The 142,544-nt window shown below is 34.3% G+C and overlaps 2 protein-coding genes across 5 annotated transcripts; one reads left to right on the plus strand and one right to left on the minus strand.

Moving 5' to 3' along the window:
* Window positions 1-809: 809 nt before the first annotated feature.
* On the plus strand, window positions 810-118,796 carry LOC124369573 (protein FAM214A). Of its 4 annotated transcripts, XM_046827604.1 has the most exons (14): window positions 810-1,018; window positions 35,720-35,834; window positions 68,498-68,681; window positions 75,460-75,653; window positions 78,604-78,829; window positions 82,010-82,175; window positions 92,170-92,289; window positions 97,828-98,011; window positions 100,849-101,440; window positions 103,626-103,816; window positions 106,872-107,011; window positions 107,906-108,078; window positions 111,453-111,688; window positions 116,426-118,796. In XM_046827604.1, exons 3-14 carry the CDS (start codon window positions 68,508-68,510, stop codon window positions 116,592-116,594), a joined length of 2,565 nt encoding a protein of 854 aa, XP_046683560.1. In that variant the 5' UTR covers window positions 810-1,018; window positions 35,720-35,834; window positions 68,498-68,507; the 3' UTR covers window positions 116,595-118,796. The 4 variants fall into 4 exon arrangements, with proteins under 4 accessions (XP_046683560.1, XP_046683559.1, XP_046683558.1 ...); XM_046827603.1 differs by lacking the exon at window positions 35,720-35,834 and having other exon boundaries at window positions 68,495-68,681; XM_046827602.1 differs by lacking the exon at window positions 35,720-35,834.
* An 8,141-nt stretch (window positions 118,797-126,937) lies between these two features.
* Window positions 126,938-134,795, minus strand: LOC124369579. The gene is made up of 3 exons (XM_046827615.1): window positions 134,669-134,795; window positions 128,031-128,086; window positions 126,938-127,444 (listed from the first exon to the last, which is right to left on the minus strand). Exons 1-3 carry the CDS (start codon window positions 134,733-134,735, stop codon window positions 126,986-126,988), a joined length of 582 nt encoding a protein of 193 aa, XP_046683571.1. The 5' UTR covers window positions 134,736-134,795; the 3' UTR covers window positions 126,938-126,985.
* Window positions 134,796-142,544: the final 7,749 nt, after the last annotated feature.

The raw sequence follows: 142,544 nt of genomic DNA on the forward strand, positions 1-142,544 counted from the left end.
TCAAAAGAACTTTTCACCTACATGTAATGGGGAAACCCCACGAGAGATTTTTTATTTTGGAAAATGTAACTATTTCGCTGATTTACGAGGCTTGTCTTATTGACCCAGGTTATCAACAAATATATGTTTGTCATCTGGTAGTGACTGGGTTTGTTGTTACACTAAAAAGGGTTGCACACAAGGAAAACTATTATAATAAAAAATTGTCAATTATATTGTATTATTAGCTACGTACTTTTGTTTTTAGAAATCGTAAATATGTACACCATCCTTTACATATATTTTGTCATTATTTTTGCTTTATTATCCGATAAAACATTGCAACAAAAATCAAATTCCAAAATAGTATTATTGAGTCTATTGTGATAACAGCTTCACTAAAAGTATTTATAGTTTTAATTAAGCTAAGCCTAATGAATCATTTTGAGACAATATTAATGTACAGACCTAATTTTTTAAACTAATTCTAAGGCCCACAGTACAAGGATATAATAAATAACTGGTTTCTCTTTCATTAAATACTTGGTTATTATACTTAGTACTATACAGACTATTGTGACTAATCATACTACTACGATGTTCTGTTATATCAGAATCAAACGAGAAAGGTTTAATAGACATAATAAAATCAACACGTAGTTTAAATTATATTGCAATTAAATAGAACTGAATCATTTAATACTATACGAATAATCAAGAATCAAGATGCCAAATTAAAACCGACTAAATGTACTAAGTCACAACTGTACACATTTGAAGGGATTTTCGTGCTATTTTGTTGGCAACAGACTAGCTATGTTCTGCCTGGCAACAGCTACATTGAACAACGACTGTCCTGTGTTAAGTGGTCTTTGTGTAGATGTGTGCCTGGCTAGGCCTTGGTTAGACTGTCCCTTGTGTCAGTGAAGAGTTAGCAGATCTAGCATCTGCCGTAAGAGACACAGTTTTTATAACAATGTATTCAGACAGTTCATATTATTTCGTGTTTAGTGAAGTTAAAAGTTGACATTCCGTTTTGGTGAGTACGATTACAATAATTTATAAACTTGTTATTGTAATTCATATGTTCGAGATTGACACTTTCCAAATCAGCTGGTCCTGTACACTCAGTGTCAAGAGTTGTTCTCGCAATTTACTTATATGTTTGTATTGATTGAATTTTCTTTTTAAACTGTAGTTACAGATTTATTATCAATTAAAGCCATATAAAAATAATAACATCAAGCTATAAATTGATTTTAGAGGCTATATATGTGACTGTCAGACCAATACTTTCACAGTTTGACAGTTGACACTTTTATTCAACGTTTTAATGTCAAAACAGAAATATATGAATTTGATCTATTATGGATTGGTCATAGGTTTTATGGTAGCTAAAATCTCTGACTATTAATTTTACAAAACAAATATAAAACATGAAAAACATAAAGATTAAAAAATTGTATTTTATGATAACTGTTTAGTCTGTAGTACCCTCAAAACATGAATAGGCTATTTATGAAAATTATATTTCGCTGTAGTGATAGCATAATCTGTTACAATAAAAGTATATTTATTTTATAAATCAAGAAAATATATCACACCTGATTTAAAAATAAATAGGCTACTTCTGGTACTTGTGTAGTTCACTGACTGTTCCTTTAGTGGTGACACACACCAATAGCTGTTTAGTGGCTCGAAAAGAAGTTATCAGTATGGTACTGGATTATTGTATTCTTGATCTGCTAGGATAACTGAACAAGTTCAGGATGATTTATGTTTCTAGATATGTTCTTCAATGTAAATCCTTTCAAATTTTCATGTCAGCTATTAGTCTATTCTCTATTGTTATGCATTTTAATGTATCTTTCTGGTGGTATTGCTTTTTCTGCCAGACTAGCTTTTTATGTTTACTAATAAAACCAGTCCTATGTGTATTGTTCTAAATATGTTAAGGTCTACGCTTCATAAACTGTTGTCACAGCTGATATCTTGGTATTGTTTCTTTTATGCAGTCTGTACATTCTAGTCAGTTTTTTTTCTGCCATAGTTCATTTTAGGCTGTTATTATTTTATTGTTTTTTTATTTCATTATAAATAATGGGTGATTTGATCAGTGGCAATAAAGCGTTTCGTTAAAATTATCATAGGAATATAGGCCTAATATGAAAGAAGATTTTTAACTCTTCCAGTGTCACAAAGTTTTTTTGGTGACATTGCAAAAAAGGTCAATGTTTATGCCCTATATTGTATCAAGAAGATCCAGGTAAAATTTACTTTTTACAGACGCCCACATTAAAAGTTATAAATTTATTAATTTTTGGATTAAAATACTTAATTATTATAATTTTTTTTAATAGAAATATAGTTTAAACTAATTTAAATCTTATTTTATTGTGCATGCATTTTAAAATTATATGTCGGTAATCAAATTTGACTTACTTAAAAGTGTTCCTTTTTTATTTTGATGTAATAAATGCACAGTTAAAACATTCCTCACACAGTAGATGGTGTTATAGTTCCTACCCACATCTATTATGGTACATAGTTTCAAAAATTCAGTTAACTATCTTGAAAAATAAACTTTTTAGACTCAATTATATTATAGGCTTATCAAAAAACAGCGATATTGCAAACATTAGACTTTGTTGATTTTTTTCATAGGTGCTCGATTATATGGACGCTGGCTCTTCTTACACATCTCACTGACATCTGTAAAAACTGACTTTTGCATTGAGGGTTAAATGTCTAATTGTACCTCCTAACAATAACAAGTTTGCAACAATTTTAGAGGTTATTGTGTTGAGCTGTTGTGTTGCAATGACTGATCAATATCACCATTGGAAATTGAAATTCTAGCTCTTCGTATTGCGGCAAACAAAATTATGATAGCCTAAACTAATAGTTTTGTATAAAATATCATAATGTTTACAAGTTGGAGGACCATTTAGACAAACATTGATAAGATAACAGGATTTCGGACATTTGCCATCGTTATGGTTACAAAAATAAAACCAGGGTCAGGTGGGGGTGGTATTAGTAGATACAAAAATAAAAAAATAGAAAGAAGGGAAAGAAAAGTGTTCAAACACACACAAAAGCTGCTTGGAGTCTAGGTGTTTTCACTACAGAAAATTCAAGTCCCGAACACAAGTTACGAGTACGATAAACACAATCACACTGGTACCTGATGAAGAGGATAGATTTCAATCCTCAAAACGTTGTCTTATACCTTTTGTAACCATAACAATCGCAAATGTCCGAAATCCTGTTATCCTGTCAAACCTTCCATCTTCAACAACAAACTTTAACAAAAAATTGATAAGATATTTTTATTTTGCATTATTTACATTTTAACTATAATTTTACAAAATTGCCGATTGAATTATGTGCTCTAGAAGGCGAGAGCCAACCCTGCGAAGGTTCACTTCTGGCTGGTTTATACTTTCTAGTTCAACCTACATTAGATACAGCAAAAACTTATGTGTCATTCTGGGCAACCCTATGGAGAGGTCCAGGAGCGGGATATCACTAATCTAACCTCAAATGTCATCCGTGATATTTGGGTGCAAGCGTTGATTGATAGGTGTAGTCAACTGCTATTGGATGACTATTGGAGATAGTGGGGCTTCCCAACTTTTAAAGGCAGTTGCTAGCCTAGACATAAGGGCGTGCCATCTCTGCCCGATTTGCTTGGAGAGGCTGCCTCAGAGCTGGCCTCCCCTTCTTTCAAAAAGACATGACTTAGATTAGTGTCTAAAATCCTTCATCGTGGATCTCGACAGAAGGCAACCGCTACCCCAACCTTACCCGTCCTGTATATCCTGTGGCTCTGGTAACAGCGCAAAACTTAAGTGCAATGAGAGCTTTCTCAGCTTTTTGTTCTAAGAAAACAAAAAAAGACGAGAGCCAATTTGTACTTCATGAACACAAAACCTATTTTTGGTGAAATGAATACAGAAATTTTCTCTGATAAAGGATTTGACTCTATGTCTACACTAATTTTGGTGGGGTTGTAATTTAAGGGTAACAGTTAAAAATGTCAAATAATAAATTTTTCCACAAGTTATTTAAGTTTTAGTAATATTTAAATCGAACCACCAGAAACGTGAATCACAGTTCTATCAGGAATAACCAACAAGATAAAGAGACTGGAAATTTTTTAATTTTTCATTGAAGTTGTTTTGTTGCATCCTTGTAAGTTAAAAATAATACAGTTTTAATAACAGGTCCATATACAAAATCAACAACAAATATTGGTTGTATTTTTAAATCTGTAGGCATGATTAAACTGCCTCACATCTGTTTCAGAAAGGTCATGCAAAATTATGTGTGAGTTATAAACGACACTTCCGGTAGCCTACCTTTCAGTTCTTAGTTTTCCTTTTTTTATTATTTTTTTATTACATGCAGTAGCTTAGTGTATTTGTTTCATAGCATTCCAGATCATAAATCTCAGAAGGTTAAAAATAAAGATAAATACAGTAAAAAAACCAAACAAATCTAATTAGTTTTAAATACAAATTCGCCCAATCAGAACATTTATGAATATGATGTCAATTTGGCTAAAGAACTCTTCTAAAGTGTAGCCTACATTTTAAAAAAGTTGTCTTTCAGAGTTAGCTCTAATTCAAGTGTTCATTAGTAACAATCTTACCTCATGAAGTTTTCCAGATAATGACATGAAAGTGCAGTGTAACAAGTAAATTTGTGTTATTCTAGAAGGGCCAAGTGTTTATTTTATCTGTCTTTACTTTCCCTTTGTAACAACTCAACACTGCCAACTTTGCAATGAAATATGTATATAAAAGCATTGCAACATGCAAATTCTTCAGAAACATTACCTTTATTCTTAATGTGACATTTAAAAGTGTAGAACTTTTAGAATTAAATTTTACGTTTAGTTCATGATGAAGGTACTATTTACATAAAGTTTTATTTCGTCCAGGAAGTGTTAAATGATTTCTAAAAATCTTGGAGGGGTAGTTTTTTTGTTTTCGCAGTTTTGTTTAAAACTTGAAATGTCAATTGTTACCATACCCCTTTAAAATAAATCACTGATTTATAGCACTTTTGTTAACATAAGTGTCGTAGGAAATCTGCCATTAAACATATTACTATAATTTATAGTTATAGAATAGTTATAATCGTTATAATTTTTCAAACAAAATATTTTAGACACTTTGAATGCCAGATGACTTTACAAACTGAGAAGTACCACATCAAAATACACATTTGTAATGGTTTGGCAAATAGTAAAACCTTTAGAGTCAATGGCAATTAAAGCTGAAATGTAAATAATGCATCACACAGACAAACGTTTAAATAAGCTTTATTATTAATAGCTATTGTTAAATGTTAAAGTTTTTATTAGGTTAAACCTTTAGACTGCCTTGTTTTTAAACTAACTGATTTTTAAACAGATAGACAGACATACAAATAGAAGATAAATTCTACCAGATTCTTGAGTAATAGGTTTTGCTGGTGCTCAGCCAAATCCCATGAAGAGACATGCACCATCATTAAATTCCATGTTGTTTATGTAGAATTGATGTATCAATATTTAGTTTCAAGTCTGTAGCTTAGTCCTTTTTGATTTATTCCTCTGAAATATGGGCACCGAAATGCTCAGCTATAAATCCTATGTATGGGTATATATTCAACAACAGACTCTTGATCTTGCCGATAGAGTAATAAACCATCATGCAAAATTTCAGGCTTAATTAATTCTTGACATATACTGTGGACAGAAAAACAAACAGACAGGTAAAAATATTACATTAAATTTTATACTCATCACATAATGGGGTTGTTACTGCTAAAAAATTACCCCTCCTCAAAAAATGTGGGTTCGTAGTAGTTTAAGTAAGGGGGGTCGGCCCCAAATTGGGTTAAAAAATTCAAATTTTTTTTTTATTTTTGTTTTTAATTCCAAATTTCGTTAGCTTTAAGAACATACTTCACTTTTTAATTTCTGTCGATTATTAAACGCGTTATGAATATTTTTCAAAATGCATGTCTTCTCATTTTTTCGTCCCAGGAGAGCATGAGGCGTTCCTTTATTTGTTATAGTACTGTTATGCTGATAATCTATGACTCTAAGGCCCATACTCACCTACCAGTGTCTGTTATGGATGAAATAAAACCCATTTTCAGAGATTTGTCTAATGAAGAACTCCTTAGGAAATGCCTTCATGGTGGGACACAGAATTCTAGCGAATCGCTAAATAGTGTGATATGGTCGAGAGTACCGAAAACAACTTTTGTAATGAAAAGCACCTTAGAACTAGGTGTGCATGAGGCTGTGGCAACTTTTAACAGGGGCAACATAGTGAAGTGCCAAGTGTTGGAAAAGTTTGGTATTAATCCTGGCTCTAGATGTGTGCAAGAGATTAAACAGCAAGATCTACGCCGAATTCAAAAAGCTGAAAAAGCGCAACAAGAAATAGAGAAAAGGTGCAGAAAACAACTTTCTATTGCAAAGAAAAGGCTAGAGGATAGATATGAAGAGTTAGAGGACCCAGACAACCCCATTTATGGGGCAGGAATGCACTAGAGGTTGGCCTAATTTTAATTATCATATATTTTTTGCTTTAAACACGTTTTTCCGAAAATCTAGTTTTTTAACACAAAGGTACATTTATCTAAAAAACTATTGAAGATATCTGAACAATTTTTTAAATATTTTGTTTAATAGGTCTTCCTTTACATTGTGTATGAAGCAAATTCCTTATTTTTAAATCCTATATTTAAAAAAAAAAATATTTTATACAAAAAATTCCTGGAAAAAAAGTAGTTTGGAAAAAAAATTTGTAATATCCAAAATATATATATTTTTTGAACTTATCCATACAAACTATGCAAAAATGTCCAAAGTTTCTAGTAACACAAAAATGATGTACCTATCTTTTATACTTTTTGAGAAAAATGTACCTTAAGTAGAGGAATTTAACATGGGCTAGATAGGCCTGGCCGACCCCCCTTAAGTAAGTAAAAGATTTGTAACATTGACCCCATTGTGTGACACTGCATTTTAAAGGCCATGAGTAAGGTCTTGTTAAAGGTCTCATTTAATAAAAGAAGTGTAATGGTGAAAATTAGAAATTTCTAAATTGACTTTATCCAACACGTCCAATCAATGTTGAAGTTACCTTTGTTTATATAGTAATAAAGTACCCTAAGTAGAAGGTGGTGAGTATGTGTTAGCTTTGTTGAATATAGTAGTCAGAAATTGTTTTGCTTTGTTTTGCCTCATCAAGGTTTTAATTTGAGCACTCACTGGGTCAACCCGTTTAAAGTTTTGAGTTTCCTCAACCATTCCCTTGTACTCTGGCTTTAAATTTTAAAGAAGACTCTTCTCCTTAAAAGATTTCAGACAATTAATAGACAGTTCCAAACAAAAAATGCTGAACTGGAATGTACCAGCCAAATTGTGTGATCTAAGGACTAGATTGGTTTTAAGTGGTTCAAAGTAGTATGCATTAAAAATTATTGATTTTTTGAGTGTAGAGGTGTATTTAATAGCCACTTTAAATGATAATTCAGTTATACTTACATTAAGTTCAAGCATTAGTGTGTAGTTAGTTACTAAAACACATCATAAAGCTTCACAGCTCAACATACATGGATGGCATTATGACACAAAAAAAAATTTAAATGTGATCTTGTAATAATTGTTTTATGCAGTGGTAGGAATATGTTTTGGTAGTTATGGAGTTAAATTTATAAGATATTAAAGACACTTTTTATTTCTTAAAATTTGTATATTCAACCAATCAAAATTGGGTTGTGATTTACACAACAATATTATTAAAAATGTGTATACATCTATGTTTTGTATGTTTAGAAAAAATAATGCAATTTTGTTTACTAATTAAGTCATTAAAAATATTTCCAATAAGACTACTTGTAGAAAATGTTGCCCAATCATGGCAGGTTGCCATAAATTTTGTTCATTATGTAACTGTAGTGAGTTGTACAGAACTATCATAAATTAATACAAATAATTAAACCTTACTAATCTCAATAGAACAAAAATCACTGGAACGTAATCTGAATTCAAAAACACGTAGCAAAATTAATATCAATTTTCTTTTGTTTTATTTTACTGATAACGATGGTGCCATGTGAGTGTAAATAGTTTACCAGCTTGATATCCACTGTGAGTTCAGTATATATTAAGAGGGTTAACAGTTCATTGATAATAAAAGTAGCATACAGGAAATTTAACATCCCGGTTATGAGTCATGTATCCATCCATAGGATATTGATATATAATAAAATATACTTCACGTATCTCACAAAATAATATGTAATCTCGTAACGCTCCATAATTCATCAGGCGTAATAATTCATTTATTTTATAGTGTTGTTTTATCGTATATAAATCAGTAGCAGTGTTGGGTGTTATTTGAGGAATAAAGCGTATTTATTGGTAATGCATTTAAGTGCGTATTCGTTGTAAGGCGATCGTTCGTTAAAAGTTAAATAGCGTATATATGTACTGAGTTCGCTTCGCATCGAGTTGCACGTGCGTTTTTACGATGTTATGTCTCGTGTCCAGGATGTTTTTGCTTTTGTCACGATCGTTTGTTGGGTATACGCGAGTGCTGCGATTGTCCGCGTCCGTGCTATGTCAGTGTTTCTTTGTGAAAGGATCGTTTTCTTGGATATTTGTGAAGCGATTGTTTGTTGGATATTCGTATATGTTGCTAACGTCCGTGTTATGTGCAGTGTCTATTTGTGAAGCGATTGTTTGTTGGGTATTCGTATATGTTGCGAACGTCCGTGTTATGTGCAGTATCTATTTGTGAAGCCATCGTTTGTTGGGTATTCGTATAAGCTGCGATAGTCCGTGTTATGTGCAGTGTCTATTTGTGAACCGATTGTTTGTTGGATATTCGTATATGTTGCTAACGTCCGTGTTATGTGCAGTGTCTATTTGTGAAGCGATTGTTTGTTGGGTATTCGTATATGTTGCGAACGTCCGTGTTATGTGCAGTATCTATTTGTGAAGCCATCGTTTGTTGGGTATTCGTATAAGCTGCGATAGTCCGTGTTATGTGCAGTGTCTATTTGTGAACCGATTGTTTGTTGGATATTCGTTTGTGCTGCGATCGTCCGTGTTATGTGCAATGTCTATTTGTGAAGCCATCATTTGTTGGGTATTCGTTTGTGCTGCGAACGTCCGTGTTATGTGCAGTATCTATTTGTGAAGCCATCGTTTGTTGGGTATTCGTATAAGCTGCGATAGTCCGTGTTATGTGCAGTGTCTATTTGTGAACCGATTGTTTGTTGGATATTCGTTTGTGCTGCGATCGTCCGTTTTATGTGCAGTGTCTATTTGTGAAGCCATCGTTTGTTGGGTATTCGTATAAGCTGCGATCGTCCGTGTTATGTGCAGTGTCTATTTGTGAAGCCATCGTTTGTTGGGTATTCGTATAAGCTGCGATCGTCCGTGTTATGTGCAGTGTCTATTTGTGAAGCGATTGTTTGTTGGGTATTCGTATATGTTGCTAACGTCCGTGTTATGTGCAGTGTGTATTTGTGAAGCCATGATTTGTTGGGTATTCGTATGTGCTGCAATCGTCTGTGTTATGTGCAGTGTCTAATTGTTACGCGATCTTTCGTTCACCTTTTGCTTTGTAGAATTTGATTTATACATTTTAATATTTTAGTGTCTTAAGTCTTGGCCGTTATTATTAGACTCGTCTTTAGTCGTTAATTTGAATACTAGCATATCTCAAATACACAGACATTGGAGTATTGAAAAGAGAAGAATATTATAAGTTTGATAAATTAACAATGTTTGTTTTTTTGTGTGATTATGAACAGACCCGCCTCGATTATGGATACGATTCTTAAAATCGGCTATTTTATCGCAGTTTCTCACTACCGTTAAGAATCAGCGGGACTGCGAACCAAGAATATGAACCTGCTCGCCCCTATTGCATTGTAAGTTACCAATTTCAAATTAAATTGGGAAGTATTCATGAGTTTGAAGTTGCAGAACTGGTGGATGTTACACACTCATTAAAGCAGTTCAATAATTTATTGGTTATAAGTCTAAAAGAAGTGAAATATCATTTTACAAACCTATAATATATTTTTAAGTATGTATATACAAGGCTCTAAGTATCCTTAATAACTCTAAAAAGCTTGATGCAGCATTAAATGTTTTTGTTATACAACGAGAATTTAAAGTTTTCTCCCATTCTTAAAGAACAGATTTATATGTTTATGTTTGCCGAAATGTTCGTGAAGGTTATATTTATTTTATTGTCACAATAAAATATTCAGTCATGTGCAGTAGAATGATTGCAAGTGAACCATACTGACCCAGAACCCACATAATCCAAAATTAAAATATAATCATTTATAACTTTCACCAGTAATGATTGTTAGGGAATTAATATATGTTTCGTTGGCACGTGTAGAATTTTATATTCCAATGGAAGTTTTTGATGATTTTTTTTTATTAAAATATCAAGTAAAATTAAAAACAAAAATTGAGATATTTACAAGTTAAACCAAAATATATATTTTAAGATCTTACAAACCATTTTTGGAGTGACTACATTCATACTGGCTCTTCCGTATGGCCTCTTCCTCCATCTAAGAGTCCCACAAAATGTTCAAGATAGGTTTTCTGTAACAACAGAATACTTTTATTTTACTGCGCACATTTGAAAAACACAATATGTAATGTTAAATTCATATGAAACTAGAATTTTCTACAACTGTCTGGAAACTGTGGAGTTGTCTATTACGTAAAGAGAGAACGTCGTGGTCCGTATTTTGGCACATATTTTGAAGGACTGTTGTACAGAAATTGTGAATAGAATAATAATGAGTGATCACCATCAATAACTGATGAATTGAGAAATAACCATTTTGATTGAAGGAGGCAGGCTGGTTTGAATCAGCTGTGAATGGATACTTGCCGCCTGATGTTTACAAACACAGACTGATAAGGAAGCAGCTGACTGTCGTTATATAAGCACTTTGTAAATACACTGTAAATTGTCAGTGCTGGACGACAGATCGTTGCTGTTGGCATGGTAATGATTCATGGTGGAAAATGCCAAGTTTAAATGTACTGTGTAAGATTAGCAACACTATTTGTCGTCTTTGCATTTGATTAGAGACATTAAACTAGCATATACTGATATTGGGTACACTTGAATTGTGAAACCACGTTATAAAGAAGACGTTTGCGGCAACGGACGTCAAGATAACGTATTTTCCATCTCGTATTTTAATTTTAGCACATACCACTTACTATGAGTTATTGAGGTTGTCAGTCTTTGGAATTCGGAAAGAGCGTTCTGGTTTCCAGAATCCTAACCTCTGTATAACATTTATGGAAACTATACAAATATGTACAAGTACAGTTTAAATTGTTGAATTTTTATAATAACAAAGTATCTCATGGATAAGATGGTCTGAAATCGTGATTATATGTGTTCTCGGCTTTGTTTATCAGCATCTTTATATTGAGATTTCACTCCATACATCGTACAGTATGAAAAAAATGAAGATTACTCTACAGTAATTGTTATATTAGTAACATAGCAAGGTGACTATGTTGTATAGGGTGGTGTGGAGTTGTTACCAATTTGTAAAGGCCATACCAAAATTGATTTCATTCTAATGTATGCTCATGTATTTAAATGTTTGTATTTGTATTCGAGGTAAAAAATGAAGTAACCCCCGTTTTAAATCTCGAATAATGAAAATAAGAACAAAAGCTTTGAGTATGTTTCTCACGTAACTAAAATTTCCTTTTGAAATATTTTGTTATTATTCTTTTTTTTAATCCGTCCTTCCCCTCACAAAATACAATATTTATGCATTGGCGTCCTCCTCTCTTTAATAAAGCACAAATAAAAATGCTCATTAAATATCGGACTGTTATTTTAACTAAAATATGAAATTCTCAAATAAACACTCGGAGACTGCACGATAGAATATCTCCCACCTGTCACAAGCCAGAAGTAAACTTGTACTGCCGCCACCGGAAGCCCTGAAGCCTTCTCACTGGGTGGCATTATGCTTGCACAGACCTCTTTCTCTCCTTTGCGCTCTCTCTCTGTCTATGTCTATGTTGTAATTTATAATTGATTCAATATAAAATTGGAACGAAGATAATACCTACACACACACACACACATTCCGTGAACAATATCGTTAGCCACTTCCACGAACAAAACTTTTCAAGATGGTATTTCGTATGTGGGGTAAGTGTTATATTGACCTCTCCACTACATAAACAAAGAAGTGTTGGTAACTTTGGGTAATTTCAGATATCACAACCCGCAAAAACATATAACATATTTTTCTTTCCCTCTAATACATGGGTGAATACTACCGAAATAGTAAAAAAATTGTTTCCGATGTACTATATATATATATATATATATATATATATATATATATATATATATATGTATGTATATTATAATGTGGCAGACGTTTGAAATGATATGTTTAGCGTGCGAGAGAGGTCGCTGAGACCCGGTTCCGTCAGGGATCTTCTTAAAAAAACGAACTATAGCTGCAGTTCACTCTTCTTTTCACGCAAACCTTATTATGTGCTAGTTTATGAAAATTTTGTATTATAAAGTGATCAATTTACTATGTTTAAATTAGGTCAAATTCAAGACAAACTTCAACTTGTTGTATCCTCCATCTGGTATACGATTTTATATATATTTTATATTTATATATTTTAATACTTTAATGTATTTTTTAATTTTCTTACTTTGTTCCTTTTAGATGTTTTAATTAACAGTTTACTTAGTCTGACCATACTGGGCTTACAGTATCTTTAATTGGGCTTCAGTTTTTTAATTGCGGTGTACCATGAGTAGTCACAGTTCCAATGCTTGTTAAGTATACAACAATCGGAATAATATTATGTGTTAACTTTTACTGCCAGTCGTGAAAACAAACTTTATTGACTATCCTGACTTGCTCTTGGAATCAGTTTAGTCCAAATATTTAAACCCTCTGGCCACCTATAAATAGCCCTCAGTAAACAACTTTCTGTCGATAAAATGCCGTTATCTCTCATCGGTAGCCATTTACATCGTTTAGTAATTACATCCGGACACATTAGTCACTGCTTAGAGCCTGTTACGAAATTATACTCATCAAGTTAACGTAAAATTTGTCATAACGAGCTGAGCGAAGAAACACACGATTCTTAGGGTTACATTAATGCTTGTTTGTATTTTTCGTAAAGATCAATTCTGAACGTAAAAATATGTATATAAATATAAGAGGGATATTTTAGACGGTTGGGCCCAAGCAACAAAGGCAGCTAGATGGTTACACTACCCGCACTTAGACACCCACTTGAACGGCAAGGAATAATGCACTGTATTATATTTTTGAGTCAGGACAAGAGAGTGTTACTATCTTACTAACCGGTTACACTCTCTTGTACTGACTCAAAAATATAATAGAGTATGGTTATTAATATTTTACCAGCATAACGTTATTTATTTCTTTTAAAATAAATCTGAACATGGATTAACTACCATTATATTCTTTAGTTGCATATTGATTATATTATACAGCATATTGTTACGAGTAGTGCACATAGAGTGTGGACATTGTGGCAATTACTTTTTGTTTAGATTTATTTTTTATATAATATTAAATGGAAGTGTCAATACATTACGTAGAAAAAGGGTGTTAAATATTACTATTTATACATCGTAGTGGAATTAATTCATATTTATGTTATCGAAGGATGACACGGACTGACTCTGTCAGTGATTGAAGGGGTCGCTCAATCTTCTAGCCATCTTTGCGAGTAGTATCCTTCAATGAGCGCACGGGTACAATATTTGTACGTCACACAGGACATGAACGTGTAATAAAGAAGAAGCGCCTCGTCATAGCACTAACTGCTAATAAATTGTTTATCTGCGTGTCAGCAAAGAATGGAGGAATCTTCAACGTAGTGCTCAGTTCCCGGCCGATTAAATGGGTGAATGAACAGTTGGAAGAAGTGTATAGTGAATATATCGTAGGCTCTCGATTAAACGCACAATTCCAATGCCTAAGCATTATAAAATAAAATTGTAATATGCTAAATGCGTAGGTCAATACTAAACGTATACGATAAATGTTATAGTATAGTATATGATAATATTAGTAAAACGCAAATAAATGGGATTTGCACTATTTTGTTAAGAACGTACGCCTTTGTCAATTTTGTCACTTGTGCTCTATAAAATTCGAATACACAATAGATAATGATGTGTTTAGGAACTGATTGATAAAAAGTATTCATAATTATATTTGTAAAAGTAAAAAAAAATGTCTGCTTTTACCAGGAGAAGTTAGGGCTAAGAAGCCATCTCTAACACCTATATAACCTGGGGACCAACGACTTAAAGGTAACTTCTCCGAACCACTACCAACGGCCGGGCAGCCGGGCTGCTTGCAAGGACAGGATCGCTTAGCGGTCACCCATCTAAGTAACAGCCACGCTTGACTTTGCTTGATTCGGTTATCTCGCGATAACCGCCGTAACCACTACACTGCGCCATTGGCACGCAGCATTGGCACATTTGTCTCTACTTTTGTTGGATATAGAAATATTTGGTTTCTGAACACGGCTGTTAATAAATGGTCATATGGTAATAAGCTAACAACTCACCGATTTAAAGTTACGGGTTCGACTCCTAGTAACGTCAATAGATATTGTAAATTGAGTTCGGTTTTAAAATATGATCAGTATTGTCCCTTAGTAAAAATATCATTTGAGTTGGCAGGAAATATTATTTACTCATTAATTGTAATGAGCATCCTACAAAATGGTGTAAATGTCATAAATGTCATAAATGTTGTGTATGTTGATAGTTATCGAAAATTGCGTAACATTCAAAACACTCATCGCAACGTTTTATGATTTTGGATTTGAAACATTACATATATTTTACTCTTTTACTATTATGATATGCAAGCTTGGGGATAAACTATATACAAGGAATGAGACATGTTACCAGCACGACTTGAAGACAACATAAATGACTACTATGGATAATATATCTCGAGTGAAGACGCCTAAGTGTACAATCCGGTAACAGACAAGACCGTCGATGTGGTGTTACGCAAGCCACGTATAACAAACATACAATGAGCTATACTACTCCTACCAGAATAATTTAACTGACAGTAACATAAGTGGCCTCTATGATAGTACATTTGAAGGAAGACAATCTAAGTGGTCTCTGTGAATAATACCAGATTTCGAGGGAAGACGCCTAAGTGTTCTGACTGGTAACAGAAGACAGTCGATGCATCGTTACGCAAACCATGTATAACAAACATACAGTCAGCTATATTTATCCTGCCAGAATAATGTCATCGAATACAACCTAAGTGGCCACTGTGGATAATACCAGCTTTCGAGGGAAGACGCCTAAGTGTCCTGCCCGGTAACAGATAAGACAGTCGAAGAAGCGTTACGCAAGCCATATTTCTCCTGCAAGAATAATTTCACTGGAGACAACATAAGTGGTCAATATAGATAATATATTTGGAAGGAAGACGCCTAAGTATCCTGTCCGAAGTCCGTCGACGTAACGTTACACAAGCCCTGTATAACAAACATTTTAACGCTTCGTTGCACTAAAAGTAACCCAGTCCTAGCTTACTGCCGCACGAGTAAAAACAATAGCCTAGCGACGAGCGGCTAGCGTAACCACATGTGGCGTTTTGAACTCTTTTTCCAGGTCAAAGAATAAAATAAGTGGGTAATTTTATATCGACTGTAAACCTATCATGACAATCAATCCTGGATCGGGGAAATCAAAAAATCTCGGAGTGGATACGTGTTTGGATCTGTCATGGGGCATATTTAAATGTGTGTGGGAATTGTGTTCCCAAAACCGTCCAAGAAAAGAAATAGTATATTCCTCTGACATGGGTATTATTTTACGAATAACCTTAACCTTAATATTAAATATAATTTTCAAATTTATTGAATTTCTTGTTTTAGGGACTAAGAGACATAAATATTTTGACTTAAAACATTTTACTCTATTTGACTTTGACTGTAAATTTAGGGTTGGTAAGTTTGCATCAGTTACTTCCACCCTGCCCTCGACCGGGGGCGACTCAGCGACCAAGTAACACTATTCCTTAATCTCTAGAGTCGTTTTGGTAGGGCTCACTTCATGAATCAGCGATATATGTCAAATATGTCATATAGCGGTCGTTAATTTAAAGTTATACTTTTAAGTATTCGGTTAAACTCTCCATTCTCTATTCAATAAACATCGGTCTTTATGCAATGCCTGCTTGATTAATATACTGACATATAACATAACTTGTATGTTTTCAATGTTATCTTAGCTTCAATCAATGCCGCACATGGCGACAATCCATTTGCCCAATATATAACCCAATCAAAAAATGTATAATGTGTCGAAACTATGAGGCACAGAGTTTTGACCTGAAATGTATGTAAAGTTTTGCTACAAGTATCAACGTGGCATTATTGAATTTGATGTCTAGCATGACGGTAGTCCATCTATTAAATCTAACTCAGTCAAAGAATATGTTCTGTTTGAACAGTGAAACACAGAATCAACCTGAAATGCGGAAACTTTTGACATTAAATTACCAGAATTCAGCAGCGTCACTCAACCAAATAGGTTATTAACACTTCTTTATACGATATGTACTCATGTAAAATGTCTTGTGATTGTGGACGAGTTTTGTAAACTTGATATTACAAATTTTAAAGATCAAGTAAGATTCATATATAAGTGCCATCACGGAGATTTTAATAATAAATGTGGCGGCAGTGTAGTAGTGTTTCTTCGCTTATACGTCTTACGGAAGATATTTTTCTACTGGGTTCAAATTTTGCAGGTGGATCGTCATGCAGAATCTTACGTAGTTACGTAAAGCACTGAATGAAGTATCTTCGTTTAAAGTCACAATAAAAATTAACTTTTGGGTTTTGTTAGCTTCAATAGAAGGTCGGGGCAGTGAAATTTCTCTACCGGAGAACCAATTTGAGTTACTAAAAAATTGGAAAAGGAATCAGCCTAGAGTGTACACCCTTTTTATGTAATTAACGTACAATATGACTAGTGCTTTGTTTGTTGATCAGGCAATAGTTTTAGGTGTGAAGTGTGAGGACAGGGCACATGTTTGCACAATAGCACAGTTTAAACCTGTTTTCCTATTTTGATTTTGAGGCTGTCGGTATGGTACCAGTCAGAAGTGAAGTAATTAGGTGTATGTGCATGATAGCACTCTTATCTGAACTCGGGCTTAGCACACAGACAACATGATATAAAGTACATCGTTCTCTTCCATTATACCGTAAAAATCTTCTAAGGGTTGGACAGTCTGTCCTAACCAAGTTCTAAAATATTTACTAATAATTCAGTCAACATTTTACTGGTTTTTTTTAACACGTACCCATCATGGGAAGTTTGTTTACAAGTGATACATAAATCTGTACTGATGGCGTTTGAAACTCAGTTTCTTAAAACGTTTCTAATTATAGTGGGAATAAATGTCATGTTGGTAGAATTGATCAAATATCCTCTATTAATTGGCCAGTTGTAATAGGTTTTATGTCGCTAGTAATTAATGAAAGCTTACATTTCCCTATAAAACCTTTAGATGTTTATTTTCCAAAATTATCCTGGAACTCCTTCCATATCTGTGGCTTTTTATTAGACACCCGGCCCAACTTTAGAATGCGGTGATCACCTGTATCCTGTAGCATGTCTAATATTTTTTGTTATTTTTATTGTGTCATGCATAGATTGTTGTAGATTTATATGATTTAGGTGTTTTCATATAAGTTTAACGGCAATACTTTTAAATCGTTTTTGTATAACGGGGGAAACGAATTTCCAAATATTTACCAGATTCGGAATACTTTACTACCAGTTCACTTCCCAACCATTGTTTGTTGTGGATGAAACTGGTGGGGTTCAATAAATACCTAGATTATTATAAATCCATAAAGTTGTAACTATTAATTTTTCAATCTTGCGAATCATGTTACCACCTGTGTATACACTCACGCACTCTCATACACTCACATATGCACGCGCGCGCGCGCATGTATTCACGTCGTTTTATCACATATTACAATCACGTAACTAAAGCTGTAATAAAATTGCACTTCCAGATAACATTATTTTATCAACTGTATGAATTGAGACATAACTGTCGGTGATAATATTGAGACATTCGAGAACAAAGCAATTTATTCCACCAGTACTATTCGCCTACACTAGTTTATATGGACGGGAAACAGTATTTAATGGGTCACCAAGAACAAACTGGCCTAGCTGATTGGATTTGCTTTTGTTGTGTCCCTCCGTTAATTATCTTTCACGTTTGTGTCCTCCAACCCCCCCTCCCGTAGTAGTTGGAAGCTTTCTGCCCATGTGGATTTGAACTTGCAACGAGACTCTAGATATCTAGCTGGGTAAAATTATGTTTTAAAGTGCTTTTTATTTAATGTCTTAAATCTCCCAACTGCTCTCTCTCTCATGACACTCCATGACGGCCCGCCCCGCAATGCAGGCGTATGATGGGTGAAGATAGTTGTACAACATTGTGTAAAGTTTGTAGATTTTGTAGGTTATGATTTAAAACATATTTAGGTGTGTCCAGACATTTTTCTCAACCTGTATGTACATTTATTGTATATGACGGGTTAAGGTTTAGTGAGATACGATTGCGTCGAAAATTGATACTCCCCAACTACTCTCTAAATCCGTCAAGGAACATTAGATAGCTTAAGGGAATCCTTTTTTTCTGTGATATGTTTTTTACTGGAGCCTTTCATTGCGTCTCTTTTTTTAAATATTTTAATGTTCTGGTATATTAAAAAAACTCATTCCTTGTTGACAGACGTTGTTGCTTTTAAAAGCCTGCCTACACGATGTGTTTTATTGTCATATGACATTACTATTGTATAAATGTGTACGTTACAGAGTTTACCACGTGAAGTGGAGGTTCCTCCTCCGTACGATAATGACCAGTTTAGTAGTAAATAGTGTAGTTACTACTAGGAGTACTAAAACTATATTGTATACTACGGTTACGTTCATGTTGAAAGCAAACTATTTGGATTTATTGGGCATTAAGACGTTGGAGTCAAAGAATCTTGAGTTTTATCCCATAAGATTAATGTTACACTTCAACCATTAATTCAAATTACAAAATACATTTTGAAAGCTTTTTTGTTTTGTTTTTAGAACCGTGGGAGATTTCTCTAAAGTTACACGCTTACCTGTAAACTGAACGTGAATTGGATTAGAGTGAAACGGACCTTGAAAATTGTATGTTTAGAAAATGTCTGTATAACACCCAAAGCCTCTTTGACAATATTTTTAGAACGACTTTCAAAGGCTTGCTTTAACCAGTTGCTATGTAGATCAAGATTAGTATTGGTGATTCAAGAAACAAATTTGTTCGTGAAAACTATGGTTATGACAAATATGTGCACTCATAAAATCAAATAAATGCATACAACACACGAGCAAAGTTTTAGACGAAAATAAACTTGCCTCCTGTTCCCCAAATGACATCTTGGATACGCACATTGCACATTACACATCCGTAAGCTATTTCTCAATTATCTCTAGCAACAATGTGTGAACAATGTATTTTTGTAACTTTTCCTTCTCGCTCTGCAGATTTTAAAACAAACGTATGCAACACCGTAATCAATGGTATATTTTTAATTGTGCTATACAGACCGAATTTTTTTACCCACATATTGAAGATGACCATAACCTTATTTGCATGCCAAATGCTTGGTTTTATACGGTGATGATATATTTATTTCTTTTTCGTATCGTTATTTTTGTATAAAATCTTGTTCTTTGTTCTCAAACAGAGCTTAAATTTTCATTATATGAGTTATGTGGATTTCGCGGAGTTTGATTCAAAGGCTGCCTCGCCTTTGTGAATCAGCCTTTCGTCAAAGCTTACTCGCTGATCATTCCTTGAAGTTTACTACACCGGATACATTAACTAACCGATAGTATGACAATAGAAAGTAGTCGAGACAAAGATCTTGCGTCTTTGGCAAGAAAAGGGCAATTTCCTCCTTTTAGCCCCCCACATGCCAAACGACCGGCCAATATTCGGGAGGCTGTGCGGCACCCTACTACATAGTAGCTCCAGCGTGTTGAGTGCTTGGCTCACTGCCAAACACATTTACGTGTCTATGCAAATCTGCACATCAGCCTTCTGTATGTGCATTGGTAGCCTACATACGTTGTGGGTATTGTAATAGTAGTTCATATAACTATATACTACAGTTTACCTCCCGCGCTTTATTAAGTACAGTATAACTTGGCTAAACAAATAGGTTTTGTGTAACGTATAATATCACACACCTGTCTAAGTTCACTACCGAAGGTCTAATAACACTAATCTCCCCTTACTAAATATTTGGTTTATTTGAGTCGTTCGTCATTTAAATTCGTCTCGTTTTATATGAATGTGGTTCAAATACTTTGCTTCATATCTGATACGTAAATTTTTATCTTGTCTGTTAAATGTGTGTATTGTATTAAAAGACACGTGTACAAATCGATTTCAACCGTACAGATAAAACAATAAATAGTGTATCCCATTCCATACAGTGTTAACTGAAGCGCTGGTGTGCTAAGCAACAGTAAGTATTTTAAGACAAAACTGTACCACCTACTTACTTTTATTGTACAAACAAATTTTTTTAAATCAAGTTATTAATTTAATTGCAGTCATTTTATATATTAGTTTTCTACCACTAAGTGGGAAGTGGGAAAGTCATATTACGAAGATACAGAAAACAACGGGTGGTGTAAAAATGTTTGAGATGATTGTTGCTATTTTTAGTGGACATTTCAGTGTTATGCGTTAATCACAGTAATGATTCAAACTCTTAAAAAAATTATTACGAGCTTATGTAATCTAGTTTCTAGAAACAACGTAATCACTGTGGGCCACAAAAGTGAGACTCGTATATCATTGATAAACCATACTTGTATGCAATGGTACTAATCGAGATTGTCCTAATGTTTTTCAATTTAATAAAAACGAAATATTTGTTAACAGCAAAAGAAAACTAACAAAAATTGTTTTGCAGATAGTAAAAATGTAAAGAGGGAATATGTTCACAAATGTTATAAACATCGTTACGGTTATCAATATTTTGCTCAAAGCAAATCAGTAGTTTGAAACATGCCCAGAGCTTGTTGCATCATTAGGGTAACAGAAATTACCCTATTATACATCTTTAAATCATAATTTCTTCACTGGCAGTCCAACAATTTAAATCGTAAAAGTTCCAAGAGCAGAAATCGTTGAATAGAGATAATTTCTCTTTGAAACTTTTAATGATGAACTAAGTAAAAGTTTAAACTTGATTTCTTGTACGAAACGTTTTCTAGCCTTCTGTTAATGATTTTAATGATTGAATCCTATTTGATATCAAGTTCTATACTTTACTGAAACATGGCCAAGATATTGCTTCATATATCTAAAATTGTCATTTATTAATCCTAAACACTCAACGTTTAACCCGATTATTTTTCCCGAGAGAAGATCTACCTCGTGCCCTCAAAAGTTAGTTATTATTCAATAACCAATAAATCCCCAGTAGTGCACCCAAAAATCTATTTCCTTATAACCTCCCCTCGTAGCCATTTATTTCGTGGGTATACCAACGTCTCCAGACGACGGGCAAGATCAGAAAAATACTTCACGATCATGATGCTTAAAATTAATTCTTGATCAAACCGATACTTATGTATTCCTAAGGCCGAGATCATAATGCTAACCACTGAAATAGTGTGTAATAACATTTCACTTAACCGGAGGAAATGAGAATGCTTGATAATTCTGATTGAAACATGGGTTACTGATATCATGCGTCCATATGTGATGTAGCAACGTCCATGTCTGTTGCACAATGAAAGGATGGGAGCTGTAGCGTAGTAGATTGTGTAGCTCATTACATTGTGAAACGTGGGCTGTATGTATACGTGCAGCGTAACGGATTACGCTTTTGTTGCCGAACGACACGACTCGTTCTGGTGATAACATACATTTTCGTGATATGCTACAGTGTTTGATTATTAATAGCACACATGCAATTTTTTTCGTGAGTTCCTATAATTTCACTGTCCAGGAGTCCTCTTTTAGAATAGGCAACCGAGTGGAGAAACCCCGCACAATTATTACGTTTCGTATTTGAGACAAGGTACTTGCACAACTAACTACATTCGTGTTTTCATTCACTAATTAATTGTATATATTACTTGTATAGTCTAATCACGTGCATTGTTTTGTTTTGAATGGAAATCTTATCTTATAAGAATCCGAGTTTCATTTGTTCGGAATCGTGTGTAGTACATTTTGTAACGCAATGCCTATACATTAAACAAGCAGAACCTAAGTTTAGCAAATTAATGATAGCATTCCTATGACGAGAATTATTTTCTATTTTACTACATAGTACTGTCTGTATCAAAATGTATATCTACGTTGCTTGGAAGTCGGCTTTCAATAAGTATTTTTCGTTATTAGGTAAGCACAATGGTGATTTAAAATGGCATGTCGAGCTTCATTGCCAAATTATGTACGGGTCTTGTTAATATCTTAAATTTAAACCTGGAGAAACGTAAAGTGAACATATATGCGGAACGCGATTTTAAATTAATTCGTTAACAACTTAAAATACAGTATCTTATTATGATGAAGTAATTTCTTTTTCCTTTCTGTAGATTGTAACAAAACTGTTAATGGTTCTACCTCGTGATTGCGGTAAAAGTGTTGTTTGTATGACAATTTTTGGGAAAGTTAACGTTATGAACCATTTTGAATGACAATTTAACAAGTTTTGTAAACATAGTTGTTTGAGATTTTACAGTTGTACGCATATTTTGCTTGGCCGATTTCGAAATTATGGCGGTATTTCAAGATGCAGTAAATTGTATTGTGTCAGCTTTTAATGCCAGTTTTTTAATCACTTGGTAGGAATGACTTGCAGCCACAGACAGAGCGCGGTGTACTGGGGTATCACCGCCGCCGCCATATTGGGGCAGTAAGCACTTCCAGGCCTGCCTCACCTTACTGATACAGTGTCTTCTCTATTTATATTCTGTCCTGTCTGGGTCTTGCACACTCGGCTGGAGCCAACAGAGTAGGTTACATTTCGTCTCAAAGCATGTTCTTTCCACCGTGTGTGGACTCTCTACAAAATGTGTAAACGTGTATAATGCCAGAGTCGCTAACGCGATAAAAATGGCAAAGAATCGTGTCGAGATCAAAAATATAAAAAAATGAAACATTTTTCGGCACCTCGTTTGTTGAGATTGTTTTTAAGAATATAAAGAAATGCTTTATACTATTTAAACAAACGTAAATTAGATGTAAATTTACTTAAAATATGTTCCACGTGATCATTAAGATTGTGAATTTTACGTCTTATCTTAAGAGGACCGGGTAGGCCTATGCTACGATTGATAAATCTACAACAATTGCACGCTTTCTCAAAAAGTAATGATGCTAATGATTGAAATTTACCATATATTCTACTCGTATTAGTATACAAATTAATCCGTGTTGTGTTTTTTTTTCTTTTAAGTAAAATTATTATAAACTTGTTCAAAAAGGTTAACAAATACACCACTGTTTTCGCTTGGACCATCTGTAGAGGTAGCTGCTACCCACCCCCCACCCAACCACGTGAAGTGTTCCCAATCCGACAATCCCAGTTGTAGGCAGTTGGGACAAAATTACATAATTGACTCCTTCGTTGGGGTTTGGGTCTGCCCATAAAGACACTTCCCAATAAATGTGTCCTATGCTCTATAATTAATTTATCTATCTTGCTTCTATATATGAAGGATTTAATGTAACAAACCTATAGTACACCGTGTTAGGCTATACAGCACGAACTGAAACACTACTTCTGTCAATTAAACTTGTGTCCTCTTTTACTAAGGTCTATTGCTTACATTGTTATCTATGATTAATCAAAATGTCCAGAGAGAAACAATGTATAAGAAAGGAATTAAAAAATAAGACATTTTTCACTTGCAGGTTTTTTTAAAGAGAGAAACAGTTCTGGGAAATGTCAACACCTGTACAGTTAGTTAATAGACGAGGAATTTTGATGTAAAATACTTTTATCTATTAATTCAACTAAGAATATAAAATCCAGATTTGAATGACGTTTTGTATTGGTATTTCTAAGAAGTGTGAGAGTTCGCAAATACCCTAAATGTGTAGGTTACTTGTCTCTACCGTTTTACATCAATTCTGCATGGATAATTAATGATCGATAATGCATCGGGCTCGTCACAGCGAACGCCCGCGCGTCGCTAAAGTCGTCATTTCTGTAAAGACTATTGTCTCGTTCGTTTTTAAATGTTTGACTCTGTGTAGACGATGTAGGTACGGTGTGACTGCACAGTGCTCGCGGTAAATATAGGGCCTTATCGAACAGACTGAAGGAAGTGGGCCAGCGGCAAGGGAGAAGGTAGCGGAGCTGCAGGAGCGAAGTCTCCCTTTGACCACCCCCCGTCACGTGGCCCTATACAGGTCAAGGTCGCCCTCACATCGCCGCGCTCCGGATTGCAAGACATCAATTCCCTCAGCAAATTAGTCACTAAAACGTAGTCCTTGGGTAAGTGAACCAGCGCAGGGTGTATGCGTGACAGCGTATCTTGATTTACTCTATTTTAAAACTAAGCGAAACAATTATTTAGGACAGTACACAAAAAGTTAATATTTATGATTCAATACAAAGACGAAGCCAGCGAGGGGGTCCATGAAGTCCGGACTTCCACCAAATTTTCAATTTATCGATTACTTTTAGCAAACTATTATTATAGAAATAATTCAGTTTTACTGACATGTACTACTGAAAGATCGTTATCAACACTGAAACGGGTCAAGAACGTTTTAAGAAACAAAATGGGGAATGACTGCACTTGCCTTACTTTCTCTCCACTTTGGGAAAATATCAGTTTCTCCAAAGCAAGTACTAGATACGATGGCCCATAAGTCAAGAAGTATTATACTTTTCTAAAAGCTCTTTCACATAATACCATTTTTCAATGTGGATTTGCATACTGTGCACTGTGTTTTGTAGACAATAAAAGCACCTTTTTGTAATTACAGTACTACATATGTTAAATCATTTTAATTATTAATGCTACACAGCCTACTAAAACAGTGCCCCCTCAATTATGAATATCAATCTTTATATTCCCTATTCAAAAGACGTAAAAACCTTGTGCAAAATTCACAATTTTGCTTCTTAAATATGAAAGTTTCAAACATTTGAATGTTTCCGGGGGAGACCCCCTACATTTCGTTTTGACCCCCAATTTTTTTCCCCTGGCCACGTTCTTAGTTCAATACAATGAAAATAAACTACAAATCCACTCATGGAATTAGTGACTCGGCCTAATCGGGAAAAGCCCCGCGAGGTGGGCATACGTAAACGATGATCAAGTTGCAAGTTGTGTAGCATTTAGTATTGATAAGGCGGGTAAAGGGATCTGAAATCCCTTACGTGTACAGGATTTAACGGTAGGATCCATGTAATCAATACGAATATGTACTTGACTATTTTTAAATAGTCACAACAGAGGGTGACGATACATAGTAACGAACTGTGTTGTGGCATGTTTTGTCAGCTTATATAGCCATAAGGACTGTATGATCATATAATTTATTGGAAACTTCCAACATCTTTATACAAAAGGAAAAAAAAGAAAAAAAATAGCAGTAAATGCTTTACAGAAGTTTTAACGCAAAGAAAAGTTTGGGAACACATTCAAGAGAGGCAAAATTATGAAGTTTGGTGAAATGTATTATGTGTGCCACAAAGAATTGCGGAAATGGAGCAAATCGAAACGTTTACTTAAACTTGGAAGGAATGGAAATGTGATTAATCTGTTTTTTATTATTGAAATAGGAAGGAAAATTAGAGCTTGCAGATGTGAGTAGGAAGTTAAATAATTAAAACAAGCTGGTGGTACATGAATTGGTACAATCGGGTTTAATTAGAATTCTTTTAATTTTTGAGGATAGTTTTGGTAATAAAATTCTAACAAAGGCAGGAAAAATAGAAAATAATTGTATTATTCGACAAGGAGTGGTTGGAATTTGAAGCTGAATTTTGGAATATAATCAGGCTCTAGGAAACTGTAAATAGGATATGAACGTTTTACAGTATGTACATGGACCATGAGTGGACGGATTGACATGTTTTTCATTTATAAAAAGTTATGTCCTTATGTCGTACAACATTAAAATACATACCACTCCCTGATCATAACTCATTTACGTCATGTAAAAACTTCCCATTTTTATCTTAGACAGTTTTGTATTAGGGGCTGATTACAAAATTGCCTAATTTCTCGCTATGAATCCCTAATCCTTGTACAATTCCAATTCCTCAATCAAAATCTTGTTTCTGCTTTTTCTGTCGTCATGGAAGTTGCCCTAAGGGCTTTGAATATAAAATAAAAATATTTTTCATACCAAAAATCTACTGCATCATCTTAAATTTTCCCATGCGTATTGAAGGAAATCCTGCAACTTCACTAGGGTTTGGCAGGAAATGACGCAATACAAGTATGTGTCCTCCATCACGAACTGTAGTTCTTAAAACTGGCGACAAAATTCACGAGAAATGTTAACGCTACGTTCTACGAAAATTCTTTGTTCTTGACCGCCTGTTATCTACCGGTTACTGCCTATTGAAGTAACCGAGCCGTTTTGCGTTATAAACTGGCATCTTTTTCCGTGTGGGGAGGATGCCAGTATAATTCTTGAGATCTGAGCGCGATTTCTGTTCCTATGTCGGATTGTGTGTTATATGTCACATCTGAACATTGTTTACAGCTGTACGCTAAGTGAAATTCAGATTTACATTTTTTCCTTAAAATTATGTCTTCTCTGTTTTCATTTAATTGGAAAATTCATATATGTAAAGTAAGTTTTTATTTAAGTCCTCTAATAACTTCAGAAATCTTAATTCAAATTCAACCTGAATGAAAGAAATTTAAATTTTGTGGAGGTAATTGCTCGTTAGGGGGAATATGTACATTGTGTATTGTGTTACATTTCTATCCAGCACTGAGTTAATTATAGAGCACGAATACATAATGTAATGTAATGTTATACATAATACACATTTTAAATCGATTTAATAGGACACGCTCTGTGTTGCCTAACGATGCAAAATTAAATAACCAATTTCAGTTGGATAATACACATGGTAACAAATAAAATTTACCACCGTGTTTATTTGGTTAAGTGAATAACGTTCACAAAACATTCGTGTATAGACATTCTCACTATAGACTGAAGAGTATTAATTTACGAACTATATAAAAATATCTATAATTTAAAGTTATTTTCTCGAGCACGTAAATCTCCTTGTGTCTAAAGAGCATGGTTCTGTCATAGTAAGTGGGTAACGGGGTATCAGTAGACCCGTGCACAGGAACAGAAAACACCATTAACCGCCTAGTTTAGCTTTAGTACGTGTTATGGAGGGACATAAGGTAAATATCAGTGTGAGTTACGACACATCTACGGGCAGATAAGAATAATAGGCCTATTGTAGTAGACCTAGTTGCTCTACTATAGCACAGCATTATAGTACATTTATTCCAGTGTAATCTCTTATAGTTGGACATTAGAGCTTGTGAAATGTCAACAAGCATGATTTTATCGGGCTTTAAGCATAGAACGGGAATTGCTCATGTTGCACGTTAGTGAAGTGCATCCGTTAGGAATTTAATAATAAATTCCAGCTATCTAAAATACCCTCCTTTCTCCAGCTTAAATTTTGAAAGAGAAAGGTATAAATTACTTTAAAGATTAATTTTGTTATTTTTGTAGTTTGGTATTGATACTTTTCAATATGGCTCATCCTCTACTCAAATAGTGGTGGATGAAGGGCAATTATAAATCTAAAGTAAACTTTAGGGCGAATAGGCGAATGAATCCTCAAATTAAAAACGTCATGAGACAGAAGTAGCCATTCCAAGAAAACGAATTATTCACTTCGATATCCGAGTTAAAACGGTACACGTTATCTATCATCAGAAGAATTGTAAATGCGAGGAAGCAACATTACAACTCAATACCGTTATCGGAAATGCTTACCATGTCACTCATCAAATAAAAGATCCTGATGAGGACGAATCATTAATGCCTGGAAAATCTATTTCTAAGTGTAGACAATAAAATAGCTGAATTAGGGAAACAAAACAGCCGCCATTTTAGATAATGTGGTTGGAAATAGTTCTTGTTGGGTTTATCTAATATAGATCCTTCATTTGAGATATCTGATGATAATTCGAATCTCACGATGAGTTAATTATGCCTCGCTCCTATTGTGTAATGGTCTGTCATTTAAAACACATTCTTGTTGTATGTCGGCATTGTAGTTCTATATCTGTAGATCTTTAATTTGTGATGATTCGGTGGATCTGTCCATTTACTTGTTTTTTTTGGCTTTCCCTAATCCCCCGTATTTTGATGTGGAAACAAAGTAACTTTGACAACCTCAAAAACAAGTCAACGTGTTATAGTCAATAATTAACAATTTTCAGTTCTAAAAATAAAATTCACGTTAAAATGAAGCCAAGTGCTTTTATTACGGTCGTTTTCAATTTTATGGAGTTACGGTAATTTTGTTTTCTGTGATAATTTTAAGTAGAGATCTCACAGTCACTCTCTAATCATGTAGGTCTGTTATACATGAATCTTTTAACAGGTTGTTAAAACGTTTCGTAATATAACTTGTGTCAGTGAGGCATTTTTGTACACCTACATGTAGTTTGTACAAAACATGGTTATGTGTAAAGAATGGGATTTAGAACGGAATAGTACGCTACTCCCTGAAGGGCATTTGAAAATTTAAATTGGTTTAACAGTTAATGAAGAAGTACGGTGGGGCACCTGATGTTAAAACTACGAGTTACAGTACGGGTTTTGATATGTTACAATATTTGTGGAGAACTTCAATGAATGTACAGAACATACCTTTTAAGGTTTAGACTATTTGCTACGCATAAACTCGTTGCAATTTTTGTTAATATTTTAACCCTTTGAGTGCCAAGTATTTTTTGAGTGGGTATACTGAAAAGTGCCAGGTATTTTTCTAGTGGGTGTACCTAAAAGTGCCAGTCCCTTTTCAGACATTTTGCAAGGTTTTAGTAAAAAATTCACAGTTCGATTATTTAATAAGCTATTAACATGATTCTTTTTTTATTTTACTCTGAAAACTCTGTTTAATTAACATAAAATAACAAAGTTACCATAACACTAAATGTAGGAATACCAAAAATGGACATACCTAAAAGAATTCAAAAATATTTTTTAATTTCATTTTTCAACCAAATTATTATGACCAAAAAAATTCATATCCTTTTCTTAGTCCATATCACTGGAAAGTGTATGCAATTGTCTGTAAATCTTGAAAAATTTATATTATTATCTTCAATAATGAGTAAGTTATACAACTTTTAAGAAACTATTGTCACATTGTTTCTGGTAGCTATGGCAACCAAAACTGTTTATATGTGAGTTGATTTAATAAGCTATCAACATAATTCTTTTTTTATTTTTCTCTGAAATCTCTGTTTAATTAACATAAAATAACAAAGTTACCATAACACTAAATTTAGGAATACCAAAAATGAACTTACCTAAAAAAAATTCAAAAACATTTTTTAATTTAATTTTTCAACCAAATTATTATGACCAAAAAATTCATATCCTTTTCTTAGTCCATATCACTGGAAAGTGTACGCAATTGTCTGTAAATCTTGAAAAATTTATATTATTATATTCAATAATGAATAAGTTATACAACTTTTAAGAAACTATTGTCACATTGTTTCTGGTAGCTATGGCAACCAAAAATGTTTATATGTGAGTTTCATAATTTAAAGTTTGGCCGGAAGTGTACTATAACAATTTATTTTGAAAAGAACGATTCTTCACAAACATTTCAATATGATATTATTTGAAAATATTAAAGGTTACAATTTTTAGTAAATCCGGTAAAATCGGACGTCGGCACTTTTCGGCCAACTTTTGACGTCCGGTAAAATCGGACGTTGGCACTTTTCGGCCAACTTTTGTCGTCCGGTAAAATCGGACGTTGGCACTCAAAGGGTTAAAGCAACAGAATATTAGATTTGTGTCGTTATTTATTTATAAAATTTACCTGAATACTGACAGCGTTATCCACAAACGAGAACATTTTGAGCACATACTTACAAATTGTGTATAGCTAATATTTGTAACAAATTTTAGTGCTTGTATAAAGTTACTAACTTATAACTTGCCAACTAAATATATTTGATTTATTACACTTTTCCTCATTTTCCACATATGAATCCCAGTAGCTTTCTGGTCATACAAGCAGTAGAAAGCCTTTAATATGCACCGGGAGTTAGTGCGTATAACAAGCGTAAGCTACTTTAACAGAAGATGTGGAAAAGCCACGTGGTTTTCACGGATCGTGGCAAGCTCGGACGGAGGCTTGACCGCAGGAGAGGTCGGCCTATTAGTGCAGAGTTTGGCGAAGACCGAGACACGGGTTAGTCCTAGGCGACAAAGAATAGATGGCCTGAGTCCTTGGTGCGGCCTTCTGGTAGCCTTGTACCAGCGTTGCGCAGTTGCCAGCCCGACCTCACCGCACTATTACACTAGCCACTGTACTATTTCGGTAATACTGTACTATGTAGGGAAATCACTTCCCATTAGTCTTATGTCCATTCCCGGCATGTTCCATGCGGATGTAGGGTTATGGATTGTGCAGTTTTCCGAACGTTACCGGTTTGGAAGACTGAACAATGCTACAAACACAGCACCAGTGTTAATGATTCTTGAATGGTCGTACCGAAAGTATATTGCGTATAAAGGAATTCAAAATGCAATAAATTCTAACCTTGGTTTAAACTGAAGTCAAAGATCATCCTATGAAATAAAATTTTACCTTCCTGAACTGCGTGCACTGGTTCAGTTGTTACTGTTGTAGTTCGTCCTGGGTGTTTTTCTTCATTTGTTATTTCATTTATTCTTAAATGTTGATAGATTTGTACGTTGCCGTTTAAAGTAAAAATAGAAAGATTTACTTTGCCAGGTCCGTTTAACGTTAAAACATATTTTGTTGAAACATATTTTAGCATGCATTACACACACTCGTACTTTTGTTGGATTCTGAAATAAAACAAGAATGTCACACGAATACATCTCAAATTAATGATCCCAAAATATTTATACATGTAAAATCGAAACAGATATTAGCACGACAGTGTATTAGGCTACAGTTACTCGGAATTACGTCTTCTACAACGATACGAGCGCAGCGCCGTCACGTGAAGTCTAAGGGCGAGGCTGTTTCAATAACGTGTTCAGTGTGATAATACGTTTTAACACAATGGTTCACGAAAGTTGAAAGCCGGTTATCACCGTGGTGAAAGATTATCATATCTGTCAGTGCCTCTATCTCTGCTATTAGTTGATTTTCACGTTGCTGTCAAACTGATCAAACTCTTATTTATAGCAGGACCGCACAGTTAACCCAGTTTGGTGAACTCCATTATCACGTACTTCCCAAAACAAACAATGTCCCGAATATTTTACAGTTTTGTAAACCTTCCGTGCCTAATTCGGGAGTTTTGGAAATATAATATTTTGTAACTACTCTTTCATTTTTAATCACATTACTATTATTTTACTACAACTTATGCAATAGTGGCTGTAATTCAGTTTTTCCAACGTACGATATTGTAGTTAATTATTTTTTCTTCGCACTTATTTGTCAGGTATTCTGCTAGCGTGTAAGTACGCCAAATATTTTCTCGGTGCGTTCATTACGGAGTTCTAATACAATCTCGGTTTCAATAGCCATAATACGTTTGTGTGAGTCTTTCCTAGACAAAATGCTCTTCAGGATAAATCATTTGTGGTTATGGAAGGAACGTGATGTATTTTATGTGTTTCTTTCTACCTGATAATCCTAAAAGATCTTTAGTATAAAAACATATCAAAAAATCTGTACTCATGAGAAAATCTACACGTATCTCATACATGTCTTAAGTTTTATACGCGCTTGTGTTACCATATGTTCGTTACTTGTTGCTAAAAGCACAAATGTCTCGAGATCGGGGCAATATCCCATGGCCCGGGGCGCCTTGGGTCCGAGAAATATCCCGTTTTGTTTTTATAAATAAAGAAAATGTATTAAATTTTTTTTAAGTTTCCTCAGATTTTAATTTAACATAGTACATATTGTATACAACATAATTATTTATTTGGTTCCTTCTTTGTAATATATCTTATATAAATTTAATATCTCTAAGTTTATTGTAAGATTGAAAATGTCGAATCTGTTGCATCGTATTTATTTTACCGTTAGTGGTGTTTACAAAAGCCAGAACAAGCAATAGAATAGGTGACCAATATAGGTAACAAAATAGTTAACAGTTAGGAACACTGAAGCTGTTGCCCTATTTTGTTACACTCGTAATTAACATCCTTTGGGCCCAACGCATTTTTCTCCTCGGGTGCCTACAACCCCAGGAGCAGCCCTGAGGAAAAGCTATGTTTAGGCACTTGCATGGCGGTGTAAAAATGTAAATCAACTGAAGGGGGGGGGGGTTGCCTTCCTCATCGAGAGGCAGGATATGGACAAAGGCCCGTGACGAAATGTCGGACTAGCCTACCTGCCACAGTCGTGATGGTAATTAACCTGTAATCAGAGTGGTTGACTCAGGATTGTAGTGATAGTGGATAAGGGTATAGGCGGGTCAGACCGGCCTTCACCCAGATATAGTGTGCTGGAAACACGGGCAATGTGGCCAACGATTTCATTTGCCATCTGCCACACTCGGTGTAGTCGAGTCTAGTACTACTCCAGAGAGCTGTCAGATGGTCCTTGTAGTATGGAATCCATAAAACATTGCAAGAATATAGACGTATCAGTGGAATGGCATTGAACATCGTCACTATTGGCTTGGCTTGTCCATCACCAGCGAACCTCGTTGGTTACTGACATAGTTACAATTACGTTCCGCTGTACGTACAAGTCGTCTATTTTCGTCATATCTACTGTGATAAGGCAACATGAACTTTATGTTAAAATGTCACAGAAGTAGCCGCCTACCAATGTCTTAGAAGTTTGTTAAAATAAAGCGGATGCTCGAGCTAGAAAAACAAAATAAGTTTTCCTTTATCGGAATTGATTTGTGGATTGAACTGAAAATGGTAAGTTTCGAAAATAAGGAGTATACCTACAATTGTGTGTTTTATTTTAACGGTCACGTCAAAACTTGCGTGCTTTGAAAGTTAAAATCACTATAAAGTAAAATCTCCCACTTGAATAAAATGCAACCTTCACAGCAAAAACTATTTTGATCCTTTCTTTGACCACATCCTTAGCTGTAATTTTCGAAGGAAACCATATTATGAAACGTTTAGAGAAATGATGATTAATGCAATAATTAGGTCATGTCTTTATCTGGGCTTGCTACAAAAACTCGGAGTACCACAAATACCACAAGAATTGATATCCAAACAATATGTGCTCCAACACGCCACATGATGTGAAATTATTCCATTAATGGAAATGTTCATAATTGGGTCGGTAGAGGAGTGTTTGTTGCATATAACATTTATGAAAAATGATTCACCAGCTGTTGATACTCTGGGTAAGAGTATCAGATATTCAGGAGCTAAGGCACTGTTGAGAAACTCTTAAAAAGGCATTGCGAAATACTGATTTCCGGTTGATCCGCCCAAGTCTGACTTTGTGATCACATTGACTAAGCAGATAACAGGATCGATGGTACATGTAACATTTCAACACAATTACACGAGTACTAACCTCATTTTTAAGTTCGTTTAAATGATTTATTTCTTGATACATCTTGCCTGAACAGCCTATACTTGGAATCCGGTATTTGGAATTCCAAAAACTTCAGTTCTTGGTTTTATACATATAAATTTATTGTGATTTGAATTTTTATTCGTTTGATAAGCCGTTAAGTTGTTTATGTATTAATATGATGTCATATTAAAATAGCGTGTTCATTCGTTTACAAATTACATAATTTTCAATTTCCACTATTTTATAGTGTATTGCCTTTTTATATTTTCTCACATTAGTGTTGTTCTATTAAAGACCTACTAGGTAATTCCGATTCGCCCGTCCAAGGTTTCAGTTGGTATTGTTGATGTATGGTGTATGTTCCTCACTGTTTGCTGTGTCGTGGATTCTGACGGTTACCCTCTCGCAGGATGGATGAGCCCGAACTCGGAGCTCAGGTGGGCGTGCTGCCGCTAACCTAACGAGGACATGACCCACTGCGGACGACTGCTCAACTCACAATTGTAGGCTCTCAATTGGCTTACAGTCTCGCCGGGCCGTGTTCTGTCCGCAAATATCATCACTATACTCTGTTCGGAGAAACGTGAACATCACTATACTCTGTTCGGAGAAACGTGAACATCACTATACTCTGTTCGGAGAAACGTGAACATCACTATACTCTGTTGGGAGAAACGTGAACATCACTATACTCTGTACTGAGAACCGTGAATCTCACTTTACTCTGTCCGAAGAACCGCGAACATCACTACTCTGTCCGGAGAAACGCGAACATCACTATACGCTGTCCGGGGAAACGCGAACATCACTATACTCTGTCCGGAGAACCGTGGCTGCTCTCGCACGCGCACTTACAACCCTGTCAGTCATACACAATGAATGTGCAGAGATCAGTTTTATTATTTCGTATTACATTAAGTTAATTTTATGGCATATGCAATCTTCATAAGTAAATAAAAAAATAAAACCAAATATGAAGTACGTATGAAATAGTAAAGCTACCATTTAAATAATAATAATTCTTAAATTAATTCTTGCATTATGACAATAAATCATTGCATTGCAAAAGTCAATTTTATGTTATTATTTATGTTATATATGAAGGCAAACATTTGTATCTTTTACTTATACAGTTTGCCAGATATATTTGAATTTGCATTTGGGGACTCCACATGTGTTAAATGTACCTCCTATCAGTACTAAAACGATAATTAATAATGTTAATTATTATCAAAAGCATCTCGTAGCCTTAGTGCATATCTATTTCCGAAAAGCTTGTATCTTTCTAAAGTTCTAGTAAAAAGTATTAATCAAAAATTTTACTTGCAATTTTTATCATTTCAAAACAATAACCAACATTGCAGTGTGATATTTAGTGATATAAATAAAATAACAAAATTAAAAATGCGGAAGAAATAATGACACGTGGGCATATTATTTTGATTATCGTTAAAGAATCTCTTACAAACACTTTTATCTTTTATTTAGATTCCCTGGGGTATGATAGAAGAGTGCAATAAACAGAGACGCATGTATTGATGAGTTGGAGAGTGAAGTGGAGGGGGGGCAGGTACAACTGAGCTTGCTCTGACTTTCCTAATTTCCTACAGGAAGTTTCGCTTACAGTGATCGCATTCTGTTGCTGGTTCCGGTAACTGGTGTAGTTTTGTTTGAGTTAGATGTTTTTTGTTGTCACTCAGTTGCCGGTCGGTTATCCCAGAACGTCTATGCTAACTAAACTCTTTTTAATCATCCGCCCATCGAATCACAACTTTAATTCCTCACTTCCTTAAGAAAAATTTAATGTTACAGAAGAACCTCCCCCCACCCCGGTGCCCTTGCCATCACGTGGCAGTGGGGCTTTCCCATGCCCGACAGGTCTTCTTGAGGTGGGGAACGGATTAGATGGGATACCCTAGACATCCAGGTAGGTGTTGAGTGCTAGGCCAACATCCTTCCCCATCAAAGTCTATGTCACGTTTTACCAAGAACCTTTGAAATAGGTGGAAATAAACTTGGCCCAGAGTTACCAAATGGGGCTTGAGAATTGGAATGTTGAATGTTAAAGTTTGGCAGTGTCACGGGCAGTGAACATTTTGTCTAACGAACTAGAGAAAAAGTAGATGGCCATAATAGCTTTACATGAAGCCAGACGGTCTCTAACTGGTAAAGTAAACGCCAAAGAATATGTGATACATTATAGTGTAGTAATAAAGGATGATGTTATGGAGGGGTTGAATTTGCCATTTAATAGAATGGATGTCAACAGTAATGGCATGTAGCACATTTAATTAAAGACTCTGTGAAATTAGTATTTACGCGCCAACTAAGAAAGTAGGAGAAGAGAATGTGTTATATGATTATTTTGAATGGTTAGTTATCAAGTTACCGAAGTATACGATTAAAGAAAACTTATGGAATAGCAATTCTAAAGTATTACATGTTGACGTGTTCAAAATGTAATTAGACACTGAAATGTTACTTTTACTCACTTACCAGTTTATAAAGGTAACTAACTGACTTAAATATTGCATACAAAACGCTTTCCTTTTCATGAACTTACTTTGGTCTTTTATGTCAATTTATTGTTTATTGAACGAATAGTTAAGCCATTATTCACAGTGCTTAAAGTGTTCATATAAATATTAGTATGTATTACAACACTTTAGAGTAGTCTTTAAGAGTCTTTAGTAGTCTTTAGAGTAGATGTAGTCTTTAAAGATTGTAGGCTAGAGGGTTTTACTTGGAAAATACTTGAACAGTCGCTGTTCTTTTAAAACTGCGATGGATAAAACAGTGTTTGGTTGACGCATTGATATATTCAAAATGAAAAATATATTTAATAGAGTTGAATTTAATTGGATGTTAAATTTTATTGTAAAACTTTACAAACGCATTTTAATTGGACTGCGACACATAGGTATAACAGGACAAGTTACAAAGTTTATCGAATTGCGTGTTATACGTTATTGCCAGTTCCGATGTAACTAATCTGGTCATTACGTTATGTATTCAAATAAGGGCCCCCTGTTAGCTCATTCACTTGTGCTGTTTGTAACGCCGTAATATCCGCGACATTATGCGGTGCAAGCTGAACTATAGACGATGGATGAATCGAAAGGATGATACGACCGTCAGCAATTATTTTGTGTTGAAATGATTGAGAGGCCACTTTTCGAGAGCCGGCACCTGTTCTATTTTTGAAGTGCAAAGGCTAACACATTCATTCTTCAAGCAGTAGCTATAACTTGGAAGTCCAGTAACATCACTGTTGGTATCACGTAACTACTGTGACAGAACGTTGTGCAATTCTCAGCTGTTGTTATATGTGACGTTTTAGCATTCATGTGAGTTGATTAATGAATTAGGCACTTGACGGATGATAAGGCTGTTATGATACCAACACCACCATGGATAATAATGACTGTTGAGAGTAAAAACAGCTATCAAGTTTTTATGTTAACGCGAACCTGTTGAACTGACCTTCAGATGGTTGCTAACAACCGTTGCAAATTACAGGAATAATCTGTCGATAAAGATTAACACAATTGATTCAGTGTTACAGATTGATAAATTATGATGTGGCAAATCGAGCAACTCATGAGAATTGAGGAAACCTCTATTTGAGTAGATGATTTCTGTTGAAAGTGAGCCCTTGAAACTAAGCCATCGATTAAGCCGTACGATTGGTAATAGATAAACTGTGTACAGATATCCCCATGGCGTTTTTATAAATACAAAAGCTGCTGGCATAAGTGAAAATCGTTAAAACCGAATTTATTAAAGGAAACGTTGCTTGGTATTGGAAAAGAAAAGATACGGACAAGTGGCGACTGGTTATTGTAGCCTAAGTAATGGCAGCATTATCCGTCGTTGGAAATCTCAAGGTCGTTAGTAATGGCTCTTGGCAAAAATGTTGGAAATGTTCGATCTGCAGTTGTGGGATGATCTGCAGTTGTGGGATGATGCCTGGAACAAGTGAAGCTCAGGACAAGGCAGCAGTGAAGGTAACGGGTGAAGGTTGCGGTAACGGCACGAAAAGTCTTACGTCGTCGCGTCGCCCAGCACTTCAGCACGTTGCCCAATAGCCTCTAGGTGTGTAGATTATAGAGAAAGACAAGCGAGTGAGCGGGCCGGGCGGAGCGGGGTTTAGGCAAGATATACGTAACTGGTAACAGTAACGGGGGCAGATTGCACAGTTGGCCCAAATATAGCCCCACTGCTCTCGACTGCCTACCTCTCAATATATTAGTGAAAACTGTTAGAGAATTTCCACCATCACTTAAATTTAACAATCTATGAAGTTACGTAGCTACCTTACACATTATATGTTGTATTACCCGTATCTCCTTGTATGTACTTATTGAATAAAATAGCCGCCAATAAAAAACATCCACAGTAGTTTACAGATAAACTTTATAATTATTTATCTATGTAAATGTAACTATTTTCTGTTGAATTATTTACATTTTTGTGTATTACCTGGCGAAACGAAATAAAATGTAACCACTTTAGGTACTTGTGTCATGGAAACTGAATGCACGGTTTCCAATATAAAATTACAGCACACTGAACAAATTATTTAGTTCAAAACGTAATCTCATATTAGCCGTAGTGTTTCTTATGGCAACTGTTTACATCCAACTTGAAAGAGTTAAGAGTGTCCTAACATTTATTCGTAGCGATTAAGGTCTAGTTTTAATTAATGTTTGTGTTTATATATCCAGTATCTAGAACTCGCATTGCAGTTATGTGCAGTAACATGCAAGGGTTTGGTGACGTTAAACATGCCCCTATTGAACCACATAATGAATCGTCTCATTGCCATTTGGAATATGTGTACCATACCTGACCATTAGATGTTCGCATCGGCACGGTAGAGAAATAATACAACAGGGACAGGGACATGAATGGATCTGATATCGTTGGCCAACTTTTATTTTTTCACATTTAAAAGTCCAGTGACAGTCTGAACCTTTTCTTAGTTTTTTCTGAAAAATTACAAGATGACAAACGCCACTTGTACACGCAAGGGTTAAATATGCACGTTACCTAAACATTGGTTTATGTATGGTTCAAAAGGATTTAGGAAGGTCAAACAGAGTAACAGTAGTTAAAAGTCTGTCGTATTCCACTTTAACTTAAACGTTGTGTAATATGTCGTATTTATGTTTATCGCTTTCCAAACTTTTATCCATTACGAATTGAACAAGGCGTTAAGCAGCTTATATAAACTATTAATATGAAGTTCAAGACTGGCGATAAGATTACTTGAAGTTAAATGAAAACCTTCGTTAGACTATAAAATGTATGTGTTTCAAACTGTTGTATAGGCACATATAAAACGCATATTAAATTGGCTTATCGCCCGTTGTTTTACCATTCACTGAATCGAAGTCATGCGATGCGACATTTGGATTGAATGAATAATCAATCAACGCACGTCCGTCTACCGAGTGTACGCCATAATGAACTGGATTGTTCGTTGTAACAGCGGCGCGTTTCGTCCTTGAACTGACCTGAATAATATAATACATGCGCTACTTAGTTACTTTCTTTGTGGCCATCTTTATTTTTCCGTGCTCTGTGTGTGTTGTGTATTGTTGGGTTGTGTGTTTCAGGTTCTCGTGCATCTGAGTGTACGCACGTACGCTACTTGATTATCTTTTGTGCTCACTTTCTTTTTTCGTTCTCTTTGTTTTGTTTTGTTCGTCTTGTGTTTTCCGGTTCTGATGCCTCTAAATGCAAACACGTGCTAGTTAGTTACTTTCTTTGTAATTATCTTCTTTTTCCGTGCTCCGTGTTTTTTGAGTTTTGTCATATCATTTTTCCTTGTTCTCGTGCTCTTTCTTATTCATAATGTAATCTTCAAAAAGTTAATGGCATTTAATTAAGAGATTTTTCACCCGATTTTCTGTATTATTGCGAAATGGCTGTAAGAAGATTCCGTAAAAAATTGTAACAGGATCCTAGGACGCCGATTTAAGAAAGAAACAATAATATAGTGGCCCTTTTCCCCAAATCGTAGAGTGGATAAATCCACCGTTATGTACATCCACATGCTTTATTCACTGCTTTATACACACCTTTTGCATGTCCACTTTTCCTTTGTACTGCGGTAGGTTCAGTATTACTTCACCGTTGAACTTGAAATATCTACAGTTCTATTCAGTGTATAGCCTGCTACTAGTAGGCCTAGTACTGAGAAATCTTTGCTTGTAGTGAAGAATGATTCGATGTCAATAGAGAGTCTGCTGGAGTGTGCTATGACTTGTGCTATTACACTCTGTGTCACATATGTTATGACGTTAGCTACAGCTTAGCGAACGCTTGTAATAGAGTTAATAGCTTCAGTAAAACTATAATATATCTACTCAATCGTTAGATATATTATACTTCAGCTACACTAAACGGGAGGGGGGCACGGTTTCTTGAAGCATTATTACACCTCTATTTCAGGCCAAACATAATTTTTTCATTACACGTACATATAGAATCGTATTTTGTTCTAACCTGGGATAAGACAATAAGACAATTCAAAGACTTTGTTTCGAACGTCATGTATTACCGCTACCCTTCCGTGACATTATAAAATGCTGTTCTTATAAATTAGTAGTTTTTGTTTTTCAAGAACTATTGTAAATAAACACGTAAAGGTTTTTGTTTGTTTTCAAGCTCCACACGAGTAATTTCCGTATGTATTTGAAACTATCACAATTCGATATTCATTTGCTCGCTAATTATAGGAAGTGCAGTAGGTGACCTACTTTACTTACACTCTAATCTTTGTGCCATGTTTTTGTTTTAAGTTATTTGCAGAGTTTGTGCCACAACAATCCTCTTATCATTTCTTGCTTGAATTATTTTGGATAGATTTAATATTTTGTTAATGCGACCTATCGTTTAGCGTTATTTTAAATGATAGTATGACGATTTTCATTCTGGTCTGAATACTGTTCGATTTCATCTCCAAAACTGAACTGCTTTTTTGGTTAAGTTTTGTAGATGTGATAAAATATGCCTATTTTCGAGTACAATAAGCACGGACTTGTGTTAGCATTGTTGAAATTCCTAAAACTAGAATTAACATTAGTGCAAATTAGAATACGTACTGTATATGTCTGTGTTAATCACCCAGGTTTTTGGATCACACTTAACAAAGATAGCGGTAATTTGAATTCAGTATCCATAAAGTATTATCTCAGTGTTCATTGAATGCACGAATTGTAAAAATGGGTAGGCTCGTAAATACCTAATTAAAGCAAGCTTAAATGGCAAGAAAATTGAATAAAGGGCTAATTACATCTAATTCTAGTAAATTTGCGCTTATTTGTAAAAATAAATATATACAATAATACGAAAATTCCTAGTCTATTGGTTGGTTATGTGATGTATCGTATGACACAAAGGGATGACGAGGTTACACAGTAGTGGGAGGGGGGGGGGGTCTCGGCATTAACACTGTAACAGCAATATTGAACCAATCACTTGTGTGTATAAAGTCTAGTATGGCACAAAATCCATTGTGAAGTGATAACGAATGTACAAGTAAACACAAGTATGCCTGAATCGCTTTCTTTGTGGGTTGAAAATTATATAATAATTGTATATTATGGAATTGTTAGAGACTCTGCTAGACTAATTTTGTTTTTTCAAAATTAAAATTACATTAGGAACATATAGCATTTATACGTCAAGAGAGGTGTACGAGGTACAAGGTGTAAGAAGTGAACATGAATTCTGTTTTCGTGAATTGAATTTAGAAATAAGTAATGTTTCAGAAAATCTTCGTTTGTTAGTTGCAGTTAGCTGAAATTTCACAAAAGTAAAATAGTGAATAAATAGCAAGCCCCATATTCCAGTTACAGTTAGAGTAAAACTAATCTGATTTTTGCCAGGGAATTAATGTTAATCACTCGTATTTTGTGTTCATTAATGGAAGTCAAGAATTATGAAAATATTATGGAATTACGTTGTATTCGTTATTACGAATTATGAAAATATGTTATTTTAAAGTCAGGACATTTCTTCAATCCTTTCATGAATTTTATTCAGGCTGGAGGTGGGCCGAGCCTGTGCAAGCTCTCCTCACCGCACAAAACAGCTGGTCTGTGACAAGGAAAGTGTTGTTAGGTGGCACTGGCTTGGCACGTGGTCCCTCCCTCCCCCTCCCCCCACGGCGCACAGCTGACTGTCAGCTGATCGACCCACTGCCACTGCCAGCTGTAGTGGTGGTGGGGTGAAGCTCACTGCTCTCCGCTCCTGGCCGAGCAACACTATATTCTCTTTGTTCCTGCTCTCCCTCTCTTCCCCTCATCCCACTTCCCTCTCCTACTGACTGCTACATACTAAAGGCCGCTACACACGTTCAATTCGGCTTGTCAGTTCGGCTTGTCAGTTTGGCTTGTCAATTCCTAACTGACGCAGCAATCACATACACACGTTCAGTTTGGCTTGTCAGTTCGATCTGGTTAATTAACTCCAAAATTTTGTTGTGCTTGTGTTTCGGAAATTGCAAGTTAAATAATGTTTTCGGACGATGAGTTATTACTAATATATGGTGCAGTGGCTTGTGTAATTGTGAAAAGAAGAAAGCGTCAAGTCAAGCGGAATCAGTGGACTAAAGACTGGCTTTTAAATCGAGCCCAGTACTCCCATGTTAACCTTTTAAAAGAACTTCGGTTTCACCCCAAAGATTGGCATAATTATTTGCGGATGAACGAAGAAACATTCTTTTCCCCTAAACAACTCTATGAACTGAAGAACTCCTTACTCCAAGAACTCATTGCACTGACAACACAGTGTAATGTAAATAAAAAAAATACCTTTTCAAAGTCTGCTGTCACTTGGAAAAGGGCTATAAATTTCACTGACTACGGACACAGCAGCAAACACGCGGGATAGTTGCTAAACTGACGCCTGTCACTGGTGCGCATGCGCAGACAGTTGATTTGAGGAACTGAATTTGACGCTCCCATACACACGATCAGTTCGGCTTGCCGTCAAGCCGATGTGTCAAGCCGAAATGATGAATTTCCATCATGCCATCAGTTCAAATTTCTGGCTTGAGCTCACATCGTTTGAACAAACTTTTGCATACACACAGTCAATTCGGCTTGTCAGTTCGGCTTGTTCACATCGAATTGACAAGCCGATTTGAACGTGTGTAGGCCGCTTAACACCGTGCACCGAGTATTCCTGGATTTCCTTTGTTCCTGAACGGCTTATAACTTTAGAAATCCAACAGATATCGGTTTACCTCTTTCTTTAGAAATATCACGGATGTGATGGAATACAATACTTAACCTATTTTAAAACATTTTGTTGTGGCAGTAGTAATGTTCTAACGCTTGAGTCTTGTCAAATGTACACTCCACGAGAAATCACACTAGTTGTTCTCTCACGTGTATTGCCGTAACTGTTTACAAATTCTTGAAAACAATTGCGAACGTAATAAAGCAAGTTGATTTCGAAACTAATCCTCAACTATTAAATAATACTGTCAATTTATTTCTTTGCCACACATAATATTGCTACAACGCGACCTTTGAACGTTACTGCTGCCGATTGTTAAGTAGATAATTTAATGAGCAGGTATGCATTATACTGAACGCCAACGTCAAACGTGCAGTATTTACACTTACAGATTCTGTAATGCTGCCAACTGTTAGCGACATCTTCCTTCCAAGATAGTTGTGCTATTTTAGAGCAAGTGTTGTACACTACATTTCCTATAACTAATAAACGCCCTCTCACCCTCCCCGCTCTGGACTTGAATACAACCTTCCTCTTTGAATTATACTGCTCGCAACAACTGGGTTCATCGTTATTTTAATGAGCTCGTTATCCTGAACTCTTCCCTCGTGTTTTGTTATTGTAAGTCACTGAACAACAACGGTTATTTTTAATCAGAAAACATTATCACAGATTAATATTACTTGCCTATTTTTACGTGAGTTCAATCTGAAAATTCAGATTCAATGAGATCTTTGTTCAATTATTTGGTTGATATTTATATTTATTAGGGGTCTTCTAAACTAGAACTAACGGAGGATTCATTAATACTACATATTGCAGTCATTTGGTTAAATGTTTGCAACGACCCTCAAATGTACACAACTGTGAGTATAGTACTTAAGTATTTTAATTTTTCGGTTAAAAATATAATATTTTTTCATATCATATTTTACATAAAGCAGCACTACCATTTTTTCACCTTTATCGATTTTGTTCTTGTGCACCTAATAATTACTATTTCTCGTAGCAGTACAATAAGTGGCACGTGTGTTTGGCTTAAAACGGTTCTGCAAAATCTCATTTCAATAAGACGAGTTGGTTGGGAAGGGGAGGGTGGATTGGTATTGTCTAACTGCAGTGGTCACTGCGGGGGAGGGGGAAAGCTGTGGTTTCCTAAGTCTGGGCCCGATTTCGTACCGTTTCTGAAGGTCTATGTCTCAAAATAAAACGTGAAAGGGTTCGCGATGTGCAGACCCATTCCGCTTTTGTATTTCCAGAAACTGATGGCGAGCAGTGCTGTATTGGGACCAGGACTTGGGAGCTCGGAGGGCGTCGACCCGGCTGTACGACTCCTAATTAGCCCCCCAGGTCCCACGCATTGGTGTTACGGCCGGACTCGGCTCGGCGCCGCTCAATTATGTTTCTAACCCCGAGACACCCCTCTAGTGCCGCGGGTTTATAATGACACTTTTCGTACTAATCAACTCACCTGTTAAAGCACAACAAAAGTTCTATGTGCACATTTCTAATAGACCAACATAGGTTCTAAATGACTCGTCACCAAACATTTTGACTTGATTTTAGTTTTAAATCAGGGCCGTAACTAAACATTTTGTAATACGGTTAGGTAGAATTTTTCGTTCCCTTTCAACAAATCTCTTTTCTATAAAATACCCTTTTTTAGCTACCCGTATTACAGCTAGACACATATTGTACATCACTTTATGTTTGGCCTGTAGTCAGGACACTTATAGATATACGAAGTATTTGTTTTCAGACGATCTTTTTAGGGTCGACATGTGTCCTTATGTGAGTGTCAGTGTTGTAGGGATAAAGCTGGATGATCTTTGAACTGTCAATATAGTTACAAACGGGCTAGTACTGTAATAGATAGTTTATCGACTACTTCAAACAGGTTTTAGCGTTAAGTGATTTAACCGAATTTTGTAAAACTCACTTTTACAAATTCAACCTGTATTGGAAATTTTGTGCTTATTTTGATTTTTTCTGTATGTTATGTCCTTGTATAGTTATATACACATTTGTCACAATTATATTATAATCATAGGTATTATTATTATTATTATTATATTTGTGTCAATATGAAACGTCGACACGAATTATTAAACAACGAACACGAAAACTGTGTAATGTGCTTATTAATCTTGTCATATATTGTAAAAAAAACGGCACAAATAAGTAATTGTATTATGTTGTAAACACAATTGTGAACTGCTATACCGAACATTGTGGTAAATTATGTCACATCTGGTTGGAACTTAAAATATAAATTTGAAGGACATTTCCATGCATAATACATTTTTGTAAAGAATCAACGTATGGTATTCGTGTGTTCCTTTATATTATCTTAACACATATTTGGCAATATGAATGTTCAGAGATCGGTTTCGAAACCCATTTAAACAAGTTAATTTACTTCGAATCAGTGTCGGATGGAGTAATGTGCATCGTTTGCTTGTACATTTTGGATTCTAATATCGGTTAGAGAATGAATATAATGGTTTAAAATTCAAATGGAGGAATACACTAAAATGTAGCATAACACATAATTGTTCAATTCCACAATGGAAGCGACACAACAGATAGCGCTGTGAAAGAAAATGAGCTACGGTTGTTTTTATAACTTGTCTATAAGCGATAAGAGTATTTACAAGTTTTACTTATCTTTGTTACTTTTAAATTAAAATGATCAACTATTGACTTTACACAGCAAAGAAAAAACAAATCGTAATTACTTGGCCAGTGCTCTGTGGATCGTAAAAAGTTTATATCTGTCGATTTCTCTCCTCTCCTGCCAAAATACGCCATACCTCAGCCAACTGTACCTTGACTTTGGTAGTCCGTTCAAACTATACAGGAGGCTCAAGGTCACGCTTACTCCCCGCTTACATTACACTGCCCAACTCGCAGCACGATTCGTAGTAAACTACGTTACACTTGTATATTTTAAATATAGCACTAATAGGTAAAAAATGTTTAATGAATTAAAACTGTTTATAATGAATGATATTTATAATAGTTGGTATAATTAATAAACAACTATTAGCGCTCTTAATACGAAGCGTCTATTATTACAAGCACCGTCGTCTACATTATTACAAGCACCGTCGTCTACATTATTACAAAACATCAAATATACACAAGTTTAAAGTGGGTCTAATGTAAAATAAAGACAATGATTTAAGTTTACCTATTTGTTAATTAGTTTCATAAACTGAATTTACAGTAAAAGAATGTCCAGTAGTTGCAATAAATAGGTTTAACATTAAAACATTCTTTATCAATAGTTAGATTTTGGTGAAATGTCTAAGCGTTTCATGGATGCTTACTCTGCTGTGGATACATATTTATTTATTTAGTTCTGTGTTGAGCTCGGGCTCTGTCCGAGGAGTAAGGAGGAGTGAGGAGTGGCATGGCGAGGGAGGGTGGGCGGCCGAGGTTGTAGTGGAAAGACTGCATGACCTTGAACTGCGCCGATATACTTACAATGGACTCATACAGTTGTCCGTCTAGCTAGTGGACCACTTCAGGAACATTTCTTTGACACCTAGTAATTTTAACCCAGAGTTTTAATTTTAAAATCATGTACAACTTTTAACTTTAGCTACTTATTAAGGCCTACAGAATAGAATTTAGTTTTCCGATCCCAAAGGATGACCACGGTCTTTATAGATTAGCTATTGTTTTCGTGTCGTTAAAAGATATCAAATAATAAACACATTCGGCACATGTTACAAATATTAAATATTGACACACATGTTCAGACAGACGAAAACGAAAACTTTAATTAGTAAACTGACAGATCTCGATTAAATATAAGTAGTATTTTTCACAAGATAACAATGTATCTCCTGATCCCGCTGTACTCGCAAATCCTTAACGTTTTGTTCCATTAGAACAATGCCAAATCGCCAAACTCTTTATTTTTGGGCATAGAGTTTTGTATAATGTTTGATTTTAAACTTATGATATAATCTTTACGTTTTTTCAATGCTATTGCAAGTTACTTAATGAGTCTCAAACATTATATAATTAGAACCATAATGTACGCAAAATAAAACTGAAGACGCTGTACAAAAACTTTTAAAGCATTAATGCGTATACTTTGTATCTTGAAAATTAATTATGATGCAAACTTCTGCAGCCAAAAAAGGAAGACAGTGGTACTATATAGAATTTCTACTATGTTATAGTAGAATATAGTTCTTATCTGGCTAAACTCAAGGCCGTTTCAGCTCTGTCGACTCTCTTATCGCGAAACTGTCTTAATCTTTATTGAACAGCATAAGTATGAACAACAAAGTACTGTTTGTTGCAGGATAATCAGATCGTGGTTTGTCACGCTTTGGGTGGTGCATGAATTTTTGTAATCTCATCATTACAACCCTTTAATATAACCTTTCCTGTAGGCGTCAAAAGGGTAAAATGTTTGATCACTAATTGATGATTTTAAAATTATAAATTTGAGCAATTATACAGGGTAAGTTTTCAGGGTCATCCCACCTACTTTTTCCAAATTTCTTTAAATATTGACCTCAGACCACCGCCGATTATTGCTGAGTATCAAGTACATAATTTTTAATTACTTCATATTTTTGGTCGCCATCTTGGATCCGCAATACTGGAATTAGATACAACTTTTTAGTGTAAAGGTGATATTAGTACAATAGATGGTTTCAATGTATTTGTTTTGTACTGACACGGTGCCGCAAACCGTTTCTTGGTATATTAAAAATTTCATGTACTAGGAAATTACATACTTTTTTATTAAAACCCTTGTCATTCTCTTCTGTCATAAGATACATAATGTAAAAAGTCATAGGACCTCTTATTAAGAGTAAGTCCTTTTCCGCGGGCCTTAATATTTAAATTACTCAAGTTACTATTTGAATACCTTTATTGAAATTCCTCATGAAATGGTCAAAAAGAGGCTTTTTATGTAAAACTTTTTTAAAGTTCTTATAGTCCAGGTCTTGCATGGTGTTTACTCTAAAATGTCTCAGAACACTGTATCAATTGGCACTTTTACTGTTAAAACGATTATAATTTCTGTAGTAACCACTGCCAGAAAACGCGGTTTGCCGTGAAGTGTGTTAAGGCCAAGAATTTTGTCCGTTGTGTTTTAATCTTGAGATTTAATCTAAACTGATTTGTGTGACCCCGAGAAACTAATTCAACAGCATTGTTTTACGTTGTGGGCTCTGTTATACATGGTGTTTCTGTGCCCAACTGCAATCGTGAAAATTAGCGCCGGTTCAACAAAACCTCAATCTTGGCAGTATAGTGAGCGCATTGTCTGGGATCTATTGATTCTGAACATCTTACAACCCCCTTCTATTTAGGAAGGTTATCAACAACCTTTAGTTGATTACACTGCAGAAGAGTAGGGAACTCACTATTGATGTTTGTTAACGGGTAGGTCTGGATATGGCTAAATGGCAGGTTCGGATACACTCATATACTAGTTAGCAAGATCGTAATGGTTGCTCTGCAGAAGAGTGGGGAACTCACTATTGATGTTTGTTAACGAATAGGTCTGGATATGGCTAAATTGCAGGTTCGGATACACTCATATACTAGTTAGCAAGATCGTACTGGTTGCTCTGCAGAAGAATATGTTACTCATTATTTTATGTTTGTTAACAGATTTTGATACGGCCATATGGTAGGATTGGACATTTACATATAATTAGTTAGGCCAAATCGTAATGATTGCAATGTAGAAGAATAGATCACTAACTATTGATGTATATGAACAAGTAGATCTTGTTATAACCATATGGCAGGATCGGATACCCACAGATAACAACAGTTAGGCAAGATCGTAATGGAAGCAATACTCCAGCCAGGTCCTTGAACCTGCCCCCTCCTTCTTTGCCGCATGGCCATGGCTGTAGCACCTCCCATGTATCTTCTCCGATGACAGTATTGATCTGTTAATATACGGATGGTGTTGACGCCTGCTAATCATGTTTACGAAAGTGTGTAGAAATAAATATGACTGGTAGAGAACATCTTCCCTTATCTTGTGATTGAAGTACTTCATATAATTATCTCTTGTATCTTCAACCGCAAATGTACCGGGAATTCCCTCTCACAGATAGTCTAGTCTGACAAATCCAATAAGCTTCCCTTCTACTTTTACTTGTTAAAGGATGGAAAATATTGACATTTTCCTTACTGAGTTTTGAGAAAAACAGTTGGTTTTTTATATGATTCAAATTTGAAGTTTGAGAGCAAGAAACCAAAATTTTCAATTGAATGCCCTACCCCATTTCTCCAATTAAATAATTTGCGACAGACTAACGATATCGTGTATACTTATCTTTTATTGCCCTAGTTTAACTTAAACTGTCTTATTCTTAGGCCAACAAGTAATGGGCTGGGGACAGCATATATAAAGAAAACATTTAGCTAGATTTTGTGTCATATGATGTGTTGAACAGTTTTAAATCTCGATGAGGCAAAACCATGGCTAGAAAGAAGATTGAATTCCGAACATTATGTATTAAATGATCTTTAATTATTCGTATTTCGATACTTATTTCTACACTTATATCACCCAATGGGGTCCGGTTTCTTGGTGTTATTAGTTCTTAATCACTAAAGAGAATAAAAAATTGTACTCTTTCAACGGTTCAGAAGGTAAAAGGAAAAAAACTTACGGAGCACTCAGTTTACGAGCTTTGTTAATGAGTTACATTTTACCCGAAACGTTAAGAGTAGGTTTTACCTTTCTCTCAGCAGATAGCCGTAATTATGAAAATTTTTAGGCCACTGAAGGAGGCAAAAGCCAAAGCTATATCCATTATCGACCATAGCAGTTTACTACTCTTTTAAAGGCGTGATTGAGTAAAGCCTCATAATATCTTCTATATAGCACTGGGACCAGAATTTAAAGAGCTAAGATTATCCAATGTAAGTAAATCATTCATTGTAAGTTTGTACAATGTTTTCTACAAGTTTGTGAGAGTGGGTGGATTCGGATTAAACGAACATGTGAGGACATCCAGCCTGGATCGAGTCAGCATCGCTATCAGTATTGTTCACCTTGTGATTTGTGACTTACTGACATTACTCCTGAGAAGCACTTCTAAACATTCTGCCAAACATTCATGGAGTGAGTGTCTCGTGGTTCATTTCTGGCTCAACTTTTGTTTCTAGTGCGTATGCACTATCTAAATCTGCACACCGACCAACATATTGTGTAGTTTGCCGATGACATAAGTATCTTTATTCAAGCCTATTCTCATGAATTACCATTAAGTATTGATCGGTTAACCCTCAATTACACCTTTGCTTGTTTTCTTTCAGAACCGAATAACTCGTTAAAAGCAAAAAACGCATAAGATAAACCACACCAAACTCATCATTTGAGAGGATTGAGGTAATTTCAGATCGCATAAGATGGCGATTAGAATACTTTGTGATGTTAAAGTTCGCAAAAGTTGTAACATTTTTTCGTAGACGATTTGGCTTTTTGTTGACATTTCCTTCTCTATTTAGTTAAGGGGTCGATGCCTTAATTAAATAGACCTTCAAATGCCGCCCACAATATCGTTCATGTGTCTTGCCATTCTTCACAACTGCGTGTCTTAGGACAGTTTGCACAGAGAAGCAGCTGCAAGTGACAACCACGGTATCGTTCCTGTTTCTTTGCTAAATTTCGCAATTGCATGTCCTTGAAAAGTTTGCTCACAGAAGCAGCTGCAAGTGATGTTGACGGTATCGTGCAAGTGTCTTGTCAACCTTCACAATTGCCTGCCCTTGGACAGTTTGGTCAGAGAAGCAGCTGCAAGTGACGTTGACGGTATCGTGCATGTGTCTTGTCAACCTTCACAATTGCCTGTCCTTAGACAGTTTGGTCAGAGAAGCAGCTGCAAGTGATGTTGACGGTATCGTGCATGTGCCTTGTCAACCTTCACAGTTGCCTGTCCTTAGACAGTTTGGTCAGAGAAGCAGCTGCAAGTGATGTTGACGGTATCGTGCATGTGCCTTGTCAACCTTCACAGTTGCCTGTCCTTAGACAGTTTGGTCAGAGAAGCAGCTGCAAGTGATGTTGACGGTATCGTGCATGTGTCTTGTCAACCTTCACAGTTGCCTGTCCTTGGACAGTTTGGTCAGAGAAGCAGCTGCAAGTGATGTTGACGGTATCGTGCATGTGTCTTGTCAACCTTCACAATTGCCTGTCCTTGGACAGTTTGCCCAGAGAAGCAGCTGCAAGTGATGTTGACGGTATCGTGCATGTGTCTTGTCAACCTTCACAGTTGCCTGTCCTTGGACAGTTTGCTCAGAGAAGCAGCTGCAAGTGACGTTGACGGTGTCGTGCATGTGTCTTGTCAACCTTCACAATTGCCTGTCCTTGGACAGTTTGGTCAGAGAAGCAGCTGCAAGTGATGTTGACGGTATCGTGCATGTGTCTTGTCAACCTTCACAGTTGCCTGTCCTTGGACAGTTTGCTCAGAGAAGCAGCTGCAAGTGATGTTGACGGTATCGTGCATGTGTCTTGTCAACCTTCACAGTTGCCTGTCCTTGGACAGTTTGCTCAGAGAAGCAGCTGCAAGTGACGTTGACGATATCTTCATGTGTCTTGCCAACCATCGCAATTGTGTACCCTGGGAAAGTCTGCTCAGAAAAGCAGCTGCTGCAAGGTCCTAACCACGGTATAGTTCCTATGTTTTTGCCAACCTTCGCCATTGTGTGTTCTTGGGCAGTTTGCTCGTTGAAGCAGTTGCTGCACAGTCCCAACCAAGGTATTGTTCCTGTGGCTTGGCCAACCTACGCAATTGCGTGTCCTTGGACTGTGTACTCAGAGAAGCAGCTACTGCAAAGTCTTAATAGCGATATCGATCTTTTTTTTCTTTTCTAACCTTCGCAACTGCGTGTCCTTGGACTGTCTGCTCAGAGAAGCAGCTGCTGCAAAGTCTCTACTACGGTATCGTTTATGTGGCTTTACCAACCTTCGCAATTACGTGACCCTGTGCAGTCTGCTCTGCTTCACACTCTTACTTATACGTGGTGCAGTTTGGTTCTTCTATTCATCGGCCTCACTTCGTACATTTCTGTTCAGCTGGTTTTCACATGTAACCAGTTATGTAATCTTGTGTTATGGTGTTATGTCCTTTCGAAATTAACAAAGTTTAATTAAGTACTTTATTCTTTGATAAAGTTTTTTTATTGGCGATGGTTGATTTTAAAAGTATAACAGGATTTTGAACATTTGCCATTGTTATATTGACACGTGTAGAAAATCAATTCTGCCATCCTGTAGGCAGTTAGGCAGATTTTAAATTACTTCCGTTGAGCACATGTACCAACAACAATTTAGGATACATACTTCGTTAATTATTGGCTTCCAATTAACGTGCCTATTTTCAAGGACTTCCGTTGAATAGCAGGCGATTCCAAGGTTAGGAAGATTGTGATTGAGTTATAACAGCCTAAGGCTGCAATCCTACTAAACCTTCAATGACGGAATTGTATAATTTGATGTCAATATTTCCACAATATGTTTGACTGGCTATTCCAAATTTTTAACTGTGTATAACAGAGCACGTTGTATAAAAATGTTAATATTTACCTGTGTGTGTTCTAAGGCACCAAGTTTTTATTGTTTTATCTTTTAGTGTTTGTTCTACTGCTTTATGCTGTCAGGATTGTTAAGTTATCATATGTCTAATTTGGTTTTTGCTATAGCAATATGTGTGAGATATGTCACCATATGTGTGAGTTTTGAATTACGCCAGGCGCATGCCTGACAGTTCATTCCGTAACGCACATGAAGTATGTGCTGGTGCATGCCTCGAACGTGTGGACATATCCTGATTTTGTGCTGTATGCCTCTATTGCAAGCATATCCACGCAGTTTGGACTTTTTGGCTTCACATTAAGTTGAAAGATACGCGTTTTGTGCACAAAAAAGTGTCATTTGAATAAAGCGGAATACGTAAATTTCGTACAATAAACCATTGAGTATTTACTATAAATTGGACAAAGTAATTACAATGTTTATGAATTGCAAGTCATCATACGATTGTAATAGAAACAATTTATTTTGTAACATATATTTTGTTATAAAATGTGATTTTATTATTGATTTAATTATTAATTACCAAATAATATATTTGTTTTCAAGTTCATAAATGTATGTCGGTTATGTCGTGGTTCATTATGAAGGGTGATGGACTTTGTACTGAGAAAAATAACCTTTGGTATTGTTCAAATCCAAGCTTACAGTCATGTTAGTGTAAGGTTTGAGGATGCTCGGGACAGAATAACGTTATCATCATCCATGGTTAGAATATTCATGATAAGTAATGGACAAACCATCATGTGGAAATAGAGGAATTATTATGGACTTGTGTAGGGAGTACGCACTGGCATATTCAGTGTGGGAAACGAAATGAGGCCAAGAAGGTATTGGAATTAAAAATACTTGAGTCACTAGCGATCTGAGTGTCAAAAACCTTTGGCATATAGCGATCTGAACTGAGTTTCAAAAACTGTTGGCACCTAGCGATCTAAGTCCCAAACCTTTTGTCACCTAGCTATCTGAGTCTCGAAAACTGTTAGCACCTAGCGATCTGAATCTCGAAAACTGTTAGCACCTAGCGATCTGAATCTCGAAAAATGTTAGCACCTAGCGATCTGAATCTCGAAAACTGTTAGCACCTAGCGATCTGAATCTCGAAAACTGTTAGCACCTAGCGATCTGAATCTCGAAAAATGTTAGCACCTAGCGATCTGAATATACTCTGTCTGACGAGCCGTGGCTCCCTGAGGACTGCATATGCACTCCTATCTGGTCGCCGTAACCCGTACTATAAACCTGCTGGCTGTGAGTCATCAACTGGTACCATGACATACTACTTTTTCTTATTTAATGTATAGAAACAATTTTATGAAATATGTTATCTTTGCTATAAAATAGTCAGTATAAATACGATACACATCTGGCATCAGCACATTATATTAAAATATGTAAAGGTTATTTAAATATAACCTAACACTGTTTAAATGCCAGCTTTACTGTTTCCTAAGTACGCCGTAATTGGATTCATTTTTTAAAGTTTCGCATGAAGATTGCTTATGTTATTAAACCAACTAAATCGAATAAAAACTTACAAAAATGGGCAAAATACGTCGGGAACACAGTCGATGACGGACAGGGCAGTCCATTAGAGCTGTGAGTACACGTGTTAGAGCGTTTCTTGTGTCGAGGTCCGTAATCCAGTTCCGTTCACGGTTTTTTGAGAGTAATCATTCGTGGTAGAGGTTTGAATTGAAAAAGAATCTGTTGTCTGGCACAACGGGTAGTATTTTAATAGGTCAAGATTATACTGTTTGATTTTTCATTATTAAGTACAGTGGGTAAAGCTACCTGTTCACCACTGTAGGGGCCGGGGTCGATGAACCGAGTGAACAAAAGTGCCTGTCTACCAGTGCGAAAGTTCTTTTCCCGAGGAAGGACGATGGCAGACAAAAGCCTTACGGGTCCTGGAGATAACAATCGTTAGAAATATATGGTCAGCACGGGCCGACGCAAAGTAAAAAGTTTGCCGTTAGTACTCGGACATTAGTTCAGAGGTTGACGCTGGGGTTCTGTGAGCCTATGGCTGAGGACGAGGGTCTGACAGCGATTGACACTGAGGCGCAGCTAACTGGTCACTGGTCAGTACTCGGACCTCAGACCTCAGTAGGGTTCTTCCACCCGTTGACGAAACATCTGTGCGAAGTTACTATACCGTCGACTGTCGAGTCGGCCCTGTCGCCCCGCTCTCACTCCACTTTCTCAGGTACGGAATATGGTTTTTATCTGTTCATCCAAAATGTAGAAATGCTAAACATATACAGTACAGTGCCAGCCGTGTTTTTCATATTCGCGCTATACGTTTGGCCAATGCATAAGTAATAGATTTAAACTCAACTTACCGTATTGTCTGCTGATTTATTCACAATGGTTTTAATTTTCATGTTAGAACACAACGCTATGTTGGTCTTATGCGGGATACCAAAGCATATACGAAACTTCAAAATAGGGCACTGTATGAAACGTTGACCATTCATTCGCACGGTCGCGACGACACGTTTTAAACGCTTATAATGTACTGTATGGTTTAAAGATTTGTAAAATTAAAGTGGGCTATATCTAAACATAAAGCATATCTTTCCGCGTTCGTTACAGTATAATACCGTGTATTCGGATTCGAATAACTAAATAAAATTTGTTATGTCGTTAAGTAGTATATTAATTTTTCAAAAGTGTTGTTAAAATACATCTTCCACATCTATGATTAAATACGTGTGATAGTTGCGGCCTTCTCGCTTCTTTGGTAACAGTGTAACCAAAATAGAAAAAAATCTTTTTAAAATGTTTAAAATACATGTTGATCATGATGATAGTATTTTTGAAAAGCCAACTAAACGCTAGTTAGGGTTAGGTGGGAGTTGACAATTGAATGGTCCCAAATACATTTTAGAAATCATTTGTATAACAACCATAAACAGGATTACTGACTGTCCAGAATGCTCTGAAAGATGTCGATACAAGTCTCTGAAAATCGAACTATTACGAAAGATCGAGATAATCCGAATTATTTTGCACATTACTGAACAATAGTTAGCGTCTTAGGAAATAGTAATTTTACCAGAGATCGAAACAATGTCAACACTTACTGTTATCAATGAAGGAGCTTACCAATTTATAGTAATTAAACAGTTGCCGTATTCAAGGGCAATATAAGTTTTATATATTAATAGCCCTGCAGAATGTAAAAAGTTACAAATTATATTTTGGCTCTGTTTGCAATACTGTCCATATCATAGTTGTGACAATGGCAACTGTACTAGAATGTTTGATATGCCCTTGAAGTTATTTAAAAAAATTAAAGGTGTGTTAGCAATGCATTTTAAACTTATCTAAATATCCATGTAAGATGTATAGTGATAAGATACATGTATTCATGTATACTCAAATATGATATCTAAGTGGGTGTTCTATTTATGCGGTATATTCGGATTTCGGCTGAGGTTTCCTTTTCAATTTAATGGTCACAGCCCCTTAATTTGGAGTAAGTAGTTTTTGGGGTTAACATATATTTCTATTTTTTAAATTAATAACCCTTTAAAATAATTTCGCTGTATTCAGAAAAGTAGACACAATTTTTCGAGTTGATTTGTTAACGATTTAAAAGTCACTTCCCTGTAAGAACTTCCTTGACACTCATGTATGTACCGTAAAAGCATCTCATTTGTATCTTAAGCTGTTTTTATTTGGGCCAAATTACAAACATGATTACTTAAAATTCATAGTATTTGACGTGGAATTATCAAAGCAAATTGTTTCTATTCTACCTGTCTTCTTCAGAAGAGATATTTAAAGGATCTATGACCAGAATATTTTTAAACATTTTAAAAATGAATACAACCGAAACCCTATTGAACCATCCAAGGTAGAATACCGGTAACAGGAAAATAAATGGTTTTGATCAATCCAAGATGTATTACAGGCATTTAAAGTAGTTTATGGCAGTTTTGTCTCCACGCTTAGTTAAAAACGGGCGAGAGTAGTGAATACATTTTATAGTATGTTTATGAATTATACCAAAAGCACTGGCATGATTTTCCTATGAATACGCATGACGGATAACGAAATAAAATTTATTCTTTAAACGCGTGTAATTTAAAAAATTAATATTTTTCTTAAATAATGCGTCATTCCCTGCAGCCATATTTCATACGAAGTTCTTGACTTTTGTTTTGCGGCTTAACCGAGTTAGATAGGGTAAAAGGCACACAAAAAACAAATAACCTAAATGTGTATATTCACCAACGGTTAATGTTTGGAAGCAAAAGTGCTCATTAGAAGAATAAAAGTTCTTGGATGAGGAAGAATAAATTGAAACGATTATATACGAATACCCATCAATAACATACTGTATACATAATGTAAAAATTCATATTCTTATAATCAACAGTTTTTATGTGGATTAAGTTTAAAAGAGGGTCCACAGATTATCGCATTAAATGCCTACAATTCCTTGTGGAATAATAAGAAAGCTTAAATTCGTACATTCTTCAGTCCCAAAGGCTGTTATTACCAGAAAATTAAGCCAGTGTAAACCCTATTATTGCACCAACTTAAGTGAGAACTGAGCTGAAGTAGTTCGCACCGGTTGAACAGGCACAACGCACAGCTGAGAATATGATGATACTCAGACCTGGAACAGTCAACAGCTGAGAATGTGATGATACTCAGGACTGGAACAGTCAACAGCTGAGAATGTGTTGATACTCAGGACTGGAACAGTCAACAGCTGAGAATGTGATGATACTCAGGACTGGAACAGTCAACAGCTGAGAATGTGATGATACTCAGGACTGGAACAGTCAACAGCTGAGAATGTGATGATACTCAGGACTGGAACAGTCAACAGTATAAGGAGTCGAGCCGGAGTGTTGCACAGGACTGGCTGGCGTACACGTGTGCTGTTTCATCATTGTTGCAACCGTGCCCTTTCTTATCTAGCTGCGAATGCTCGTCCTTGATGTTTTTTCTCCTTATCCTTAGTACAAGTGGCATTGGAATAAGCTTATATTGTGTAAAATTGTCGAGAAATTTGCTCATAAATGTATGCCGAAATCTCTCCGGAAGTTTTTAACAAGCATACATGAAACATAGCTTCAACTCAATAATTTGAAATACATTAATTTCAAACTTCAAAGTTGGTATTTCAGTAAGGAAGTCGCAGATTGTATAACTGGGGAGAGAAACATGTGAAAATCGTGGCGTAATCATCTGGTGTAAGTAAATTTAGGGCGGTTATATTGGATATCAGTAAAACAATACCAGTTAAAAGTGGTCTTACTCCACGTTTACACTAGCATTTGGAAACATGAGTACACGTAACATACAAAATATTTACTCCTGTAGTGTGAGGAACGCAATAATGCGATACCTGCTTTAATTGTTTTGGTGTTACAAACGTTCTACGACCAAGGCCACACAGCCTGCGTGTGCGTTTTAGAACGCATCGTCAACAGTAGTGGCGGCTTATCACTGTTGTTGATAACGCGATAGCAGTTAGACCCTGGTATCTGACCACGAACTGGGCCCCCAGATGAGTTCTACGAATGAGCGGAATCGGTTTATCATCAAAATATGGTCTCGGCTGATAACGGTACAGGACAATGATTGCATTGATTGAATTTTGGCCGGGCTGTTCCACGTTTAGTAGAGGTGATGCAACGATTTATTTAGAATCATTTTTTAAATTTTAAAAAGTCACAGATTTGAGTACTAGAAGTTTGTAATGACTAGTGGTTTAATGACATGACTTTTTATTTAAACAGAATTTGTGGAAATTACTTAAATAAAACATTATTTAAGAAAACCAATTTGTTTTTATAATACAGGAAAGCTGGTATTTCCTCCAGTAATTTTTAACTCATAATGTAAAACATTCACATCCTCATTTACAACAATGTTTCTGTGGATCTGATTGTAAGACGCCATTAAATATTACGTTAATCTCCTAGAACTTCTCCTGTAATAAATAGTAACAGATACATTTTTTTCTGCTTTTTGTTTTTTAAGAAAATATAATTTATACAGCTGAGAGTAAAATGTTTTAATAAAAAATAAACCATCCCAACAGAAATCTGATTGCACCATCTTAACCGAATGAACTGAGGATTGATTTCGGCCCTGGCGTTTCATAATTTGTATTGAAATATCTGTAGTTCAAAAGGAGCTGATACTCCGTAGACTAAGGTCCAGTGATCAACAGTTCCTCTGCCAGGTACTGCATCGCTGGCCTAGTAGGGATTTCCTCAGGATCATGCATGACTGTTGGGAAACAACTGGTCAGTGGATTTATCCGGCATTCCCACATCGAGTGGTTTCCGTCTATTACAATGCGTTCATAATATAAAATCACGTTTTTATGCTGTTGCTTTCACATATTTTACCCTCACACAATCGTGTCATGAACGGATTATTGTCTCAAACTTCAAATTAATTTGTTTTTGTCTGTAAAACAATATTTTTAAATTGATTAATTTAGAGGATTGGGGGTTGTTTCTAAATTGAATTGTACCTACTTACTTTCGAAATACACAACAATTTAACGAAGCTATTTATATACAATAGATTGCACCCGATGGTCCACCAGTATGTCAGAAGATGACGTCATATATTAATACGACATCACTTTGTGAACCATTTTTGTGCTCTGGTAATTCTCTTTATGTAGGGTATGATATAAATTACGTACTTGTGTAAGCTTTCAATTTTTTACCGTATGTTTTAACGGTTTTATTTAAAAAAATACTGCTCCTACAATATGGTGTGTTTATTGCAAGAGAACAGTTAACAGCAATGGATGCAGCTCATCATTCTGATAAGAAGTGTTGTGAAACAGAGTAATAATCCGTACAGAGGTTTTAACTCGACTGAATGTATACTTTGATACATACTCGTATACAGTACATACAGAATGAGACGGGTGGGAAGATTCCATGTATATAACAATAGGTAGTACAGGAGTGTAAAATGGAATTGAACTTTTGCTGTGTTCCATTATGTTAATGCGTTCGTTGCTCTGGGGAAGAGGTCAATAATTATTATTCGAGCCATCATTTAATTCCTTGGACTTTCTCTGATCGTGTAAACAGTGTTATTTCATAAAAAATATCTATCAGTGTTATTATATAAAAAAAAACATGCACTTAATTGCCTAATGATTTTTTTTCTCCAATGAAAAATGAATAACAATTTCTAATAAACGTCCTTCATAAAACCGCAGTTCATGATGTAATACTAGTAAAACTCTCAAAGAAATCATTCTCAGCTCTTTAAATGAACATATCAGTCAAGTTATTCGTAGACGTTAAAATCCAAAATTCACAGTTAAATCTGACTTTGCTCTGTTTGTACTGTACCTATTCCGCAGCTTAAAAACTGTCAGTGTATGGTGCAAAGTTCACACCAGTCATCCAAGCTTGTCTAGTCCCAGGTGTTGTGACGGGTCTGTCAAAACAACTAAGAATTTAAAGTAATACAGTTGAACTTAAGTAATGTTATTTAATTAATTTATTAAATAACTTAAATAATTATAAGATTGTGTTAGCCTAATAATCGCTTGTTTAAAAGCGGTATTTGGTTACAATAAATAAAGAAACTAAATAAGATTTAAACAACAATTACACAAAACTTCATGTACTGCACCCAAACAAATTTTATAACGATTGCACAAAATAACAACAATGTTAGGAGGTAAGTGCAACAATCAGCCCATTATTAATCAGCAGTTAAACAACACTAATAACTTAATTGGTGTATTTTAGGTCAAGGATGGCGCTCCGTGAATACTTTACCGCTCCATTATTATTTTTCATAGAGAAAAAACTGATCACAACATTCTTAGACATTTGTATAAAATATTCTGTGTTTTAGTTACTACAGTTTGAAGATTTTGTATGACCGCCATTTTGAAACCTGAGTTCATATTTTTCTGAAACCTTTTTAGAAGCAGGCCTTAAGTAGACAATCGTGCAAAGTTTAAATTGTATACATTCGAATTAAATTTGGAGATGATTTTTTCTAAAAATCACAAACTGACAGGCAGACTAGATAAGATAGACTTAAACTTTATATGACGTTTCTTACTTATTATGGCCTGGCAAATCAAATAATGAAGTTTCGTAGGGTATGTATGGACATCCTGAATGGTAAGATATGGACTTGCAGAAACGTGAATCTTCGAAAAGGGGGGGAGGAGGATATTTCTACTGTACAGTGTGCAGTAAGATAGTACAGTATCGATAAACCAGTTTGACAGTGAGACTTGCTCCTGGCCAGCCACAGTACTTGCATTATAGTGTCGCCCCAAGTCTGTGTACTGGTCTCTGTCGACGCGGCGAGCAACAGAACTAATATTGAAACACCCCCAACTGAGTTACAGTTCCTGCGATCGACCCGGCCTAAGTGAACAATGGACTGTATGTAACTAACTCCAAACTCGACCCAAGACAGTATTTTTGTACTACTCTGTCTTCTCACTGACCCTAAACAAACTATTGTGCTTCGTCATGTTGGACGCCAGAAATTACAATACAGAGAGTCACGTATCTAACTTTTCAGTTCTGCTTTCAACATCTTATCTGTGTTCGTTCTCGCATTGGCATTTAAAAACAATGTTTGATCAAGACCTCGAAGGAATAAATAAATAAATTATATATATATATATATATATATATATATATATATATATATATATATATATATATAAAATACATGCTCCCTTACTTTTCGCTTGCCACACGTACTGTGGTGACGATTCTAGCTAGGCTGGTAGTAAAAAGTATACTTTTATTAGAAGAAATTTTTAATATTGATATTAAAAATTGTTTTTGGTCAAACAAGTAATTGTTCTAAAAAAATTTTAACAATTACATGTAATATTTTAATGCTATATTTTAAGTAAATAAAAACAGTATAGATCGATTTCAATAATTTTAACATGTTTTGTTATGGTTAACTTGCAATGTTAATAATGTTAAGTTAATATACATAACAATCTTCATGAGTGAGATATTAACATTTCTGGAATTGAAAGAGGCTTCTTAAGAAGCGCGCCTACGAGCTGGCGATAAAATAGATAAGCGATCTCCATTGCCGATACCGATCCCATACTAAAAGACAGATGTCCCAAATGAAACGTAAGGCGCACGCATTCTGTAAACAAACACTGGTGTGTTTTATTAATATACTGTAATTATTTATACTCAAATTACTTTCGTATAAATGGGTTCAGCATATATTACAATTAGAAATGAAAAACTATTCAATCAAGACAACAACATTTATCAAAGTGGCCGACAATTTTGGCACGATATTTTTACTCCTGGTATAATTTAAGTATGTACTCGTATAGGGGGTGGAGTCGTGTCGGACGAGACATAAATATTGTTTATTGTTGGAGATTTTATTTAAAAACACATTAGTTTAGTAAATATTAAAATCACACATTTATTAGATTTTATAATCTTTGTCGATGAAAGTCAGTAAAGGTCCCAGAACCGAACATATTGACGAATGACATTGGTGTCATAGATGATGTGCAGTGGGTGAGTTGTTGGGTTGTCACGTTTAGAATTTATTGGAACATGTTTATTGGCCCATTTATTTGAGTATAGTATAACTCCAGAGTTGTATATTATGTAGCTTGAGGTAAGGACATAAAGATTCGTCTTTAAAAATGGAAAAAAAAAAACGTCATAAGGCTGCTTATAGTCTGCCTCCTGATGTAGAGGCGTTAAAATTATATTCAAATGTCTAAGTGTGTACCTTCTCTTCATCCTTATGAAAAAGATGTTTAATGAACTCTTATCCATAAAATAGCACGACACACGATTAAAAAAAATCCTATGCACATCATAACAGGAGATTTAAATTTATCAGCCCTTCCAAATTTGGATGCTGAAATTAAACACCAGCAAGGAATTAAATGATTTGCTGTAAACTATTAATACTGCACATCTTCTACATTGTAGATTAACCATATGAAGATATCACTAACTACCAGTTGGCACTAATTGACCTGAAGAAAATGTACCAACGCCACGTGACACTGCCTCATGCCGGCCGTATACATTCCCCACTGTACACTCAACTATGACGAAATTCAAACATTCATTAGTCAATCTTTATTTGGCAGTTATACTGAGATGGTATAATAAAAATATAAATGTTAGTTTTGCCGTCTTCCGTGGAAATCGAAAACTCTGTAACATTGTATTTATACGTTTGCAGTTCGTAAACTTAAATCACGGTAACATATCACAATAAAGCCATCCTTTATGTTTATTGTACCGTAAACCTGCTTTTCTGTATACCATGAAAATAAGTTAAACTGTAAAACGTTCCTTTGTGCCGTCGCTCTAGTAATGAAGCTAACCTAGGATAACCCCGAACAGTTTGGTCCGTCCCAGCCAGAAATTATATTTCAGCTGAAATCTATAACGTTTGTTTTAATATGTCATATATGTTTTAATGACAGCGTTGTGATTTGATGCAAACATATTTTTTAAAGGAAGAGTCGTTGGAACAAAGTAACACCGATATGTTTATAGTAATGGTTGTACGATTATAAGAAATTATAAACAATAGTAATATAATTGTGTGGCAATTAAAAATTAAATATTACATAACACTTTTTGTGAATTGTGGAAATATATCTTGGGAAACACGACATCCCGTTCGGGCACCAACTATTACTAAAGCCTAGATGTGTTGCAAAGTCTATAAGTCACGTCGGAAAACGTGTTTCCTAGCCGAGAGCCAACCCGAGTTTGGACTTTCTCAAAATCTCGTCAACATTCGGCTAATGGCCGAGGAGAAAGTGAGAGGAGGTTACATGAAGACTCTTTCCTTCTAGTTCTCCTTCTCTTCTTCCACGCTTATTGGAAGGTCCTGGCGGGTTCCTGACGACACTGCACGCGCATGACAAGCTCATGTACGCTTATATCACACCGCCTCGGTTGGGTCGTGGCATATGTATTCCTGTGAGCAGGTCGCACGATCCATGAAATTGTATGAAATTTTCTGTTCTTCATTGACGAAGTAGGAGAGTCTTCAATACAAAAAGTAAAAAAAATAATGTTGTGAAATAGTAAACCCTGCTGTTTATTTCCATTAAAACACCACAACCAGTTAGACTTTTAGAGGTAATTCAAAATACTAAAGTGCGGCTAGAAAATGTGTCCGTGTTTTCAAGACTGGGAAGCCCGTAAACTGGCGAGTTCGTGTTTCGAAACAGAAGCAGTTAATTATCTAATCTGAAAATAGTTTACGTTTTCATTTTAAGCCGACGAGTTGCCGGAGGTGCGACGAGGCGAGCGATTGGTAGAAGAGAGATCGCATACAGACTTGTCCCATTAGTTCGCGATTAGGTTATGATTGGTACAAGTCATAATAGCCCATCAGCCATCGTCATGGCTGCAGTGCGGTTGTCGGGGGCCTCTTCTGTAGCGACACCCTCCTCTCGTCCGACCAGGGCTCTGGACAGTACAGTGTCGGGCAGCCGCCAGGTATTCCATCTGGCTATGCCGAGTATCGTGAGTATTAAAACTAACAATTACAATTCGTAACCTAAATAACCAAGCGGTACGGACTCATCTACGTGAACTCGGCTGAACTCCCAATAATACTTAAAACTGTTAATACTTTCGTCCAGACATTTCGAAAATGTTTGCCGCCAATCGAAGGAAAACCATACCATAACCTTAAGGTAGTCGAATTGAGATTAATAAATAAACAGTGCAATATTGCATTTATAGGTATAATGAGGTTTGTTAACTGTTGAATGTTTGGCAGGTTACATGTAATGTCGACGTGTCCTTGGGGTGGTGACTCTGACATATTCGGCAATAATATTCTTTCTTGTGACCCCATCCACCATCCTTGATTTGGTGACTCTAATTATCATTATTAACCACAAGTTATCTCTTTCCATTTTATACCAAATATTCTAGTTTTAAATTTGAAGACATTATTGCTAGATATGTTAACTGTTGTAATCCTGTTTTTCGACACGTTATGCTTAATCTATTGCAGGTTAATTTAAAGTCTTAGAAATTTGCGATAGGATAATATCTATCCTGAATCTACGGCAGAAATCTTTAAAATTTGTGCTTGTTATGGAATGTGTTGCTAGCTTGTCCATATACACGATGTTCATTTATAAATTGTAGGTCAATGAGCTATATTATGGAGTAATTCATCATAATATTAAATTAATTGCGTGTTAAAGGCCTCTTTGGTTGTGTATTATTTAAAATGAGTTTTTCAAGAATTAGTTTTAACATTTTAATAAGGTGGGCATCTTTTGTTAATGCAACGCAAATCTTAAATAAACAAAGACAGCTCAATCGCATACACATTACACATAGACATTGTTTACAAAATGCTTTATCGTATCAGGACAACTTGTGTCAGTCGTAAAGTCCGTTGGCACTTTTTAAAGAGTAGTTTTAATTTTAGCCCCCGCGTTTTCTCCTCCCATGTCTTAATTTGGCGTTCTTGTCTCCGGGCCAGAGAAGTTGCGTCAGGGAATCCGTGTGGCGGCCTAGCGCAGTTGGCAGCGCCGGCTGTCAGAGAGTCAGCTGTGCGGTCGCGCGTGTGCGCGGTGGCGCGGCGCGGCTCGGTGCGCGGGGCCTTGGCAAACAGCTGATCACCGATCACCTGGTCCGATCTTGCTGTCATGGCCGCCCGCGTTAACCCCCAGCTACACAGCTCACATCGATCCATTTACTTTCAAAGGCCGTTGACCTACATGTGCAATGGTCTGCGGTGGAGGGGAAGCGAGCCTCTCGCTTATGTAGTATTGAGTAAGAGGTTTACAGTTTACCTGCCCTGCCAGTCCGACACTTCGAGACTGAAGCCTTGTACTGGGCTCGAGCTAGCTAAAATCCTTTACGCCCATGTTTGGTCAACTGTAAAGCTCAACGGAGGTCTACCGAATGTGCTCTTTACAAGGGAGCGTAGGTTTCTACTAGTATTTTACAAAGCGCGTTTACATGTTTAAGGGCATGATAACGTTAATCCGATATATTTTTTATTTCGACGAGAAAGTAATTGTTCCATGTGTTGATTCGAATCGTCCAGCCGTTCTACAGTCATTATCTTCTTTGAATTTTTCCTAAAGAATAAACGTTAAATGCACAATATATGGTGATGTTCTGATGCTTATCGCTTTGAAATACTGATTGGAGAGCGAGAATGATGTCGGTTTAACACGTGCTGGTTTAACTCCGATACTTCTATTAAAATTTTACGCTGGATTACATTCTATTCTACTATTGTCGGCTCCAAAGAATCCGGTGGGCGTGTACGACCTCTGAACGGGGTTTAATGACACGTGATCTCCCATTTAAGATGGCCCCACTCCCAACAACACAGTGCCTCATGAACACTGATGTCCCAGCATCATCACTTTATGAAACGGTTCCAGTGAATCGTATCATACCATTGCTTACTCTGCCAAGCCGGTAACTGAAACTGCCACATCCAGTGCTATAGTGTAGGAAGCTTTATCATTAGGGAATGAGACTAGAACAAACACATATCACCAGGCAAATCCAATATTTAACAGTTTTCAATAAGACATCCAAGACGATAAGATCGGCCAAATGTTATCAGATGAGTAATTTTCCAAGAACAAATTATCCCTCTCGCGATAGTGGAGCGGTCAGGAGATTGCGCTGAAGTATTTATGGGATTGGAAGCATCATGCCTAAACGTTGTAAATTAAGCGCCCGAATGAGTATATGAAATATTTAATGGATTACCGAGATTGCGGCCAGTCGCGAAGCACATGGCTGTCGGGACAGTTCCTAAAGTAGCAGGAATGCGGGGTGTTGGCATATAACAGTGGTGAAATATTTGGCCACGGAGAGTTGGACGCACACAGTTCCAGATGTGGGAACGGGTGCGGTAGTGTTGGGTCCAGGTGAAGCATAGGTTCATTATTCCTGTATAGAATGACAGGGCCAGTTTGTTTTGGACACCCAGATGAAATGTCTTGCCAACCTCCTGTCGGATTTTGCACTGCAGCCACACTATTAATGTTTTTCTCTGTTGTTTCAGTTCGGCTCTATACTCCTTGCGTAAGTTTCTGCCCTTTAAATATGTTTCATAATGAGTGTAAGAAAAATAATGGTATAGACATGTGTTGCTATTCACATTTTTCCAAATGCCGTAAGCATATGGTCTTTATACAGTTAAATTTAAATGGTATAGGTGAGGCGTATGCGTTCAGAATAGAGTTTTCAGTTGCATTATGTACAATAATTATATACTGTCCTGGGTTATAGGTAATAATATTATATGCATAGATAGCTTAAACAAGTACTCATAGTTTCGAGCCCTACTCCAGAAGCTAAACGTAAAACACAAATTTATTTTTAGTATTCCACTTTATGTTCCAAAATAAATTTCCAAATGCGAATAAAAAGTTTATATTAGTAAAGTTTTTTAATTAAAATTTATTCTTGAGTTTATTTTCAATACAATGTATTTTAACACATATTTAGAGGATTATTGAAAGAGAGGATTTTAAAGTGCCTCATATACTGTGTGAAGAAAATATTTTGTTTTTTAAAGCAAAGCGACGATTTTCAAGTTATATTGGCTACAATTTTCAGAGAGAGTGGGTCATCAGGTTTCTGAAGTAACAGTTAGAGTTTAATACAGCACGTCTGCGAATCGAGTTTTGAACTGGTGCCAAATTTACAACAGCAGGCATGGAGTCAGCTGAATGAATGTAAATAAAACGTGCCGGGCCTAATTTTACTCTTAACGGTTAGTTTATCCTTCTTCTTCACTGATGAAGAAAAGATACTCTTTATACCGTGGTTAATCCGCAGACAGTTATAAACTTTCAATACTACGTCAACTATACATTTTCCAGTTTTTCTGTCAACGAGAACAAGACGCAACACGAAAACATCACTAATGCACAAGGCCTTTGTTATGAGCAATTCTCGGAATCTCTCTGCGTGCCTTCAATACTCAGGATCGATTCCGCACAGCAATATTGTGTTGCGTGTTTCACGGCACACGCCGTGAAGGCGTTCCAAATGCTGTAAATATTCCAGGGGATGCCGTTTGTTTGACGTATTAGTTATCAATAATTCACAGAGCTAGGTCACAGTTCAAAACTTATTCTTGACACATACTTTAAACCGTGGTTTTTATACAAAGTAGTCTTTTTATTTTTGTTTTTAAATTAATCTTACTATCTACTAAACTGAACATCATTAAAATAAACTTAGTTCAATGTCACGATTTTCATCAAAGTTTTCGGTTCACACAGGACAAATCTGCGTACAAGATTTGAAAAATTTTAACCTCATATGGACAGCCATCATTCAGTCAACAAATGGCAAACCAAAAATATATAAAAAAAAAAAAATAACTGTTTGGAGGACATATTAATCATACGTGAATATGTAATAGACTTTTTTCCTTATTACTATGGTTCTCTCACATTTAGCGTTTTTTATATTATTTCTTATAATTTTTTGTATTTTATGCCATGTGGGAGCATCTGCCCCTTTGGTCCCATCTCAATGTGCTGCTGGATATTGATCTTGATTAGGGAAGGTGTGAACAGTTCTTTGCTGATTTGCTGACAGTAGACTATATTGGTTATTAAGTTAATCTGGTGAAAAGCAAATGTCACTGGTATTAATGTTATTTACTATCAAGTAATAAGTTCAAATTTAACCATCCTTTGTGCCTTGCTCAGAATGTGACTGTTGTTGTAGCAGACTGGGAAGAATGCACTGTTCCCGGATCGAGGATGGTGTGGAGGTGTTTGTCCAGCTGGGTACCCTGATAGTGGAGGGGCGGCTGCCGGCTGAAGGTACAGACCGAGGGTACAAGGAGGGTCCCCATTGCCCACTGGCCACCACACACCCCAATGGCCACCAGTGTGACCCAGCAGACTTCCTGGTCAGTTAATACAACTTATCACAACAGTAAATCTCACTTCACAATGTTTATAACCATAGTTGATACAGGTACTACCATATTAGCCAACTTTGGTTGAATGGCTTGTAAAAATTATTACAATTCGTCCACACTTGACAATAATTACAATATAAATGATCTAGCGTATGTCCTCAGTTAAAAATTAATTAATGTGGTCTTTTACCAGTTGTATAATGGTACAGTTCAGACCTTAAACTTTGTGTTAAAGAAATACATATGGTCATTGTACTTTTATAAATTTAACCCCTTTTAGCACTTTTATTTAGTATGTTTATATATGTTTTGTGTTATATTCAAATGTTCATAATAAAGAAGAAAATTTAAATATATAAAGTATGAAAAGGTTCAATACTTACTTTATACACTCTATAGTGTCTTAAATTGTAAGGAATTTTTAAATACACTAAAATATAACTTATTTCAAAAATGTCATAGTGTATAGGATATAAATAAAAACTTGACAGGAATGGGCTAGTTTGATCAGCTGTATGTGAGCGTTTGTGCCGTGGTAATTATGTTAGAAAATATGACTTGTGGCATTTGTGTTACATTCACAGTTTGTTGTGTGGCCATTCTCATTTATACAAATGGCGTGCACCTTTATTGTGTTTCTTGTGTTGTGGCTGTCAATTACAATGACAAATTTCCCCTGAAAAATTTACGTGTGGAGGCTCCCATATTCAAACTTAAGTTTTTTCAAAAATAGTATAAATAAAAAAAATCTAAGTTTTGCACTTATCATGTAAAATGTGGTAATATATCTAAATGCCATAGTACTTTATAAATTTAGTTTGAAAAATAAATTGTTGAAGGGTGAATTATCATAAAATTATTGCTTTATCCGTAGAAGTGGCCAAAGGCTATTTTTCACTTATATGAACAAGTGTTTCATAAAAGTCATATTATACACACATATTCATATTGAAATACATATTATTATTCACAAACACATTTGGGAAAACATGCTAAATAATTTAATACAGATTAGTTTACAATGCATTATATAATTAAAATATAGTAAACCTTTTGATGAAACTCACAATTGTTGGTACTATGCGGATAGCCAATATTGTATAGCATGTTAGTTTTCTTGTAAAACATTTAAATTTCTTTTGATCGTAAATAAATTAAAAATTACGGGTTCAAATAATATTTTGCTGTCTTGTATAAAAAATATTTATTCAAAACAAAATATTTCTTTATTATTTATATATTTTTGTAGCTTTTGTACTCCTCAATAAAAATATCTTTTTAAAATTATTTACCACATTTTACTATTTTTATTAATTGTAATTTCTCAATTTGTGTTTCACTGACATATACATATATATATATATATATATATATATATATATATATATATATATATATATGTATTTATTTAATTTTTGAAATAGGAATTCCTATTTTTTTCATGGGCTGATCTTTACAATTTATAGGGTATATTTACACATAATAAATCATACTAAAATTTGATGAAACCATATTAATTTATCATTACATGAAAGTTTAATTAACTAGAAAGAAATCTATATGAAATATGTAATGTAGTTCTGTCCATCACTAAGATATTTTAAACATAGCCTGTGAGAAGCAAAAAACTGCTTGCCACTGTTAAAATTTGGCGTTGTAAGTTTTATGATGAAACATGGAAAATGAAATCTACAGTACTAAAAGCTCAAATTCTCTACCCTGTTTCAAATATATGATTGATTTGTTCAAACTTGGAGAGCTTTTGTTCCAAAAGAATGTTTAGAGGAAAATTGTTTATAGAATAAAAAGTGTTGATTTTGTGTAGTTGACTATTGATACTGATGTGGCACATCAGTTCTAGGATACTCTGGAGGACAATGCTCACCGGGGGTTGATGGCAGATCTGCAATGCAAGCATATATGAGTATTATATTAAAGATCTCAGTTAGATAACCAACATATACAAGAATGAAGTAAGGATGATGCAATCATAAATGGTGGCTCTAAGTTTTCATGAGCTCTCTTTTGACCTTTGGCCGCCAACTACCAACTACCAATTGATCGGACAGATGAGGTTCAGTTGAAGACTGCTAGCGTCCAATTAGCCCTTCAGAAAAAAATAGTAAAACTTTATTGACTTTTAACATTTTTATCGAAGGGACCTTTCTTAAATAAATATTTTTCAAGGTCCAAGGTAAAACACTTGTTTTGGGGGTTAAAATGTAGCAAATTAATTAGTAAAATATTAACATTTTTACATTGGTCTTGCAGAATAAGCAAATAGTAAAGTGTTTGTTTTTTAAAGTTAATCATATGACATTTTTTCAGTAATCATGTGACATTTTTTCAGTGTTACCAACATATGTAATATATTTACTTTGTTGCATAGGTTGCTTTCATATAAAGATGAAACATTTTGACCTAACCTGATACGTTGTTTTGTTCTGTCAGGAACTTTGGTACTCCACCATTGTATTGGTTTATTTCTAACTATCGCATGTTACTTTTTCGAGCTAACTTTGTAAAATACTAAGTACAAAATGTAATGGTTAATTTAGTATCCAGGATAAACACAGATATTGATCCTACGATATTTATAACGTTCAACTTCTTTTTACTATTTTGTTCTTATAGAATTAATGCCTTTATAATGATACATAACATACTCTATAATTAAAGAGTCACAGATTACATAAAAAAACATCTTTTAATATCTAATGTTGATGTAAAAAGTTGCATGTTTTGTGTGAAAATACTGTACTTGAACATTTGAAACTGTTCCTATGTGCACACTGCACATTTTGTACTTTTGCTATCATTTAATTGTTGTGGTTTATCCACTTGGCTTGTAGAGGTACTAGCTTAGCGCGTAGTATCAGTATGATAATAAATATAAAGTATTTCATACCTTGGCATTAATTGTAAACTCTTCTGTTCTCTGGCAGAGGTGGGAGGCAGTTTGTTTATAAAGGCCTTTATTCACAATGTGTTAGTTATCACGGTTCAGAGGTAGATGTCTGTACATTATTCTTTACTTTCCTGTAATATTCCTTGACTCGTGTAATAATGTGCATTTTGTAAAGTGAACTGTGTTATATGTACACCACAATCTAATGAGTAAGCTGTACTTCATATTTTTATAGTCAAGAAGAAATAAAAGGAAGAAATTGATTACTGTGCATTGAATCGATTTACTTATGTACTAAACTTTAATAAACCCCAAATGTTCAATTAGTGACAGTTTTTTTTGTTTAAAAACTTTAATATTAAAAACATTTTCTAGAAAACAATAACATTGGTGTGTTCTTACATAAATATTGAAACAAAGGCATGTTTAAGCAACCTTTTGTTGGATAACTAAGTTATATTATTGATTAAAAATAATGGTAAGCCAAAAGGCATACATAATTAAATTAAAGGTAACTTTCACCATATCACTATGCAAGTAAGTGCTTTGATCACAGTTAAAAACTAAACTTTACAATTGAAATGTATTATTGTTGTTTATTACCTTAATGAATTTCAGTGTTAATTGATTACTTGTTGCAGCATATTTAGCCAACACATTGTTAAATCCAAATCTTGTAGTCTTGATGAAATTACTACAGTCAACTCATCTTACTCTCTAAGTTTCAGAGTTGACTACAGATTTTTTTATGTCAATGTTTCAAATAATTAGTAATACAGATACAATTCTGTTTCTGTTCATACCTTGCTGTCCTATAGATTGTGTAAAATAAATGTCAAAAACAATTATCACATAACTCATAACATAACTTAAATAAAGTCTTAAAATTGAGTATAAAAGCTTAGATTTGTCATGGGTGAGACTGTCCCTCCCTCGGTGATGGGTAATACTGGGGTGACTTGCTCCATGATGTTATGTTGCAGACTAAGTGATTGGGCTTACATTTCAGTTCAACCATCCATTGATTTTTAGATCTTTCAAGTGGTCTTGAAAATATGTAATTTTACTTAACACTTCGTTAAAACTATAGATAATCCAACTAGATTGACACTAGTTAACTAATCACTGTATTGGATTATAAATAAATGTTATATTTGCTTTAATTTAAAAGCCTTATAGAATAGGGTTGTTCCTTTGACAATTATGAGTGGGTGTAGTAATAATGGTGTCAGAGCACAGATAAGATACCATAACAAATGATTTTGGTTTGTGGAAGTGTTTAATACAACAACTTCTTTTTAAAAGCATTAATATGTTTAAATACCATACATAAATGTGATAAAGTCATACTGTACACTTCAGAAACTGATGAAATGTTACACTTTATATTTATAAAATAAAGTATGTATACAGTTATTATACACTTCTGGTCAAATGAATAGCCACTGGTAGTTTATTCGTAATTCAACTTTCAGGATTGTAATATATACATGCAGAGGCCTATTACATGCAATATATCTATCTTTCTATAAAAATATATGTACCTCCTCATAAAAATCAATTATTGCAAACTTACTGTAGTTCTTAATAGATCATTGTTGCACAAATGTAAAATAGATTCAGTTGATTTAGAACTGTCCTTGGAAGCAGTATTATGGAAAGGTTTCATAGAAATTACTTGCAACAGATCAAAAGATTATAGGATTTGTTGACTTTATTGCCTATTCTCAATAATGTTGTATAGTAGCAGCTAATTGGTTTTATAATTCAGCTCAATCATTTACGAGTTTTCTTCCCATATCAATATTTAATTCAATCATGTTCTGATAACTATACAATGACATAGCAATGTTAATTTTCTTATTGCTTTGAGGTGTAACATTTATTTTGGCAAACTATCAGTAGAAGCTGTCATTTCTTTTTAACAGCTGTAATTTATCAAGAGATTGCTGCCATCAGGATGCCAGGTGTTTCCTTGACACATGGGCCCTGTTACCAACAGCCCTCAAGGCTGATAACAGCAATGTTCTCTGGTATCCTTCAGTACTTCTTCCGGCTGACTACCACTCGGCCAACTCCTAATTTGAATATCTTACTTAACATATTGTCAAACTACTGTTAGCATTCATACACATCATAAATAGATACTGTATTTTCTTACTATTCATGATGCTTTTGTAATCTTTACTGATATTATGCCTTTTATCAATCAAATTCTCAAGCTGATAGCATATTTCATCTGGCAAATGTTCTGCACATGATCTTTCTAGATACTAGATGCAGATTCATTTTTCATGCTTTCCCAACATGATCATGTTTACAGTTTATTAGTTTGTTTTGCATCAAGATTCTTATCACGATAAGAATCATATAAAGATTACTGTTAAACCCACAATAGGGTATTGCATTACTAAAAAAACTTGAAAGATTTATACTTGAATAAGATTATTATTAGAAGTTGCGGAATTATAATACTTTCAAAAAATAATATTTTTGTAACTCATAATTTCTCTGGTGCTTTTTTGGTGCCTACATCAATATTGTGTAAGAACAACAATAACAGATGTGTTGGCATATGTTGTTCAAATTTGAGGCTTTGTGTGACATTTTCACCTAGAATTTGCACTAAAACTATCATTTTTTGAACACTCATTTTCATGCTTCAAACTGAATGACTCCTGGTCTTGTAATAACAGAAAACTAAAACCAACAATCTATTAAAATATTTAATTATATATTTCCATTGTCATCATTATAATATCTTCATTCCAGGGTAGATTTGAACAGACTCAGAATTCTGAGTCAATTTTTTTTTATAAAACAGTACTTTATTTGCAAATATTTAAAGTAATCTACTTTAAAATGGTCATATCCTACATAAATGCTCCCATATCTAGCCTCTTGCTACCTCAGGATCTGACCTGGAAGTTATCTACTTTGAGGTAGTCATTTTGTACATGAATGCTCCCATATGTAACCTCATGCTATCTTAGGATCTGGCCTGCAATCATGGGCGTAGGGGCTCAAGAACCTCCCCCCCCCTCCTCAAAGTTTTGAAAGACATTAAAGTTAAAGCTAGAACACATTCTTGAGGTCTTACCTCAACAATTACATGGGGGAAGATTACCAAGCCCATGTTTTTGGATGGTACTTTATACCTCCTAAACTGCACAGTGTGTCAGCCTCTTTTGAAATAATTTTCGATGTACGCTACTACCTGGAAGTCATCAGTCATGGCAAGTCCAGGACTTTCAGTGGGTCCCATTTTTGAAAGTGTGTTATCCGCTGCTCATGCTGTTATAAATGTAATTTTGGGAACAGTTTTATACTCACAATGTTTATACACATTTAGAGTTGACATTTGTATATTTATTAAAGCTTTATTTATTTTACTTTTTAGTATTTTTGAGATTATCAGTTGTATTTGAGAGACTGCCTCTCTCTTTAAATACCATTGACATCATCTCTTTAACATTGAGTTTAATTTATTGCCCTGTTGCTGTCGATTTCAAAACAAAAAATGCTTAATGCCTTAATATTTAGCAAATAAATTCACTCACGTCTATCATGATAACACCTGTAATTTATATTGTCACTAGGAGTTCAGTTAAAATACTTAGGCACAACAATATAACTTGGAACACTAACTCATCAATATCACTGTTTAGATAGTTAGTAAAACTGTGTGCTGCTATCTGTTGTGCTGTGAAAAAATTCAAATCTATACACTGTGTTTATTTTTGGACTGAGTAATATATGTACATCTACATAACTTAAATACTACCAGCTATATTCTTGTATTCTTTAGGTTAAATTTTCCTATTGTGAAACACTATTAATGTCACGTGTTTGTTGCAGTGCATGCGTGCGGAGCGGCTGCGCAAGCACATGTCGCTGTTATGTAACAATGCAGTGCCCATGTGTGTGGAAGTGCTCCTCTGTCCCATGTGTCACTGTGGATCTGAACGTGCCCAGAGCCCTGAGATTGCCAACATCCCTTCATCTTCTGATCTCCTCCTGGAACAATGGACCGTTTCTGTCGTACATATGAGGTAAACTGGAATCAATTTTTTATAATAAACAGACCAAACTTTTTGTTTTTTGGTGAATCTTTTTAGTACAGTGTGTAATACATTTACAATTTCGAGTATGGTTAGTTATCAGTTCTAATTTAAATAAAATTAACTCAGAGGTCTCAGTTTTGATATTTTTTATACAGTAGTATGAGTTTCCAATGTTTGCATAAGGTATTGAAGATAACTTCTTCTGCCAAATTAGTGTTCTTTTTTTAACTTTTTTTATGTCCAAAGATTATCTATCATATATTTTTCATTCACCATATATACATATTACTTTTATGTTTATCATTCAAACATAATTTTTATCTCAGTTAAGTGTCAAAAATATAATTTTTTTTCAATAAAACTTTTTTTAAAGCGCACACCATGAAATTATGATCAGACATGGAGTGCCAAATATAAATAGTTTTTAGGAGAGTACAAATGTTTTACAATTTTGTTGTTTTTAATTTTTTGTTTTATATATATATATATATATATATATATATATGAAAATTACATGGATTACTGCACTAGACAAATTACTTAAAGTTCTATACAGGTTAGAAATCATACATGTTGTACCTTAAACACACTTTATACAGAACTCTCAGCAAAACAACATATCAAACTGAGAACTTACTAATGTCACCAGTTGTTGAGAAAGACAAATTATATGCCATTTTAGCGCTGAATGGGGTTGATAAGAGAAAAACATTAAGCAGTGGTTACTGCAATCATATATGAACATATACATCTTGTACACGTATTATTTGAATAAATTTAATAGTGAGATGTACGCAAATAACCTGCCATCGACAAAAAACCCTATTTGAAAGGACAAGTCTATTACAGGCAAAAAAAATCTAATTGCATAGAATATGCAGTGAGTGCAATAGTGATAAGCAAATTTACTAATACCTTCAAACAAATATTGCAAAGATCTCTGAGCGGAGTGAGTGTGCTCTAATACTAACCAAACTAATAGTTCAACTAAACAGTCAACTTTCTTAAGTGTGAGTAAAAGTGAAGAATGTCGAACAATTTGTGAGTCCTTGAATTTACAATTAATTTTTCATCTTATTTTGCTTGGCCATAGATAACAGAAATACTTACATTCAGATTAAAATAAAGAACAAGACGTGGTCTGTTAAAAATATTAATTGAACATATTCATAAAACTCAAGCTAACTATCCTAATGCCGTACACTCTTGGGGTCAACCTTTATATTTATTGTAGGCAAGAGTGGATTTCACATTTGGGTTTTCATAATTTCCGCTGATTGTAGGTGGAATTTCATCATGTTGCTTTTGTTCTAATGGAGTAGCAAATCCAATAATCTTGAAAACTGGGCCATGTCCCAAATGTTTTAGACAATTATTACTGTCAACAATTACTAGCACTAAGAACAGTCAGCTGTAACAAGAATCAGTGGCACAGCTGGCAAATAATAAATAAAAGTTTGCTGAATTGTCCAATTACTACTGTTCGTACTTACATTTCTACCTCAAAGAACGCTTCATAATAAGCCTTCTTTAGTGGCAAGGTTAAGTAATAGGTAACCATAAAAAATAAAGTGTTTAATTAATGATTTTTATATTGATTTTTTTGTTTAGTAGTATTTTTACAGTTTGTAGAGCCTTCCTTTGTTTTAATCATGTGTTGTTTTGTATTGGCTATCTTCAAATCCATTTTGAGCTATTGCTCAAGCAGTTAATATAACAGAAAATTTTTACAATTTTGTTATAGCTCCTTAGGGTTTCTTGGTGGTACTGAGTTGAAGTTGCTTTGATGTACAGATCTCATGTATAGTTTTGGAGTTGGGCAATGGATACAGTTTTAATATTGTTCACGTTAATATTAATGTCAGTCAACCTTTGAACTAGGATGTGGTGTTGGATTAGGTAGAAGATGAATAGATTTCTCATGTCTAGGCTGAGATGTGAATCAATTAAGATTAAAGTGAGTCTGGGACTTGTAGTCTGAACCAAAGAAGAATAATCCTAAAGAAAGACAGGCTAGAGAAGTTTCAATACAGGCACACAGCCGGAGGCTTCTTACCTCTGACGATTATCCTAAATCAATGGTTACACTCATGCTTCATGACTTTCATCACCCACTTTACTAATCAAGTTGATATATATCACGAGGGTTCATTTCTGACTGGTTTATAACTAACAGTAGAATCAATATTGGGTACAACAGAGACCTATACCACTTACATCTAGGCCACCCACTCCAATCCAGGGGTGGGTGCAAATTTTAAGATACTCAGATAAAGGGATGATTTCATCGATAATTCTAGTGTATTGCTGATGATAATTTTTGAGGAGTGGGTGGGTTTTTATTAGTGTTAAAGGTTCTCATATCCTTAAATATAAAGGAGAACTCTCCCTTGCCCACTTTGACAGGTACAGGCTGAAATGGAGAAAGCCTCCCCTTCTTCCTAAATGACACAACTGAGATAGTGCCCACTATACCTGCTAAAGTTGGCTGTACCATGGAGTCTTGGCATCAGGTGGCTACATTATTTCATTCTTACATATCCAGCCAGAATAACTTCTAGGTTTAGATGTTGAGGTTTCCATATCTTCTTCTCCTAGTAAAAAAATTGAAACTTCATCATCTAAGACACTGTTTTATGAAAAATTGGCTTTTGCAAATCCATTTAACGTCATTGAACTCTAGCAGTTACTCTTTTTGTTAGTGATTTTATGCAAACAATTGACTGAATTTAAGCACAAACATAATTATTCAAAAAGACATCTCAGATGCTACTATCTCAGGTGTCACATACCAATTTGCTTTTAAAGTTTGTGATTTCTTAATATAACTTTAAACAATTTTGGTTCCAAACGAGCCATTTTGAAAAACTTTATAATTTATAAGCTGTTGCTATTGATTCCTTTATGTATATTCTTAATTGTGGTTCTAATGTTTTAGTGGAGAGCCTTGCAACATGAGTGTGCGTGGGCTGTTCCAAGCAGTGCGATCGCAGCTGCACTTCTCGCAGCTGTCTGCGTGGCTGAGCAGCAGTAAGGGCACTCAGCCTATCAATGTGTGCTATCGTGTGACTCTACCTGAGCAGGCTTTTGCATCACGGTTTTCAAGGCCTCCACAGCACCACAGCTTTCCCCCTGCAGCAGTGGGACCCAACACACAGCTAAAGGTGAGGACCATACGGTATTGTGAGGTAAAGGAAGGTACACCGAACTGTTCAGCTTTGAGGTCTAATAAATATCAGGGGTACATAGGCCTTTTCTTAATAATTCTCAAAATGGCAGATAAATATAATTAATGATTTTGGTATGAATACAAAACTAATAACATTCCGGAAAACAATTTATTATTGGTTACAGTAGTTTCTAGATTGAATGGTAAACTGGCACAAATGATTTATTTTAGTTCATGTGTTTTAAACCCTCCAACTGATGACCGATGGCACAGTTGTTCATCAGTACGTTTGTGAACTGATAAAGACGGCACAGCCATTGGTGAACTTTCCGCTATTATTATGCGAAAACCGTTTAAGTTATAAAGACAAAATTTGCACCAGTCGAATCCTCTACTCACAAATACTAATTCATTTTATATAGTTTGTATTCGTAATATTACTTGTCAGCTGATATCGATCCAAATGCCACACGGCATACAGCTGACGAACTATGCAGCTGGTGACACGGCCTTGACGTTCTTTGTTGCTACCGTTGCTAGGTCATTATGTAGGCTAGTTGTTTATAATTTGATGTTATGTTGTGAAATGGGCGATACTCGTTATTCAAATTATATTCGTGAACTATTGGATGATGAAAATATTAATTCTAATGTTGAAAGTGGCATATCGGCAAATAAAGTACATGATGATATTTCTTTTGTCAGATTTATTGTCAGGTAATCTGGATGATTATAAACTGGTGGAATGTGAGTTAGGTTGTGAAAATTGATTGTGACAATGAAAATAATTCATCTTTATATGATATTCTTCTTGCCCGAAGAATTCATCAAACACCAATATGGATGCATACTGCCAAAAAAAGTAGTACATACTTCACATTTTTATTAAAAAACTTTTTTGTATTGTACATAAATGTGTATATATTGTAATATTTCTGTTCACTACAAAACTGTGTATACTTTGTACATTTAGAGTATCTTACTATCTCAAGTCATGTGAAAGTTAAATGAATTGAAACTTGGAAAACAAAAATACTTACAATACACATTTTTCAATTTATGTACAAATAAAAAAATCAATACTCTAGTAAATGCATATTTGTATTATTTTACATTTTTCTCTGGTTTCGAACAAAAAAATTTATATGTAACTCTTATTACTTAGCATTTAGCACATATTTTTAAAAAATATCCGAAAAATATGCTGCGCAAAGACAAAACCCTGTGTATCATTCTGGGAGTTTCTTATTATCAGTCGGAGGGTTAAGTATTGAAATTATATTCTCCTTCCTTCTGAATATAAAAATGTTTGTTGGAATGTTAAAGTATAATTATTTAATTCTATAACTATTTAATTACTGATACTGGTTAAGTGAATTGTTTAGGCTAAGTGACACCAGTGACACTGTATTATTGTTTGTGATGGTTAAAAAATGGGATTCTTGCCAATATTTGGGATGATATTAGAGTGACACATTTTCATTCACGCAGTTACTAAACAGTTGATATAATCCTAAAAGTGAAACTCTATTATTGATTTCAAAAAGGTTAAAATAATAACTTATGAAGAATTGGGTAAAACTATTAAAACAGTGTTGTAGCACCTTATGGTGAATAACAACATGTTATAACAATAACAGTAATTAGATTTAGTCTTAATGTGTAGGGCTATTGTATTTTGATATTTAAATATTAGGGCATATATAATAGTATAATCTAATAAATTACATGTTCAAACAATTGACGTTACAATTTTAAATAGCTTATAATATTTTATAAGAATCTTTATAATATAATATAAATATAATAAGCGCACCATCTAAGTATGACATTGAAATGGATGCGTTTCTTAGTCTATCCAATTTAAATCAATTTTTCCAAGAAAATAATTTAATTCTAAATCCAACCAAAACAAACTATATTGAATTTAATACTAACCGGTGTAGAAACAAAATTAATCCTAGTATACGAATGGATCAAATTTCTATAACAAAAGTCGAGGAGGTAAAATTTCTGGGATTAACATTGGATAGCTCATTGTCATGGAATAAACACATAGACAATGTACTTTCAAAAATGGGTTCTGGTCTTTATGCTCTTCGAAAAATATCAAAATTATGTACAAACAATACTTTGAAGTCAGTATACTTTTCTCATATTCATTCACATATTGTTTTTGGTATTGCCCTATATGGATCAACTTCAATTAGAAATTTAAATTCAATCCTAACTGTACAAAAAAAGGCAATTCGTATTATGCTCGGCTTACAATGGAATGAATCCGTAAAAAACCACTTTCCTCAATTAGAAATCATGACTGTCTATAGTGCATACATATATGACACTATACTGTCAGTGAAAAATCGAATAAATGATATTGAAATATGTGGTAAAAACCACTCATATAATACAAGAAATAGAAATAATATGGCAGTCATTCGACATAATTTGGAATTTTTTTGTAAAAAACCAAAATACATGGGAGCTAAATTCTTCAACTTGTTGCCAAACTACATAAAATTACTGGAAAATAATAATTTATTCAATGTTAAACTAAAAAAATATTTAACTAACCTTCCCCTGTATTCGTTTTCTGAATTTTTTGAAATCCATGGTGGAAAACATGGATAAAACAGTTTTATTACATTTTTTTGTCTTTAACTTTAATTTTTAAATTTTCATTTGTAATTTTAATAATTTTAGTATGAAACTATTGTATTATATAATGAATTGTGACCTGTTCCTATTGTTAACAATGATGTTAATGTTAATAATGTTATTATTATAGTATTATATTGGATTGACATCATTCTTATGTACACCATGTGTATTAATATGAATAAAGATGTTTCTGATTCTGATTCTTATTTTTATTATTTTATTTTATAGATATAGTAACATTTTGTTATCAAATAAACTTTGAAAGCCTGACCTTTCTTACATTCTGACTTCACTCTCAGTCCTTTGGGTGACGAACTAGTAATGTCTGTTGTACATGAATAAATTAAGTAAAACTATGCACATAAGATTTTTACCACTAGAGGGCCTGCAAGTATCAACTTAGCATTACGTTATGTGAGCATCACATTGGAAGAAATTATCTTCACAATTTTGCTAGAAACCCAATTATGCTGTCATATTTTAGAACACAGCATAATATAATAATTTGTTGAAGGTGTCTGTGAGAACACTGCCACGAGGTGAGAGTTTGCCAATAGTGAAGTGTGCGGCATGCACGCCTGAGACCAACGTCCGCAAGAGATCTTGTGGTCTAGAACAACCATTGCTGGGTGAGAGCCTCCTGGACCCTCCTGGTCCTTCTTCCTCCTCGCGGGTCCATGGTAAGCACTTTTCTTTGTCAAAAAATCTCATTTTTAAATGGTTTTATTTCTTATGTACAGGTATTTAAGGGAAATGGTGCTATATAATACTGCCATTGAGAACTCATTTTATTTTTATGCAGATGCAAATTTTTATGCAAAATTGTTCTATTGAAGTTTATCTAAAATTGTAAATTTTAATCAGTGTTTGACTCCATGTAGATAAGAATTATATTTATAAATGAAGAAATATTGGCTATCTGAGGATCTATTCTTATATTTATGCAAGTAATTATCAGTTGTTTATTTTATAGAAAATTTATATCCAGTCTTTTCAGCAAAGATTATTAAATTAATTTTTATTTCATAACATTTTCAAATGTAAACATTTGAAACAATTCCTGGGCCTAGTGCACTTTTAAAATTATTAAACATTTATATAAATTTGTATAGTGATCTAAAATCCAAGGAATTGGTGCTCCACCGTCTTCATAACAAGAAAAGGACCATTGAACAAAATTAGAACTTCTAATTAAAAGAATTTATGAGTTTCAATTGTTTGACACAAATATGAGTTTAAATTTTACATTTTGGATTTATTATGAAAATATTAGAACATTAAATTGTTATAAAAATCAATAACGGATAATTGGTATTACAGTTGAATCTTGGATATTACTGCTACACTCTCATACCAAGTTACTGACATTTGGCATTAACACATTGAATGCAGTAAAATATTCGACTGAATATGAGAATGGCTGAACCAGACTAAACCCTTAAACAAACAATGACACATCCGGTCACCAGTGACCGCAGCACTCCCCAGTGGTGACCGCAACGCACACAATGTGTTAACACGATGACTGTAGCAGACGCCTTACAGCACAGAGGCTTAGTAATGTGTTCAATGTCATTCAGTATAGACCAGCAGTACTATGTTCAATGTCACTCAGTATAGACCAGCAGTGAAGATGTTGAAAACATTGACTGTGGCAGACGCCTTATGGCACAGACGCTTAGTACTATGTTCAATGTCACTCAATATAGACCAGCAGTGAAAGTGTTAACACATTGACTGTATCAGACCCTTTACAGTACAGAGGCTTAGTACTGTGTTCAATGTCACTCAATATAGACCAGCAGTACTATGTTCAATGTCACTCAGTATGAACCAGCAGTGAAAGTGTTAACACATTGACTGTATCAGACGCTTTACAGCACAGAGGCTTAGTACTATATTCAATGTCACTCAATATAGACCAGCAGTACAGTGGAACCTCGATAAGTCAGATTAATCGGGACTGCGGCCAATCCGGGTTAACGAAAATCCGGGTTAGCCAGAGAATTAGGTAAAAATTAATAAAACACGTTACACTTACAGATAAACTCCATTATAATTGTAAAAACATCAAACATATGCACATTTAATTATTATTAATCCTTGCAGTACATTTATAACTGTTCATTTCCTGGTAAAAAACTCAGTCAGCTTTGGTTGTGCCAATGTCGTCTGCCGCTTGCGTGCCGTGCGATCGCGCAGTCTCTTCAACATGAGCAATTCAGCCGGCGATGTTTCTGCCTGCCTCTCGAAATAAAACCATTAGTTCGTTTAGTTTGGTCACTGCACCTCCATGACTCATCACTGGATCTTTAATGTCCCTGTCTGCCTCCTCAGCGTCTGATTCATTAGCATCAGGTAAAAAACGACGCGATCACTTCCTCGTCAGTAAGTGGCTCATAGCCTCCGTTATTGTCTGCCCCTAACCACAGTGTAATGTAATTTCATCGACTTCAGAGCAGCCATCAATATTTTGGAACATATCCAAAAGTTCTTGGGGCTGGACTTCGTCTCAAGAGTCATTTTCCATATTACAGTTCCCCACTGGTTGAATTATATTTTCAGACAAGTTGCATACACCCTTCCACAGTTTTTTCCAAGATTTAATTAAGCTGATTCTAGTCACTTGTTCCCAAGATTCTGCAATCATGTACATTAAAGTTTTCACATTAAATGTTTTGAGAATATCAACTACACCGTGATCTCCTTCATTGTCAATGATTGTGCTTAGCATCTGTCTTCTGTAAACCTTCTTGATTTTCTTGAGAACCCCCTGGTCCATGGGCTGTAATAGTGCTGTTACATTATGCGGCAAAAACTTGACGGTAATGTCCCCACTGACCAGCACATCTGCAGACGGATGTAAAGGAGCATTAACAATTATTAGAACAGTTTTAATTGGCAACCTAAATATTTCATTACACCTGGCACAAAACAATAAAAAAACCACTTTTTAAAAGTGTTGCTGTCCATCCATGCACTTCTTTGAGACTCGTAGACAACTGGTAGAGAATCCCGATTTACGTTTTTCAGTGCTCGCGGATTTTTCGCTTTTCCTATTAAGAGTAGAGGAAATTTATGCTTCCCTGAAGCATTGCTGTAGGCCATTATTGTCAATCGGTCTTTGCTTTTTTTGTATCCCTTTGTGTCTTTTTTCAGTTTTTGAGGCCAAAGTTTTGCTCGGCAACATTCTGTAAAACAGACCCGTCTCATCGGCGTTATATATTTGGTCTGCCGTTAAATTTTCTTCTTTAACAAAATCCAAAAACTTGTTTTTATAGTCATCAGCAGATGACTTTCTCCTGTGATAGATAGTTGGAGAATACCATGCTGTTTTTTCCACCTATCCAACCATCCTTGACTTGCAGTAAAATTTGGTTCACAATCAGGCAACTGTTTATTCAGCTTGATTGCCTTTTCTTGAATGATAGGCCCAGATACTGGCAAAACACATTCCCTTTCCGCACAAAACCAAACATACAAAGCGTCATCAAGAGTCTCGTTTTTAGCTTTCTTAGCTTTGCACTGATTGCCCAAACTGTCTTTTGTTATCATCTTGAAACAAAATTCTTCTCCGATACTGTAGATGTACCGACACCATAAGATGCTGCAATTGTTTTTAAAGATTCGCCTTTATCAATCCTACCTAATGCCTCTAGTCTCTTTTCCATTGTCACTACAACATTTTTACGTTTTGTTGCCATTGCGTAGATAAAAACAAACGCACAACACAAATGAAGCACACTATCTGAAGCACGATTGCAGAACAGAAGCAAACAATACAGTACACTACACACACGACATGGGCACAAGCGAGCGGAGCAAGGTAGGAACGGTATTCAGGGGCCAGGCGTGGCGGTAGGTAGCGTGGGAGAGGATTTGGGGAAATACGCGTCTGTTATTGTTTCTGGGAATCCGGGACAATGACCGCCACTTGGCCGCCGTGTGCCATGAGTCACACACTCACTGTCGTACTGTCCCATCAAATACTGATGCAACATCGATTCACGGATACTATACCACTAAAAAATATTACGTTTTTATTATTGAAATTTTTGTCTGATTTTTTATTTTTTAATTGAAAATCGGTCCGGGTTAACGGGGGCCGACTTATTGGGGTTGTACTGTACTATGTTCAATGTCACTCAGTATAGACCAGCAGTGAAAGTGTTAACACATTGACTGTATCAGACACTTTACAGCACAGAGGCTTAGTACCATGTTCAATGTCACTCAATATAGACCAGCAGTACTATGTTCAATGTCACTCAGTATAAACCAGCAGTGAAAGTGTTAACACATTGACTGTATCAGACCCTTTACAGTACAGAGGCTTTAGTACTGTGTTCAATGTCACTCAATATAGACCAGCAGTACTATGTTCAATGTCACTCAGTATGAACCAGCAGTGAAAGTGTTAACACATTGACTGTATCCAGACGCTTTTACAGCACAGAGGCTTAGTACTATATTCAATGTCACTCAATATAGACCAGCAGTACAGTGGAACCTCGATAAGTCAGATTAATCGGGACTGCGGCCAATCCGGGTTAACGAAAATCCGGGTTAGCCAGAGATTAGGTAAAAATTAATAAAAACACGTTACACTTACAGATAAACTCCATTATAATTGTAAAAACATCAAAACATATGCACATTTAATTATTATTAATCCTTGCAGTACATTTATAACTGTTCATTTCCTGGTAAAAAACTCCAGTCAGCTTTGGTTGTGCCAATGTCGTCTGCCGCTTGCGTGCCGTGCGATCGCGCAGTCTCTTCAACATGAGCAATTCAGCCGGCGATGTTTCTGCCTGCCCTCTCTCGAAATAAACCATTAGTTCGTTTAGTTGGTCACTGCACCTCCATGGACTCATCACTGGATCTTTAATGTCCCTGTCTGCCTCCTCAAGCGTCTGATTCATTAGCATCAGGTAAAAACGACGCGATCACTTCACTCGTCAGTAAGTGGCTCATAGCCTCCGTTATTGTCTGCCCCTAACCACAGTGTAATGTAATTTCATCGACTTCAGAGCAGCCATCAATATTTTGGAACATATCCAAAAGTTCTTGGGGCTGGACTTCGTCTCAAGAGTCATTTTCCATATTACAGTTCCCCACTGGTTGAATTATATTTTCAGACAAGTTGCATACACCCTTCCACAGTTTTTTTTTCCAAGATTTAATTAAGCTGATTCTAGTCACTTGTTTCCCAAGATTCTGCAATCATGTACATTAAAGTTTTCACATTAAATGTTTTGAGAATATCAACTACACCGTGATCTCCTTCATTGTCAATGATTGTGCTTAGCATCTGTCTTCTGTTAAAACCTTCTTGATTTTCTTGAGAACCCCCTGGTCCATGGGCTGTAATAGTGCTGTTACATTATGCGGCAAAAACTTGACGGTAATGTCCCCACTGACCAGCACATCTGCAGACGGATGTAAAGGAGCATTAACAATTATTAGAACAGTTTTAATTGGCAACCTAAATATTTCATTACACCTGGCACAAAACAATAAAAAAAACCACTTTTTAAAAGTGTTGCTGTCCATCCATGCACTTCTTTGAGACTCGTAGACAACTGGTAGAGAATCCCGATTTACGTTTTTCAGTGCTCGCGGATTTTTCGCTTTTCCTATTAAGAGTAGAGGAAATTTATGCTTCCCTGAAGCATTGCTGTAGGCCATTATTGTCAATCGGTCTTTGCTTTTTTTGTATCCCTTTGTGTCTTTTTTTCAGTTTTTGAGGCCAAAGTTTTTGCTCGGCAACATTCTGTAAAACAGACCCGTCTCATCGGCGTTATATATTTGGTCTGCCGTTAAATTTTCTTCTTTAACAAAATCCAAAAACTTGTTTTTATAGTCATCAGCAGATTGACTTTCTCCTGTGATAGATAGTTGGAGAATACCATGCTGTTTTTTCCACCTATCCAACCATCCTTGACTTGCAGTAAAATTTGGTTCACAATCAGGCAACTGTTTATTCAGCTTGATTGCCTTTTTTTGAATGATTAGGCCCAGATACTGGCAAAACACATTCCCTTTCCGCACAAAACCAAACATACAAAGCGTCATCAAGAGTCTCGTTTTTAGCTTTCTTAGCTTTTGCACTGATTGCCCAAACTGTCTTTTGTTATCATCTTGAAACAAAATTCTTCTCCGATTTACTGTAGATGTACCGACACCATAAGATGCTGCAATTGTTTTTAAAGATTCGCCTTTATCAATCCTACCTAATGCCTCTAGTCTCTTTTCCATTGTCACTACAAACATTTTTACGTTTTGTTGCCATTGCGTAGATAAAAACAAACGCACAACACAAATGAAGCACACTATCTGAGCACGATTGCAGAACAGAAGCAAAAATACAGTACACTACACACACGACATGGGCACAAGCGAGCGGAGCAAGGTAGGAACGGGTTATTCAGGGGCCAGGCGTGGCGGTAGCGTGGAGAGGATTTGGGGAAATACGCGTTCTGTTATTGTTTTCTGGGAATCCGGGACAATGACCGCCACTTGGCCGCCGTGTGCCATGAGTCACACACTCACTGTCGTACTGTCCCATCAAATACTGATGCAACATCGATTCACGGATACTATACCACTAAAAAATATTACGTTTTTATTATTTGAAATTTTTTGTCTGATTTTTTATTTTTTAATTGAAAATCGGTCGGGTTAACGGGGGCCGACTTATTGGGGGTTGTACTGTACTATGTTCAATGTCACTCAGTATAGACCAGCAGTGAAAGTGTTAACACATTGACTGTATCAGACGCTTTACAGCACAGAGGCTTAGTACCATGTTCAATGTCACTCAATATAGACCAGCAGTACTATGTTCAATGTCACTCAGTATAAAACCAGCAGTGAAAGTGTTTAACACATTGACTGTATCAGACCCTTTACAGTACAGAGGCTTAGTACTGTGTTCAATGTCACTCAATATAGACCAGCAGTACTATGTTCAATGTCACTCAGTATGAACCAGCAGTGAAAGTGTTAACACATTGACTGTATCAGACGCTTTTTACAGCACAGAGGCTTAGTACTATATTTCAATGTCCACTCAATATAGACCAGCAGTACAGTGGGAACCTCGATAAGTCAGATTAATCGGGACTGCGGCCAATCCGGGTTAACGAAAATCCGGGTTAGCCAGAGAATTAGGTAAAAATTAATAAAACACGTTACACTTTACAGATAAACTCCATTATAATTGTAAAAACATCAAACATATGCACATTTAATTATTATTAATCCTTGCAGTACATTTATAACTGTTCATTTCCTGGTAAAAAACTCTCAGTCAGCTTTGGTTGTGCCAATGTCGTCTGCCGCTTGCGTGCCGTGCGATCGCGCAGTCTCTTCAACATGAGCAATTCAGCCGGCGATGTTTCTGCCTGCCTCTCGAAATAAACCATTAGTTCGTTTAGTTTGGTCACTGCAACCTCCATGACTCATCACTGAATCTTTAATGTCCCTGTCTGCCTCCTCAGCGTCTGATTCATTAGCATCAGGTAAAAACGACGCGATCACTTCCTCGTCAGTAAGTGGCTCATAGCCTCCGTTATTGTCTGCCCCTAACCACAGTGTAATGTAATTTCATCGACTTCAGAGCAGCCATCAATATTTTTGGAACATATCCATAAGTTCTTGGGGCTGGACTTCGTCTCAAGAGTCATTTTCCATATTACAGTTCCCCACTGGTTGAATTATATTTTCAGACAAGTTGCATACACCCTTCCACAGTTTTTTCCAAGATTTAATTAAGCTGATTCTAGTCACTTGTTCCCAAGATTCTGCAATCATGTACATTAAAGTTTTCACATTAAATGTTTTGAGAATATCAACTACACCGTGATCTCCTTCATTGTCAATGATTGTGCTTAGCATCTGTCTTCTGTAAACCTTCTTGATTTTCTTGAGAACCCCCTGGTCCATGGGCTGTAATAGTGCTGTTACATTATGCGGCAAAAACTTGACGGTAATGTCCCCACTGACCAGCACATCTGCAGACGGATGTAAAGGAGCATTAACAATTATTAGAACAGTTTTAATTGGCAAACCTAAATATTTCATTACACCTGGCACAAAAACAATAAAAAAAACCACTTTTTAAAAGTGTTGCTGTCCATCCATGCACTTCTTTGAGACTCGTAGACAACTGGTAGAGAATCCCGATTTACGTTTTTCAGTGCTCGCGGATTTTTCGCTTTTCCTATTAAGAGTAGAGGAAATTTATGCTTCCCTGAAGCATTGCTGTAGGCCATTATTGTCAATCGGTCTTTGCTTTTTTTGTATCCCTTTGTGTCTTTTTTCAGTTTTTGAGGCCAAAGTTTTGCTCGGCAACATTCTGTAAAACAGACCCGTCTCATCGGCGTTATATATTTGGTCTGCCGTTAAATTTTCTTCTTTAACAAAATCCAAAAACTTGTTTTTATAGTCATCAGCAGATGACTTTCTCCTGTGATAGATAGTTGGAGAATACCATGCTGTTTTTTCCCACCTATCCAACCATCCTTGACTTGCAGTAAAATTTGGTTCACAATCAGGCAACTGTTTATTCAGCTTGATTGCCTTTTCTTGAATGATAGGCCCAGATACTGGCAAAACACATTCCCTTTCCGCACAAAACCAAACATACAAAGCGTCATCAAGAGTCTCGTTTTTAGCTTTCTTAGCTTTGCACTGATTGCCCAAACTGTCTTTTGTTATCATCTTGAAACAAAATTCTTCTCCGATACTGTAGATGTACCGACACCATAAGATGCTGCAATTGTTTTTTAAAGATTCGCCTTTATCAATCCTACCTAATGCCTCTAGTCTCTTTTCCATTGTCACTACAAACATTTTTACGTTTTGTTGCCATTGCGTAGATAAAAAACAAACGCACAACACAAATGAAGCACACTATCTGAAGCACGATTGCAGAACAGAAGCAAACAATACAGTACACTACACACACGACATGGGCACAAGCGAGCGGAGCAAGGTAGGAACGGTATTCAGGGGCCAGGCGTGGCGGTAGGTAGCGTGGGGAGAGGATTTGGGGAAATACGCGTCTGTTATTGTTTCTGGGAATCCGGGACAATGACCGCCACTTGGCCGCCGTGTGCCATGAGTCACACAACTCACTGTCGTACTGTCCCATCAAATACTGATGCAACATCGATTCACGGATACTATACCACTAAAAAATATTACGTTTTTATTATTGAAATTTTTGTCTGATTTTTTATTTTTTAATTGAAAATCGGTCCGGGTTAACGGGGGCCGACTTATTGGGGGTTTGTACTGTACTATGTTCAATGTCACTCAGTATAGACCAGCAGTGAAAGTGTTAACACATTGACTGTATCAGACGCTTTACAGCACAGAGGCTTAGTACTATATTCAATTTTAACAGAATGTTTCTTCAGTCATGTTTTTTTACAAGAAAAGTTATACTGATTGTGATAACTTGCTTTCTGTGTAAGTTGTTATGTTCACTCTCAATTATTCTGTTTAAAAAATATTTCTTTTTAAACTAGTTAAACTATACAAATTACAAGTACAAATAAGAAAGATATGTAATGTTGTTACCAATTAAAATCAAATACAAAATTATAAATATGACTCCCAATTTAGAAATAATGATGAATTGATCCATTAGACTCTGCTATAAAGGTCTCCCTCTGAATTTTCTCTAACTATTCATTCACATGAACATAAGTGAAGACTACCTGATTTATGTATCAGTTAGTGTGTGTTTTTATTTTTAACAATGTACCTTCGAACTCCTTAAATTTTATTGTAAACATTTTTCTATAGCCCAAAACAAACATATATTATTATGTCTGGATTTAATTTTTCTGTCGTGATAATTTATTGGCCTCTGCTCTATCAGACATGTACAGTGGAACTCACTTATAACGCCCTTGCATGCAACATTTTCCTGGCTATAACTTTTATTTATAGTTTCACTAAATAAAATCAAGCAATTTTAGAGCAAAAAAACCTGCTTATAAAACTTTCCGTTTGTAACATTTCCCTGCCTATACAGTGCCTTATTTTGATACATTTTGATAATTTATAAAATTTTTTGTCCTGTGAAGCACTGCTTTCTGTGTGTTATCCATAAAGCCCTTTGCATGTTATCTACACTTGATGTACAAGGTTGCGGTGGTGACTTATGGCTTGATGGGGTGGCACTCGTGTCTCCAGGGGTACACCAAGGGAGTGGGATGGGAGCTGGTTTGGGGGAGGCAGCGTGGGGTTTTTTGGAGTTGTCAATGTCAGATAAGTGCCGATCATTGTTGGTGTCACATCATGAGGATAGCGAGCAGCAGTCATATAGCAAGTTGGTGCTATTATTTTTTTTTACTTCTCTGCATTTAAGCTTTGCTCTCATTATAGCTCACAGACAGAACATGTGAAATGGAAATGTGGAAACAGCGATTTTGGGGTCAATAAACGGCTGAAACTCTCGGTTTCTTTATAAAGTTTCCCTCTTATAGCGATTCAGACCGTTATAGTTGGATAACGTTATAAGTGGGTTCCACTGTATGTGAATTTTAACGTGTCATGTCAATATGTGGTTTTACAGGTTCAACCATGTATTTAATGTTTTGCTTAGAAATACAAACAACACCATGTAGCATTAATTGAGCATTTGTTTTGTGACAGCGGGTCTATGCAAATGGCATACAAGCAGTCCTCCTTCACCACCTCGCAGACGTCCCTCGCGTCAAGTGATGGCACGCCGCTGTGACAAACACACCATCACTTCCCTCCACATCCTCCCAGGTATAATGAAATATATTTGTTCATTTTTGCTAACATACTAGTGTGGGTGACAATTAACTGGATTAGGGCCATAACACTCTTTATTTTTAATTCTTCACAACTCTAACGTTTTTGTCGTCCATATAATCCCCCTCTTGATCCTTACAAGGCTCCATACAAATTTTTCACTAGTTGAAACAGTGTGTGAAGTCTTCTTCTGAAAGCATCCCATTCACTTTTCTTTTATGGCTTTAACTGTCTCTAATATCATTCCTTTCAGTGGAGTTTAACTTTCAGAAAGAGGAAACCTTTATACGGAACAAGGTCTGGTGAGGAGGGTGGATGGTCCAAGACAGTCTCATGCTTAAGACTACTTTACAACTAATGCATAATTGTTAGAGGAAATAAATATTATGAACCAAGAATTAAATTTCCAAATTAAATTCTTTAATTTTATTTTACAATTTTCATTGGCATTGATATGAAGGGTTGCTTTGTACATGAGTTATAGAAATAAACTATAAAAATATCTCCTGTTCATATTTATATGTAAATAGAAGATACTATGCAAGGGAAAGAATTATTTCTGATTAACTATGAGCGTCTCAGGTAGCTATTAGATGCAAAATATCATTTAGTTTCCAAAAATTATTTATTTATAATAGATACAACAGAATAAACACAATTTATGTTTGCTATCCGATCAACAAGTAAATAAAGATCTGCCAAAACGGCTGACTTGCAAAGCAAGGTCATATTTCAACAGGTAATTGTGAATACGTTATGAAACCAATAAAGAAGAATAAAATAGCTAACGGGATATCTCCTAACGTTTCTAATGGTATTTAAATCAAGTCGATACATTCATATTTTGCACGGTAAGAAATGAAAGATTCATTGTTTGTTCTCTAGTTGGATAGCTGTCTATTGCCACAAATAGGGTTACAAAGTTTGATAAGGTACAGATTACTTGCTTATAATAAGTACATTTTGAGTAAATAATTGAAAAAAACTCTGATGTCATTTTATCAAAAATTTGTTGATTTTAATCATATTTTTAGAATTTGCTCTTTAGGAACGTAACCTCAAACTGAGCAATAACTTTTGTTGTGGGATAATTAACCTCTACATTCCACCAGTTCTCGCACTCATCTGTAACGGAAGGTGGAGTGTGTAAGAAATCCTTGAGGCAGTAAATAGCAACGTTTGAACAGAGCCTGCTATATCAAATGAATTTGATGCAGCATGTCCTTGTTATTTTACACGATTTTACATAGAGGACCTTGGAATTGTTAAGAAAATAGTACAGTGAATTAAAATTTGTGAATTTGGGCCAAAGAAATAGATGTCATAAACAAAAATAATAATATATAAATTTAAAATAAATAACAATTAGTTTTATGCATAGAAGTAATTACAATAGATTCAACTAATCTAACAAATAATGCGAACACTCAGAGTTGAAGGATTAATTGTTTCATATTTCCAACAAACTTATAATGATCTAAAGAATCTCCTCAGACAATTTAATTTCAATTATACAAATTCTAAGCTAACTAGAGGACACGGATGTTTTGATAACATTTTTACGAACATTGATATGTCACTGTGGTCTTCCAATGTTGATGTGTTTCTTTTTTCGTCCATGATTTGGTTTGGTTAGAGATAGAAAATTTGGATGTTTGTGACAATCAGTTTAGAATAAAGTTGTAGTTTCAGACCAGTTGATGAGAATAAATTGTCACGGTTCAAAACTACTCTTTTAAATGAGAATTGTGGCCATTTTTACAAGATTAGTAAACTAATTTTAGCTAATAAATTGTTCAAACAGTTTTTTTAACATTTGTTTAATGAAATTCGACATGTACATTCCAAAGAAAAAAACGTAATGTTAGATCTATTTCTAAACTTAATCAAAATAAGCACTGCTTTGTTAGTAAAACTTCCCAAAAGAAATTATATACTCGTGATTTAGTTAACATGAAGAATAAATTAATGGCATACTTAGACACACACATTGATTTTTTTTTTTCATTTCACACGTGCCATGTTGGCATATGAAATGTAATATTATATATAAATTCTTAAATAAATAAATATTTTTTGAACTTGAACTTGAAAACACACACACATTTAGATTTATATAGGCTACACAAAACGGATTCAACTAGATTACTCTACATTAAGGATAAGAAAGAATATCAGTATGCTATCAACAAGGCCAAGTACTCACATAATGTAGAAAAGAGAAAAATCAAGCAATAAATGCAAAAGTGCTGGGAAAATCATAAATTATGTTGCACTTTGGAAGACACTGTTGGAGTATCTCAAAATCAATTTAATAATTGTTGTGTCCAGTCTATAGAAGAAATAACCAGCAATATCTGCAAACTTAATGTAATTGTAAATTATTTCGTAAGAAAAAATAATAGTCCTCATCAAACTTATATGCATAAGTTTACTTTTCAAGAAGTAATAACTGATGTAGTTTTAAATATTGTTTAAGTTTAACCCTTCTGACAGTATTGATATCTATGATTGTTCTTGTAGTCTTCTGAAAAACATCATTTATAATATAATTGAACCATTAACTTATTGTATAAAGAAATGTTTAAAAGAAGCGGAATTTCCAAGTATACTAAAACTGTCTAGGGTTTTGCCTATATTTAAACAAGGGGAGAAAAATTTTCCAGCCAGTTATAGGTCAATTTATTTGACCCCATTTTCTGAAAAGTCTTAGTAACTGTAATTTACAATGTAGCATACATTTCAGCTGGATTATCTTGAGTTGTATTTTTACTCAGAAGTTTAAAAAACTGTGTAACTTACCAAATAACTATGTACGTTCTTCTTATTTTGCTTTCTTTCAAAGCATAATCACTTATGGTATCTTACTCTGGAATAACAGTAATTAAATTAGTAGGACATTGCTACTTCTAAAATATTTGTTAAAGTAATCACAGATTCTCACAAATTAGATCATTGCAAACCTCTTTTTAAAAAATTACAATTTTTAGTTGTCATAAATCTTTATATTTTTCACCTACTACTATTTACCAAGAATAACTTATTCACCCATCAATTACGACAGGACATCCACAATTATAATACAAGGAATAGTAATATATATATATATATATATATATATATATATATATATATATATATACACATACACACACACGCACATACCTTTTTGTAGATTGTCAAAATCTCAAAAAATTTATAAAATACTAGGTGTGAAAATGTTAAATAAACTTCCTTCTGAAGTGGCAGAACTACCTATAACTTTATTCAAGAATAAGTTGTATGGTATTTTGGTTAATTTACTGTTTTATTTTATTCTGGAATTCTTTGAATCCAAAGAACTCTCAATGTGATATTTAATAAGATGGTTGTTATGTTGCATACAATCGGTTTTTTAAGTGTGTTGCCCCTCGTTGGCTGTGCGACTTGCTTACGATCAGCTTTTTAACGTGTGTTGTGGTCCCCTGTTGGCTGACTCATATTGTTCCAAGTCGGTATTTAAATAATGATCAAACTTCAATGTCTGTGGTGTTGTTGGAAGTGTACTTTGTGTTAGTGAAAGTAGGCTACACTTTATATATCACTAGCACTAGGTCTGTATTTATCTCAGGTTTTTTAAGTAGGTTGAATGATAGTTCAAACTGAATATCACTCTATTGAAGGCTCTGATAAATATGATTATTTATATCAGGATAAAGTTCACAAAGTGTTCACTGGGTTCTCATCAATCACTTTGATTTTAATAACTTTGAAATGTAATATTCTTTGAGCTAAAGCTTATTTTCTTTACTTACCACACTTCTTCGCAGATGGGATAGTCAATGAAAAACAAAGCAAATCACTTTGATGTCAATTTATTTTGATGTGATACTGACTAATTGTACTCACTTTGCTTTGTTAATTTATTCACTAAAACAATATCCCATCCCTGATTATAACTTTAATGCACTATTGCACAATTTTGTATTGCACCACTACTGTACCAGGTGGATCTACACGAGTACACGTCCTCCCTGCTTCAGCTCTAGAGAAAGAAGAAAGATTCTGCGGCTAAAACCCCGCGTACCGGCTCAAACAATGCTCATCCCCTCTCCCATTCAAATCAGCGTCTTCAAGATTGAATATAATTTAATTCTTTTCTTATAATTATCGAAATTTATCACGTTCACTATAATTGATCAATTTAAGTCTTTCTATTTTCTTTTATTATTTTTCTATAGCTTTTTATTTAAATTTTTGCAACATGTGCTTTCTGATGTCATCAATACGCAAGTCATTTTATCCCACAATTGGCTTTTTTGCGTAATTTTATTTGGTACTTTTGTAAAAACGAATTTTGGTTATGTTTAACTCATTTTAGTTATTTTAATTTGTTCCCGTATAAAGTTTAATATATTTCTCCGTTATTAGTTAAATAAATCTCAATTCCGATAACATGTGATTTACTTATGTCACAGTCTGCTAATTCCCCGCGAATATTTAAATGTCGTAATTTGACCTGTTACAATGTTAGATTAAGTTATAGATTGACCATTTGCTATAGTTACCACAGTTGGTCTAAATTTTTTGGCTGCCTTTTAGAATTTTTTTAGATTTTCTGGATTTTATTGTATGCTGACTTTGTCCTAAGTTATTAATATAATTTAATCTAGTTGATTTGACTTTGTCTATTGCTTGAATAAATTAATGGCCAATTTATTTATTTGCAGTTAATTACTTTAAATACTTTAAACTACTGTTTTTAGATGTTTTAACAATTCCATAATCTAAACATTAATTTTAAACTCTTAAATTTTACTAAGTTTGTTTCAAAAATGTTTTTTTAAGAGTTTAGATTTAAAAACTCAATTTGAGGTTTTATTTTTGAAAATAATATAAAGGTTTTGTTAATGAAACGCTTTTAGTCTAAAAATATACTTATTATAAACACCAAATATAATTATTTATAATTCAGTATTGCTTTTATTTATTACAAGTTCTGGAGCAAGAATCATGACAGTGTTTTTAAATTTTGCTTTGTAGGTTATGTGTATTATCTACCTAACCTGTGAAGTGTATCAGATTTGATATCATGTGGTACAAGTTGTGATACAAGTGAAGTTCCAGACTAATTTAGATTGTGTTGTTAGAGTGTTATGTTAGAGACCGTCAAACATTCATGGCATGTTCTTGAGCAATATTTTGTGATATTTATGAAAATTTTATAAATACACGGTATTGTGTAGTCTTGCAATGCTTAATAATTTATCTAAGGCACTATACTTTAATCTGGTTAGATTATTAAAGTTTATAATTGAAACTATGAAGCTAAATTATTATATATAAAGGTAACTCTTGCAACCTTTCTATATCTTTTTAGTATTTAGTAGGCTAGTTATCATTTCTGTTAATAATAAAGTAGCCACAAGTAAATTTGTTGTTGCTATTTTAACTAAATTATTCAATTATGCAATTTTTACTACACAATACACAAAATAGTTGTAAAAAATACTTCACCAGATTGTATAATTTAATATTTTTTAAATGTAAAAGGACCTGTAGATGACCGAATGCAGACAGACTGCAATCGACATGGTAAACATGATTGTCGTTGTGAGGAGGATGTGTACGAGATGCCAAGTCAAAGCCACCGCCAGAAATTAAGTGATGTTACCACCAACAAGATCAACTTAGATTTGAGTAAGAAGGAGATGGAGGAAGTCCTCACAGTGCTACGGTAATATCATTAAACAGTTTTATACTTAAATAGGCAAGTTATTGCTTTTAATGGTGAACTAAATTGAAAATTGTGCTGATTCTGTATTTTGTCATTATAAGCGTTATATAAGATATTGTTTTGTTAAGTAGGAAGCAAGAGTATTTATAAAATATTATATTATTAGCGGTTTTATTAACACTTTCACTGCCGACGTCATTTGACGGCGCCAACTTTTACAGTAATAAAAATGCATTTAAACATATTTAGACTTCAGCATTGATAGTCATTCGCTATTTCCATGTTTCTATTTCTTACTCTATGGATTATGGTCTATGAAATGTTGTTGGCAGTCATCTGGATTATCGGAAAAAAGTGGTTTGCTTACGAACTCGTTGTTGTGTTGCAGCGGCTGGGCGGCAGTTTGTTGTCATTCTGCTAATTCGTTGTATGCATTGTTATTGTTTTGCTTGCTATCAAGTGCTAGAAGAGTTACTCAGGTTTTCAAGTGACAGTGACAGTGATGATTTTTTCCAAAATGATAGATAATGATTTTACTACCGATGAACTTGTTCACATTGTTGCTTTACTCAAAAAAGAAATATCAGCATAATAGTAACAACAACTTTTATGCTTGTGTTTTATAAATAATTGGCTCATTAGAGAATTTTACAGTTATTTTCAGTTTTTGATGAAGATTTTGATGGTGGCCTGGAACAAGTTTGTTAGGCCCCCATACTAAAAAAATTAAATATAAGTGGATTTCAATTGCAAATATTTGTAACTATAATGAGTAATGAAAATAATGAATACAGCAAATAATGAGAAATATATTTATGTTATAGACTAGTACATGGTGATATTTTTTGGTTAAATCTTTTGTTTTTTACAAAAACAATTATGTTTTTACATTTTGAAACAAGACTCTCTGTTTGAAAATACTTATGCATGAGGATAAGAGGAAAAAGTCAGCTTTAATAAATGTAAGTCCTATAGTTTTCTTATAATTGCTTAACAAATTATATTTATTTCAAAAATCATTAAAACTGGTAGCGGTAAGAAAGTTGTCAAAATTAGGAGGCGGCAGTGAAAGTGTTAAATTTGTAAAGGTTGAAGGTCATGAAGAGGAGTGCAGAATGATGAGTATGGTATATAGTATAGGTTCACAGCCTACTCTGGCATGGCAGTTACCCTGTTCTACTACTACCTTACTCTGCTTATAAAACCACTACATGATGCTACTTTCCTCTACCCAGCCAAGGATATTTGACATCTAGCATTCTGTAGAATTTAAAATATATTCTAAATTATTTTGGCTTTCATCAAATAAATCTCATATCGGTGGCTTGTGCTATAGGTTTACTGGTTCATAGTGCCTCCTGAAAAATTGTATACATTTTTAAGCTCTTAATACTGATTTTAATACTTGGTGATCTCATTAGAATGTATCGTATGTTGTAAGAACTAAATTTTATATAAAATAATGTGATTGAAACACAATGCAAACTAATCGAAAGTTGGCTCTAAGCTTCATAGATTTAGTGGATGGTTCAAAATGTGAAAGTAAACCTCATATGTTGGGTGCGATAGCAGAGTGAAATAAAAGATTACCCACATTGCTGTTGCTAACCCAGTCTGATTTTCTTTAAACTTCCTCTGCCTAAAAAAATCCAATATGTTAGTGACTGTTCTTCCCAACTGAAAGTAGTCAGATAACATTTCTGATGTCCTGTGGAATGCACATATACTTGGTTATGTCAAAGTACAAATCATCTGCTGCTGTTACTGCTGGGAACATTTATTGTAATGTGGTAATAAAAAATGCATTTTTGTTATCTCTATCAATACCTGTAGAATTTATGGTGATCATGTTTCGTTCTATAGACTGGCACTTTTTTCAGATGTTGTTACCCTCCAGACTACAGCTGCAGTAGCTATGTGTAATGGTGTTTGATGCTGTGATCTGATGGTTTATACTAAAAAAATTTCACATTTCAAAATTTCATAGTTGTTTTAAACATAAACTCAAACCTTTTCTCTCAATGAACATTGTGTGCAAATGATGCTCTAATGACTCTCCATTACTCACTGCGGTAATGTCTTCGTAATGTATAGCGATACTGGGCCAAAAGCTAGGATTAGCCTTCGCTGCTGTCAATTTGGCTGTTTCATGGCTAACAGCAAAACGTTTCTTGATTAGAGTTATGTTTTCATCAATAATAGCTTTATATTTCAGATATATACAGACTACTATAATCTTTGTATAAACAGCATTTATTTATTTCGGCTATTGGTTACTACCAAAATTAGGGGGTTTAAAAGAAACTTATTTCATGTAGCACAAGTGGTTGAATAACCTTTTTTTTTTCAAAATGTCAATTTCAGAATCAACACAATATTAAATATGAAAATAATGATAAAAAAGTTATTTAACAATTTAAAAACCACACTTTTTGGGGCTTATTGGATGTTTGGACAGTTACTACTCAAAGGATTAAAGGTTCAGTTACAAGTAAGAGATTCGTGTCACTTCAAGGGTTCTCAGTGACTAAGATTTTTGCTGCCCTACTTCAGTGCTTCAATACACTGATTGCATTCAAATTTATTTATTAAAATTTGGATAGCCACTATGAACTTCTATTAGGATATTGTATCAACGATTTGTTACAATGCCCCTATTGCACTATAAGTAAAGGCATGCAAAACTATAGATAGTTAGTGTGGTATAAAAATTTCAATCATAAAATGGCCTAGTATCAAATTTTTATCCTCTAAAATATGAATACATAAAGAAATTGCAAAAAAAAAACAATTGTTGGTCCTATATTTGGAAACTATATTTCAGTTGTATGTTTCAGGGTGCGAGTGGGAGAGTCTGACGCCACTGAGAATTTATCTTCCCAGACAGACAAGGACAAAGTGACTGGCAAAGGGGACTTGTTACTGTCCGCAATATTGCGTTCCAGTCACTCATCCTCCTTCAAACGTAAGATGGAGCAGGACCAAAATATGAATTGTTACAAATTCTCACCATCAATTACAAACTCAGATTCAAAACCCAGTAATGATACAAGTGGTTATTCAAAAAAACCTCTTCCTTTTTTTGATTTATCACAATCAGTAAAAAATAAAGAAAAAAAAGGTGTGTCATCTTCCCCCATTATCAAATTACAAACTTCAGAGAAACTGGATAATAAATTGAAATCATTGTGTTTGTGTAAGCCTCCTGAGTCCAATGTAACCAGTATTAAAAGCAATAATAATCTCTGCAACTTAGAAGAGAAAAACGTTGCTGCTTTGGAGAAAAGTGAAGGTCCGATTTGTGCTGTGGTGGATTGTTTTCGGACTAAGCAGTGTTTGCAGAAAGCTACTTCAATTAAGTGCCAACAGGATGTGAACCAATATTTTGTAGAAGAATTTAGCAACCTTGATCTCAATAAAAGAGTGGAGGTAAGATCATAATGATTTAGCGTGGTTGTATTGTTGTTCTTCTCTCCTTACCTGCTTGTGTTCTACTAATATATCCCACAAACACCTGGTTTCCTATCACTCCCTTCAACCTTATTTACCATATACCTCCACTTATGTCCTGTACTTGATATTCCATATCTTACCTTTATCTCCAGCCCTCCAATCCTACTAACACATTCTTCTTAGTTCTTTATCTCCAACCGTCATACAATAAATTTAAGTTGACGAAACCTATTAAACTTTAATACCAATGCTGTGGACATTACATGGCTTCATTTTGGTAAAATTTGGTGTTGAACTGTATCAGTAAAAATGTATTAGTGTAATAGCTAACTTAATGTGGATTTGTGATTGAAGTAACATTGATATCAATCTCAAAACGCTGCTGTTTGTTATTTGGAATATTTCAGAAATAGATTTGCAAACATTACAGTGGAGTCCCGCTAATCCGAACACGTGTAATCCGAACGTCGGTTAATCCGAACAGGTCCAGGAGGAATTATTTGTAACGATAATGAACAGTTGTAGGAACTAATTACATAAAAAATGAAAATGGGTGCATCATTTCATACATAAACAAAGAAAACTTTAATTAAATAGACATACAGTATTTTATTAAGACAAATTGTGTACGGTACAGTACATAAATAATGAAGTTAAATACAGTACCAAATTGAAACTTATACGTTAAGTATGAGTTAAATTACTGTATTAAGAAGTGAAATCAAACAAAAATTGGACGTACAGTACTGATATTATTATTGAGTACAATATTAATTGTTAAAAGACATAAATTCAGTTATTGTCTTCTGTCACATTAAAGAGAGTCTATTGGATGACGCGTAGTTTCGTACAACTATTAAACGCGTGGACCCGTACAATATCCAGTACGCTCACATTGCTTAACAATAGAACTCTCACACTAAATACGGTAAATGTGCTTAGTATTCGCAAACACGTTTATTTGTCAAGAAATACAATGCAACAGTCAGAAAACATATTTTAATAAACAAGGTTGATAATTCTATAACAAAATAGACCCATTCTCAAGTTTAAAACCGTATTTTTCTGTAATTCTGGCTAATCCGAACAATTACATAATCCGAATAGGGCTTGGTCCCAATTAGGTCGGATTAACGGGACTCTACTGTACTTGAATTTTGTATAATATTTTTAAATAAGTCTTTTTAGAATTTGCCTAATTTTTTGGGTATAGTTTTTAAGCTTTTTAAGTAAAGTTTATTTTCAGTTACTATACACAATGTGTAAATTATACTATTTGTCTAATTTCTTAGTTCATCTGTATACCATTTTAATTCTGTAGGCTACTATTCTCCATTGCTTTAATTCGTGGAAAGCAAAGCTAAAAATACATAAATATACAATAGACATCATAGTCTTATCTGTCCCAACCAGATAAACACCTGTCCATGCTTCCCTTTTTAATACATTTTTTAATTTTTCTAAATTTGTTTCTTTCCAATGTAAAATATAAGATTAATTATTAACATTAACAAATAATATGAAACTAACCAGTATCTAATATAAAATTCCAATAAATAGATTTAAAAAGATTAAAAAAATAATCATAGACGTAGTATAGTAAAATTTACCAATAATATAAAAAGGATTTTGTGTAAAAGCCAATTTTAAAACTTATTAAAAATATATATTTTTAGCGTAATTGTTTATATTATGGGTTAATTTATTATAAATTTTAGGTGATTGGACATAATAAAATATTTAACGTCTTACTTCTGAAGAAGTTAATCAATAGCAGTAAGCCCCCCATTTGTACTCTTAATATTATGATTATGAGTAGTTATTTATATATTGCTAGATACTTCTTAGAAGACAGACATTATAAGACCTCATTAACAAGTCATCAGTCATGTACATGATGTGGTGTAACAAAACAATTTTAAAGCTGATCTTTACAAGTAACGCTAAAAGAAACTGTATAAACATAATATGGTCATGCTTAAAATGGCCTTACATTAACTTTGCAAATTTTATTAGCCTTTGAAGTTGTTCAGTTTGTTCAGGACACAATGTAATTTTGAAAATATCAAAATAAAATGTTGTTAGAAGTTGATGGCTATAGGTGACAAAGGTAACGTAATCTTTGTTATACTGTAAGTGCTAAATAAGTTCGCTGTTGCAGACATCCACTGGTAGGGAAGTACCCTCTGCTCTTGACAAAGCCAAGTTCCGTCGTTCTTTGGACTCGGCTGCTTCCATGGTCTTCCACTGGCGTACCGGCCTACCACTCACCTCCAGTCCTGCTCCACTACGCAGGGCATCCCAGCGCTTTGACTTCGACAGCACCATCAATTCTGTATCCGCCATTCGGAGGTAACTTATTTTTACTCATACAAAATTGAGCACTATCAACTGCATGATTTCTTCTTTCTCACACTGTTCCTAATTTAATCATTACAGTAATTAGTTAACAGTATTTCTTTAATTCTTAACTATTTAGTTCCGTTACTAAGTCTCTTATTTTCATTCATAAATCTATTTGGACAAAAATCAAGAATTGTTATTGATTCAATATAAGTGAATGAAAAACACATACAAATTAACTTAAAATATAATATTACTACAGAAAAGAAAAACTAGAAATAAAACACTTAAAGGATAGAATTTAACCTTTGAGTAGTAATTTCAAAACATATTCGGGAGCACTCTACGTGCCGCCCGCAGTAATCCCAATAGTCATGCGAGAAGCAAACAGTTTTCACAATAATGTTTCGGGGTGAATAATTTCTCACCTGAATACGTATGCGATCTAGTGGAATTGCAGTTGCTCTTTTATTTATTTCCTTCAGACCCAATTTACTGCCATAAGATAGTATTCAATCAGTTGTTCCAAGTAATCAGCTGATACTATTACTGTTTGTGTACTGAATACAGGTTGTAACTTCACTTTTATGTTACTGTTTGACCTGGTTGTAAATGCTTTGTTGTGTTTATCGTGAGTAAATAAACATGGGTGTTTGTGTAAAATGATGGTGTAAAATGGTGCAATAAAGACTTACAGACAAAGTTTTGGCTAAGATGCTCCCTTGAGACTTTTTGCTTTGCATTTTCCTGCCACCATTCCTGCTACAGATAAGGACAAACTGACGAGAACATACCACATATATAGATAGACCAGCGTCAGCGAGCAGTGGCACTGGGGCACGACACGGATTGTGATTGCGACGTTCCGCTTTGTGTGCCCGACTGTTTTCTGCGCCTTTCATACCATCAAAGATCTCTGTGAAGACTTGTGAACTGTTACTAACTTGTACCTAACCTGTACCTTAGTATGTTTATGAGAAAATACTGAATTTGTTATCTCATTATATTCATGTTTTGTAAATATAATAACTTTTGTGCATAATTACATTAATTTGTGTATAAATACACAAAAAACCTAAAAAATGTAATTGAATGTTTTTTATAACACTTCTACTACAGTAAACCCAAATCACCTAAAAAATCTTTAAACAGTTCACTTTTTAGGACACTCTTACCAAGATAAAACTCACCAGTAAAAGGTTTAATACAAATTTTAAATTCACTTAACAATTAAATTTGCTTTCTTAATGCTACCTAATGCAATATTTAAAAAAAACGAAGCCTTCAATGTACAGTAATAGTAGACCTAAGTTCAAAATTTTGTTTTTTATGCTCTCAAATAGAATATTCTAAAATTTTTGAATAATATGTGGTTGAAATGTTAAGCGATATTTTCTGAAAAAATTGGGGGAATTTTATTTATCTGATAATTAAATACTTCACTTTTTCCCTGAATATAGTGATGTACAGGTCATGTGTAGCTTGTTTAGGTTTATATCTCATTGACTGATGGTAAAAAAACTATAATTTACGTGTTTTATGTTGGCTTCAAGAGTATTAATTTACAAAATTATGACCTTTGAAAAATGAATAATTTGATATATTTAATGTTTTAATTTTTGTGTACTCAGACACAGTAATTAATAACTATGGTTTGAGCCATACTCGTATGCATTTTTGCTTGTTCTCGGAATAACATATTTTTGTTTTGGATTGCGTGAGGTCACTTCATTGACGTTCGATGACTGGTAGTTAATTTAATTTATTCAATCCTTTCACTGTTCACTTTACTTTCTTTAGAGGTATTCTTATATAGCTTTAAACAGCCAAAACAATATTATTTTTATTATTACAATGTTGTAGTTTGTAAAGTATAACTGTAAACTGAAGTATGAAGCACACTTCATACAAATAGGTTTATAATAATAATCTTGTTTACGAAGTTAAATGAAACACACATATATATATATATATATATGTATATGTATACTATATATATATATATATATATATATATATATATATATATATATATATACAGTATTTTATTTTTATACCTCTATTTGAGGGCCTTATACACTTATTATTATTTTAACATTTTTACATACTGCGTGATCTACACATTTTTGCCACACATTCTTCATTGCTCTCAAATTGTTTTCCTCGCAGTGATTCCTTCATAGACTTGAATAAAAAATAGTCACAGGGGAACAAGTGAGGGCTATAATGAGGATGCTAAAGGGTTTTCCAGCCATCTCTGATCCAAAATCTCTGATGGATGTGTCTCATCTTTTGTTTCGATAGGCAGCTTTCACCTACCGCAACAACTGACAGTAGTAAGCCGCATTCACTGTACATTGATAATGCAGAAAATCACCACGTAAAATTCGCCTATAGTTCAAAAAATTGTTGCAAGGACTTTTACGGCACAATTTGAATGAGACGAACATTGTCATCTGTAAGGCTTGTCCTTGGGCATCGATCATGATTTTAATTTTTCAACACGTTCTCTCCACACTTAAATTCTCTTGCTGTTACCAAACTTTGCCTGCAAACGAGTTAAAATATCCTATTAGCTAAAATTTAACGCTTTCATTTGTTAAAAACTTATGATAACCCGTTGCACAACAGACAAAGTGGCTTCTCTCCTGGTCATGGCTGTACTGACGACAATGCCAAACTGGTTACTAACCAGAACGGTTTCCCCACTCCTCATAGACCAAACATATACTCCACACAGCATTATCTAGTTAGGACCTGCTAAAACAACTTTAGAAAAGTTTGACCTTAGAAAAGAACAGCAGATAGAAAGAATAGCAAAATTACAGTTTATATTTGATTTACCCTCATATGTTAGTCACAAACTAAATTTAAACAAACCAACATCAATCACTATTTAAAGTTACTGCGTGGTACTGTGTCAGATTTCATAACTTGTATTACATATTGATAAAGCAATAACAAAATTTAAGCTATTAGCCCACATGTGAAACAAGAAAGGTAGCTTCTTAATAAGTGTTTTTGTTTTGTAGCAGTAGTAAGTGAGAGTGTGTGTTGTTTGTAGTGCCCTGTTTGACTCTGAGAGTGGGGAGGATACTGAGAGTGAAGGCAGTGGCAAGTCTCCGTGCTCCCCTCAGATAGACATACCTACCAAAACAGAACCTTGGGCAGTCCACTACCAATCTCCTAGCTCTGCCTTACTCGGTGAGCAATCTATATCGCTATTGGCCGATCTGTTTTCATGGTTAGTTTACTGAAAATCGATCAAACTTAACAATTTAATTGATTACATTACATGTTTGGTAACAATAAATTTAAAGAGGAAATTCACAGTTTATATGTCAAGTGAATTAATTTTTTATTCTTTTTAATATTTTTTTATATACTGCCATTTTTTTCTTAAGAAACATTAAAACACAATCAGAAAAATGTAAATAGATTAGATATTAAAAATTACGTGTACTCAAACAAAATCTCTTTCTTTTATTTGCTTTTGCTAATTAATTTTAATTCAAAAACTTTTTAAAATTTTTGCTTATGTTTTTATTTTAAATTATCATATAATAAAAAAGTTTTTCTTTAAACTGTGCTTTAATTTTATTGTTCTTTCACAAGTAGAAAAAAGTTTAATTAGAGTCAAACCAAAGTCTTACATTTTTACCAAATATAAATTACTACTACCAGAACTGAATATCTTCTTCATGAGTATGCAAATCAAATTCAAAATGTAATTGAAATTAGTTCATACATGCCCCTGTTTATTCATCTAAATTGAGGTGGTTTTCAAGGTGATTTTTGAGTGTGTAAATATAATAATAGAACTGTATGTAAAATTGTTGTTAATGAAGATGGTATTTGGCTATATTAAAAATAACAGATAACTTAAATTCATATATTGCCATATAATTTAGATATGTCATAATCAACAATTTATGAGTAGAGATATTTTCAAGCTATTAGAAAAAAATTGAATTACTTTTAAAAATAATAATCAAGACAAAAGTTAAAGAATAAAATGTTTTTAAACCCATTTAATTCTTATATGGAGGTTTATTTTTATCAAAACACAATGCTCAGGTCCATATTTTTTGTCAACAGGAAGTTTTGAAGAATCTGTGCTGAATGGGAGACTGGAACCAGTCAGCACTGTCCACGGGTTTACAGCAGATCTTGGAGCCAGTGGTTCCTTCTGTCCTGCACACCTCGCCCTTCCTGTCACTGTGTTCTTCTACACTCTGGGTGATAATGACAAAGTTTCTACTCCATATCTTGTAAGTAATACTCCAAAATCTCATTACTTGTTGTTACAAGTGTGGCATGTCAGTAGATTAAGTTTGCCAAAATCTGTATTGAAAAATATAAATATGATATGTTAATTCTGGGATCTCCAAACGTTTTTGTTCAAGGGCTGGTGGGTTTTGTTCAAATTTTAGGAGGTTATATGGTAAGTTTCCAAAATTTAATAATAAACCTTACATTTTCATCAAAAACATATTCATTTATATAACAAAATTGAGATTCTTTCTTCTTTTTTTATTTTTTTTGGGGGGTTGTTAACAAAACGGTAGTCACTTTTCAAGTAGAAAACTGTTTTTGGCCAACACTGCCAATCCATTTTGGCTTTAATTTTGACCCCCTTATCTCCAAATAGACATTAGGTGTACAACAAAAAGGTTTGCTCTATACGTGGATTTCAAAAGTGGATTTTAGTGAAGTGTCTGATTGAGATTGTCTTGCTATTGAAAGGCATCCCAGAATAAAAAGTTTGTAATATTGGTTGTGAGTTTTCAATATAGTGATTACAATAAGAAACCATGTTCAACAATACTTTTTTAGTTTATTTTTTTATTTGTAGAAGTGTTGTGTACATTAAAGATGTGTTCAAAAAGTTTTCAAGGCAATTTTTAGGTTTTGCGGGTGTAGAGAGTTTGATTGTTAAGATTTTTGTTATTATTTATTAACCCTTTTAGTGCTAAGGGGTCTGGCGTATTGCCATACCCAAGAGTGTTAAGCACTTTAGTGCATAAATGCTGAGTGTTAGTAAATTCCTTACTTGCCTTTATTTCCTTATTTGAGGTCATATCTTGTTACTTTTTTTTGTATTGAAGATAAATAACCAATAAATAGAAAAAATACAAAAAAATACATTTGTACATATTTGGATTGTTATAAAAAAATTTGTAAATGTTTTTGTAATTTTTTTCACTTTGGCATACAATTTTAGTATGTAAACAATTTTATATTATTTTTCTGATGCTACCATGGGAAAGAGCTACTAAAACTAAACAAATTCCATATATTTTATTTCATTTTTACACAACAAATAAAATTGAGATGGTTCATAGTCTTTGTCTTCGTCAGAATCTTCAATTTCACTTCAAGACGATTTGTGAATATCTTCATCAGATGTTGGGATTTCGTCACTTTCCACATCATTCTGCTCATAAAAACCAAATGGTTCACTTATAAATGAAGAATCACTGATAATTCTGCTGCTTTCATTGTCCAGAACATCTTCAACAACATTCTGTAGTAACTCATCATCACCTGCAATGTTCTTATTAGACATAGTTTATAACTTAGTCAAATATAATATAGACGGAAAACACAAATGAAAAATTGAAGTAATGCAATGATTTGGAATACTAATGAAGTAGTATTTCACAATTTAATGGATAAAATAAGATAAAACAGAGTAAACAAAGCACAGCGTCAGTTCGCTCGCAACGTAAACATCCGAACTGACCTTCTTTTTATTTCACATCAAAGACGTATAAACAGCTGGTCATTGGCAATCAAATATACAAATATTATTACTATATGGCTTTTGGATGAACTGTCATCGTTTGCAGCCAGTAAATTGCATAAACTGAACCAATATATATAAAAATACGCTGCGTCTACGACGTAGACACTGTAGCACTAAAAGGGTTAATTATAATAAAATTTCCAGCTGTATTCATCGTTTACTTATTCAATGGCAGCTGCTAAGGTTAGACATGGATTACGAATTCAGCAACTTTTGTTTGTTAAAAAAAATCGTAAAAAGAATTTTTATCAAATTTTGTGTTAGAAAATGAAATAAAGTGTAACAAAGTGAGGGCAATGTTAACAAGGGCATATGGTGAGTCTGTCATAAGTAAAACAAGAGTTTATGAGTGGTATAAACATTTCAAAGATGGCTGTGAAGATATTGAAGATGAAAAATGTTTTTTACACTCCAGCACATCAACTGATGAAAACATGACAAAAGTGAAATAAATGGTTATGAACGATCGCTGCATTACGATGAGAGAAGTTGTTGATGATATTGGCATGTCAATTGGCTCATGCCATAACATTTTTTCAAATGTTTTGGGTATGAAACGCGTAGCAGCAACATTTCTTTGAAAATTGTTGAGTTTGTAACAAAAACAGTGGCAAATGGAAGTTGCTCATTAGTCACTAAATGTAGTCAAAAACAATGCAGGACTATAGAAACGTGTTATAACGTATGACGAAACATGGGTTTACGGATTTGACGTTGAAACTGAGGCTCAATCATCCCAGTGGAGGCATTCTGGATCGCCAAGACCGAAAAAGGCTTGAAAAATGCAATTGAACGTGAAGGTTATGCTCACTGTGTTCTTAGATTTAAATGGAATAGTGCATCATGAGTTCTTGCTACAAGGTCAAATGGTTAATAGGAATACTACCTACCAGTTTAACAAAGTTTGCGTGAAGCAATCACCCAGATTTGTGACAAAACAATTCATGGCTTTTGCACCATGAAAATTCAAAATCATGTGTTTTTTGTGCTCACACTTCATTACAGTGTTGTGTTTTTTGCCAAAAACAGTACTGTAACAGTCTCCTTATTCTCCAGACATGGCTCCCCGTGACTTTTATTTATTTCCAAAAATTACCAAAAAGAACCTTAAAGGGCCATCATTTTTACAAGCATAGTTGACATTAAAAGTACATCACTGAAAGAGCTAAAGGCTGTCCCAAAGATGGAGTTTGAGAAGTGTTTTGAGAATTGGAAGAAGCACTGGCACATGTGAATAATATCTAACGGGAATTACTTTGAAGGTGACTGTTAATGTAGGCAAACAAATAAATATATATTTAAAAAAATAAAAGTTCCTGTTACATTTTGAACATACCTAATGCATTAGTAATTATTGGTTTCATAAATAACGACAAATTATTAATGTATGTAAGTAAGAGTGAAGGACCAAAAATTAATCTTTAGAGCATGATGTGTTAGTTAAAACATATGAATTTGATGCCTTCCCGAATGGCAAAGAGAAATATACCGCCTGGGTCTTATTGTCTAAGTAGAAGTTTAGAATTATATCTTTAAAATATTGTGTAATATACATGTATTGTGTGTGACACTATTCATTGTATAGAATGTGAAATATGAATAAAAATGTGACTTGACTTTGAGTTTAAATCTTTCCCAGTCAATCGTCAACATAGGTGTGAGACATTATCTCTATGACTAAATCTCAATCCATGATCATTCTGAAGAGAAGAGAAATTTTGTTTTATATTCACTACTCAGATTTGTTGAATTGCAAATATTAATTATATTCTGTACTAACATTGGAAAAAGATGAATATTAAAAACAATATTCATTTTTGTTTTGTTTATTTCTAGGCACATATCAATCTTGGCAAGAAAGGATATGTCGTACCACGCTGTGGAACTATACAAGTGACTCTGTTGAATCCGTTGGGCACTGTGATCAAGATGTTTGTGGTAGTGTATGACCTGACGGACATTCCCAACAACTGCCATACGTTCCTGCGCCAGCGCACTCTGTACATGCCTGCAGGCATTACAGAGCCTAGAGACAACTCTCAGAAATACCTTCGCTACCTCATTCACCTGCGGTAATACAGTGATTCAACTTTTACTTTTCGTTAAAGAATGTAATTTGCAACACAGTCTAAAGATACGAAGATTTTTAAATGCCAACCACATTTAAATATGGGAATTTTAAGGTATGGTAAAGGTAAAGGTATGGGTTTATTTTATGCAAAATTTCTATACTCATGAGGATCATTAGTCTTTTAGAGTTGTGTTTGATCAAGTGTCGTACATGAGGTGTTTTTGGGTTATGTGAATTTAAACAGTTGCCTAATTTAAAATGTTTGGAAATATTGAAATCTTATTCAGACAAGAAGTGTTAGAATATCACAAGGACACTAAAATATATTTTAATTTTGTTTTAATTAAATGTTCATGAATCCACAGTTTGGGATGTGGATATTTTCTCAAATTTTCACAAGTTTTAATGTATAAAATTTTTTTTTTTAATATGAAGATGCAACACAGAATTGAATAACAAAGTGCGCTCAAATTGATTTATAAATAAAAGTCATGAACGTCAATGACAAAAACAAATTACTGGGTCAACTGGTGCTTCTTTGCACCATTTTCAGATGTCTTGTACAATGTTGAAGTAAGTTTTAATAAATATGGAAGAACAAATTTTTTATACTTTTTTATGTGTTCTAAGACATATAAAGAAGAGATATTTATAAAATATGTGTTTTTATTATTTTCATCTCTTTATACATGTTTAAAAGTGGTGCATAATATACCATGTGGGCGGGTTGCATTGTACCACCTGAAAGAATAATTTAATTACAACAGTAATATAGTGCTGGTGCAAAGGTACAAATTTACTGTGGTGTATTATAAGGTAGAATTTGGATTTCTGGAGTTTAGACCTGGGAAAATAACACAAACACTAATAAGTTTTAAGATTTGTATTTAACATGAAAAAACCAAAAGGTGATATGAACAAAAATTGATATAAAGGAACTTGTTTATTGTTCATAGCTAAAGTATGTCAATCTATTTGTAAAACACACACACACATACACACAGAGTATTTAATTATTTTCATAGTTATCGGCTAACTCTGGAACTAAGAAATAATTATATATAATTTATATATAAACTCTCTTTTGCTCAATATTTTGGAAGAAGGGTCCATACTTCCAATAATATTTCTCCACTTATAAAAAAGAATGTCTTTATTTACAGGCCACTTCCAATTATTTAAGGGCTTTATCATGGGCACTCAGAAAAGACCCTTCTTTATCAAAGCTTTCAATGACCCTCATCATATTTTACAATTACAAATGTGTCTGTCTCTTTTTTATTGCTTTCAGTGCTTTTTGGAGCTTTGCTAACGCTACTATAATCATTTCAAATGCCTCTCTCTTTTTTTTCTGAAAGATTTTCAATCCCCATCATTTGAACTGTCATCCAAAACACATTGAACATTGTCATCCAATTCTTCATCGCTATAGTCATCAAGTGTTTCACGGTTCTTTCTCTTTGTTGGTTTTTTTGCCTCCTTTGAAAATTTTACTAGTGCCAGGCTTTGGTTGGATATTACTGGCAGATCATTCCAAACTTGATTTTTATCATTAACAAAAATGCTTGATCTTTATTTGTTTATGATCCAGTAGGGTTTACTTCTTCATAGGATATAGGCTACTTTTTTCTACAGGTGTAGCAACTTTTCTCTTCTTTTGTAAACCTTGGCACTTCAATAGTGAAGAAAAGCTTTGTTTTGGTAGAACTGAGCAACTTATACTCTCAGTTGTTCCAATCACTTATAACCTTTCTTCACATCACTTTCATGCGCCTAAAAAAGCAACATCCAAAGGTTACGTCAGATGTGTACTGTTGGGGAGCAGGCAGATAAAATGAGTGTTTTCATCTTTACGCTTCTGGAAAACACTTACATTTAGGTGAGTTGACAATTTGTCTGAAATAATAATTTTTTCCAGTCAATTTCTTTACTCTGCATAGTGATACTTTCAAACCATTTGTTGAAAGCGACTGCATCAAACCACCTTGATTGGGCGCTTAGATAGCAGCAGTATTTTGGACCTCCCTCCATTCAAGTATTCCACAGTAGCTTTTGAAACCACAAATGGTGGTAGAAATTCACCAGCAGCATTTCCACACATCATCAGTGAAGAAGTACTAGACATAGAAAAGTTACAAACCTATTCTGGGTATTTGGTTCCCAGTGACATATGACTCGTTTCTTACTAGGATCATCAGTTTAATTTGTTTTTTCTAAATTCCATGTGTTTTCTGGAGGTCCGTTTTCAACAATGACTCTTAAATTATCAATGTAGTCTCGGACTGTGGCTCCATCTACAGCAGCTCTGCTGCGCTTTATGTTTGGTGCAAAGCCTTTCTGGGGTAACGGTGCAAAAAGATTTTATCCAATAGACAATAGACAGTTTCTTTATTCATGTACATAGAGTTACAGAATTGGAGTCAAGTAGGTAAAGGTAATAATTTAGAATATTAGTCAGCAATGTAGAAAACAGTGGATAAACCATTTTAAGCACTATAATTAATGGTTCCTCCAGTATATAAATTCTTCAAGGGAGTAAAATGTCCTCTGTAGAAACCATTCTTGCAGTTTCTTCTTGAAGCATTTCTGTCCACTGTTTATTTTCAGATGGTCTGGAAGAATATTGAAGAGTTTAGGTCCTGCATAGCTTGGCTTCCTCTCGTACAAAGCAAGGCGATGAATTGGCAGAGCATAGTTCATGGCGTTCCGGGTGTTGTAATGGTGCATTTCTCCCAGCCTTGTAATGTTCTGTGAGACAGCATAGCAGATCACTTCTGTCACAAACAGAGATATCATTGTCAAAATTTTAAGATTTTGAAAAGCTTGCCGGCAAGTAGCCTTTGGGTCTAGTCCTGCCAATGTTCTCACAGCTTTCTTTTGAAGTATTAGTACCCGTTGGAGATTCCCGATGGAAGAGTTTCCCCATACCACTAATCCATATCTTAGATGTGCTTCAAAGAGTGAGAAATAAGCAGTTTTTGCTGTGTCCAGATTGCTCATTTTTGTCATTCTTTTTGATACATATAGGCTACTGCTGAGCTTTCTGCAGAGTTGGTCTACATGTGGAGTCCAGGTTAGATTGTTGTCAATGATGATTCCTAGGTAGTTAGCTTCATTTTTCAATTCAATATCTGGCAAGCCATTTATTACTGCACTTGCTCTTCCTAAGTTCAGTTGTTGGGTTTTGCGTTCATTTAATATAAGATTGTTTTGGTGACAGTATTGCTTTGCCATGTCCAGGGCTACAAAGGAAGATATTTCAAGTTCTGGTATTTGTCTCTCGGCCACCAGCAAGGCTGTGTCATCAGCATACATCATGACTTGGCAGAACTCTTGTAGATATTTAGGGAGGTCATTGGTTAACAGAATAAAAAGCAATGGTCCAAGAACTGAGGCGTGGGGGACACCTCTGTCAATTAAAAGTGGTGGCGATCTAGTTTTATAAATTGTATTGTTTAATGTATATACTATCTCTACTGTTTGTGATCTGCCTTTTAGATAGCTTGACATCCACTTTCCAGAGATCCCTCTTATCCCCATGTTCTTCATCTTTTCTAATATAAGATCATGCTCCAAGCAATCGAACGCCCTACTGAAATCCAGGAAAAATGCACTGATTGTATAAAAAATATGGCATGAAAAATGCAATATGAGCTATACATTTTTCTCAAGTATAGTACAAGTATATTACTTATATATATATATATATATATATATATATATATATATATATATATATATATATCATATAAGATAATTTTTGTTTCTTGTAGCTATTATTGTTGCCTAGATCTTGGTTAAAAAGAAAATAGTGTGTGGTAAAACAATTTTAATGACTTATAGTAGTTTATTTTTTATTTTTATTTTGAAATTAAAAAAATATTATTTTGCCTATGTTTATTATTAAAGAACAAATTCTGTGTACAATGATTTTTACAGTTAAAAAAATGACATATACTTTTTTACTTGTGCATAAACTTTACTGGTACTTTTTTTAGATATATACTGTAATTTGTTTAATATGGATATGTGCTATAAAGAATTTTTACTAAAGAAATTGTTTAATTTTTTTTAAACCGGTTACACTTGAAATTTAGTCCACTTTTCAATTTTTGCTTCTACCCATGATGGTTACATTTAAATTTTTTTTTAAATGCTATGCAAGGTTATGAAAAATAAACTCTGTGCAATATGATGGGGAGTAATCTCTGTATTTTTATTAATTTTTGAAAAATTTAGCTTGAAAAGTGACAAAGGTGCAAAAATATATAATTTTGACTGCAAGATCTAGGATCAATATTGCCACATTCTGTATCCAAGACGTGTATTATTTTTTACAATAAAACAATCAACTGATCCCTTACAATGAAAATTAAAAAGTATTTATGGCTATTTGAATTTTAATGGTACAAAATGTAAAATTATTCATTAGATATTTGACCAAATATTTTAACTAGGTGTTTGTTTTTAAAAACTATCCAATTTTTTCATTATTCTTACACCCACCGTAGTAAGGATGGAAAATCAGATTAGGAATGAAAGATCTTTGAAAGTTTTATTAGACTGTGTTGGAACAAAACCTTTTTGCTGTACTTGATTCAAATTTGTTCTCTTGTAAACTTCTACAGTAACAATTTTTTTTAATATTTACTATTAGATTATTACACAGAATCATGTAAATTCCTTCAACGTACCACTTGGAACCATGGTTATATAAAACTTTCTGTCTGTTGTTTAGTTTTGCGAGTTCGAAATCTGGTCGACTGCTGCTGCACACTGACATACGAATGATCATCTTCCGCAAGTCAGACATGGACACAGCCACAGGTCACGGCATGGATGTTGCATACGAAATGCGCTCCTTCACCTATGGCCCCACCAATCCCAAGTTCTCTCCCAGAAAGTGAACCGTTTACCATTGTGATAATGTTTGTTTTTGTACAAATCCGGTTCAGAAAAAGGACCAGCGAATGTTTACGTTTGTTATGTTTGTTAGTTTATTTCATTGCTGTGACGATGGGCCGTGAAGGGCCTTTGTTGTTGTGAACCACAAACATTGTCTATCCAATTGGTTAGTTATGTTAGTGATTTTCTTCTTTAGATTAAGTTTGAAATGGTTATCTGTGGTCATCCTGGGGTTTGACAAAATGGTCTTTGGGTAGACAGTTGTGTATTCTATGAAGGAGAGCCGACTCGTTTACATCTCTGATGTTCGGTTTCAGATTATTTAAAAACACTCTTATGTCTTTCAATTTTAGGATTAGATTAATAGATACATGATTTATTACAGAGTAATTTTAGATATAGACCAACAAATACAATATAGCTATTTCATATATTAATTGTATGTTAAGATAAATTATGATAATGTATAGTGATATGACTTGGAACACAGCTATTGTGTCCAGCCAGTCTCATGCTTCGTGTCCTGAGTACAACAACATTGTAACAGAGTGAATTTTCCCTATTTAGTTATACTGCACTTGCTCTTACATTATGTTACTTTTGATTTCTTTGCTGTGTTATGGTGGGCTAATTTTTGTTCTGCTGTGTACGTTCTTTTCTTTTGTGAGTTGGTTAGTTTTGCAAAGTGTTTTTATGTTAGATTTTGTTTTCTCAAGCAGTGAGTAAAATAATCCTTTAAGATTTAATTCTTTTTTAAACACAATAAATAAATTAACTAGATTTTGGAATCTGGTCATAATAACGTAAATCTAAATACAGATTTAAAGCTTTATATAAAACCATATTCAAATATATTTATCAATTAACTAGTTATTTTGAAGCCATTGCTTCAGTTATGTGTCTTTTATCAAGAGGTGTGATAAACAAATTTGTTTGAAGAACTAAAAGAAAAGACACTTATTTTCTTTGTTACAGAATGGTGGGATTCCTGAAATATTTTTAGTTGGTTTTCATGCAAAAAAAATTGAAATTCCAGATTAAAGGTTAATTTCCTACTGGAAATTACACTTACTGTACGGACTAGCTATAGTACGCAATGTTAATGCCTCTTTAATTTATTCGAAATACTCTATGAATTGATTAAAGTAAATCGTTAAAAAATTAAATCTGTATATTATTGGATCCTTCTTAGTTAAAACTATGCATACAAAGGTTCCCAGGGAGAAGTTAGATTTTCGATTACCTTTAATTAAAAACAGTTTTATTCACAAACATTAATTGAATAAACACTGATAATTCTTTGCTCAAACAGTAATAAAAGCCATAAAGATATTTTACAAAAGCTCTCAAATTTTCTTATTTATTTTACTACATAGTATGTTCTTAACCGATTAATGTTTGCTTTACTCAAATAAGGCCAACCACCTCTATGATTGGTGTGGCAAACAGACTTCTTGAATTAAAAAATATAGTTTCAGATTGGTAAAGACTTGACACCTTCAAATATCACTATAACATCACATGAAATATACTTTGTAACTTAGCCTTTCCTTTTATCAGTTTATTTTTATTAGTAGTCTAAAATATACTTATTTATAAAGTTTGAGTATGACATCACTACAGTATTTTCAAATTTATCTTTTGACCAATGTAAATAATTAATATAAATATGCAGTAAGATCTTTTGTAGTGCTAGTAAACATGCAGAGCATATTTTTATGTTGAAAGATGTAGACCCTTATGAAAGACACTATTCATTGTGTACTGTACATTTGTTGAATACAGGATTATTTGACTTTGTACACATTAAATTATGTGTATTGTGTGTTGAAACTCAAGATTTGACGGGATACACACAATATTGTTTCTTATACATTTTATAACTGTCTTATGATATAATTATTTTGATAGTTCAGACTATGGTACTTTATTTTAATTTATTGTCAGTGATGACACTAAATATACACTAAATATTTTATTATATAATTAAAACACTGTCCTAAATTTGACTTTAAAAGCAGGGTGGACAGACAGTATCAATATTATATTAACATGTGTTAAATGGTTTTAAATTTGACTGTGTTTTCAAAGGCTATTGCTATGTTACAAAGGTACTCTATTTTTATATACCTTTTGTGTTTGTATAATTTACTAAAATTGTGAGCTTATTTTTTATAATCTTGAATAATATTACTTAAACTTGTTGTAGTAGTGCCAATATATCATCTAAACTCCTAAGACTTAGTGAAAACATACTGAACTATACAGACCAATCTAAATTTACACACTCCCTTCACTAGTTTTTGAATGATCACAAATACAGTAGGTAAGGGAAATTCAAAATAGCCCGCTAAAGAGGACTTACTTTATGACTTGTTAAAAATGTTTTAACCTAATCAAAAATAAAAATTGTTCATATGAAAAATCAAGTAATGATACTTCTGTTACCAGAAACAGTTTGTTTATTTTATATTATCAAAATAAAAATGCCCAACCCATTTAGTATTTTTGTTTTGTATTTTACTCTTTCTGTTGTTCATATAAGCTATATATTCCCTAATATATCCTATTTAAATTTTGAACTTGAATATCTAAAAAAATAATAAAAATTAAGGCTCCGATCAGTACAGAAATTCTCTGTAGTAATGTATCCCAAAGGAAATGTGAGCTTCTGAAAATCTTGAATACACCAATAAGTTTACAGTACAACCCCGATAAGTCGGCCCCCGTTAACCCGGAAGTCCGGCTAACCCGGACCGATTTTCAATAAAAAAATAAAAAATCAGACAAACATTTCAATAATAAAAACGTAATATTTTTGAGTGGTATAGTATCCGTGAATCGATGTTGTATCAGTATTTGATGGGACTGTACGACAGTGAGTATGTGACTCATGGCACATAGCGGCCGAGTGGCGGTCATTGTCCCGGATTCTCGGAAACAATAACAGACGCGTATTTCCCCAAATCCTCTCCCACGCTACCGCCACGCCTGGCCCCTCAGTACCTTTCCTACTTCGCTCCGCTCGCTTGTGCCCGTGTTGTGTGTGTAGTGTACTGTATTGTTTGCTTCTGTTCTGCAATCGTGCTTCAGATAGTGTGCTTCATTTGTGTTGTGTGTTTGTTTTTATCTACGCGATGGCAACAAAACGTAAACATGTTGTAGTGACAATGGAAAAGAGACTAGAGGCATTAGGTAGGATTGATAAAGGCGAATCTTTAAAAACAATTGCAGCATCTTATGGTGTCGGTATATCTACAGTATCGGATGGAAAGAAAATAGGACAAAAATCGAAGAATTTTGTTTTAAGATGATAACAAAAGACAGTTTGGGCAATCGGTGCAAAGCTAAGAAAGCTAAAAACGAGACTCTTGAGGACGCTTTGTATGTTTGGTTTTGTGCGGAAAGGGAACGTTGTTTGCCAGTGTCTGGGCCTATCATTCAAGAAAAGGCAATCAAGCTGAATAAACAGTTGCCTGATTGTGAACCAAATTTTACTGCGAGTCAAGGATGGTTGGATAGGTGGAAAAACGGTATGGTATTCGCCAACTATCTATCACAGGAGAAAATCTATCTGGGGACAACAGCACTGCTGATGACTATAAAAACAAGTTTTTGGATTTTGTTAAAGAAGAAAATTTAACGGCAAATCAAATATATAACGCCGATGAGACAGGTCTGTTTTACAGAATGTTGCCGAGCAAAACTTTGGCCTCAAAACTGAAAAAGACGCAAAGGGATACAACAAAAGCAAAGACCGATTGACAATAATGGCCTGCAGCAATGCTTCGGGGAAGCATAAATTTCCTCTACTCTTATTAGGAAAAGCGAAAAATCCACGAGCACTGAAAAACATAAATCGGGATTCTCTACCAGTTGTCTACAAGTCTCAAAGAAGTGCATGATTGGACAGCAACACTTTTAAAAACTGGTTTTTCTTTATTGTTTTGTGCCAGGTGTGACGAAATATTTAAAAGATTGTGGGTTGCCAATTATAGCTGTCCTACTAATTGATAATGCTCCTTTACATCCGTCTGCAGATGTGCTGGTCAGTGGGGACATTACTGTCAAGTTTTTGCCGCCTAATGTAACAGCTCTATTATAGCCCATGGACCAGGGGGTTCTCGAGAAAATCAAGGTTTACAGAAGACAGATGCTAAGCACAATCATTGACAATGAAGGAGAACACGGTGTAGTTGAGATTCTCAAAACATTTAATGTGAAAACTGTAATGTACATGACTGCAGAATTTTGGGAACACGTGACTAGAATCAGCTTAATTAAATCTTGGAAAAAAAACTGTGGAAGGGTGTATGCGACTTGCCTGAAAATATAATTCAACCAGTGGGGAACTGTAATATGGAAAATGACTCTCCAGACGATGTCCAGCCCCAAGAACTTTTGGATATGTTCCAAAATATTGATGGCTGCTCTGAAGTCGATGAAAATGACGTTACTCTGTGGTTAGGGGCAGACAATAACGGAGGCTATGAGCCACTTAGTGACGAGGAAGTGATCGCGTCGTTTTTACCTGATGCTAATGAATCAGACGCTGAGGAGGCAGACGGGGACATTGAAGATCCAGTGATGAGTCATGGAGATGCAGTGACCAAACTAAACGAACAAATGGTTTATTTTGAGCGGCAGGCAGAAACATCGCCGGCTGAATTGCTCATGTTGAAGAGACTGCGGGATCGCACAGCACGCAAGCGGCAGACGACATTGGCACAACCAAAGCTGACTGAGTTTTTTACCAGGAAATGAACAGTTATAAATGTACTGTAAGGATTAATAATAATTTAATGTGCATAATTTTGATGTTTTTACAATTATAATGGAGTTTATCTGTAAGTATACCGTATTTTATTAATTTTTACCTAATTCTCCGGCTAACCCGGATTTTCGTTAACCCGAATCGGCCACGGTCCCGATTAATCTGACTTATCGAGGTTCCACTGTATACCATTTACTTATAAGTATTTTGCAAATTCCTATTTCTGTCTACTTCATTATAAAGTTAACAAGGAGTGGCAAGATCCATTAAATTTAATTTTTAACAATGTACCAAACATTGTTAAAAATTAAATTGATTAATTTCAAATTGATGGTGGTCAAACCTAACTTTCTTTATTTTTAAACAGTCGTACAATTAACATTAATTTTTGTTTGTTAATTTCTTGTACATATATTGATTTTCTCTGTAGCCTCTTGTAACTTTGATTATTATCATAACTAAGGACATGCAAGTAAGAGCACTTCAAATTCGTTACCATATTTGTGCTCGCATACTTTAAGTATAGTGTTAATTTTAATAAAAATTGCTATATTGATTTAAATCCAGATTTAATTCTGTTATATTTCAGAAACGTTGGTCCTATTTCAGATACTTTTAATTTAACAAATCAGTTTCAATTTTATATTTTAATTCTTGAGTTGTACCAAACCAACAACTTTCTGCTTGGAACACTTGAACCTCCCCCACCTTCAAGTCTGCTGTAACTCAGTAGACCAATGTTCCTTGTTAATTGTGATTTGGTATGCTCATCCAAGTAGTTGCAGTTATTGTTGCTGCCTAAGAACTTACCTGGTGTAATGTTTAGTTCTTATAGTCTAGCTTGCCAAAATTTACATTATATTTTATGGAATGTAATATTTTTCCATGTTCATTTTTTAAGCTATTCACTGAAAACTGCTATCTCATAATACAATATAACTTCAGCAGTAGTTCATATTCTACCATCCAATTGTATACAGTACTTTTTTTGGCATCAATACAAAACTATTGTAATTTAAAATAAAAATTATATTATGTTTTGTTCTTAATATTGTTTTTAACTCTCTGACAAAGTAATGTTCTTAACATTCTTTTACTAGTTATCTGAACTTAAAGTTACGAGTTCAATTGAGAGTGTTTGGTCACAAAATAGATTTGTTATTTTTCATAAAAATCTTTGGTCTTTCTGATATTTAAATAAAAACATCTATGGATTACTTATCAAAAGCATTGGCATAGCACACACTTATATTTGCTCAAAGATCATTTGTGTTATTTAAAGAAAATCTTCAGGAATTGTTTTCTAAAGAGAAGAGATGTACTTAAAGTTTATAAACCACAAAAACATGTTTTCACCTTTTATTTTTTTTAATTTCTTACAGTAAAAATTACTTATTTTAAAACAAAATATCTTGGTACGTTGGAGTGCCATTAAGCAAAAGGAACAAAATTGAAAGAAAGCTCATATATGTCTGCAGTTGTTAGATGTGAATTTGAATCTATGACAGAAAGGTGGCAAGTGGGGAGTACCTGCACATGTGCTCTTAGTAAACACTCAGGCCACTGAGAACTATCATTGATGGCTTGCTTGTGTATAAGGGCACTGCACACACTTGTTCTCATACATAAAGTTCTTTCACTGGTTCAAAATGTACAGCTTACATTTGCTAGCATATTCAGGTTTTAACATTGTTTTTTAACCCATTGCGGATCACTGACGAGCTGGGCTCGTCACGCAGCGGCCGGGCCTAACGGCACGGTGACGAGCTCAGGTCGCAAAAGCGGTCTGCTTTTAAATTTCCCTCCAAATAGTTCTGTTAATGTCTGATAGATCGGGCGATCATCTTCACTTGTCTACAAAGAGTGTTTAACAACGGTCTACGTTTAGAGTTTTCAAAAGTTTTATAAATATCCTACAGATCGCAGTTGTATGTCGAAGTTGAAAAATCATTCATATGAGTTTACTCTCTGCTTTTTAGCGCTTCTGATTGGGTGTTTTCCTCAGTTGTTATTATAATACTTTTGAGGTTAGTGACACAACTAAACGACGTAGACGTACATGTTGGTGGGTTTAGTGTAGACAATGGCCCGGATGTTGCAATCGATTCGCCCGAGCCGCTTTATTTAGACTATGATTCAGACATCATCCCTGCCACGCCGTAAACTTGCTCGCGTGTTATCGTTCCTACATCACGGATACCCCAGCAGGCCCATGTTCCATCTGAACGAATACCTTTGCAGCTGAATTTTCTAGTATACAATAGCGAGCGATACATTGCTGTTCGTGCGGCCGCTGATCGTTAATTAATTCGCGCCCGCTGGTGCCCGCGCGCCAAAACAATACGATCCGCAATGGGTTAAGGTATTCCAAACAGACCAATGTATTTAGTTTTCAAATCCAATGATTAATTTACTGTAGTAATCTTTTAATATGAAATAGACACTTTGATCTGCCATTTCGCTAGGCATACTTAATAAACATTTGCTTGGTAATTTTCCCAAATAATTTTAACTTGTTTTGAACTAGATGCCTAAAAGTTTGTACAAAGACAAAATTTAGACATGCCTTGAACACGTAAATTGTTATGGAATTTTTTTATTTTTATTAAAAAGTTTTATTTTAGGAGGACAAAATAGAGATTTTAAAATGACATTCTGTTGTGATCAAACAATCTTAATTCTTTACATTTAAGCTAATAGTGGTATTCTATTGAACCATATTTTTTCATTGTATAATGTTCAAACTTTGATGAAATTAAACCGTTATGGCCATGTTGTTGTGATATTGTCTTGTTTTATTTCCTCTATGTATATTGAAAATGTTAAGTTATATTAGACAACAAGCAGTTACCTGTGGCTTTGCACACATTTTCCTATTAAATAATAGGTATGTTGTAGGCATATCCTTTTTAAAAGGCTTAACAAACACTTCTGGAAATATGTGAAAAGATGCTCACTGAAAGATATTACAGTCTCCTGATCCAATTCAGATTAACTGGGGTGTATATTTAAAGAGTGGTGTCCTGAACTCTGAGACTGAAACAGTTTTTATGAGTGAGCAAATTCGTATGCAAAATTCCATAATATTTGAAGGAATAGCTCCAACAATTTCAGTATCACTTGAAATATTTTAAGACAGTGCAGGAATACTAAATCCATCTTAGTAATATTATTGAAAGCATTTATGATCGAGCCCTATGATAATTTGGAATTAAAAGGAAACATTTTTTGGTACATATTATTTCAGTGTTCATTGTTAAGAGGTTTAAAAGCTAAACAAAATTGCCACTGGTTCTTACTTGAGGTTTAGCGTGTGAAGAAGCAATTCTTGTTTCAATTAATTATATATTATACACCACGTAGTAGAGTTTGCTTGATTGCCAGATTAAAGATTAATAAAATATAAATACTCGGTCTGAGAAGCAAACTTAAAAAAACTATGTACTTTTGGCCCTTGTAATCTTCTTTCAGTTTAAGTTATTCCTGGTGCCCTGTAGCGTTTGAATTGTTGTTCCGATCAAGAATAGATATACAATGTTGGTCTGAAAAGTCTACTTCAGGCAATTGTAATCTACTTCTGTTGTAATCTACCAACATAGTTTCGTCAATAAATTATTTTTAATATTACTAACCAAATCTAATTCTCTGTTGAACAATGTTGAGAGCGGAATAGTACTTGTGAGTTTAGCAGCTGAATCCACTTCCGTTGTCTTCTATAATATTACAACTGCTAATATATCAAATCTTCAGCAGTTGTGTAAGATCCTAAGTTTGCATTTTCATTTAAATTTACAACCAGCACTATCCTTTATTATATTTTAAATATTTTTGAACTCACTCAATTTAATGTTTAAAAATATAAAACCTTACTTTATAGTCTGTATGTTTTTTTTCCAAATGCAGACAAAGCTTTGCAGCATTCGTACTCTAGGAAATATTTCAAAACAAATAACACATTGAGATTTGGGGTCATCAGCAAATCATTAAATATTCACTGTTATATTATAGAATTTACAAATATAACAAATGCATATCCAGTGTTTTATGCTTTTTAAGTGTTGTTACATGCTGCTCATCTAATATATTGAGTGTTTCTTTAGTTGTGTCGGAAATATTTGAAAAATAGTTGTGTATCTAACCTTTTGTGGACCTCCTAGCATATACCTTCTGGTATATGCTATTACCTTCTATAATCTTCTGGGGATGGTAAACCCAGAAGATGCAGAAAAATATAAGAGTGTTTTACGTGAACTTAAGAAAGAACAGATACAGGTGATCAGCTATTAACTGCGAGATGAGTGGTTTGAATTTTTAAAAACTATCAAGTTTGACCTCGTTTCTAAACAAGAAAGCAGTGTCCTTGTTATAAGAAGAAAAGAAGAAAGATGTATAAGTTTAGCATTCAACAATGTTACAGGTACACTTAAACTTTCGCTGTGTAATTGGAAAGCCACAAAAACCTCAGACTTTCAAAAACATTAAAGAAGCCCATCAGTGTGGTGTCAAGTTCAGAGCAGCGCATGGATAAACTCTTCTGTTAAAAAAAAATGATTTTTTAAGTAGTTTGTACTAGCATTCAAAAAATTTTGCCATGCCAATAAATTGCCACAGAAAGCCATCCTGAAGCTCCTACTCACCCCTCTGCTGATGAACTCAAAAGTTATGATATTAAATGTATGTTATTACTACCTACTATTACATCTATATGTCAGACAATAGACCAGGGTGTACTGGAGTCACTTAAATTCATGGACCATCGTAAACTACTCACGGAATTGATCACTGGCATTGATGGAAGACAATAAAGTAAGTGAAAGCTAGAAATATATAAACTTGGTAGATGTTATATGGGTCGCTAAGACTTTCTTCTGAAGAGATCAAATCTTTAATTTTATTGGGGTCATGGAGAATATTGAATCAGAATCAGTCTTTATTGTTACATCAACGTTTATACATAATAAACGTTGTGATATTGCTTTAATCACAAAACCAGTGTGAAAAGTGGGAAGGTAAATTAGTGGAAGAAAAGAAAAAAAAATGCTTTATTACAAAACGATGCCAAACATGAGACTGAAAATTCAGAGTTCATTTATCTTCTAGTGAAAATTTCCTGTTTGAAAAGATGAATGCTATCACATTTTGTCACTGATTTTATTATATCAGTTTTACAACAGATAATTCTATTTTATGATACCTGGATTTTATTTTATTTTATTGCCTTGTGCCTCATTAGTCCACGTATCTGATGTTTTACTATATCACATTAAATTATATTATTGATGTTATCACCTAGGGTAGCTATTATTAATATTCAGGAATATATTAAATATTGCTTCCCTACAACATTAAAACTTTTTAAACTATTTCTATAAAGTAAAAAAAAGCAGTTTTACTGAATGAAAATAATTGTTATCTTGTACTACAATTCCAGTTATTACAAAATAGTAATTATAGTTATTTTTATATGAACACTTTTCATCATGTATACAAACAGATTATTACAAAAAGTTTGCTTTTTATAAATAATAGCATAATAATAGAACTCTGGAAATATAACTAAGAAAGACATGATTCAATTCTTATATTGTTTATTATTTGAATGGAGTTTAACAGACCACATCATCCAGGTAAAGAAGGTATGAACTGAGATAGCTGTTGTCCAGCCTGTAGAGCATTGCCAATGTTGGATGCAGACATCGGCATAATGAGGAGAGAGAATCCTCCAATGACAGCAGTTGGATTTGAGCCCTCAGCTAGTCCAGATAACCCTGGCAATGAGGGCAGTCCATTGCCAGAACTCTGCCCTTCAGATTCTCCTTTGGGTAAGAAAGGAATGGAAGATGCTCTGGCCTCACTGTCATTTTTTGGACTTTTTTGGTTGAGTTTTGTGTTTATATCATCAGGGGATTCTCTTTTAACAAGAGATTTGACAACATCATCTTCAATAGATATGTAACCGTTGTCTTGTAACACACCTTCTCCAGAATGTACGTTAAATAGTAATGCTTCCATTGAAGTTTTGTCATCCCTTCTGGTACCTTTCAGAAATTCATTACTGAGGTGTACTGTTGTGGATTCCTGTTTGCAAAATGATAAGTTAATAGTAACTAAATATTGAAAGAAATTAAACTTTTTAGTATTATTATAGGCAGGGTTGCTTCGGAATTGGTTAAAGGGAGCTGTTATTAGTACACATATACTTTACACATTAATTACTTCATAAAAATAAAGTTTTAACAAAAATATAAGCTAAAGGATTTTTTTTACATTTGAAGGATTTGTTATAAATTGAATATCTAACTAATAAATATTTAAAGTTCCCATTAAATCATAGCAGTTTATCTATAAGGCTGGCATTAAAATTAAAAAGATTGTGTAAAACAATAAAAACATTCTGCAATGTTACAAAAAATTATGTTGCTATAAAAATATTTGGTAACTAAATCTTCCTCAATTTAAAATAGGTTTATTTTATTTTATAACTTGAGCCTGGCAACATAATTTTGGACTAAATTTTCAGACCATTTGTTTATCAAGTTAAGCACAAAACAAGTGATTGGAAAATTATTTCAAGAGGTTTTCAAAGTTTCACAGTTTTTAAATATGTAATACTCAACTTCAGTGAAATTTAAAACTACTGCTATCTAGCTTTTCAAAAACTAACCTCATTGCTGGAAATCTGTGCAAACTTTAGAGGAATGCAGTCTGCTGTGAGAGAATCTGTAACATATCATTATTCATTTATCCAGGATAGCATTATTCCAAGTCAAGAAATTAAAAGTCGTACAATTAAGGTGTCTATATTTATATGTGCCATTGTTAACCAGACTGTGTTTTAATCTGTCATCTTACACAGTTGGATATGATCGAAGATTTATCAGTTTTTCTTAAAATGAGAGTGATACATCTGCTTAACATAACATTTCTTTATTGGTATTTTTGTTAAACACCTGATATGTTACTAGTAAAACAGAAATTAATCAGGAATAAAAGCAATAGACATTAAATCCTAGACATCTACATTAAAGTTACATTAAATTTAATCTGAAGAAATTATGTTACTGGAACTAAGCATTGTTTTGTGATGCCTTCTCACAATAGTTGATTAATTTATAGCACATTTAAATTATTCATGTATAAAATATGTGTGAAGATTCTCTTTCATGTCAGTATAACTGTGAAATAATTTAAGTGGTTTTGAGTGTTCTTGATTCCAACGGCATCTGCCAATTCGATACAACAATAATATAAAGTGAAATAATTTTCAAAGAATGAACAAAATATATTAAACAATAATAACAATACTCATGCAATATACAATGAAATTTCAGTTATAATATACTATTAATAAATATAGACTATGAGAATATTAACATTGCAAAATACAAGGCAACCATTTGGAACAGCAACAGTATTATTGATATATATATATATATAAAAACATATGATCTGAAGACCAAATACAGAGTACTTTCTAGACCTGAGTAAAGCCTTCGACTGTCTTGGCCATAATCTAATCCTAGCTAAACTACAATCTCTTGGCATTCAACAGTCAGCTCTGAAATGGTTTGAGAGTTACTTGAGTGAAAGATACCAAGTTGTGGAGGTCAAACAGAGAAGAAATGGAGACACCTGCATTGTCAGGTCTGGAAGGCTACCAGTGACTCGAGGTGTTCCCCAAGGCTCCGTCCTAGGGCCAATCCTATATATTTTATTCACAAATGACTTGCCAACTTTCTTGGAAAACTACACAAATTCTATTATGTATGCAGACGATACTGTTCTGCTATCTGCCCAAAAGGATGTTGAACAGGTGGAAATAAACTCCTACATCTCATTTAATATGGCCCAACAATATTTCAGATACAATGATCTAGTATTAAACAGCTCCAACACTAAGCAAATCACTATAGGAACTAATATAAACTATGTGTCCGAACTCCCTGACCTCCAAGAAGCAGAAGACGTGAATTATTTAGGAATAACAATAAATAATAAGTTAACTTGGACAAATCACATTATCTCTATATGTCTTACGACGAACCCATGCAACTAGCAACCTTGAATCCACTAAAATAGCGTACTATGCGCTATTTGAAAGTCATCTTAGGTATGGAATAGCAGCATGGGGAAGCACAACAAAATTGAACCTTTCAAAAGTCCTCAAAATCCAAAAGAAATCAATACGTTTAATGGGCAACCTAGGACCTAGAGAAAATTGTAGAACTACATTTAAAGAATTGAAAATACTTACGGTTACATCCCTTTACATAATAGAAACAATATTGTATTGCCAATTAAGATACCTTCCTTGAAATGATGATCTTCATGAGCATAATACAAGACATGGTCAAGACTTCCCACTACCTCTTCACAGAACAGTCTTATTTGAGAAAAAAACCTACCTACGCTGGGAAGAAACTCTTATGCTCTGCACAAGAAATCAAGAATAATCAAGATAATCTCAAGAAAATGAAGACAGCAATGAAGAACTGGCTACTGCAGATAACCATATATATAATAGAGGAATTCTACTCTTGGAGGCAACTCAATCAAGACCACTAATACTCTTTGTAATAAGACTTAACAACTATGTACATCTTATTTTCATTGACGCTACTTGTAATCTTAAAGATTATCAATAAAGAATCTCTGATTTCTGATACCTGTCAAACAACTTTTATTTACATTAATTACATTTGTCTAAATGACAATAGCCGAATTTAATTTTTTAATAAACATTGAATTACAAAAAGTACTTGCTCCGCCGGGACTCGTGCCCGGATCTCTCACTATTTTTTAATTTCGTTATTTAAACGCATATGTGACAGATACGGCTAAATACAAAATAATTGAATCATAAAAAGTAAGGGCTCTATGGTGTAATGGTAGCATATTCACCCGGCAAGTGAGAGATCCAGGTTCAAGTCCCGGCGGAGCAAGTACCTTTTGTGATTCAATGTTTATTAAAAAATTAAATTCGGCTATTGCCATTTATAAAAATTTAATTTATATATATATATATATATATATATATATATATATATATATATATATATATATATATATATAAAACATTTGTTTTATTCCATATGTTTGTACCAAACCATTTCCAAGTATAAAGAAACTTTTTTGGTGATAGTTTGCCAATGAGACAGTATTGTACGATTCAGTGTTTTTACCGTAAATCAGTTCATAAATATACTTTCACCAAATTCCAAATTTATACTCTACATTTTGAAGTTACTTGTTATATTCCTTGTACATTTATGTTAAGCTATTATCTAAATTAATAATTAAAGTTTATACAAAATATTTTCTTCAGTCTTCAGAGTGTACTTATTCTTTTAACTTATCTTGAGGTAAAGTTTTTGTTACATTTTTTTTATTATTTTAATGGTTATTATACCTCTTGCATGACTTTGAGGGTGCAATTTTCTAGTCATCATACTGCAATTATTAGTTACCGGTACCTCATAAAATTATTTGGGATAGGATGGGAGATTGTCCCTTTGTGAAAGTGATGTACACAACTCAAATACCATTGTAATAACTGTATGTATAGTCATGTATCGATATACAAAGCCCTTCCTTGTTCAGTATAGAATTACATATTTCACTGTCATTAATAGTTGACAACTGATGATGGGTTTCATCCAGTACGTTTTTCTACCTGTAAGCGTCTAGTTGTATATATAAGTGTATAACAGACATAGAACATTTTTATGTTGTCAAGATACCTTTTCGTCTTTAAGAATTCTTTTGGGCGACCAATTTTTGACAGGAGAAACAAATTACCAATATCTTGTGATGAAACCCATTAACAACAATCTAGCTACAATTTTGATTATTTAGATTATTTTTTGTAAGAACACTCACTCCTTATTCTTATATATATATATATATATATATATATATATATATATATATATACTATTTCACTTATTGAAATGAAAAAACAAAGATTATAAAGCTTCTATATATTTCGTGGGATTTAATACCCACATCTTCAGGAAGCATAATATAAATGAAGAAAACAAGAAACAAGAAACACAACAAATAAAATAACCAAAAATGTAAATACGCAACTAAAACATTCAAAAACCCAGCTGATATATCATTAATAACACAGATGGAAATTTGGAAAAGTTAAAATTAAAAAGTTAAAATTAAAATTATCTTAAATTTAGACCATTTGGGTATTTTGATTTTAAAAGTAATTGATGTGCTTGTTCCAGATTTTTTAATTTTAATCTATTTAAATTATCTTCAGGACAAGGGAAGACCTTATTAATTCCTTTAAGGTTATAACATTCTTCAATTTTGTCTTTTTTGTGCTCAGCAGCATGTTTGGCCAATGGCTTCTCCTTGTCTTTATGGAAAATATCAAATCTGTGCCCTCTTATTCTGACTCTAAGGTGGTTAGATTTTTGTCCAATGTACTGTTTGTTACAAAATTTACAATTAATTTGGTAAATTACATTCTTAGAGTCACAGTTTACTTTGCCAATGATGGGATAAGTTAAACCTGTTACGTTACTTTTGAATTCCCTAGAGTTTTTCATAATTTTGCAAGAACCGCAACGTGGTTTGTTGCACGGTTCACATCCATTAGTAACGGGTTGGTGTAATTTAGGTAGTTTAGGTTGGACAAGTTTGTTTTTCAAATTTGGAGGTTTTCGAAATATTACTCTAGGTGCTTTAGCCATAAAAGTGTGGGTATCTGGAGAGGAAAGTAGGACATTATGGGCAATTTTCATAATACTGTTAATTTTGTGTAGTCCAGGAAAAAACTGTGTAATAAACTTTGGTTGTGTTTTATAATTGAAGCTTGCTGGATGTTTTGGTTTGTTTATTTGATTTTTTAAAACTTTGTCTGGGTAATTTAAATGTTTAAAAGTGTTGCTTAATTTTTCAATGTAATTTAGGAAGTCTATATCATTGCTGCATAGCTTCTTGGCTCGTATAGATAAACTTTTTGGAATAGACTTTTTAATATATATTGGATGGCAACTTGAAAAATTTAAATAGTTCATTGTGTTTGTTGTTTTAACATGCAATTTTGTTTTTATGTAGCCTGATTCTAAGAAAATGTCTAAATCTAAAAAAGTTATCATAACATCAGAATAGTTCCATGTAAACTTCAAAGGAGAGAATTCTTGAAGATTCTTCAAAAATTCTTGCAAAGATTCCAATCCATGATGCCATATGAAAAATATATCATCGATGAAACGTACCCATTTTAATGGTTGAAGATTTTGTGAGGCTAGAAATCTCTTCTCGAATTCGCCCATGAATAGGTTAGCATATGAGGGAGCCATCCTGGTGCCCATAGCTGTACCCGAAATTTGTAGATAATTTTTGTCGTTAAATTTAAAATTGTTCATTGTAAGGACGAATTGCATTAAATTAATCAAAAAGTTGGTCGATGGAATAACATTATTTTTTCTAGCGTCTAGAACACTTTCTACAGCCGCAGACCCTCTTTATGTGGTATGTTTGTGTATAGAGAATTTACATCTACTGTTATGAGAATTGAATTTTCAGGAATTGGTTGTTTAACAGTAGTAATGTTTTCAATGAAGTCAGTAGAATTTTTTATATAGGATGGTAATGATTTTACAAAAGGTTGCAGTAAGGTTCAATATAAGCTGAAATTCTTTCTGTTGGACTCCCATAGCTAGAAAGAATTGAATTTTCAGGAATTGGTTGTTTAACAGTAGTAATGTTTTCAATGAAGTCAGTAGAATTTTTTATATAGGATGGTAATGATTTTACAAAAGGTTGCAGTTGGTCATCAATATAAGCTGAAATTCTTTCTGTTGGACTCCCATAGCTAGAAAGAATTGAATTTTCAGGAATTGGTTGTTTAACAGTAGTAATGTTTTCAATGAAGTCAGTAGAATTTTTTATATAGGATGGTAATGATTTTACAAAAGGTTGCAGTTGGTCATCAATATAAGCTGAAATTCTTTCTGTTGGACTCCCATAGCTAGAAACAAAATGTATATTCATTTTATATATATATATATATATATACATAATAGACTACTGACGTAACTAAGTGGTTATACAAAGTTGCAAAAGAAATCTATGGAATGGAATAAGTATCTTGTAAATAGCTGGTTGAACAAGCAACATCACAATTGTAAGATAACTGCATAACCAAGTCCACGGGTTTTTACTTCTATTATCCTATACAGGGTGAGACAGATCACCTGTCCACTATGTATAGTGGTAAACCAAAAAACCAACTGGTATGACAACATAATACCTGTTGGTGAAAATTGTAACACCATCTACCATGTGAGGAATTTTTTAACTATGTATTTCTTGGAGCAAAATATAAAAAAAGAAAATAGTTCTATGTAACATACTTTATTACTAATACTATATAATTTGTTAATACATACACAATAAAATAACTTCTTAATTAGTTTATAGTTTAATTTTGTATAAGAAATAAAAATCGAAGTGTTTTGGTGCAAAGTAACATTTAATGCAGGCAGCTATAAAAATGTAAAATTTGGCCTGGTTCTTCTTGATACAGCATAGGGCATGCACCTTGGCACTGTATGCCAAGTAACCTAGAAAATAGTCTGGCTTTAAAAGGGTTTTTAATAGGGAGGATACAATCTCTACATCCAAAGTCAGGCTTTTACCACCCATCCCTGCAGGTTATGATTGTAATTACTAATCTAACTCGATAGCACAAGTAACAATCAAATCATGAAATCAGAGTTCAGTCACATAAAATATTGTTTAAAAAACTGAACTCTAGTAACCATATTTTAATTTATACTAATGTAATGAAAACGTATGTGTTTTGTTGCAGAGAGGTCAATTTTTCTGGCCTTATGTGGCCATAAATCATAACAAAATTTTATGTAAATTTAAAATCTAAACATTTTTTCATACTATCTTGGCAAACCCCAGTCGGGCACTGGAGATTTGCCTCCCATTCAGCAAGCCTACTTACTGAAGTAGGTAAGCAATTTATAATTAAATGGAAATAACTAACACCTGAAAAATGTAAAAACACAGTGAACGGTTACTGAAAGACCATTAACTAAATAAAATAACATAAACATAAATACCACATGACACATAGTTACCTGTGTTTGAGTAATATAAACATAAATAACTAAAAATGTTTAAAATAAAATAAAAATATATGTTTCAGGTGCTATTGCATTTTAAATTGTGTGAAATGTGCACATAAGACAAGACACATTACATGTAGTGCTGTGGCAAGTAAAATACAATACAAATTAAGGGATTATATGGAAAAAGAATACATACTTTGAGACAATGTGTCCAATAAATAAATAAATACAAACACCTTAGAATACCAAGAAAAATATGACATTTTTCTAAATGCGTTTTAAACTTTACGGGAAATAATGCTGCAATATATACCTCAGTAAGAGATAATGTGGTGGCACAGCTTGTGCTCAGTTGATATAGTATTATCAAAGTCTCTTCCGTTGACATAGTAATATTTTAGTGCTGAAACCATTATCATAATACATGCAAAGCTGCAGTGCAGATATTTTCTACAGATAAAGCGTAACATGGCTGAACCATTGTTTATGGTTTCAGTAAAATATGAGTAATTTTACTTCCCTAAATGATTTTAATTTTTAGTCAGTGATTAATATATATAGTGTTTATGAACACTTGTACATAACTCCTATACTTCTTAATTAAGCTACAAAAATCTTTCAATTAAAAAACAGAAGACTAATCTACAGTAATGATAACATACAAATAAAGACATCTTGGAAAAAGTAACAACATCCATTTCATCAAAGAATTTTGGTTTACAGTCAATTTAATGTAACTTCACTATTGAAAATGTACTCTTACTCAGGGCTGTGCTCAGCTTTGGCAGGCCCTGGAAAAGGTATTCAGCCGAGCTCCGTCATGTCTCGCCGTCCATCCACACAGTCGCTTCAGATAGACATGTGGCTGGGCCCGGTAAAATTGTCCAAAAAAACCGGTCTGAGTAAGGGCCTCTTACTTGTGTACTTTGCGGAAATCTCAATAATTGTTAAAGTTACATTACAGACAAGTAACAAAAAACTGTTCTCTTGACAGACTAAGAAATAACACTGTAATATGTTATGCAAATAAAATTTGATCAGAATATTGTATAATTAATCATGTCATAAACAATGACCAATGAGAATTATCTTTATTCACTTTTACACATGGTGCACAAAGGAATGGTATCATAATTGCATATGCAATATTTTATACTATTCCTAACATTATACATATACATACAAGTGCGCGTGACAACACACACACAAATATGCACAAGTAACAATAAAACTACTTAATACTAATCATAGTTAATTCATTAACATAGTTAAAAATATGAGCTACATAAATATAACAGTTAACTAACTTATCCTCTATAGATTACAAAATATTCAGACAAGGAATAGAAAGGAAGGTTAGTCAAATAGCTCTTAAGTTTTCTTTCAAGAACTATTATTTTCTAATGATTTTATATTGTTTGGCAATAAGTTAAAATAATATTTAGATCCCATATATTTTGTGTTTTGATACAAAAATTGCCATTTATGAGTATGATGTTCCATTGCCATATTATTTATATTTCTTGTATTATAAGTGTAATTCCATATATTGCCATATATTATTGTAATTCTGTTTGGTTGATTTTTTTATACTCAATAGATATAAAATATACAGTACGTATATGCACTGAGTAATGTCATAATCCTGAATTGAGGGAAATGGTTTTTACAGATTCATTCCACTTTAAATTTAGAATTATATAAATTTATTTTTTCCTATGTTATCAAAATTGAATTCAAGTTTTTCATTGAAGCTGATCTGTATAGAGCAGTGTTTCTCAATGAGCTGAAGATCACATAGTTATGCTTAGGGACAGTGATTATGCTGTTAAATTAATGGAAACAGCATTTTATTCTAGTACAACATTTATTTTCACAAATAGTACAAAAATTACGGTTTGCGAACCGAAATAAAAACACTTATTTTGGCCATAAGCATGTCATATCATCATTTTTTAGAAAATTGTTTTAGAACTATCTATTAATAAGAAACTTGAGCTTGCTGTTTCTTACACAATAGATCAATAAGTTGTTGAACTGTAAACAAACACACATACATTTCCTGATCAATGGAGAGAAGTCTGGAGTGGTTTCTTGATGTTTATGTTCATCAAAGTGGAGAAGCCTACCTCACACAAGTAGGTTGTTGAAAAATGCAATGAAATATGTATTGCTTCCACTCAATTGTCACCTTTAAGCCATTGGTCCCCAGGTTAAGTGTTAGAGAGGGCTTCTTAGCCCTAACTTCACCTGGTAAAATAAGACATCATTATTTTACTTTTACTTGTACATTTATGATTTAGGTATGTTGTATGTATGCAACTTCTATGTTATATTATTTATTTCATTTGCTCTGTAGGCTAATTTTGTAGCCTATTATAAGCCTATTTAATTTTGTCAATGCAATGTATTATTGGAAGACAAATAACAAATTCTTGATTCCCCTATTAACGGATACTCTTTTTTCATCAACAGCCAAAAATCAATAAGTGGTAGTTCTTTATATTTAAGTTGTAATGTTCGATTTTTCTGAAGTTCTGCATGTTGCTCTTCTGTCTCAAGAGATAGTTCAGATGTGGATTCTGATGGCATAGCCGCCAAAGCAAAGGAATCGAGCACCCAATCATATTTTTCAACAGAGATGTTATAAGAAAATACCGTACCATTTTATTCTCAAGAGCCGTGAGGCGGTCTAAAATTATTTTAGTAGTTATATTGCCTTGTGGGTGAACTTCAAAAATCAGAGGAAACATCTTTAAATTTCTCTTTGCCACATGCCGTTTTCATATCTTAAGTTACCTTAAGAACACTTTACGTTTATCACTTGACGTTAAGACATTTACTTCTAAACAGCTGCTTAATCATTGCAGCAATTTTAATCAATTAAATTAAAGTTCTCCCGCTTCAAGAAAGTACTAATAGTCTATTAGTAATATTAATATTATTGAGGAAACATATAAGGCCTTAAACATTTTCTTAGGTTTTTGAGGAGTCCTATAGAGCTTCATGTCATTGGGAGCATTCCGCCTCAGTGACCACCTTTTCAGCGGCCCTGACTTGAGCCTGGGCATGAAACTAAACTTAATACAATAATCATATTTTTACAATTGGTTTATACAAAGCTACATCCAATGAAGCAGAAATTTACAGTTTTATGCAAAAACTTATGTATTTTGCGTACTTTAAGAAAGACATTCTGTTTGCTAAATTCAAGAATGAATGAGTAAATATTTTTAAACATTTGTTGTCATATAAGTACAATGTCGACACATTTACGTGATGGTATGTGAGGACATTATCGGACATTTCACATATAATATTAACTCATATAGACTTAAGAAGTTTAAATTTAATTCTACTAGTTATGTAAAAAACGGATCTCATGGATTCATCAATTAAAGAAAGACAAACTCAGGGAAAATTAAAACAATTTGACCTTCCTCTGCTGATACAGTAATGGAACAAAAAAGATTGACAGGATAACAGGATTTCGGACATCTGCCATCTTATGGTTACAAAAGATATATCACAATGTTTCGTGCTCGGGACGCATTCTTTACAGAATCAAATCAAATAAAAAATTCTTTATTTGTAATTTCATGGAGAAATACAATGGCGTCATGGCAGTAAAGTCATATTTTATATAAATATACAAAAGTGGTTTTTAATTTTACAAATTTTGATGTTGTTGTTTTAAGTCAGTTAATTCTTTGATCGAGTAAAAAGACAACTCCAGGAGCCATTCTTGAAGTTTCCTCTTAAAATGTTTTTGTCTGGAGATCTTCTTCAAGTAGTCAGGAAGGCAGTTAAAAAATTTTGGTCCCATGTAGCTTGGCTTCTCTTCATATAGGCTGAGACGGTGGTTCAGCAAAATGAAATTGTTTCCATGCCTGGTGTTGTAATAATGGAGCTGTCCTGTTCTTGATAGATTTTGATTAGTAGTGTAAAGAATAACTTCCTGGATGTAGAGGGATACTGATGTGAGTATCTTTAGTTCTTTAAATGTACTTCTGCAGGAGTCAAGTGGATTGAGGTTGGCTAAGATCCTAATCGCTTTTTTTGAATTACCAGGATACGTTGCACATTTTTTGCTGAGGAATTACCCCAGACTGTTATGCCATATCGGAGACGAGCCTCAAAAAGTGCGAAATAGGCAATTCTAGTTATCTTCTGAGTATTGGTAGCCTTTAGTCTTTTACGGACATAGATGCAGGAGTTAAGTTTTGAACAAAGTTGATCAGTATGTGGTGTCCAGGTGAGTTTGTCATCAATGGTTAGTCCCAAGTATTTAGCTTTATTATCAAGGTCAATTTCTGAGAGTCCTGTCAATTCAACTGTTCTTCTTACAAAGTTTAGTTGTTGAGTCTTATGGTCGTTTAATACTAAGTCATTCTGATTACAATATTGTTTTGCTGTATTTAGAGCGATAAAGGATGCTATTTCTAGATCTTGTACTTGTTTATTTGCTATGAGGAGGACAGTATCACCAGCATACATGAGTACCTGGCTAAGCTCTTGGAGATAGTTTGGGAGATCGTTGGTTAGCAGAATAAAAAGTACCGGTCCCAAGGCAGATCCTTGAGGAACGCCTCTACTTAGAGGCAGTGGTGTTGATGTTACACGATATGAGGTGTTGTTTTTGGTTATGATCTTTCTACCATTTGTGTTCTTCCCTCCAGGTAGCTTGTAAACCAAATGGCTGCATTTCCTCTGACTCCCATATTATTCATCTTTTGAAGGAGGATATTATGGTCCAGGCAGTCAAATGCTTTAGTAAAATCCAGAAAAAGGCCAGTCACAGCAGCTCCATCTTCCATTTGATCTATAATAAATTCTGTGAGTTCTATCAGTGCTGAAATTGTTGATCTTCCTTTCAGAAACCCATTTTGTTGGGTGGTTAGGACATTGTGGTCGGTCAAATGTGTTATAAGCCGGTTTAACATTTCTTTTTCAATCACTTTTGAAACTGTAGAGAGAAGGGATATAGGTATGTAGTTGTTGATGTCAGTTGGAGATCCTTTTTTTAGTTTTGGAAACACTTTTTCCAACTTTAGAGCTCTAGGGAAATTGCCTTGGGAGAAAGTTTTGTTGATAATAGATGTCAGAGGTGGTACAAGTTCCTCTGAACAATTCAAAAGGATTGATGAGATGTCATCCACCCCAGCCGAAGGCTTTTGTTTGAGGTTAGAAATGGTTTCTTCTGTTTCTTTCAGGGTACAAGGCCATAACGATATATCAGGTATATGATTCTGTAGCTGGTTGAGCTGTTTGCTTGTTTGTGTGAGTCCCATTTCTGTTAATGTTTTGTCAGCTACTGTTGTAAAATAGAGATTAAGGTGGTTTGCAACAGGTAGTGGGTCTGATTGGAGTTTCCCATCAATTTCTAGTTCTATGGAGTCTGAAGTCCCGTTATCCCGGCATCTTTCATAATTTATCACTTGCCATAGGGCTTTTTGCTTGTTACTAGATTGCTCAATGAAATGTGATGTAGCCTGTTTTCTGAGTTCCTTAAGCTGTAGATCATACGCCCTTTTTTGCAACAGTTTCAACTTTGTCTATGTCTCTTCCATGTAAATTTTGTTTGTCCAAGGCCTTCAGATAGTCAGTTTTTAATCTATGAGATTCTTCGTTAAACACCTTTCTATGCTTTTGTTTCTTCTTTGCCCTCGTATTTTTATATGGACAAGCTGCATTGAGTGTTCTACACAAACACATTACTAAAGAACTCATATGCTTTGTCAGCGTCATATGTATTGTATACATAGTCAAAAGATTCAAAGCTGAGTCAGTTTTTAAGGTGATGCAAATAGTCTTCAGTAAAATGTCTACAGATTGAGCTAGGATAGGTTTTTTTTCTGTATTTGCAGGTTTACAGTGCATAATTGTGCTGTATGGTCTGACAGACCTGTTATGATGACTTCAACACCGATGTCCTCTTTGTTAATATTTGTGCACACTACATCAATTGAAGATGCAGAGTTGTGCACAACTCTTGTTGCTGGAAGTTCTAGTCTTACAATGTTATGACTGGTTAACATTTCTTCAAGTTTCTTCTTTGAGTTGTTAGAAACCTGAGGGAGTCTGTCAATATTAATATCTCCTATAATTATAATGGGATGTTTCCAGATTGGTAGAAGGTCAAGGGTGTCAGAAAGAGCATCCAAAGCACAGTCCACATTTCCACTTGGAGGTCGGTAGAGGCCTAGGATATGAATGTTTGTATTTTTTAAATTAACTTGCATTATATGTTGTTCATATATGAGTTCAGTGGAGTTAATACAGGTTTGTACATTTTGTGTTGAGTTCCCTAGCTCTTCATTAGTATATATGGCTACTCCTACTTTCTTGAAGTCTTTTCTGGAGAAGCCCCCAGCCAGCAGATATCCAGGTAGTCTAGTGTTCAGGAGCTGGTCTTCTTTTAATCCATGTTCACTCAAGATAACTAAATCAGGTTTAATTTTTTGAAGAAGATGGTCAAGTCTGTTTATTTTTAAAGCTAGTGAATCCATATTTTGATGTAAGATGGTTAGTTTATTGGTTTCACCCTTTCTGTTTTGTTTTTTGTTCAAAGGAAAGCCTAAAAAATTTTTAGAGGAGCTGACAGGTTGGTTTGTTTGAAGATCTTCCAAAAAAGATTCATGGTGGTGAACATCTGCCTGAACTAGGATTTGCTGCCTCGATATGGGAAGATGGTCTAGCACCACAGGAGTGGATGATGTATCAGTATCAATGTTGTCAGTGTTCGGTCGATCACTGTGGTTCTTTGTCATGAGCTCCATGTAGAAATCTATATTACTGGTATACAATTCCTCTATACTCACATCCTTTCCTCGTGGTTTTGCATTGACTGATGGTTTTCGTGGCATAGTAGGCTGTAATGTTTGTATTTTTGGATAAGGCCATAATAAGCCATCTTTAAGACTCTTGGGAGAACAGTACATTGCTAGTTTTCGCAATGTGAATGTGCCTGAGGAAGCTCTAGCACAAACGTTATCTACATGATCGTTCCAGGTCAGTCCCCTATCAAGTAGCATTCCCAAAAACGTCATGGAATTAGTTTCCTCCAAAAGGTCCTCATGCACAAAAACAGCAGGCTGCTCTGCATCTGACTGTCGGAGAGAGAAGTGAACAACATTTGATTTCGACTGGTTGGTTTTAAAGTTTATTTCCGAAAATAACTGTGTAACTGAATTTAATTCTGTGAATGATGTGATCTCCAAATCTTTAAGAGATTTATTTTTGAAGCAGAGAGTCGTGTCGTCAGCATACTGAATCAGTTTTACATGGTGGATTAATGAATTCAATCTGCTGACATATATCAGAAATAGAAGGGGCCCGAGGATTGAACCCTGAGGGACACCATGAGCGATGTTGATTTTTTCAGAAACAACATTTGAAATTTCTACGCACTGGTCTCGATCGTTGAGGTAAGAAGTGAGCCATAAGTACGAGTGGCCCCGGACCCCACATTCATCTAACTGGTACAACAGTGTCTCATGGTGTACGCAGTCAAAAGCTTTGGAAAGGTCGAGAAATACGCTAAGCACGTACTCTCGTCTCTCCAAACCATCGACAACATTTTCTACAAGATTGTTTACTGCATCAATTGTGGATTTGTTTTTTCTAAATCCAAATTGTTGAGGGTTCAGAATTTCGTTGTCTTCTAGAAAGCTTACGATTCTTTCATAGAAAACCTTTTCAAAGATTTTGCTGAACACTGGGAGGATCGAAATAGGACGGCAATTGCTTTTTAAGCAGGGGTTGTCCTTTTTGAAGATTGGAATGAATAACGGTTTTTAAAAGAGATGAAAAATTTCTCGTGCCAAATGAGAGATTGATCAGTTTTGTTAGTGGTCTCAAAATATGCATAAAGCATCGTTTGATAAGCCACACCGATACTCCATTGGCATCACATGATTTCTTTGGGTTCAGCTTCTGCACAACACGCGCCACCTCCTCCACACACACAGGGGCCAAGGCCATGGATGCAACTGGAATTCTAACATTTTTGCAAGGTTGATGTTCTCTGAGCGATGGATTAACCAAACTGACAGAAGAGAAGTATTTATTAA

The sequence above is a fragment of the Homalodisca vitripennis genome, chromosome X, assembly GCF_021130785.1.
Source record: "Homalodisca vitripennis isolate AUS2020 chromosome X, UT_GWSS_2.1, whole genome shotgun sequence".
Taxonomy (NCBI): Eukaryota; Metazoa; Arthropoda; class Insecta; order Hemiptera; family Cicadellidae; genus Homalodisca; species Homalodisca vitripennis.

Excerpts from the sequence above, each read along its gene's own strand:
- LOC124369573 (XM_046827604.1), top strand. The coding sequence starts at position 68,508 with ATGCACTGTTCCCGGATCGAGGATGGTGTGGAGGTGTTTGTCCAGCTG. Across the intron at positions 92,290-97,827 it reads TTCCCTCCACATCCTCCCAG|GACCTGTAGATGACCGAATG; the intron begins GTATAATGAAAT and ends TAAATGTAAAAG. Across the intron at positions 111,689-116,425 it reads CGCTACCTCATTCACCTGCG|TTTTGCGAGTTCGAAATCTG; the intron begins GTAATACAGTGA and ends TCTGTTGTTTAG.
- LOC124369579 (XM_046827615.1), bottom strand. The coding sequence starts at position 134,735 with ATGTCATATTTTTCTTGGTATTCTAAGGTGTTTGTATTTATTTATTTA. Across the intron at positions 128,087-134,668 it reads ATTGGACACATTGTCTCAAA|ATTCTCTCACAGCAGACTGC; the intron begins GTATGTATTCTT and ends GATATGTTACAG. Across the intron at positions 127,445-128,030 it reads CACAGATTTCCAGCAATGAG|GAATCCACAACAGTACACCT; the intron begins GTTAGTTTTTGA and ends TTTTGCAAACAG.